The sequence below is a fragment of the Marmota flaviventris genome, chromosome 4 (assembly GCF_047511675.1).
Source record: "Marmota flaviventris isolate mMarFla1 chromosome 4, mMarFla1.hap1, whole genome shotgun sequence".
Classification (NCBI taxonomy): domain Eukaryota; kingdom Metazoa; phylum Chordata; class Mammalia; order Rodentia; family Sciuridae; genus Marmota; species Marmota flaviventris.
Window position 1 is genome coordinate 135,255,339 of NC_092501.1, and position 144,179 is coordinate 135,399,517.

Genomic DNA, 144,179 nt, shown 5'->3' on the forward strand with positions numbered 1-144,179 from the left:
TTCTTTGGAAAGGCCCTTTTACTGTTATTTTATCCACCCCAACTGCAGTAAAGTTTGCAGAGATAGGTCCCTGGATTCACTACACCAGACTCAAGCCTGCAGCTGAGGACTGGGAGTCCTCTCCAGATGCTGCTACGCCCTTGAAGCTGATCATCCTGAAGAAAAAGGAGCACTGGAGAAGCTTGAGGATCAGAAGGACAACAGCCCTGCTCCAGTCACTCAGGAAGGGCCGAAGCTTGAGGAGACTATGGCTCTGTTTCAGCCACACAGGAGGGACTGGCTGATCAATGCACAGTGAAAGATAAACTTCCCACCAGATCTAATGAACTCTTTCAACCTCTAAGATCTTATACTGTAATGCATTGCCATCCCTTGTGTCTAGATATATACATAGTTCTCTGTTTTTTTGCTACTGGTTTTATAACAGTAACTCCTACTGACAGGATTCTGGGTAACAAAATTTCACTTATACTTTTTATCTTGCTTATATACGTTTTCTAGGATTAGTTTGGTGTTATTAGTTTGGCTTTGTTAATTTATGCTGTTTAACCAAAATGTTAGTCTATTATTTAGTTTGGTTTCCTTTGATAACCATAAGGGATTCTGCCCTCCTCCTATTCCAACCATGGAGATCATGTGAACCATGTGTCAAGACAATCCACTATAACTAAGAGGTGGTAAAACATATATTTAGGACCTGTCCCACCAGAGGAATGCTATAGATGGATGACTGTTTGGAAAGGAAAAAGAGGTCCATTGGAAAGAAACTTGATTTAGGAAGTGACCAATTTTGGGGTGAAGGTAACTGGCCACCCCAGAGGATTATTGCCACTTATGGTCCCGCTACCTGGGCCCAAAATGGCAGTTGGAGCTATAGAACTCCTATTTATATGTTAAACAGAATTATTCACTTACAAGGTGTTCTGGAAATTATTATTAATCAGACTGCCACAGCCTTTGACCTCCTAGCCACACAACAGACCAGATGCGAGTGGCTAACTATCAAAACCACTTGGCATTAGATTACCTACTGGCTGAGGAAAAAGAAATATGTGGAGAGTTCAACAGCTCAGATTGTTACATCCAAATGGATGACAATAGACAAGCAGTTAAGAATACAGCCAACAACACAAGAGAACTAGCACTTCTGTTAGTTCATACTTTGAAGGGCATTAAAGTTTGGGTACCAAACATGCTTTTGGAAGATGGTTTTCAACTCTTGGTGGATTTTAAAGCTTAACTGGTGTAGTGGGTATTCTGCTGTTAACCTGTTTATTGCTCCCATGTTTGGCTCCACTGTGCATTAAAACTATTGGGTCCACTGTAGAAGCTGCTGTTGAAAAATGACAACAACTAAGGTTTTGACATTGTATAAGGCTTTAAGCCAAGATAATGGTTATGATGCTCTTAAATTTAAAGGACTAAATTATGGGGAGCATCATTAAAGGGGGGAATTGAAGTGGGCACACCATTTCTCCACAGAAAAGCCCTCTTCCCCATGGCTGATTTTGGGACTGTCAGCAAAAGAGTCCAATGTAGATAAACTTCCTATTTTCATGTCACCCTGTTTACTTGGCCACTGGCAGAGAAGATACCAGCACTCCAGGTGCAGGACACCCCCTTACTAGTTTTCACAAACATATCAAGTATGTTACTTTGAAGAAATGTGCAAACAAGGCCTCTGGCCTTGAGCTGGGCTTCACAGAGATGTCTACATTTTTAAGATAAGTTACAATTGGGCTCCATGGTAACAGCTGGCAGGGGGAAGAAGAAGCTCTCCCCTTCTTAGTGTTGTCCTTGAAGAGTTAACGTGCCCAGAACAGTGAAAGAAAAAGCTGCTTTTATGTAAACTTCTGCAGACTGTGAACTTCTGAGCCCCTCCCCTTACATGCTAGGTATAAACTCTGAAACTCCCTGAACTTGGGGTTCAGGGTATTAACTGATTACAGCAAAATCTGTGCCCCCTGAACCTGGCTGCAGCCAAATAAAACTGTTTCCTGCTGTCTTTGGTGCCTTGCCTCGTTTGTCCCTACAACAGTTTCATCCAGGCCCCCAGTTTACTGGATGGTGCATGCATATTGAAGGCAGGTCATCCCCCTGAGCTCACTGACCCACAAGCCATTTAAGTCTGGAAACACCCTCAGAAGTATGTCTTACCAATTTTCTGGGCATTTTTAATCCAGCTTAGTTGACAGATTAACGTATCCCAGGGACATGTAAAATACAAACTATAGCATACTGTCAAGGAGGTAAAACGGTATAGCAAGAATGTTTCTTTTTCCATTTTCACAAAAAGCAGAAATATGCATACATAAATATGCATACACACAAAGTCATATATGCATAGATAATCAGTGGAGCATAAAGTAAACATATCATTAACAGTGGTTGACCTTGGGAAAGAAAATAAGTTTACTGAAGTGGGACCATAATAAATTTTATCACAAAAAATTTTCAAATGTATACAAAAGTTAAAAAAAAAAAAAAAAAAACCAAAGCCAGGTGCAGTGGTGCATGCCTGTAATCCCAGAGGCTAGGGAGGCTGAGACAGGAGGATAGTGAGTTTAAAGCCAGCCTCAGCAACAGCGAGGTGCTGAGCAACTTGTCTCTAAATTTAAAACGTACAAAATAGGGGCTGGGGATGTGACTCAGTGGTAGAGTGCCCCTGAGTTCATTCCCCAGTACAAAAAAAAAAATAATAATACAATGGCCTGCCATTTACTTATTTCAACAATTATAGCTCATGAATTAACTGAATGCCTGGAGACACAGCATAATTCAAAAATAGGATACATGCTTAATTCTATCACTTTAATACTTTGTTGAGTATCAATAAAAGGAGATCAGTATTCATCTATACATATAGATTAATATAATATTAAGTATTAAGTAATATGTAATGAACCAAAAAAACTAAAATAAGAGTTTCTCTTGTGAAGGGAAGAACAGATTAAGAGAAGTGAAATAGAAACTAGATTTCTCTGGGTTGAACCTTGTTTTATAGATTTGAACTGCAATATAATTATTTTATATATTTTGAAAATAAATTATTTTTAAAAGAGTAATTACTGAAAACAAAAGCAAAACAAATATATCTCTGGATCATGTTGTTGACATGATGAATTGGAAAAAAAAATATTTTATTTTATTTATTTTTTTTAATTAACAACTTTAAAAATATATTTTTTTAAAAAAGAAAAGAAATATCAATGAAAATATAGTTAAAGTCCTTGGATATTTCTGTACATAAGGGCATAACCTATAATTAATACAATATAATTGATTAACTTTATGAAACCACGTGGTTCTTAAGATATTTTGGATCCATTTCAATTGGAAAAAATATTTTAAATGACTTAAGAAGCCTGTAACTTTTATATCTGTCTTTAGTGATATAGACGTTAAAGACAAAAAAATCTTCAACAACTTTCTAATGTTTCAGTGATTATATTATTGGTGGTAAACTTAGTGTTATTGTCAGACAATTGCAAATATTACATAGAATTAGGCAATGTATGATTATTTTGATACAATTTTAAATCAGCATTTTTTTTTCTTTTTTGGTACTGGGGAATGAACCCATCCGTGCTTTACAACTTAGCTAAGCCCTGAGTTCTTTTTATTTTTTTAATTTTGAGTCAAGGTCTAAGTGGCTTAGAGTTGCTGAGGCTGGCTTCAAACTTGTGATCCTCCTGCCACACTCAGCCTTCTTAGTTGCTGGTGTTACAGGCAGGAACAACTGTATCCAGTTAGACCAGCATTTTTAATGTGGAAAAGGGTCATATAGAGCTGGGCACAGTGGTGCACTCCTGTAATCACAGTTGCTAGGGAGGCTGAGACAGGAGGATCTCGAGTTCAAAGCCAGCCTCAGCAATGACAAGGCGATTAGCAACTCAGTGAGACCCTGTCTCTAAATAAAATACAAAATAGAGCTGGGGATGTGGCTCAGTGGTTGAGTGCCCCTGAGTTCAATCCCCAATACAAAAAAAGAAAGAGAGAGAGAGAGAGAGAGAGAGAGAGAAAGGAAGGAAGGAAGGAAGAAAGAAAAGGGTCATATAGATGTAAGACAGGAAGTTAACTAAAAACCCTAAAATCTAATTCTGAATTTGAATTGGAATATCCATATAAGTTCATGATCTATGTTCATGACATATGTATTTTATTTTTATTCATATTTATATCTACATGTATTTCCTAACTCCGTCCATTGAAATTCCTTGAAACAATGACTGATCCCGGAACCATGAGCACTACTAGCACCCAGGTTGTGATTACTTTCACTCTAAAATGATCAGGGCTCAGTACAGGTGTGAACCTTTTTTGTTTTCTTTTTCAAAATAATATATGCAAGGAAGAGTATAGCTAGAAAGAAACATTCCTTACTCCTTTTTATGGCCACTTATTACTCCATTTTGCAGCCTTTGCATGGCTTATTCATGTCATTTTTTGACAGAAATTTGGTGCCTGTTAGATTTGTGCTGTTACAAATCATGCCCATAACGATGGAGTCCCTGCCTTCACATTGTTTGATTTTTAAATTAGTTTTGAGTATTATTTGTCCAACTTTTTAAAAGAATTATGAAGGAAAAAAAGACAACTTTACCAACAATCTGAGTGAGACTGATAGTGGGTGAACCAGAATGTTGCAGAAACCTCTAGTCATCCTGGTGTGAATATAGTAAACCAGAATGGGAGGCACAGAAATGACACTGTAGAAAAGCCAGACCTGAAAGGTATTTATGTATGTATGCATGTATGTACGTATGTATGTATGTTGTATTTGGATACTGGGAATGGAACTCAGGGGCACTTACCACTGAGCTACATCCCCAGAGTGTATCCTCCCTCACTTTTTTTTTTTTTTTTTGTCCCTGAAACAGGGTCTCATAAGCTGTTGAGGGTCTTGCTGAGTTGCTGAGGCTGGCCTTGACATAATGAATCCCTAATACCTCTGACTCCAGTTTCAATTATTACAAATAATTTACTATTATTACTATTATTTATCTACCATTTCCCAACTTTTTAAATATTTTAAGCCAAGTCCCAGAATTCATAAGATTTCACCCACAAATGTTACATTTCTTTATCTCTAATAGATGAGATACTGAATTTTTTTTTTTTTTTTTTAGTAGTGGGGATTGAACCCAGGGGCACTTACCCACTGAGCCACATGCCCAGCCCTTTTTTGTATTTTATTTAGAGACAGAGTCTCACTGAGTTGCTTAGTTGCTGGGGCTGGCTTTTGAACTAGCAATTTTCCTGCCTCAGCCTCCAGAGCTGCTGGGGTTACAAGCATGTACCATCATGCCTGGCTGAATATTATTCTTATAACCTAAAAAAGCACTATTCTACCCAACTTTATGTTATTAGTCTGTTTGGGCTGCCATAATAAAATGCTACAAGCTAATGGCACAAACAATGAAAAATTAATTTCCTCACAGTTCAGGAAGTTGGATATGCAAGGTCAAATCACCTATAGGTTTGGTTTCTCTGGAGACCTCTCCCCTTGGCTTGCAGATGGCCTCCTTCTTGCTGTGTATTCCTATTCTTTAGTGTATTTCCTTATTTTTCTTTTATTTTTTTTCCAGTACTGGGAACTTTACCAATGAGCTACATCCACAGCCCTTTATTCATTTGGAACTGGGGATTGAACTCAGTTTTGCTCAGACCACTGAGCAACATCCCCAGCTCTTTTTACTTTTCATTTTGAGACAGCATCTTGCTAAGCTGCTGAGGACCTCCCTAAATTGCTGAGGCTGGCCTCAAACTTGCCATCCTCCTGCCTTAGTAGCTTCAATTGCTGGGCTTACAGGTGTACACCACGACACCCAGCTTTTGGTGTATATCTTTGTGTCCTAGACTCCTGTTCTTTTTTTTTAATTTTTCTTTATTTGTTCTTTTTATATATACATGACAGTAGAGTCTATTTTGATATATTATATATACATGGACCCATTCTAGTGCTGGTACACGATATGGAGTTACACTGGTCATGAGTTTGAATACGAACCTAGGAAAGTCATGTCCAACTCAGGTTACTGTCTTTCCTATTCCAATTCCCCCTTCCCTTCACTCCCCTTTGTCTAAACCAACAAACTTATATTCTTCCCTCCCCCATATTTTTGTGTGTTAGCATCCACATATCAGAGAGAACACTTGGCTTTTGGTTTTTTGGGTCTGGCTTATTTTACTTAACATGATAGTCTCCAGTTCCATCCATTTACTGGCAAGTGCCATAATTTATTCTTCTTTATGGCTGACTAATATTCCATTATGTGTATATATCACATTTTCTTTATCCATTCAACTGTTGAAGGGCATCTAGGTTGGTTCCATAGCTTAGCTATTGTGAATTGATGTTATAAACATTGATGTTAGCCTCCTGTTCTTATAAGGGCACCAGTAGTAATCCTAGATGGCCTCACCAACCCTAGTGGCCTCATTTTAAGTTAACCATCTTTTTAAATAACTAGTTCTGAGGTACTGGATATAGGGGCTTCAACATATAAGATGGCAGGAAGATATACGAAGTCACTTAACATGTTACTCTATGCCTTTTCTTTTTTTCTTTTTCTTTTCTTTTTTTTTTTTAGTACTGATGATTTAACCAGGAGTGCTTTAACAAGGAGCTAAGTCCCCAGCCTTTTTTTGAGACAGGATCTCACTAGGTTGTTGAGGCTGGCTTTGAACTTGTGATCCTCCTGCCTCAGCCTCCTGAGTTACTGGGATTGCAGTCTGTACCACAAACAGGTATTTTTTTCATTTTTTTGCAAAAATATTTTGTAAATAGTAATAATATGGAATGTATAAATCAAGAAGCACATTATTTTTGGTGATTTCACTTCTACTATTATTAAGATTGAAAAGATGTTGCAAGCCTGATCCACTCTAAAGTAGATCAGTATAAAGTCCTCTTTCAACTTTTCACCTGAACAGTTATTAAGCAACAATAAGGATAATTTCTCAGAAGCATTATTTTTTCACAGGTTGTAAAATAGCAATATTCTACTATCCATCCTTCATTTATTCACTCAAAATTTTCTAGGTAAAAAGAAATTTCCAACCAAGCACAGTGATGCACACCTGTAATTCCAGCAATTTGGGAGGCTGAGGAAGGAGAATCATAGGTTCGAGGCCAGTCTCAGCAACTTAGGGAGGCCCTCAGCAATTTAGCAAGAACTTGTCTCAAAAAAAGAAAAAGAAAGAAAGAAATTTAAAGGAACTGGGGATGTAATTTGGTGGTAAAGTACCCCTGGGTTCAATCTCCAGTACCAAAAAAGGAAAAAAAAAATCCCTTATTAACAATTTAACTACTTTTAATTTAAGCTTGTGTGGGAAAACAGGAAATTTTATTTTTGTTTCTTTTAAAAACTCTATCAATTTTAGAATGATTGGTTGCTAACCTAGCAATCTTCAATGTGACCAGAGAGGTTTTTTCATAAAGCATTATTAAAAACTCATATATCTTGAATACGTTTGATGTGTTTTAATCCTATTTAGTCAAAATAGTTTTGATCTCTAGATGTTCCAATTGTCCCTTCTTTTGCCAGCAGGGGTCTTTTCTAGTTGGACACTATACCATGGCCTATAGAAATACACATATAAATGTGACACATACACACAAAGCCAGAGGATTAAGAACAAAAACTCATCTTCTCTCAAAGACCACACCTAGCTGGTGGATGTACTTTCATCCACTCACATTCTATTGACTAAAGCAAGTCACAGAGCCAGAGGCAAAGTTACTAGGGTGGGGAAGTATTCTCTGCCCACAGGAAGCCATAGGAAGTGTGGAAACCACACTGGGTATGGTCGTTTTGTATATTAATTGTGATAGGCTATTATACTCATTTAACAAATGATGTCATGAAGGTATTTTGTAGACATGTTAAGTTGACTAAGAAGATTACGCTCAATGATATGGATGGACCTCATTCCATCAGGTGAAATTCTTAATGGTAAAACCTGAGGTTTCTGGGAAAGTTCTGCCTCAAGACTGTAGTGTCAACTCTGGCCTGAGTTTCCTGCCTCCTTATGGATTTCAGACCTTCTAGCTTCCATATTATATAAACTAAACCCTTAAATCAAAGAATGGCTTTAGGTATAGAAATTAAGCAAGGAAAAAACCAAACCAACAAAACAACAAGTATCCAAATGGTAAGGAAGACATAAAACTATCCCAAGTCACAGATTCCACCACCCTATGTATACACACACAAACACATTAGAGCTAACAAGTGAATTTAGCAGATTTCCAGATACAACAATAGCATTCAAAATTCAGTTGTGTTTCTGTATACCAGCAATGAACAATGCAGAAAGGAAATTAAGAAATGATTCATTCATAATAACATTTGCAATGGACTAAAATTGTATCTTGTCAAAAATTGTATGTTGAAGCCAAAACCACCAGTGTTACTATGTTTAGAGACAGGGAAGGTCTATAAGGAGGCAGTCAAGGTTAAATGAGGTCATAAGGATGGGTCTCTGACTCCTTGATAGTGTCTTTATAAGAAGATAAAATGCTGTGCACAACTGTCTTCACAGCCACTCAGGAGGCTAAGGCAGGTGGATTGCAAGTTTGAGGCCAGCAGAAGCAACTTAGGGAGACCCATCTCAAACTAAAAAAATAACAAGGACTGGAGCTGTAGCTCAGTGGTAGAGAGCCCTTGGATTCGATCCTCAGTAAACTAACTAACTGAATAAATAAATAATTGTACACCAAAGGACATTATCAAGAAAGTGTGGCACATGCCTATAATTCCAGTGGCTTGGAAGACTGAGGTAGGAGGATAATAAGTCTGAGACCAGCCTTAGAAACTTAGCAAGGCCCTAAGCAACTTAGTAAGATCCTGTCTCAAAATAAAAAATAAAAAAGGTCTGGGTATGTGGCTCAGTGATTTTGTGCTCCTGGGTTCAATCCCTGGTAGCAAATACAACAACAACAAAAGTGAGAAGACAACCTACAGAATGAGAAAAAGTATCTGTAAACAATAAACCTGATAAGTGTCAGTATCCAGAATCATAATTATTACCACAACCTAATAACAAAAAGATAAATAATTCAATGTTAAAAAATGGACAAAGGATGTGAATAGAGAGTTCTCTAAAGAAGATATACAAATAACTAATAAAGACATGAAAAATGTTTTGTTTTTTTTTACTTTAGGGAAAGCACATCAAACCCACAATGAAATACCACTTTATACCCACTGGGACTGCTATTGTTAAAATACTGGGAAATAATAATGGTTGGCGAGTATGTGGAGGAATTGGAAACCCCTTACAATGCTGTTGGTGTGTAAAATGGCTCATCTGCTGTACAAAAGCTTATGGTCCTCCAATTATTTGAATATAGAATTAGTAAAACACCCAGAAATTCCACTGTTATGCATATGCTCAAAGGAACTGAAAACAGACTCCAACAAATACTTTTACACAAATGTTCAGAATAACTTTCTTCACAATGGCCCAAAGGTGAAAACAACCCTAAATGTTTATCAAAAACTAGATGGATAAAATATGGTTTCTACATACAGTTGGGGTTGAGTTCTGGGTCTCGTGAATTTGAAGAATAAAATACACAGACACAAAGGTGATAGCAAAGTTACAGGATTCATTAAAAACAAAGCAGAACTCCCAAAGAGGAAGGGGTCCAAAGAGGGGGATACCAAAGAGTGGCTATCATCCAGGTGTTCACTTCCATCTATAGATTTAAAGAAGTCAGCACCACCCCACACCACCTAATCCAGGGTAAGGCAATCAGTGTTCACAAAGTATTCATGTAGCCTTTAGTCCAAACAAAATATCAATTGTAGTGGCACCCCCTTTCTCCACAGAAAAGTCTTAACTGGGCTTCTCCAGAAATCTTCACCATGGCTGATTTTAGGACTGTCAGCAAAAGAGTCTCTACAAGAGTTTAATGTAGACAAACTTCCTATTTTCGTGTTGCCCTGATTTACTTGGCCACCAGCCAGGAAGAAATCAGCATTCCAGTGCTGGACACTCCCTTACTAGTTTTTCACAAACATGTATCCAGCATACTAGTTTGTAAAATATGTAAACAAGGCCTCTGGCCTTGAGCTGGGCTTCAAAGAGATGTCTACATTTCTAAGATAAGGGAAGTTAACATTGTGGCTCCATGGTAACAGATGGCAGGGGCAGGAGAGAAGGGGAAGATGAAGCTCTAGCCTTCTCAGGTGTTGTCCTTGAAGGGTTAACCTGCCCAAAACAGTGAAAGAAAAAGCTGCTTTTATGTGAACTTTTACAGACTGTGAACTTCTGAGCCCCTCCCCTTACACGCTGGGTATTAAATTCTAAAACTACCTGAACTCAAGGCTCAGGGGATTGATTGATTGATTACAGCAAAAGCTGTGCCCTCCGAACCTGGCTGCAGCCAAATAAAACTGTTTCCTGCTATCTTCTGTGCCTTCTGTCCCTACAACACAACCATGCATTTTTCCTTCTTGGGGAGGCATGGACCCCAATCAGTATGTCCTGATTTTAAAATAGCCTTTTCATAAGTTTCTTAGCAAATATCTACAGGTGCTGTTTGTACTCTGGTGCCCAGGAAGTTACTCAGGAGCCCACTCCCTATCCTTCCTGTCTCCTCCTTCTGCCATCAATATTTGCCATAAAAAAGGAGTGAAGTACTGACATATGCTACAAGATATACAAGGGAAACCCGGAAAAAACCCTCTGTGGAAGGACACAGAAACAAAAAAAAATTCATATATTCCATTTATATGCAATATCCATAATCTGAAAGCTGATTGGCATTTGCCAGAGGTTGGGAGAGAAGAATCGGGTTGGATGGGTTCACGATCTATTTTGGGTCAATGAAAATATTTTGGAACTAGTTAAGAGGTACTGGTAGCACAACACTGTGAATATATTAACTGCCACTGAACTGTACGCGTTAAAATTGTTCATTTGTTGTTAATTTCACAATTAAAAAAAAGAAACATTTATTATTCAATGACCAAGTTACAATTAATTACAACACGCACTGATAATGCAGTTACTAAATTGTGCAATCCATCTCTGGAATGATTTTTCAAAAAAGCATGGAATTCATTGGTACTTAATATTCCTAGGAAGGTTGTACGGTTGTACAGAGTGTGCTATAAGGCTGCCAGGCGAAAAAGATAATTGGCTCTAGAAATTCAACAGGGTCTCTCTCCCGTCCCCCCAAATAACTGCGCTTGCCCGGCCCATTTTGTAGAAGCCGGAAACTGGGCCTGAAAGAATGCTCAACGGCACTGGCCCCCGCGTGGCTCCGGAACCTGAAGTTCCCCGCCCTGGTGGGAATCTGTACACTGCTGCACTTCTAGCCAGGTCTATGTCTTCCGGTCGCGGCCCCGCCTCCCAACCTCACCTCTTCCGTCGGCTCACCGCGCCAGTCGGAAGTGCGGCCTCCTGAACCGGCAGTTGGCTGGGTAGCGGCTGAGCGCCGCTGAAGCGGTGGGTGGGCGTTGGGGCCCAGTGTGGAGGCCCGGCGCAGCCGCGACTGGCTAAAGTGGGTGGTGGCAGGTAGGTGGGCGGGTCTGTGGTGGGCAGGTGGATAAGTTATTTTCGCGAGATCCCAGTTGGGTCAGAGGTGAGGAAGCCGCTTAGTGGGAGGCTTTCCGGATCCCGCGGGAAGAAGGTACTGTGCTCAGTGACCTGGCAGTCCCGGATACGGGCCAACCTTTCCGGAGGACCCCACCCTTGTGTTTTGTGGTGCTGCTAAGCCGCGCTTTTGATTTTAGTTCGACTTTTGAGTTGCAGTTACAGGTATTTTCTGAAAAACTCACAAGAATTTTGCGTAGCTCTTGATCGGGAATGGGTTTCTTGGTGTCCATATTGAAAAAAGGCGTCGCGCCACCGTGGAGTTGGCGTTTTGCGGGTAAAGCCTAAGTTGTTACGGAAGTTGAGTTGGGAGAGACCCAAGTCTATCAGAGAAATAGGTGGAATTGATAGCGATATTTTGAAGCAAATTAATGAATTATTGGACCTTGCCATGGTTACTAGGCTTTCAGAAATGAACTTGCACAATAGTTGCCTCTGAAAGCCATGTCCCTTAGCCACTGTTTAGTGGGAGTACATCAAAGTCTCTAGTGGGACTCGAAATATGCAGTGATTTGCAAAGATTTTCGGAATTAGATTGAGTACAGTGTACTTTGGTTGGTCACCGTGATGTAAAGTTCGATCAAAATTAAAATTATATTATTAGTCTGAGTAAAATCAATTTTTTATTTTAAATGCTTTGCCTGAAAAAAAAAATCTAAAAAAAATGAGTTGATTTGAACGGTGTGAAGGTTGTAATGTTAAAAGGTAAAGTTAAAAATTGTGAAGGCTGAATTCCAGTCTAAGTCTGTGATCTTGAGAAAGTCATTAGTTCTGGGTGCCTTTTCTGTAAAATGGAGGTGTTGATAATGATTATAACAGTTTTCTCATCTATAGGCAGTTTGCTTTCTAAGAGATATACAGTTATTTGTTGGTTTGTGCAAATACTTAAAGTTACCCACCCCCCAATTTAGTAATAACAGATCTTACTATCACATTTTGTCTGTGAGTATAATGTATGTTCATCTCTATTTAGTGACTGGAATTTTTTCACCTTAACCCAATTTCAGCTTAAACCGTCTATGAGCTATTTGAAGGTAGAACTAATGTCATTCTTATTTTTAAATGATTGTTCCTGGTATCTGTACAGTGCTTGTGATGTATTGTTAGCTAAGCTCCCACCCCCACCTCCTTTTTCTTGTTTTCTTTTTTTCAGTTTTTTCTTTAACCTGAATTTGCTAAAGCCTAAGCTTTGGGGTTTACCAAAAAAAAAAAAAAAATAGTTCGTAAAATTATTTACATGTTACCAGAAGTTGTCCTTTAGCTCAGCAACATACATGCAGCAGTAGTTACATGGGTTAGATGAAGAATTAGACTAAGCTTTATTTATCATCACTCTGAGAGCAAACCTGAACCATCTCTGTGGTAGGCAGAGAAGTTACAGCAATGGGCTTCAACACTGGCATTCCCTTTCAGTCACTTAGGGGAACTCAAAGGACTGACCCTTGGAGCCCACTCTAGACCAACTAATCAGAATTGGGGAGATAGGGCATAGGCATCCTATTTAAAGCTCAACAGCTTACTCCACTTTGCAATCTGGATGAGAACCCCTTATTAGAGGAAATAGGTCCTTTAGGAGTCTAAATAGGCCAGAGGGATTGGAGCTCCATCTGAAAAATTTAGCCTGGAGTGTTTAAGGAATATCTTTTTTTTTATCAGCAGGCATAATGAAATCTGTGACTCATAAAGTGAACTGTAGACTGGCTATTAGAATAATCCACAGGAAAAGTAAGAGCACCAGAAGTAATTATGAGAAGAGATTTAAAAAAAAAAACAAAACCACCATTTTTTTTTCCCCAGAGGTGTTTTTTTTTAAAAAAAAATATGAGTAATTATTTTTTCAAAAAAATTTTTTTAGTTGTTGATGGACCTTTATAATATATTTATATGTGGTGCTGAGAATAGAACCTAGCACCTCACCCATGCCAGGCAAGCGCTCTACCACTGAGCCACAGTGCCAGCCCCATGAGTAATGATTTTAACTTGCAAACTGTGTTTGGCCTAACTAGCTAAAACTACTTTTCAGCAATGAATAGATAGGTTGTGGTACATGAATTTTTGTTACAGATTATTTAAAAAATGTGTTGGAAATATATGTGCCTCAAGTTATCTTCCTTGTTAACTACTAAATAATCTTATTAATTTCTCTTTATAGTCTTATGTTAACATGTGGGTTTCATTGTTTTTACTTTCACAGTGTATGACTGATATTAAAGACATGGTTTTCACCTCACTGCATCAACGCACATAGGTTTTCTCTTTTTGGATCCCTATCTTACGCCACAATGGTAAGCTTTGGCTCAGTATGTTCAAGTTTGGATTTTAGAATATTATTTTTGTCTTTATAAATATAAATACCTGTATTATAGATCAAGAAATGCTCTTGTAAGCTGCTTTAGTTATCCTTATTGGGAAATTATTTAGCGGTCATGTATAAAATGTGTGCTCATTTCTCAATTTAGTGTTATTATGATGGTCACATCCAAGTCACATACATAACCTGTGTATTTAAAATTTTATTTCTAACTATTTTGCCATATTCCAAGTCATTGGCAAGGAGGATGGGTATAAATACAAATAGTTTGGGGCCTTGTTGATTTCTCATTTTAAAGTTGTTCTTACCGCCCCCCACCTTCAGTACTGGGATTGAACCCTGGGCACTTTACCACTGAATTCATCCCCAGTGCCACTTACCCTCCACCTTTTTTAAAATTTGAAACAGGGTCTCACTAAGTTGCTGAGGCTGGTTCCAACTTGTAATTCTGCCTCAGCTTTCCTAGTCACTAGGATTATAGGTATGAGTCATTGCACTCTGCTCATTTTTTTTTTAATTTAAAAATAAATGTAACCCTGTTAGTGCATCCAACATTTCAAGTAGCACCAGTGCTAGCCTTCTAGTGTCATATTTCTACTCACTGATTTATAGTCAGAAAGCATTCTTACCTGTAGACACTTAACTTTTGTCATTAAGATGTTAAAGACTTGGGGGGGGGGTACTTTTTAATATTTGAGAAAAGGAGCATTTGAACTGGACACAGTGGCACGCACCTGTACTCCCAGTGATTCCAGAGGCTGAGGCAGGAGGATCTCCAGTTTAAAACCAACTTGGGCAACTTAGATTCTGTCTCAAGAGATAAAAAGGTGTGATTCCCTGACATACTACACAGAAAAGACTAACTACCCAATAGCCGCTGCTAAAGACACGCAGAAGAAAAAGAGGTTTTTAAAGAGAGGTGGTCAGCACTGGAAAGCTGAGTTCAGGATTCTGCTGCTCAGCTATGAGAATCTTTCTAACCAGGCACCTTAGTACGTACTTAAGTCTATTACGTATGCCAGACACAAAGCCAACAGAGAAGTCGAAGTTGTGAAGCTGAGCGACACTTTACCAAACAGCCTCAGGAACCCATTTGCCTAGCTTTTCTGGGACATTGAGTATGTCACCACGCCCACATGCATGGACAGTGCTCACAGTGCTGGATCAGACACTAGATGGGCTCCTGGTTCTGCCATAGTTACTCAAAACCCACTATTATGTATAACTACAATGTACCAATAAAATTTTTCTTAGAAATTTAAAGGAAAAAAAAAAGATGAAAAGGGGTTGGGAACATAACTCAGTGGTAGAGAGCCATAGCTTCAATCCTCACTACTACAAGCAAACAAAAGAAGAGTTTGACAGGAGAGTAAGTGAACACTGAGCACCGTGTTGAATAATCTTTCCTAAAAACTCTGTCACACAAACTTAAAAAGAAACACTTTCCTTTTCCTTTTGGGATCTTACCTATGTGCCCTTGCCCTGTTAGAGAAAAGTAGAACTGTCATACTGGGATTCTGACCTCATATTATATTTTGCATCTCTATTACTTAATGATAATCTTAAGTATTTGAAGGAGTAAGTGAATGAATGAGGCAAAGCATATCTCATTATATGTTCTGAAGTTTTAATTTCAGAAGATGAAATATTTACTTCAGACAACAGATAATTTAAAATTATCCTAAGAGCTTATATTTTATTGTTTACTATAATTTTATATAAACTCACAAAACTTTAAAGTTTTGTGGCCAAAATTTAAAAAAAGACCCTATAGTTGTCAAGAGTATGTATGTTGGGGCTGGAGTTGTGGCTCAGTGGTAGAGTGCTCACCTAGCATGCACAAGGCACTGGGTTCGATCCTCAGCACCACATAAATGTAAAAGATATTGTGTCCACCTGAAACTTAAAAATAAATATTTGAAAAAAAAAGAGTATGTATGTAGAGTACATTTTCTTGGGGAAAATGAGTTATGCTCAAGAGTCTTATTTTGAATCATGGGAACCAGTTTCTCTGGGAAGCTGTTCTTTGATTTTTTTTTTTTTTTTGGTGCTAGAATTGAACCTAGGGGTGCTTAACAACTGAGCCACATCCCTAGCCTTTTTATTTTGAGGCAGAGTCTCCCTAAGTTGCGTAGGGTCTTGCTAAATTGCTAAAACTGGCTTTGAACTTGAACTTGCCATCCTTCTGCCTCAGTGCTGGGATATTTTGTCACATGCAAGTTGGTAGATTGAATTATTGGAATCTAAAACATACTGTAAATAAAAATAGAAAGTTCTGTATCTCTGAAGTTTTGAAAGGACTGTAATTGTGAATGAAAAATACTATGACTCTACATAGTACTTGAAGCACCCTAGAAAAAGAAATCACTAATGGTATATTTATTTAACTTTGTTTGGAACCTAGTATTTTTTATGTGTCTTTAGAAAAGTTTCATAAATAAAGATATAGTTTAACTTTATATTTCTCCCTCTTACCTTAAAATGAGGGTCTATAAGAAGTATATGAAAGATGCAGATCTGTTAATTTCAATTATTGTAGTTGTTATATCCAGCCATTTTATATATTAGCCTCCCAAAAAAACACTTACCCTGTCTAAGGCTATATTTTCTCTTAGTTACATATCTTGATCATTCAGTAGAATGGAGGAGAAAAATAAAGAATACATTGGCCTTATTTCAGAAAATGAAACATTTAAGCACTTAATTAGGAATGTCAAATCCTTATTAAATTAATTTTTTTGTGAAAATAATACTGCCAAATATACTTTTTACAGCAGCAAGCCTTAGAACTAGCTTTGGATCGTGCAGAGGTAAGATACAACTAAATTACATATTAAACTAGTATTGTTTGTAATTGACAAAAAATTCAATTTTAAGAGATTTTTGTGTGTTATCTTCAAAGGAATATTTTAATTAATATAGGACAAGCATGTAGATAATCTGTAAACGTAGAAAAATGTAAGGTGATGTGTGGATCATCTCTTAACTTGGAATCCTCATTTGTTTTTCTATTTTAACAAGTTTTCTAACAGCTAAAAAAAATAGTGCTTGCAATTAGATATACACTTTTCTATACATTAAACATATTCTGAACATTTATAAAACATTGATAATGTTTCTGATCTGTGTAATTACAATTCTTAGAAATTAAATACTGTACTCAACGTTAGTGCAGCATAAATTTCACTTTTTTATAATATTACAAATTAAGCAGGTTTTTGTTTTGTTGGTTTTTTTTGCTGTAAGATATAATTTAACATGAGAGACTTGTGATTAAATGGCCTGTTTAGTTTTGCATATGTTTTAGATATACAGTACTTAATTTGTTCATACACAAAGCAAAAAGCAAACTGTTTTCATAAACTTTTCTTTTTTTAGTATGTCATTGAAAGTGCACGACAAAGACCTCCTAAAAGGAAATATTTATCTAGTGGAAGGTATGAACATTTAATTGATAAAATCTTAAATTCCTTGAAATATGATGTCACCATTCGTTGCTCTTACCCAGATCCGGGCTTGAAATGTTTTAGCTTCTTTGAAGATCCTAATCTGAAAATCTGAAATACTTGAAAATCTGAAACCTTTTACCCTGACATGTGGTCACAAGTGAAAAATTTCATATCTAACCTCATGTGACAGGGCAGATTGTAGGCATACTAAAAATACTGTATGAAACTACCTTCACTTCATTTGTATTAGTGTATATGAAACAAATGATTTTCATTTCTAAGCTAGGGTCTCAAGAAATTATTAGATATATATCAAATATTCCAAATCCTGGAAAAAATCCAAATATTTTGGTCCCAAGCCTTTTAGATAGGAATATTCAATCTGCACTAGTAATTTCTTTCTATTTTGGTGGTAGTGGAAATTGTACTCGGGGGTGTTCTACCGCTGAGATACATCCACAGCCCTTTTTTATTTTTTAATTTTGAGATAGAGTCTCATTGAATTGCAAGACTGGCCTTGAATTGGCAATCTGCCTGCTCAGCCTTCCTAGGTGGTTAGATTATAGACATGTGCCAGGATGCCTGACTGCATTAGTAATATCTAAGTTTTTTTTAAATAACATATCCACCCCAGCTCTGCCCCCAACTTTGGGAATGTGGGGAGATCATTGAAACATTTATTTTATGATGATTAATGTTATTTTGTATATTGTCTTTATTAATTTTTTTCTAGAAAATCTGTATTTCAAAAACTTTATGACTTATATATTGAAGAATGTGAAAAAGAACCTGAGGTTAAGGTAAGTGTGGATTTTTTTATGGTATTGTGGCTTTTGGAATGTGTAGTAGAACAGAGAAATCTGGAGGAATTAGGTTTGAAACAGTTAATGATTTATATTTTTGTGGGTAAACCAACAGTTTTTTCCAACCATACTCTAGTGGGTTCTCAACTTTTCCAGAATCCTGGCTAATCTGGCATCAGGCATAGGTCACCTGCTGAGGTAGGACTAGGAGACAGTGTTAACTAAAAGCAGAATATCTCACTGGCAAGTCATAAGCAAAGCCATAGTATGTATCTTTTGCTGTTTCTTTCCCTGAAGAAGTGATTTGTAAACTTAAGGTAGGAGAAAAGTAACCTGTTTCCTCTTGGTGATTTGCACTAGAAAGTCAAAAACTATTACAGAACATATAGGAAATTCAGATGTTGTAATAAAAAGTGAATTTGGTCACAAAAATATGCTTATGACCTGTTTAATTCATATTTATTTAACATAAAGGTGTCTGCTATAGGAACATGATAAAATTAACTTCTTGATACCTTTTGAACTCTCAGGTTAGAAGGACCTTAAAGGGTTCTATGAACTTCTGTTCTGTCTTTAATTCAAAAATGAATATTGCTGAGTGCGGTAGTGCATATCTGTAATCCCAATGACTCTGGAGCCTGAGGCAGGAGGACTGCAAGGTCAAAACTAGCTTCCACAACTTAGCAAGGCCCTGTCTCAAAATAAAAAATAAAAAGAGCTGAGATGTGTCTCAGTGGTGAAGTGCTCTGGGTTTAATCTTCAGTATCCCCCTCCTCCCAAAAAAGTTAGCATGTCTGACCTAAGCTTTAAACTCTTTACATTCATTAAATTTATAAATATCTTGTGGTATGTTTTTAATATGTTTTATTGAAGCACATGTGACATAGCAATGTATTATATATGTCTAAAGTCTACATTTTCATGTTTTTACATGCATAACATATATACTCCCATGAAACCATTGGCACAATCAGTACAAGTGCACATCTATCACCTCCAAGACAAAACTAAGATAGGGGAGATATGTATATATGTCAAGATTCTCTGACCTACTTCATCTTTTCATAAATGAATCTTTACCGGAACTCATCACACTCATTTGTTTACATTTGTCCATGACTGCGTTTGAGATACAAAGGCAGAATTGAATAATTGAGAACCCAGACAATATGGCTCACAAGCCTAAAATACTATGTGGCCTTTAAAGAAAGGAATTTTCAACTGGTAGTCTTAACTGGGAACCAACATATTTTCTTAAAGAGGTACACATGCTATCAGAATTTATTTTTGTCTTAACTCAAATTATGAAGGTTTTCTCTATCCTCAAAATACTAAAAATTTTTAGGGTTTTTTGTTTTTTGTATCAGGTGTTGAATCCAGGGGTGCTTAACCAATGTTCACATCCCCAGCCCTTTTTATAAAATTTTATTTTGAGACAGTTTTTTGCTAAGTTGCTAAGGCTGACCTTGAACTTGCCAACCTCTCACCTCAGCCTCCTGAGTAGCTGGGATTACAGGCGTGTTCCACTGCGCCTGGCTTTAAATCAAAGTGGTTAAAAGTTGTCTGCCTTTGTGTTTTCATTTTTGGATTGCATAGAGTTCTTATAATATGACGCTAGGAATTTATAATTCTTTCAGTTTAATGTTAGTATATTGTTATGCAGTTAAATATAAGGTACTCAAAACGGTTTTGTTTTTTTTTTTTTTTTTTTTGATTCTACAAAAAACAAATATTCTGTTGGCTCAAGTATCTTTCCTAAATGATACATTTATTGCTCAATTTAAGTGTTTTTTGTTGTTGTTGTTTTTTGGTGTTGGGGATTGAACCCAGGGCCTTGTGCATGAGAGGCAAGCACTCTACCAACTGAGCTGAATCCATAATCCGCTCAATTTAAGTATTTATAGCTGTTTGACATCTGGAACAATGGGACTTAACTAGGTTAATCATACATCTTTCTAAACTTGTGGATTTTGATGTATGTGCATTATATTCCCTGATGGATTTTTAAAAATAATTGAGGTTTTTTAAGATTTTTACTTTCTATTTATATATTTGAAAGTACATATTTTATGTTTGTTTTTATTGTTTTCTAGGTTACCAGTTTTCTTTTTGACATGAATTAATTTTCTAAAATACAGCAATAGAAACAAATTAAGTCTACATTGCTTTCTATGAATAGTGGCCCTCCCTCGTATGATCTTCCCCATATATTCAGGATTATAATGTGGAAGAAGTGCCAAAAGATTATTCAGATAGGATTTTGTCAATTCATAACATTATTTTTCAAGGTTATAATGGATTATTGTCATCAGCTTTGCCTCTTTTAAAGCAGAAATTAAGAAGAAATGTGAACTTGTTAGAGAAGCTTGTTATGCAAGAGACTTTGTCGTGTTTAGTGGTCAATCTATATCCAGGAAATGAGGGATATTCTCTGATGCTCAGGGGAAAAAATGGATCAGGTAAGACCCTACAAAGTATAAATGACACAAAATACCTCTGCCAGGCAGGATGTGCTGCTTTTTAAAATTAGTTTCTTAACCTATTCAGTGGTTTGTCCTTTGAACCAATGATGACTTAGTGATAAAAGCACATTTTTATCTTAAAATTTTCCTTATGATTTTTGGTAGAATGTAAGAAATTACTCTAATACTTATGATTATCCTTCCTGAACATGCATTTGAAAAGTATTCTAATTTTTCTTCGAGAAAGACATGATTTTTAAATAATATCAAAATTTCCTTTTGTTCAGTTGCTGAACAATATTTTAAGATAGCATAAGGTATCTTAAGGTATGTACATTTTTATATATTATTGAGTCTAAAACTTCAAAATTAATCAGACTCACTGCCTTTTGAGTTTTAAAATATACTCAGATTTAACTAAAGAGTCTCCTAAAAAATTCATATTGTAATAATTTGAGTTCTATAAGGAAGTCATGCTAGTCAAGAATTTTTTCTTGTGTTGAAAATTAATTGTAAAATGTAACACCAAGAGAATTCTTTTCTTTGGTCAGATGAGGTACCAAATTGTCATTCTAATTTCCAGACACTAGTCCTCAGTGAACTTTCAATTTCTTTGATCTTGGAGTTTTATCATTTATGATTACTGCTGACTGTGATTTATTGTGATATGCCAGATGTTTTTCCAAAATGTCAGGGTTTTGTCCTCCTCTTTTCTGAAGTGTTATATACAGTATAGTTAACAAGTTTTTTAGTAAATGTGGTTCATTTATAAGGTTTAAAGGTCATTAGGAGAGCCTTTGGCTTTATTTACTTATTTACTGAGAAGCCTTTTGGTGAGTCTAATCATTTTCATATACTTTTATGTTTTAAAATTAAGATTCTGAAACCATTCGACTGCCTTATGAAGAAGGGGAATTACTTGAATACTTAGACGCAGAAGAATTACCTCCTATTTTGGTTGATCTTTTAGAAAAATCTCAGGTATAAATTTTTTCTCTTTAAAATGTCCTGCTGGTACATGATTTATGCCTGTACTCCAGTTACTCAGAAGGCTGAGGCAGGAAGAACTCTTGAGCTATGAGTTAGAGGCCAGCTTTGGCAACATAGCAGAACCCAGTCTCTAAAATAAGTTTTTAAAACTCTGTACATTTATTATATGTATATAATATATACATATTATGCTTTTTAGTATATACGTATGCAAATTTTATATGAATCTAAAGGACCATATGGTTATTTTGTGATAAATTATATTTAATCTTTACCACTGTTCCCAACAGTGTTTAGAACTCGAAATGAGACATTATACATCATTATTTAGAAATTGATTTACTATGGAATATTTAAAATTTTTGCTGTACTGAAATGTACAGATTTAGTCAGTTCTTCTAAAATTGGCTACAACATTTAGATTATTGATTGAAATCTCCCTATAGTTACAATCAAGAAAACATGTAAGAAACTACTCTTGACTATTTGGGTGTGGAGGAGTGGTAACCAGGGATTGAACCCAGGGGTGCTTAACCATTGGGCCACATCCCCAGCCCTTTTGAGACAGTCTTGCTAAGTTGCTTAGGGCCTAAGTTGTTGATGCTGGCTTTGAACTTGTAGTCCTCCTGCCTCAGCCTCCTGAACCAACTGGGATTATGGGTGGGGGGTCACTGTGCCTGGCTTCTTTGGCTATTTATGAAAGTTTTTTTAAATTGGGGACCAAAAACTGGTCTTTACATCTGTAGTTGGTTTTTCTCTCTTCTTTTTATGGTATTAGGGATTGAATTCAGGGGTATTCTACCACTAAGTTACATCCCCAGCCCTTCTTTATATACTATTTTAATATAGGGTCTCTTTAAATATATTGGATACTTCACTGAGAGGAAAGAAAACAACTTCAAATGAGAATTCCCATTTTTCTCCTAAGACTAGTTGACCAATATCACTTTGTCTACACGTTGCCTTTGCCTTTCTATTAAAATAAACAAATGCTATTCCAAAGATGTTCCTTCATTTGTTTTCTAGATCCTTCCTTTTTTCTAGGACTTACAATTATAAACTCTCTTTTCTCTGTTAGATTCAGAATGCAAATATTCTGTATTCTCAGCTTTAAAAAATTCTATCTTGACCCCAATTCCTTCTCCTGCTATTGCTTTATAATTCTTCTTCTCCTGATAGCAAAAGTAATCAGAGTTGTGTATAGTCATCATCTCCTTTCTATCATATTTCACTCTTCTCTACTCACCTTATTTGGCATTTTAACATCTACATTCTATAGAACCTGTTTTGTCAAATCACCAGTGATCTCCATGGCAGGGAATCAATTGATCAGTCTTATGTTCTAAATTGATCTCTTAGCAAAGTTCAATGCAAATAACTATTTTCTTCTTGAAATGCCCTTCTTTGGGCTTCTGCGATATCATATTTCTGGTTTTTTTCTTCCTTATCTATTCCTCCAATTCTCTGCATCATCTTTGTTCCATCCATAAATATGTGTGTTTCATAGTTCTGTCCTAGGCCCTCTGTGCTTTAATTAACAGTCTCCCAAGGTAATCTCAGTTAGTTCCTTGAGTTCTTAAAATGTTAATTAATCCCATGCTTATATGTCTGTTATTATGATCATTCCACCAAGCTTTATACTTACATATTTACTTGGATATATAAGTTCCCCAAACTTAATCTGATGAACACAGAACTTTTTATTTTACTTCCCAATCTCATTTTATCACTAGTCTCTTTCATTCTGATGGATGAACTTACCCTGTCCTTCCATCTTCAGTCCATCAGCAAATATCATCTCTCTCTTTAAACTGGTCATGATATGCCATGGTTCCCTTCCTAAACTTCCTGCTTTCATTCTAAAATCACAGAGAGCCAGATAAGGTATATAAAACAAAAATGAAAAAGTAAAATCCTCCTCTCTATGCACTCTTAACTGCACAAAATCTCTGCTCTCCTGTTTGCTTTCATCTTCTAATTCTGATTTTTACTCACTACACTCCAACCAGCCTTGTCTTCTTTCTGTACTAAATCAAACCAAGCTTATTCCTATTGGAAGGCATTTTCTCTGCTATTTCTCACTAGAGTGGTTTGCCCTGGATCATTCTTGTGATTCAGGTTTCAGCTGAAACTCACTCCTCTCAGAGAGGTTTTTATTTTATTTTCTTTAAAGCAGTTATCATTATCTAAAATTATCTTGTTTACTACCTGTCTTTCTATGCTGAGAGCAAGAGTTGTCTTACCACTGTATCTGTGAAGCTTTTTGAATAATTCCTGTCAGAGTATACATTGTACTTGGTCAATAAATACTTGTTAAAAAGATTGAACACAGGTATGACTGACAGGTAACATGAAAGTCCCAGTCTAAAAGTTATAAATGGATGAAAAACATGATGGTGTGAATGTGACCATGGGAAGTCATCCTTAGTTAGGGGCTCTTGTATTTGGGTGTAGAAATAGGTGGTTTTTAATTTGAATTTATAGTTGGCTTTCCTCCTTTTATTAATAAGGACCAAATACAATCCAAGGATCTGTAACTCCACTAATGTGAAAATGTCAAAAGTTGATCTGTTATTGTAGATGCATCAGTCTATAACTAGAAACCAAAAATATAGGAGTGGCCAGAAATAATGCATAAAAATTTAAAGAATGTGAAACATTTAGTACAAAATACTTACATAGGTTGTTGAAAAAATGACATTTGCTTGAATATTTTTATTCTAAACAGGTTAATATTTTTCATTGTGGATGTGTCATAGCAGAAATTCGTGACTACAGGCAATTCAGTAATATGAAATCTCCTGGTTACCAAAGTAGGCACATTCTTTTACGTCCAACAATGCAGGTAAGTAATGTTTAATTAGAAAGTGGTTTTTAAAATTTTAGTTAGTCTTATTTATTAAATATTTATATGTTTGTGTAAATATATGTTAATGGATTTTTAAAAATTTTATTTTTTCCAGACTTTAATCTGTGATGTCCATTCAATAACAAGTGATAACCATAAATGGACCCAGGTTTGTTGTTTTGTTTTTTGTTTATATATATATATATTTAAGTTGTTGATAGACCTTATTTGTTTATTTATATGTGGCGCTAAGAATTGAACCCAGTACCTCACACATGCCAGGCAAGTGTGCTACTGTTGAGCCATAGCCCCAGCCCTGTTGCTTTGTTTTTTAATTCCAAATGAGCAAACTATAGGGTAAATATTAAGTAAAAGCTACTTTGTGCTCATGTTTTTACTCATGTATTAAGTTCTTCCTGCAAAAAACTGGGCTTCTTTTATGAGTTTTAGAAGTTAAGGGTATCTTTATATATGCAGTAAATCCCTCGAGGAACTTTAATGACTTGGTCCCAATTGCTTATGACAGATCCCAGTTAGGCTGACCTGATGTGTAATGTGAAACTTAGTTCTTGTATCTTTTTATTTAGTTTGTCTTTTTCCATTTTTATTGGTTGTTTTGGCACTAGGGGACCTCTCCTGCTCCTGAGGTTTGGCTCAGCAGTGTTTGTGAGATGTCTAGTTATAAGGGTATTTACTTATTTCTCTGCTAATTTAGAGAGGAATCATTAATAAAGAAAATTATTCTGTCTTTGAAATGTGATTATAAAATAAGAGTCAGTTCATCTGTAACTGTTAAGTGTTGTGTTTTAATTTGATGTATTATTTTTTCATCTCTAAGGTTTTAAAAATATTCAAACATAATCTTCATTGGTTAACATTTATGGATGTTCCTATTCTGAGAATTGAGAAAGTAGAGAGTATAATATTTATTCTATTATTTCTGTATAAACTATTTTAGGCAGCTAGATAGTATCTGAGGGAAGATTCTTTAAGGAAATCGCAACTAAATAAGTGTAAGAGAAATGGTAGACTTTAAAAAAAAAAAAACTCCCATGTGAAATAATACCACTTCCAAGATGTATTTAAAATTTTTCCAGCAAAACAAAAACAAAGTTTATGAAGATGGTCATTAAATGAAATTAGGTGTTAATATGTAAGTCATCACACTTTTCCTTTTGTGTGTAGAAGATTCCATAATAAAAAGTTGAGTGAAACAGAAAATTTTTTCAAAAGTTTTAGTTTTCAGCAATATTAATTTACTTACTTGACTTTAAAAGAATTGTTATAGCAGGTCTGGGGTCATGCCTTAGCAGCAGAGTTCTTGTCTAATGTGTTTGAAGCCCTGTTTTCTCTGATCCCCAGTGGTGAAAAAAAAAAGTATTATAATTAATAAAAATTTAAATTGTTAAACAGAAGAATAGGATTCAGTAAAGTTATGTGATACTAGTATAAAGCCTGTATCTTGCCAAGTGTGGGGGCATACACCTATAATTCCAAAAGCCTGGGAGACTGAGACAGCATGATCGAGAGTTCAAAGCCAGGCTCAGGAAAAAGCGAGACTGCTAAGCAACTCAGTGAGACCCTGTTTCTAAATAAAACACAAAAAGGGATGGGGATGTGGCTCAGTAGTTGAGTGCTCCTGAGTTCAATCCCTGGTACCACCAAAAAAAAAAAAAAAAGGCTGTATCTTCTTTGGATTTGGTCATGGATATATAGAATTTGCCAGTATTAATATAGTCATTTTTTTATTATTATTAAGTAGTCAAGCCGAGTATAGAATGGGAGTGTTCCTTTTCAATTACTGAAATAACTGTAATCCATCATGACCTTGTAAGCTTCATAAGGGCAGAGGATTTCATCTATTTTGTTCATGGCTTTTATTCCCAAATCTTAGAACCTAACATGTTGTAGGTATTAAGTAAATAAATGTTGAATTGATGAATGTTCATTTTTATAATTAACTATTTCATACAGTTTTACAGATAATGAATTTCAGTAAGTTATTTTACATTGTCAAGTTCCAAAGTTTACACACTAATTTTGGCACTTGAGTTACTGTGTTTTACTGTGATCTTTAATAGAGTTCCAGACAATATTTCTAGCTTAAATATGTATGATTATTTTAGTTCGATACTGACATATGCTTTTGTACATTTCAGGAAGACAAACTTTTACTTGAAAGCCAACTGATTCTAGCTACAGCTGAACCACTGTGTCTTGATCCTTCGATTGCAGTAACTTGTACTGCAAACAGACTGCTCTATAATAGGCAAAAAATGAATACTCGCCCAATGAAACGGTAATTGCCTTTGGGGAAAAGACTGAATCAATATCAAGCTATTTGATAAATAACTCTAAATTTTGCTATTTATAGTGACTTTTCTCTTCAAGGAAATAAGTGCTCTTGATTTTTTTTTTTAATTGGAAAATAGGTATTTTCATATTGTTTTATATGTTTTGATTTTGTAATATTTGCTCCTGTAATATATTTTCTAGTCTGTTAAAAGAACTTACTGTAAATTTGTAGTCTGTTTACCAAAAATGTAGAGAAGCTGATAAGAGACCAAGTGTGAACAAAAGAAAAATTTCTTAATTACTTTCTGATATTCAATAACCAGTTTAGTTTTTATTAATTTTACTTTTGAGGAAACGGGTTTTTTTTTTAAGATTTGAGAAAATAGCAGCTTTAGAAATCTATTTCTCTTATAACATAGCAATTTGTCTTTTATGTTTTAGTTATTTCTTCTACTTAACAAAAGAATGCATATAAGAGAAAAGGTTTACAGCATTGGAAATATTGGAATAAATCCATATAGGATTTATTGGCAGTTCTGTAGCTTCCTTGTATCTCTGTCTATCTCTCTCCAGGCCTGTTGCCCATACCTTATTTCAAACCACCATCATCTTCCCCCTCTAATAAATTCATAATTGATTTTTCTGTTTCAGCTTATTCCCTCCCAGTCTGTTTGCCATTCAAGTAAACTAGATCATACTTAAATTTAAGCCCCTTAATAAAACTTCCCCCAAAGCGTTGCACTTCACGTTAAATCTAAACACATTACTATTGGTCTGTAAGATCCTTGCCTTGATCTCTAATCTTACCTAACCTTTAGTGCTTTAGTTAAACCTGGTTTTCTGTTTCTGAAACAGATCAGATTTTTTCCCATTGTAGTACCTTTTAAAATTATTCTCTCTGCTTCAAATACTTTTTCTCCCATCTTTCAAAATGATTCCCTTTCTCTGGGCATGGTGGTGCATGCCTGTAATCCCAGCTATGAGTATCGAAAGTTCAAGGCTGGCCTCAATGAGTTAGCAAGACCCTATCTCAAAATAAAAAAAAAAAAACAAATTAAAAGAGCTGCATATGTGTAGCCCAGTGGTAAAGCACTCTTGGGTTTAATCTCTAATACAAAAATTTAAAAAAAAATTTTTTTTTCTTTGCCCTTTCCTTGTGGGAAGGATGAGATTTTTCTCCATTATTCACTGTGAGACCTCTGTAACCTCTTAGAGATAAAACTCAAAAAAGTGTGTGGCCTCCCAGTGACTGGATCTCCCCATAGTTTTTAATCTCATACTTGACCATGCTGAGCCTCCAGCAATTGATGAGTTAACTTTAGGTTTCAGTGCCCCCAGCACTGGTTACCAAGGAAGTTTGTTCCTCAGCAAGCCAAGATGTTTCAATTGGCCTATTCTCCAAATTTGGGGACAGTGATTTGTCCTGTGACCTCACCTCTTTGATAGATCAAAGAATTGTTGGTTTGGGGGTTTATTAAGTCTTTTACTTGTTAGGATGCAGTGATGACTTCCAGCTTCTTACATGCATGGATCTGAAATAATCCTCCCTATCCAGGTCTTTCTATGACTGGTTCCTTCATTTGTGCTTAACTTATTTCATTTCTTCAGAGGGTTCTTCCCTTCCCTAAGTATTGCCCTCCTTGTCACTTATACGCCACAGTATTCTGATTTTTCTCCTACTGCTTATCATTCCCTAAAATCTGAAATTATCTGTTTACTTGGGAATTGAACATCTCTTTCCCTCTCTGGACTATAAGCTAGCCTCACGATAATGGGAATTTTGTTTGTCTTGCTCATTTTTATTTTACCAGTGCCAAGGACATTGCTTGGATGTGATTTAATTACATAGTCAGTGCTTGCTAGTTTAAACCCATGTATATATTGTGAGTTTATTACCTTTGTTTAGTTCAAATTTTTTAATATTGCAGGTGTTTCAAGAGATATTCCAGGTCCTCTCTGAATCGGCAGCAAGACCTGTCTCATTGTCCACCTCCTCCTCAGCTGAGGTTACTGGATTTCTTACAGAAACGAAAGGAAAGAAAAGCAGGTCAGCATTATGACCTCAAAATTTCTAAAGCAGGAAATGTAAGTATTTTAAATGAACATTACCATACAAGAAAACTTGCCTTTTTGAATTTTTGGTATATTTATACTGTTTTTCACTTTTTAGTGTGTAGATATGTGGAAAAGGAGTCCCTGTAATTTGGCCATTCCTTCTGAAGTGGATGTAAGTCAGTTCAATACTTGCTTTTTTTTTTTTTTGTCCTGCATAAGTTTCTAAATTTGATCCTTGATAGTTAGTACCTTGAGAATATAATCTCAGTAATTGATTTATTTAATAAATTGCTCATATTTAGAAGGTGTATTTTCTTCACATTGTTATATCAGAACATAACCCTTTCTATGTTTGGAGCCACAATTACAAAACAGTTTAAATGTGGAAAAATATGGTATAACATAATACACATGAAATGCCTCTGTTTTTTTTTTTTTTTTGTTGTTGTTGTTGTTTTGTGTTTTGTTTTTTGGTATTTCTTCATAATTTTCTAATGATGCTTTTTTTTTTCTGAATCTGGTTGAGTTTATTAATATTGGAGTAATGGCCAAAATTAGGAACAATCTTAGGCAATATTCTTTACTGGTCCATAATACCCATCAACTATAAATGATTCAAGATATGAGAGGAATATTGTGAAAAGGGTCTATATTTTACTTTTCTGTTTCTTTTTGTGTTCTTTTTATTATTCACCCACTTCTTTACAGTTGTATTCTTTTCATATATTTGCTGTTCTCTCATATCTTCCTTGGTTAGTACATGTACTGTTCTTATTAAGATTTTGTAAAAAGTTGTCCAAAGCAAAAACACAATAGCATCTATAGAGTGTGTATACAACTCTGAGAATAGATCATTAGTGTACGTTTTAAAAATGGTGAAATTTAACTTTGGAGGGAAGGGTAGGCATCTAAAGCAGTATTTCTCAAATTTTAATGTATATATTACCTGGAGAATTTATTGAATTGTTGATTCTCGAGATATATAGTTCAGTGGTAGAGCATTGTGCATGAGACTGTAGGTTCAATCCTCAGCATTACAGTTAAAAAACATCCAGGTTCTGTTTCAGGTCTGGGCTGGAACTGAGATGCTGCCATTTTCACAAGCCTCTAGTTTATGTGTAAGGCCTACAGACCACAACTTTAAACAGCAGTGCCCTAATAACAAAGTTTCTCAGTCTGGCTCAGTCAACAGAATCATATAGGATATCAGACATACAGGTTTCAAACCCTAGTTCAGACCTACTTAATTGGGATCTCTAAGAGAGGAACATAAAAATCTGTATTTTAAATAGGTACTCAGGTGAATCTAAATTACTTTTTCCTTTTTTGTTTTGAGGGTTTTTTGGGTGGTCCTTGTGTATGCTGAGCACAAGCTCTACCATTCAGCTACACCTCAACCTCAAATTTTTCTTAAGATCATGGTTACAAAGATGGTGAGAATATTTAGTTCACAGTCTTATGAATGCAGACTATATTGCCCAATTATGACTAGAAAGTAGAAAAAAATTAAAACATCTTTTCAATTTTAATATTTTATCTTTTCTAATCTCTTTATAGTTTGTGTATTACCACGAATACATAATAACTCCTATTCATTTAAAACCTTGCCAAAAAAGACAAGATCCTGAATTTTAACTCTTGATATTCTAGTTTTCCTAAAGGAAAGTCTCTAAACAACAAATGTGATTCATCTTATGGAATAAAAAAAAGAGGCAGAAACACAGCTGTGTTTATTAAATTTATATAATAGCTGAAGATGTTCTAATTTGACTTGTATTAACCGTGTTTTTATAATATAACAGTAGAATTTTAAACTAGTAAACATAATTATTTAGTATATTATAATGATTCAAGAATTCTTATGTCGGTTATATTATTGAGTTACATTGTTCTATTCAGTCTGAAAACTGGTCCCATTTTATCTGTTGTCTTGATTGTTTAGGTGGAGAAATATGCTAAAGTGGAAAAATCTATCAAATCAGATGACTCACAACCAACAATTTGGCCAGCCCATGTAAGTAGTCTTTGCTAGTCTGTCTTAATGATGTTGTTTGTAATCTGAGATCTGAATTTACTAAACATAAATTTATTAAACATTGCTTTTAACCTGGGACCTTTTAAAAAAAGAAGAAGAAGAAGAACTTTCTAGGGATTGAATTCAGGGGTGCTCACTCAGCCATATGTCCAGCCCTTTTTATTTTTAATTTTGAGACAGGGTCTCATTAAATTGCTAAATTGCTAAGATTGGCCTTGAACTTAAGATCCTCCTGCCTTAGCCTCCCAAATCTCTGGGATTATAGCCATGTACCACTTCTCCCAACAGGTTCAGTAAATTAGAGAATAACTGTTTTGTCTATATGGTTTCTGTTTTAAGAAAAATTTTAATGCAGAACTGCATTTTTACTTTTGGCTGCATGATGTTAGTCCTTATTTGATTTCTTTTATGAATTAATACATTCATCTGAGGATGTTTTTTAATGGAAACGTTCTAATTTTTTCTAATTGCAATAACAGCTTTTTAAAGGGAAAAGTAGGCATAATGTATTAAATTAGATGAATCCTAGGAGTGAAATAATAAAAGAGATGTTTTGTACATAGGAATATTTTATGTGTGACAGGAGAGGCTATGACAAAAACAGATCTGTTTTCGAAATTTTATCCTCTATTTTTTCATCCAAGTTACATATAGACATATGTATCTCCAATATATGGAATTCGGCCATATTTTTCTCAGGCTTATTCCATTGGAACTCTCATTCCTAAAGTACCATATAAAAATCCCATACCTCCCTATAGAACATAGAGTGGCAGGGCAGCACTAAGGTTTAAAATACAGGGTGGAGGATCTCTCCTCATTTCCTTCATCTTTAGCAGGGAGGTAATAGTGGTGAAGATTACATGAAGCAGTACCTTTACAGTGCTAAGAACAGTGTTCAATAAATGTTTATTGTTAGCATTTTGATTATTTAGGAATTTGATTATGTATATTAATAAGTAATGTTATTGATCATTTATTAGTATCATTACATGTTCATACCTAACATATATGTTTATACTTTATCAGAAAAGAACCATTCTGAGCTTTATTAGGCAGACTTAAACATTTCTATAGTTTAAGTTCCATGTGTCTTTCTATTGCCAGACTTTAGAGTATCATTTATTTCCAACTTTTGCTAATTCTGATTGCTTGCTTGAGAAGGTTTTGTTTGGGATGCCCTATGTTTTTCAGGATGTAAAAGATGATTATGTATTTGAATGTGAAGCTGGTAATCAGTATCAGAAAACAAAGCTGACCATCTTGCAGTCACTTGGTGATCCACTTTACTATGGTAAAATACAGCCATGTAAAGCAGATGAAGAAAGTGACAGCCAGATGTCTCCATCCCAGTGAGTTCTGTTAAATATGTAATGGACAAAATCAGTCAACCAGAATTTATTTAGCAACTGCTGTTGAATTATTAATGAACACAAATTTGCCTTTGAGGATTCAGTTGTTAGTTAATTATATACCTCTTATATGTAGCACTGATGTGAGTAAGTTTATATTGTATTTGCCATGTTGTCAGAGTTTTTTTAAAATAATGATAGATACTTTTTTAAAATCCCCCATGGTACAATTATTTTTATGTTAGCTCTAAAGGATCTTCCTGAGATATCCTTGGTATATTTATGTTGGCAGTTTATATAGTTAATCTTACAAAATGTATGTGCTATGCATATTTAGCACAGAATGTCAGTGTTTAGTTTTCTTTTTTTATTTTATTGCTGATCTTATATACACATTATGGCTTTATTTCATACTCGGGATTAAACCCAAGGGCACTTTACAACTTAAATCATTTTGTTTTTTAGTATGTGTGCTGCCAAAGCAAGCAGAGTCATTTTCTTTTTTAATTTTATTGATACTGCTTTGAAAAGAAGCAAAAACAGCATCTGAGCAGAAAAAGGCGGGGACCTGGTCTGTGGAGCAATGTCACCAATACCTAAAATAAAGTCAATAAGAATAGAAAGTAGTAGTCAGGGATTCCTCAGCTAAAAGAATACAAAGATTAGTTATTTTGATTACATGCTTTAAAAATCTTCCTATAAAGACTTACATTGCTTATTTAAAATTTGTAAGTTTTTCTGGAGTACAAAGGTATAATATATGTTTTCTTGTGAAAAATTAGGTCCAAAATCCAACTAATTACTTTGTTTGACAGGAAGAAAATTTGAATCTTTGGCCATTACATAAGGGGGTTTCTGGGAAAATGCTGCATGATTTATTGTCCTCCAATTATTCTATATTCATAAATAACCTTATTTAAAAACTATGAAATCAAAGTTTCAGTTGCATTTTGATCAAGCTTTTTTTTCATTTTATATTTCAGCTCATCCACAGATGATCATTCAAATTGGTAATTAAAAAACCATTTTAATCTGTTAAGAGGTCATAATAAATGTCAAACTTTTAAAAAAGATTTGGTAAAGATAATAATTTGAATTGGCAATAAACTATCTTCTTTGTCTGAAAAATATCCTAAGGTCCTACTGTGTAGATAATAAGAATGATTTCCAGAATTGAAGATTAAATGAGCAAAGAACACCAAAGGCCTTTGCACAGTAGTTAAATGATTTTATTATGGCACGTCTAGTACTTGGTGATTTCCAGCCCAGATTATATTTCATAAATAATTCTTCTGACAAAAATACATTTCCTTAAGTTAAATCAGCCAAATTCATCACGTGACTATGTCATAATGCATGTAAAACTTTGCTTCATAACTCTAAATGTTTTTCAGACATTTTAATGATTTGGTGGATTTAAAATCAGTTTATAATATTATGACTAAAATAAGAAAAGGCACAAAACTAATCTTGGGGCTTCTTAAGACATTTATTTAATCCTTTTTGTCTCTTTAACATTTTAGGTTCATTATTGGGTCAAAGACTGATGCTGAGAGGTAAAAAAAAAAATTATTTTTTCATCTTGGGCAGGATAGATATGAAAAACTTTTTTACCTTTATAGGATAGAGGATTTGATCTATATTATGAGTCATAAACTTTTATTTTAGTTATGCCTTTAATTGTTTGACTGTAACATCATTTAATATTTGTGGGCCCCAGATGTAAAATTAGATTATTGAACAATGAAAAGTCTTAAGGTTTTTTTTCTCACTTTAAAATCCTGTGATCCTAGGATCACTGATAAGATGTGGTATATTAGACTATTAAGAATTGTTATTTTTTTGGAGCTGGGGTTATGGCTCAGTGGTGGAGCACTTGCCTGGCATGTGTGAGGCACTGGGTTTGATTCTCAGCACTGCATATAAATTAATGAACAAAATAAAGGCCCATTTAAAAAAAAAAATAAAGGAATCTCTTTTTTAAAAAAAAGAATTGTAATTTTTATGGGATGAGATTGCAAGACACAAGTGCTTTTTCCTGATACTTTAAGTGTCTAGGGTGTTTTTCTCATAGAATTAAGAAAATAATTAAAAGAATTATGTTTAAAATATAGGGGCTTTTTGTTTTGTTTTGGGTATTAGGGTTTGAACCCAGGGGCACTTTATCTCAGTCCTTTCTTATTTTTTTTCTTTTGAGACAGGATCTGGCTATGTTGCCGAAAATAGCCTTAAACTTGCCATCCTCCTCCCTCAGCCTCATAAACAGTTGAGATTACAGGCATGTACCACCATGCTCAGCTAGTTTTATTTTAAATTAAAAGAAAAACATATATAATCTGCTATAACTAAGGAAAATGGTTTCTTGATAATACTTTATTTAATCCAAATCTAACAGAAAGGCAAAATGAGTACTTTCTTTACTGCTTATTGGTTAAATTGTCCTTATAATTTCTCTGTTGAAAATATTAATTAGCAAAATATTTTACACATTAACTTTTCATTTAAAAGATTAGAAGAATGCATTTTTAACTCAAAGATAAATTGCCTAATTTTAATTTTTGTGTTCAATTAGGTGGAATATTTTTTTTTCCAGTAATAGCATCACTCATTTATTACATAATAAATTTGTGTTAAAAACAGGGTTAGCAGCCAGGTACAGTGGCACACATCTGTAATCCCAGCAGCTCAGGAGGCTGAGACAGGAGAATCACGAGTTTGAGGCTAGCCTCAACAATGGCGAGGCACTAAGCAACTCAGTGAGACCCTGTCTCTCAATTAAAAAAAAAAAATAGGGCTGGGGATGTGGGTCAGTGGTCAAGTGCTTCTGAATTCAATCGCTGGGAATCTCCACCCCATTCCCACCCACCCAAAAAACAGGGTTAGCTAAATCCTTACCTATACCTATTTTCTGCTGATATTTCAGAGTTGTTAATCAATATCAGGAATTGATCCAGAATGAAGCTAAATGTCCAGTCAAGATGTCGCACATCTCTAGTGGCTCAGCCAGTCTGAGTCAGCTTTCTCCAGGAAAAGAAACAGAAGTATGTTTGGTTATTGATACTTTTTGTACCTAATTGATTATTAGATCTGAGAAATCTAAAGATCATATTTTGAGGGTTTAGTTTTGATTTTACTTTTTTTAATTACTTTTTATGATCAAAGTATTTCAAGGTAGACATAGAGGAAAGTATAATGAACACCTTTGTGCTAATCATCTGGCCTCAACAGTTGTTATTTTCTTAGAAAAATAAAGAGGTTGGAAGTTTTGCCTTTATCTTTCTATTTTACTCTTTCTCAAGACTTTTTCTCATTATTCTATTACTCTGAAGTCTTTACCTCATCCTATATGTGTGCTGTAAAATATTTCATGGATCACATGTAAAATTATATTCCTGTGTAAAAACCTGATGTTAAGTCTGTAACCACTAAGATCACTTTGTAAAGTTGATCAATTGTTTTCATCTTGGAGTATGGTGATAGTAATTCTAATTTTAACAAGTATGTTTGTTGTTGCTCTTGTAGCAGCCTGAGACCGTGTCAGTTCAGTCTTCAGTATTGGGGAAAGGAGTAAAACATCGACCTCCACCCATCAAACTTCCCTCAAGCTCAGGAAATAGTTCATCAGGTATTTAAATTCTTAGTTTTGTATAATGTAGAGTAGTGGGAAACATACAATTGTAACCTCTTTTGTTAAAAAAAAAAAAAAAAACAACTACTTCATACTTTTGTTTCTAAAATTTATGGGGCTGGGGATGGGGCTCAGTGGTAGTGCACTTGTGTGGCATGTGTGAGACACTGGGTTTGATTCTCAGCACCATATATAAATAAATAAAATAAAAATCTATCAACAACTAAAAAATAAAATTTATGGAATTTTGGATTATAATTGTAAGAAATAACTTTCATATCCTTCTTAGGTAATTATTTTACACCACAGCAGGCCAGCAGCTTTCTTAAATCTCCAACTCCTCCTCCATCTTCTAAGCCACCAAGTCTTTCTCGGAAGTCATCCATGGATCTCAGTCAAGTTAGCATGCTTTCTCCAGCTGCCCTGTCACCTGCCAGCTCATCACAAAGTGAGTCATAAACTTAATTCTTCATTAAATTATTATAAGCTTTTGCATTAGTGTTTTAAGACAACTTTTTTCAACCTGTGAAAGTGAAATCTGCATGTACTGTGTATTCAAAATGTATAAGTTGCAAGAAGCATCAGGCAGAGCTCATGTTGATTGTATGTACTGTGTTTTATTGTAATTGTATTTGTTTTTCTGTATCTATGTATGCACTCTGAGTATACTTTCCTTTTAGACTTGCAACCTACACCTCTCCTTAAAAAAATAATCTGGTAGTTACACGTGAGCAATAAGAAACCAAAATATTTTTTATTTCAGTGTACCCTAGGATCATTTTTACATTTTATGTATACTATGTGACTGATACGAAAAAAAAAATGTCATTAAGAGTTGTTGCTACAGGTCCTACCTTTGTATATGTAAGAAGCCAACTGGTTTCAAGGTGATGATATAATAAATTGAAAACCAATATTTCAAAAACACTTCTATAATCTTTTATAAATTGTTGTCAGTTACTAAAATGTGATTATCCTGAAGCATTATTCTATGGACATTAAAGTATAATTTTTACTACTGGTTTCTTTTTTTTTTTTTTTTTTTAACATGAAGAAGAGTTATACAAGAATGTAGGAATTAGTTTTGGAGAATCTCTTCAAATTAATAAATAAGAGTGTTTCATGTATCAATTTGGGAAAAAAGCATTCCAGTTTTTTAGATTTTTTAATAGATAATCACGTGCTGAAAGTTTTAGTACACTGCACAGTGATAGGATGGTCTTTGCATTAGATATAAACATCTTCATCTTGATAGCTCAAAAGGTGTCATTTTTCTGCCTTCTTGTTTTGCACAAAGAAAAATATATAAATTTTCTGAAAGTCTATTCACACTACTTATGTTGTGGGTATGGATTATGGTAATCTACTGCACACAGTTGTTACTTTAAGTAAGGGTGGAGTGACAGCTTCTGGACATTCACATTTCTTTCCTTTCTTTCTGCAGGACATGAAAGCTAAAAAAGAAAACACCTCAAGAGCTTTTGGTTTTACTTTTTGGTTTTTGTTTTTTGTTTTCATTTTTTTTTTAATTGATAAACTGTGCATACTTCATTCACAACAGATTTTCTATACATTCTACATTTAAACAGAAGTACACAGTTACTGTTAAAGATGCAGTATTATCTATCAAATATTTGCTTTGCTACTGTTTTTTGTAAATTTGTTTGTCAGGATAACTTGATGTGTTAGGACTTAAAAATGTATATTTAGATGCCAAATAAGATTGTTAACCATATGTAATTTATTAAATGTTTATCTCAGACTGTTACACTAAATAAGCAGTATTTTTAAAAGAAGTCTTGAATTAGTGAAATCATAAATAACAAAAATTAATTTGAATTCCTTTTGAACTTTTTAGGCCAAAGGCAGCATGTGGGAAACTAACTTTTAAGTGGGTATTGTGGTAGAACACAAATGTATATTTTTACTGTTACTCTATTAGCATCTCGGATGGGATTTTTAGGTGATATACTGCATCCTTAATTGTAATTGAGTGTAGCAACACTCATGTATCATGTGTAGAAATTAACACTTGCAGTTAACTGCTTAAAAAAAAAAAAAAAACTGGAACAAATTGTCAGTGCTAAGTAAGATTCCATTAACCTTATTTTAAAAAGGACTGGCCATTTATAACAAACTAGCAATTTTTATTTTTCTCAATGAGCAGGATCTGGAACTCCTAAGCCATCTACTCCTACACCAACCCCTTCATCGACCCCACACCCTCCTGATGCTCAGAGTTCAACTCCTAGTACCCCTTCAGCCACCCCTACTCCCCAAGATTCAGGCTTCACCCCTCAGCCCACTTTGTTAACTCAGTTTGCTCAGCAGCAAAAGTCTCTGAGCCAGGCAATGCCTGTAACGACCATTCCTCTTTCCACCATGGTAACATCTATAACTACAGGAACCACGGCCACCCAGGTCATGGCAAACACTGCTGGACTTAACTTCATCAATGTAGTGGGCTCTGTTTGGTAAGTTTGCAGTGATGTCCTGATTTCTGTTTTTTCTTTTGTAAAGATAGTCTGACCAATTTAAATTCATAGTTGTGAAATTAAGAATAGCGTATTACTCAAACTGAAAGACAATAGTTTAGGTATGGACAGAAGCTGCCTCACATGTATGTTTTCATTTTAGAAATTCCTGTTACCTACATTAAGATATTTCATATTGACAGCAGCCTAGACTTTCATTTTATCCTCTTAACATCTTTTAATCCCTTGCTTAGCACTTTACTTCTCTAAATTATATTTTAAAATCTTGATATATACTCAAAACTTAATTTAGCTGTCACTTTATGTCATTAAGATGACACCAAACCTAGAAACTGAGGTAGAGAAATAACTAGTTGAGTTTGTTTTGTAGTTTGTTGTTTTTTAATCTAAGGAAATATGTGGCTGATTTTTGATTTCTTGTTTACAGTGCAAGTTTAATGCTTTGTCTTGTTCTCCTGCAGTGGGGCCCAGGCTTTGATGAGTGGTTCAAACCCCATGCTGGGCTGTAATACTGGTGCCATAACTCCTGCAGGAATAAACCTGAGTGGCCTTCTACCCTCAGGAGGTCTGCTACCAAATGCATTGCCCAGTGCAATGCAGGCAGCTTCTCAAGCAGGTCAGAATATTGGAATAATAACCTCTAAAAAAAAAAAAAAAATTAAAGTACATGCTAAATTTAACAATGTTATTTTAAGGTTATTACTAAAGACATTTAATGTCATTATTTTGTGACATATTATACCCCAGGTATTTCATTTCAAAAGCCTTTAAAATTATAATAGCTGAATCGAAAACTACTTAACAGTAAGCCTCTGTGAAGAAACTTGGTAAACCTGTAAGAAGTCTTTGCACATTATATCTTTTGCTTCCCAAACATTATAATAAAATTAATTTTGCTAGCTTTATTGCTATCAATATAGTCATATTCCAGGGTAAATAAATGTTTTTTAAAAATATATGTTGTTCAAAAGCGTCAACATAGTATGGTAGTTAACAGCCTGTATTCTGGAGCTGGATTGCCTCAGTTTGAAATCAAGTTGGGCAACTTACTGTTGAGTAATCTTGGGAAATTATCCTTGTACCTCATTTTCCTTCTATGTAAAATGGGGATAGCAATAATTATTTGCCTGGTGGTTGTAAAGATTAAATTGAGTTAATAAAGATGAAGTGCTAAAGCTATGTCTGAGACATATGCATTCAAAAATAGTCATCATTTATAGTAGTAGTAGTAGTATTCATTGTGGTATTTTTATTGGAGTAGTTGAGGAAATTTAATAAGAAAACAGTGTAGAAAAATTTATCAAAACTTTTGAATTATGAAGAAAGAGAACTCCAAGAATATAGTTTAAACATGTTAACATGATTTCCTAATTCTAGCTTATATTCTTATTTCAAAAAGCACAAATGTGCTCTAGTAGCAAAAGCCCTGGATTTAGAATCAAATCTTGAATTTAGAATATGTATATTGATATGTAATTCTATTAGATGTACTAATTATGCATGGCTCCAATTGCTAAATGTGGGACCTTAGAGAATTCACTTTATTTTTTATTCCTTAGCCTAAGTTTCATCTGCTTTAAAATGGGAGTAAAATTATTTTAACTTCAGTTGGTTTTATTAGAAATAAATGAATTGTGAAACTGCCTTTGGTAAGCTAGAAAGACTATACCAATGTCATCCACCTTTATGTACCGCATAGCACTGAGAAATTTAAATAGATGCCAGTACCTGAAATGTATTTGCACAACAGTGATAGTTTATTTAATCCATTTCTTTTCACAAGGATTTTTCCTGAAAAGGATAGCCAATTTTATCCTTTTATAATTTGATTATACTTTTTCAGTTACTTACACAGTGCTTGATAGTATCATGAATTTCTTGGCTCTCGTCTTTTTTTTAATAAAATTATCAGAGAATAGATAACATTTTTTAATTAGTGTTCAGATTGATGTAGTAAATAAGGGAGAGTATTTTGTTTTTAGCATTGGGGATTGAACCAGGGGCACAACTGTGTTACATCCCTGGGTTTTTAAATTTTTTTATTTTGAGACAGGGTCTCACTAAGTTGCTGAGAGTCTCAATAATATACTGAATCTAACCTAGAACTTATAATCCTCCTGCTTCCACCTGCTGAGTCTTTAGGATTATGAATATGTACCACTGCACCCGGCTAAGATGTGCTCTATGTTTTGTCCCTGATTTTGAGGAATAAATTCAGAATTAACAGAGCATTGTTTCCTGACAGTTAAGTTTTGATCCTTAACAAATAGTCAGCATTCTTTAGCATTCTGATTATTTGCTTTTGTACTTCAGTTTTCAGAGATAAGATTATTATAATATATACACATTACGTGTTACTGAAAAATGTAAATAGATGCCAGTAACTGAAATATATTTGCACAACAGTGATAGTTTTGTATTGATGGTGTCCCCATAATTCAGGATTACTGTTGTTCAGCCATCAGTCAGAATAGTGAAAAAGAAGTCTGTTTCTGAAATATAGAATATAATGTACATCCTATATTCCACATCTTTGAATAAAATCTTAGTTTTGAAATTTTGAAGAAAATGTGCTTTTTTGATTTTAAGATATTTTTAGAAGTATGGAAAATAAGAGTATCATGGAGAAAGGATATTAAATGTTTGTCTTTACTGATGTATAGATTATTTTCATAGGTAATAAAATTTTAATTCCATTTTAACCATGAGTTTTATTTAACAGGTGTTCCATTTGGTTTAAAAAATACTTCAAGTCTCAGGCCTTTAAATCTACTCCAGGTAAAACTGAAGCATCATTTTTTATTAAAGTTGATATACTTTGTTTTTTTATATGATCTACCTATTAGCATTTGAAATTTTGAGGTCTCTTCAGAATCTTCTAAAGCTATGGCTATTGCTACCTTTGTGTAGTCAGGTGAATAAGGAGAAAGAATCAGTACTTTTTAGACACCACTTCCTTTGACTCCAGCAGCCCTGCCTTATCTAGAATTATCTATTTGAATGGAGAGAGTTTACATTTACCCAGGAATGCACTTATTTATGACAATGGTAGTAGATAACTTACTAATTTCTCTCTCAACAGATAATTTATGTATACATATATTATACTGTTTGCTTACAATAGTTTGTGCTTGAATGGAGATTTTAAAAATGGATATGTATTCTTTTCCTAAGGAAAGTATGATTTCTCAATGCAGTGGCAATTACCTTATTGGTCATTCTGTAAACAAACATTTGTTGTGTTATAATATGTAGCTAATGATGAAGCTTTGCCTTTCTTGTACATGTTGTTGTGTCAGCATATTCATAAAGAAAGGTAGAATATAAAGAGTTTAGTACACATTGTGGACTTGAAATATTCCAGGTCTTATGCTTTGTCTTTTAATTTAAAGAAGGAGTCAGATACAAGCTAGTGGTTTGGAAAATGGATAAGATTATCTATGGAGAATTTAAAGGAAGACCTGAATATGAAGATCTGATATATGAAGTGGCATAGCTGTGGATTATTGGAAAATAACAACCGACCTGGTATTTAGGAATAACAAATTTGGAAATTTGTTTAGAAGTTAAAACGTAAAACTTAGTTCTTAAAAATTACGTAGTGTCAATATTGGCAGTCTGTAATTGTAGAATGGTATACTTACAATATGGAGAAGACTGCATATCATATTGGTTTATTTCTTGTGTGTGTGCATGGTGTGTGTGCATGTGTGTGTTGCTTCAGATTGAACCCATGGACCCATGGCCTTGCACAGCTAGTCAGGCACTCTACCAGTAAGCTACAGCTCCCATATTGGTTTATTCCTACACCATATTGCTTTTGAAATTCTCTTGGGGACTTTCTCCCACCTTTTTTTTTTTTTTTTTGGTACTGGGTATTGAACCCAAGGGCACTTAACCACTGAGCCACATCTCCAGCCCTTTTCTTTTTTAATTTTTATTTTGAGACAGAGTCTTGCTAAATTGCTTTGGGCCTCAAGAATCCTGCCTAATCCTCCTGAGTCGCTGGGATTACAGGCATACCCGCTGCACCCAGCTACTTTTTTCTGCTTTTAAGAGGAGTGAGGAAATCCTTTATAACAAGAACAGAGCCACTTTATCAGGTCATATTTTTTTCCTCCATTTACTAATTGGGGAAGGAACATTCAGCTATGCTGAATACCTATGCTATGTGTCATTTTACCTACCAGTGATCTGTGCTAGATGTAGGTTTTTTGACTAAAGGATTTTTCTTTTTTTATTTTGGTCCCAACTGTATAAACCTAAGTGTTCTGTAGCTAGAATTTCCTTTGAGTTTATTCTGAGGACCTCAATGTTTATAGCTTAAACCCTTACACAGCATAAAATGGAAACTTTATTTCTGGTACACTTGGAAAGCATCGCTTTAATTTTTAATCTGGAGTTTTCTGAATGCTTCTTAATTTTTATTTAAATTAATTTAGGTTTGGAGTGAGAGAGCAAGGAATAGTCTCTATGCAAATTATGGACATCTAATACATTTTATTTTCAACTCCAGAAGTCCTCACTATGTTATATTAAAATCCATGTATTTTTGTTTTTTTGGCAAAGCTAGAACAGATTTGAGTTGGGTTGTCAATATACATTTCTTATTCACAACTTTTTTCTAATGCATTTAATGCTTTTTGGTATTGATACAACTGAAGAGTTAAATTTAGCTAACTATTAACTTGAAGCACAAGGATTTGTGTTTAGAAGTGTGAATGTATTTGGGACCCCAAAGTAATAGTACTTAAAAATTACTTTTAAACAGACTTTTCTTATGAACAGTCAATTTGTTCTGTTTTTCTTTTTGTTCACTTCTGTTTCTTCAGTGCCTAGAAGAGTGCCTGACATAGTAAATGCTCCAAAATTATCTTTGAAATAAAGAAATACAAATATTTCACAGAAAAACAATGTCAAACTGGCTAATAAATTCTTGTTTAAATTCTGAATAGCTTCCTGGTGGTTCACTCATTTTTAACACCCTGCAGCAGCAGCAGCAGCAGCAACAACAGCTCTCACAGTTTGCACCACAACAACCTCAGCAGCCCGCAACTTCTAGCCCTCAGCAGCCAGGAGAACAGGTATGGGTGTTTCAGCCTTCCCTATGTTTAATTTGTCAGTACTAGCTATCAGTCAGTTTGTGTGTACCTTTTTTTTTTTCCTTAGTGGTACTGAGGAAGAAACCCAGGGCCTTATGCATGCTAGGCAAGCGCTCTACCATGGAGCTATATCAGGGTGCATATTTCTGATAGAAAAGCTATGGTAAATAAAACATGTCTCTGTCTTACACAGGAATCAGGTTCAGAAAACAGATCACATAAAGCCATACACTGAATGGCAGAACGAGGTCTTTTTGCCCCTGTACCCCATGTATTTTCTGCTCAGTCATTGCCCTCTGTGGGATTTTGTTGCTGTTGGAATAGAGTTATTTCTATTGTCATGAAGTGTAGAGCAGTGTGAATACAGGCAGATACACATATTGAACACTGCCAAATAGAAATTGATTAGAACAGCGGTAATTAAAGTAGAGGAAGAAGTACATGTGTTTCTGAACCTTGGCTACACTTTGGAATCATCTGGGAAACTAAAGTACTGATTTCTTCCTGGTCTCACCTCCAGAGTTTCTGTTAGCTCACAAAAATGTTCATCAGTCCATTGGCACAAGTCTTCCTAAGTTATCTTGGTTGAATAAAGTTCATTCTCTAGTAGATTCCTCAGAAAAGACACATTTAAAACTATTTTTATTCTTTGTACATTAAGAATTCTGTAGCTGATAAAATCCGTAATTTGCTTTCTTTCATTTTGTTTATTTTTAACTGATAAAATACATATAACATAAAAATTTGCTGTTTTAACCATTTTTAAGTGGCAGTATAGTAGCGTTATGTATTTAACATTATTGTGCAGTAGATTTGTAGAATTTTTTTCATGTAGTAAAACTGAAACTATATATCCAGTAAATAACTACTTCCTGTTTTCTCCTCCTCTTAACCTCTGGCAACTACTGTTCTACTTTTTTCAGTGAATTTAACTACTATAGTTACTGCATATATGTGAAATCATAACATGTCTTTAAAGATATCATTCTTTGGGATATGTACCCAGAAGTTATCTTGCTGGATCTTATTGGTCATTTCGTTTTTACTTTTTTGAGAAGCACCATATCGTTTTTCCGTAGTAGCTGCACCATTTTACAGTTTTACTTACAGTGTATAGAGTTGCATTTTGTTCAAATCCTCACTGGTATTTATATTTTCTGATGTTTTGTTTATTTATAGTACTGGAGATCAGACCCAGGACCTTGAGCATGTTAAGTGTGCATTAAGCTACACTCCTGCGCACCCCCCTCGTTTTTTTTTTTTGTTGTTTTTTTTTGTTGTTTGTTTTTTTGTTTTGCTGTTTTTAATAGCAGCCATCCTCATAAGTGTGAAGTGGTAATCTTATTGGTCTTCATTTGTATTTCCTTAGTGATTAATGATGTGGTGATCATTTTTATATGTTCTTTGGGGAAATGTCTATTCAGATCATTTTGCAATTTTTTAAATTAGGTTATTGGGGTTTTATTGTTTTTCTTAAGTTGTAGAAGTTCGGTATACATTCTTTATATACACATATCAGATAATATAACTTCCAAATATTTTTTGTATTTTTCCCATCTCCTCAGAGCTAACTTATTTCATTTGTGGGTTGCTTTTTCAGTCCTCTGATTATATTCTTTGCACACAAGTTTTTTGATGTGGGCCATTTTATTTATTTTTACTTTCTTTGCCTGTGTTTTAGGGTCTTGTTGAAGAAATCATAATCATTTCCAAATCCATTGTCATGATGCTTTTCCCCTGTTTTTCACTAAGACCTCTGTATAGTTGTAGGTCTCTTAAAAATTGTTGAGTGCGTACCATTGACTTGCTTTTGTATGTATTGGAAGTCTGATGTCAGCCTAATTATCTTGCTTTTGTAAGTGTATTTAACTGTTCATGTCAGCTAGAGGCCCCAAAAGGTTTGTTTGTTTTTTCCTTCAAGATCAAATATTTTCATTATGATATGTGTCAGAATGAGTCTTTTCTAGGTCTTTCCTGTAGAGCCTATTGTGTAGGTTCAGGTTTCTTTATTTCCTGAACATTTTATTGGATCATGGATTTCTGATTTCTTATAGTGGAATCTTATATTATTGGCTTTAGGTTCCATTCTTTCCTAAAATAAAAATTTAATTTTATGCATTTACTTTTCAGTAATTCTTAAGCTGCTTTCTATAATTTTTGATACATTATGGCTTCATCTTCATTGCCTAGAAGGGTCTGTCATTATATATTCCTCCTAAATGGACTTTAAAGATATCTTTGATTTCTAAATGTGTGTGAATTTTCTAGATTATTTTTCTGTAACTGATTTCTAGTTTAAATCCACTACCATCTGAAAATGTCTTTTAAGTTTGTTGAGGTTTGTTATATGATCTAGAATACAGCCTGTCTTGATTAACATTCCACATATAGTTGAAAAAAATTTGTGTCACACATTAGTGATGTTCTTTATTAGAGCATTTGGTGATAGTGTTCTGGTCCTGTATCCTTACTGATTTTTTTTCCTATGTATTCTATGAATCACTGAAAGAAGTCTTCAACCCAAACAATGGAAATTTCTCTTTCTCCTTTTGGTTCTTCTATCAGCTTTTGCAAAAGTTTTTTTTTTTTAAAGCTGTTTTGTTAGGTGTGTATACATTTAGGACTGTTATGTACTTGATGTATCCATCAGTTAATAAATGGCCTCTTTTAACTCTGGACTTATTAATATTTTTTGCTTTCTCTTAAGATTATGATAGTATATTAAGTATGTCTTTTTCTTTTAATTATTTCCCAAGTGTTTTTATTTGTATTTTTGTTTGTTATTCAGTGTGTTTAGTCATTATTGTGCCTTTTTTTTTTTTTTTTTTTTTTTTGTATTTCCATTTGGTATTTTATAATGTTCTTTAGTTTTGTGGGCTGTTTTTAGTGGGAGATTTGTCCCAGCTATAGTTCTTTCATTTTGGGTTTTTCTTTTGTTTTATAATGGTTCTATTCTGAAATTGATGTAGTTTGCATTTTATATTGTTCATTTCCTAAATTGGATTCCAAGTTCAGGAGTGTCTTCTTAACGTCAGTTCCATGCTTGTCTGTGTAATTTCTTTATCTAACAAAAACCACTCAAGTAATTTTTGAAATGTCTGGCTTTTATTTTAAACTAAAATGTTATTTCACACACTTATTTGGGGTGGTAGCAAAGGTTGTACTTTGCAGAGTGAGTTTTTAACTTAATCACATCCAAGTTAATTTCTTTATATAATGTCCTATGGGTGTCGTGATTGAGAACCCTTAACTTTAGCGATGTGTCTCTTAAGATTTTCTCCTGCTTTCTTCTAACAATTTTGCAGTTTTCTATTTTAAATCTGTGACCTGTTTCTTAGTTAATTTTTGTGTAAGGTCTGTGACTTAGGTCTAGGAATTTGGGCTGTGAATATTCAGTTGCACTGTTATCATTTGTTGAAAAGCTATCCTTCCTCAGTTGAATTACTTTCGCACCTTTGTTATTTGACTGTGAATCTGTTCCTGGATTTTTCGTTCTGTTCCATTGATCTGTGGTCTACCCCTCAGCCAAAATCTTACTGTCTTGATCTCTGTGCACTCTGTCATAAGTCTTAAATCAGGCAGAGTGGTTCCTCCCACTTTATTCTTTTTTATAAAATTGTTGCTAATCTAGGTTCTTTTCCGTACAGATTCTAGAATCAGCTTGCCTATATTTACAAAAACCTTTTTGGGGTCTTTAAAGGAATTGAATAATTTTTTTAAAAAATATTTAATTTTTAGCTGGACACAATACCTGTATTTTTATGTGGTGCTGAGGATCAAACCCAGGGCTTTGCACATGCTAGACGAGCGCTCTACCACTGAGCCACAACCCCAGCCCCAGGAATTGAGTAATTTTTGAAGGAATTGATAAACTATCAATCTCTTTCAGGAAGAATTGCCTTTTTTGTTTTGCAAGTCTTACAATCAATGAACACAGACACACTATGTAGGACAAAATCAACATTTGAAGTTTTTAATGTATATATTTTGTATATATTTCATTAGATATACATTTATATGTAAGTTTTTTTATTCTATCTGTGCTATTATTTTCAGTTTCCATGTTTACTACTAGTATGCAGTATTGATTTTTTTTAATATTGACCTGTATTTTGCATTCTTACTTAAACTATTTTAATAGCTTTTTGCATTTTCCTTGGTATATCCTACATAAATGTTCATACCATTTGCATATAGGGACTTTTTTTTCCATTACGTTCTGTATGCCTTTTATTTCCTTTCTGCTAGCTAAGAAGTTTTGGTATTAGGTTGCAAGGGGTATTTTAAGCTTTAACCAATTGCTTTAGTGAAGCTTTGTAAAAGTCTTAACGGCAACAGTGAGACCCTGTCTTCTTTTTAAAAATCTTAATTATTAAAATGGCATCAAACAATTAGCATTGATTCAGTTTTGAAAAAGTTTCATTTCCTCTCTTTCAAATCTTGCTAATTCTGTTTACTTTGTATGGATGTGTAGTACTGGGGATTGAATTCAGGGGTACTACTCTACCACTGAGCCGAATTCTAGTCCTTTTTTATTTGGAGACTAGGTCTCACTAAGTTGCCAAGTTACCTGGACTAGTTTTGCATTTCTGATCCTCTTGCCTCAGCCTCCCAAGAATTGGGATTACCAGTTTCTGCTACCATGCCCAACCTAATTCTATATACTGTTAGTCTTTCTAATGTTATTTTTTAAAATAGAATTAATCTATTTTTTTCTCATACAGGAAAGAAACTAATTTCTTTTCACCAGCTCAATATTGTTTTTCCTTTGTATAAGTTATTATTTTTTAAATTCAGGGCTCTGAACAAGGTTCATCTAGTCAAGAACAGGCCTTATCTGCTCAGCAAGCTGCTGTTATTAACCTTACTGGAGTAGGAAGTTTTATGCAGTCACAGGCAGCTGGTAGGTATCTTTACATGCTGAATTTACTAAAAGTATCTAATCTATTAGAGATCTCACCACTTAAAATTCTTTTCTTTTCCTTCTTTGCAAGGTATGATTAGAAAAAGTAAAGCTATATTTAATTTGTGAACTATTAAATTAACTGGTGGCTGGCTGAAGTTTTTTTTTTTTTTTTTTTTAATCTTTTATTTTTGTGTGTGTGTGTGTTTGTTTGTGTTAATTCAGTACTTAAAAGAGCTGTGACTCACATGTAGTTAGAGCAGTTGTGTTTTCCTTATGTTAGTTTGTTGACAAAATTTTATCATGTATCCAAATCATGTTTTCCGTGTTTCCAAGCAATTAATTCTAACTCTTTGATATTTAGGACTACTTTCTCCTAGAATGCATAGTCTTTTGTCTCATTCTGATAGTTTGTGGTTGCATGACTTAAATCTTAACCATAGCATAACTTCTGTAAGCCACTTTTATCATTTGTTAAAAAAAATAATAAAAGAATTAAACTGAGAGACTACTCAGTGCTTCCAGCAATAAATAGTAAAATGAAAATAATGAATATTATCTTAACAATTGACAATAATTCTAATTTCACATTATTTAAAACACTAAGTCATGTGCATAAGAAAACTCTGAAAAAGTTTGAAAATTTAATGAATGCATTGTCAATATTTTCTCACCTGTGGGCTTACTATAATGTCTGTAGATTTTTATACAGCACTCTCCCCCGCCCGCCTTTATTATTTTGGTAATACTGGGAATTGGACCCAGTAGCACACCACCTCTGAACTATATCCCTACCTAGTCATTTTTATTTGAGACATGGTCTCACAAAATTGTCAGGCTGACAAATGAAAATCCTTCTGCCTCAGCTTTCCGAGTTGCTGGAATTACTGGCCTGCACCACCATGCCTGACTATAACTCCCAGTTTCTGAATTTCAAAGTCCTTTAGGATGGAATAATCAAGGTCTTTGTTTTGAAGATAATTAATTCATACGTAAAGTTTCCAAGTAGAAGTTTATAATTTTATATCTTTACCACACAAAGTTATAAATTTTCTAAAATAGCTGTAGTGTAAATTAGTAGAAATAAGTCATGTGAAAAATCATAAAGTGTTTCTGACTCCAGACTTGGCAATAATTACTTTGAGTTAAACTATGTAGGCCTTCCTTAAATCTTCTCATCTGTACAGGGAAGTGTTGAACTGATTACTGTGGTCCCAGTCAAATATAGTTTGTAGCCATCATTAAGCAAATAGTCTCACATTCATTACATCCTTTATTTAAAGCATTTGTCCACCAGCTTTATCCTTAGTTTGGATTTCTTTCATCTCCTTTTTCCTATTTCATTGGGTATATTTAAAAAATACTCTATTTTATATGGTACAAAATACTTCTATAAAATAGCACCAGTATCAAATTACATTGAGATGCAAGAGAGTGGGTAACGTGCTTTGGCACACATGTACTCCCTTACCTTTCTTTGTCCAGAAAGTTCTATAATTGGTGATATCCTCAACTAACAAGAGACTAAATTTATTCTGAAATGTCTGTGATTTGATACTTAAGATTAATCATACTGCTAACTTTTCTATTATTTCATTTCCTGTGTTGTCCTTTTCTAACTCTGGTAGCCTTCAAACTTTTTGACTGGCCTGCTTTCCCCTTCTCCTCTCTGTAGTGTTGTCTCAGCTTGGCTCTGCCGAGAACAGACCTGAGCAAAGCCTTCCTCAGCAGAGATTCCAGCTCTCCTCTGCCTTTCAACAGCAGCAGCAACAGATACAAGTAATCCAGCAACTTCACTCTGATACATTTTTTGATACTCAGATCCAAAAGTACCTCAAAATATCTTGCTTTAATTTCACTGTCTCATAAGACTGTAATTGGTAAATAACTTAGTAAACTTTTATTGAAAGTCTTAACATTTTAGCCAGTCAACTTGGAGCACTGGATATATTTTTGTACATTTAAGCCATACTCTTTTCCTAATTTAAAATTTTATTGACATGCTGGTGGCACCTTACCATATATTTTTTTCGTTTGTAGTATATTTTGAAATAGTTTTAAGTGCCAATTGTTAACTTTCTGATATTGTACTGCAGAAAAGTGTTCCTATTAGTCAGTGTCATACCTGTTTATTTAGAAAAATGTTATTAATTTAGGAAGGAAAATCAGCATATTAGAGTTGACAATCTTCATATTCAGGGTGGTTTCATATTGCTATAAACTATCATTATAAAACAAAATGGTAATTGAAGTTGCTGAGTTACTGCATTATAGACTGGCAGGGCAAAGTAATCCTTAAGTTTGCCAAGAGTTATTTTTAAAGCCCTCAGCAGGCTTCTGTGCCACTGGTGCTGTCTGACTGTGCATTGTCTCAATGTGTTATAGTCCCTTTTTGTTATCTTGGTGCTTTCTCCCTTTCAGTTGTGTTGTTTTCATCACTCTCAGAAAAAGCACCTGTCCATACCTGTCTGCTTTAACATAACTTGATTTTTTTCTTTCCTTTTGCAGCAGTTGCGATTCTTGCAGCATCAAATGGCTATGGCAGCAGCAGCAGCACAAACAGCTCAGCTACATCGTCATCGGCATACAGGCAGCCAGTCAAAAAATAAAATGAAGAGAAGCACACCAACCACTCCAAAATTATGAGTTATTTTTTCTTTTTTAAAAACACAACAGCATTGAATCAAAATAATTGTTTCTACTTCATTTTTTAAAATGTGTCAGTATTTTACATTGTTAGATGTACAAACTTTATACAGAAGCACAACCCTATGATTTTTAAATAAAAATGGGGAAATGGCTTAAGGAACCAGGGTTGGTTTGCCTAAGTCATTGCTTTTTAAAAATGGTTTCACTGTACATAATATATATGGAAGTGGCCTAAGAAATACTAGAAACATCTTTCAGAAGAATGTAGTTTGATATTTATTTAGTATAAAAAGTTTGTGCACAGTGTAACAATATAGTTTTTACAAATCTGTTCGGAATATGTGACTTTTTATTTGGGTTTCATACTATTAATTACTTCATCCATGAGTTTTTTTACTTCTTTGTGTCTTGTAACTGCACGGCTCATACAGTCCTGAAGTTTAGCTCCAGTGAGTCCACTTCCACCTGAAAAATTATTGTGCCAACAATTATAATTAGTTATTTTTATAAAACATGAAGTTCATAGCAAATTATAAAAGTAATAGGATGATGTTAATTATGGTCTCAAGACGTGCAAGTTATGTTTTAACATGACCTCCAAGAGATTCTGATCTACAACATAAGTTGTAAGAAATGTAAGAACTGCCATATACAATACATAAGTGTAAGGAACTTGAAGTAGCAAAGAAACTAGTAACCTTACTTTAGGTAAATAATAAAATATCCCTCATTCCACTTTGCCCACCTTAATAAAGTTTACATATGTTTAGGACTTGAAGGGATAGGAACATGCCTGGTTTATGAAGACAACAGAGTCTGCCTTCCTCATCCATTACTATTGTTAAGGTTCCTGTTGCCAGATGCTCCTCTTCTCCAGTAGGGTCAACTATCAGCAAAGTGCTATTTTAAAAAGAAGGGAAAAAAAAAAAAGTGGGTTATCCCATAACAAATGTTACTGTACTTTATTTCTTTAAATTGAACCCATGGCAATATACCACTAAGCTAAATCCCTAGTTCTTTTTGTTTTTAGACAGGGTCTCACTATGTCATTGAACCAGGCCTCAAAAACTCGCAGTCTACTTGGCCTCAGCATCCTGAATCACTGGGATTACAGGCATGTATCAACCCAGCCAACTGTTTCTTTAAAAGAACATTAAACATACTATTTGCCTTTTTAGCTCAGGTATAAAAAGAGCTAGAATAGAACTGGTAAGAAACCAAAAAATTAAGTAGTAACTTAAAATCCAATACTTGAAAAAAATTCTTTGCTGTTCAATTTTTTAATGTATTCAAATCCTTGGCAAATACTAAAGACATCATAGAGAACATACATGAAGCAAGTGGAAGGAGTGACTACAAATAATTTTGCAGGGATTCAAACTGCCCAGGGCAAAATAGGGTGTTATGGCCACCACAGAAATTTTTTGAGAGAAAGCTGAAAATAACAAGCCATTTCCTTAACACTGAATATAGACAATTTTTAAAATACATTAACTTACTCGCCAGGCACAGTGGCACATGTCTGTAATCCCAGCAACTTAGTCTGAGGCAGGAAGATTGCAAGTTCCAAGCCAGCCTGAGCAACTTAGCAACATCCTGTCTCAAATAAAAAGTAAAAAGGGCAAGGGGTGTAGCTCAGTGGTAAAGCTCCCCTCATTTAATCCCTGATACCAAAATAATAACTTACTCATCAAACACAGCAAAGGTAGTTGCCACAGGGTGAGTTCTAATATTCAAATAACTTTTCTTCTTTAAATTAACTTCTGCTAAAGCAGTTTCTTCATTTATAGTAACTTCAGGCAACTGTACTAAAGAAAAGAGAAACTTGTAAAGTCAGTCTCTACTTTTGAGTTAATTTTTTCTTCTATTTAATTTGACCAGAACATTAATAATCTTATTAGTGGAGATGAATATTGTTCAAAAACATCTGATGTTCCCGCCTCTTATTTTAAAAAAAATTAAGAAATGTCTAGTCACTTTCTACATGCTAGATACTATTTTAAGCATTTTCTCTGTATTCATTTAGTCAACATTTCACAAAAAGTATTATCTCCCTTTTATTAAACATGCAGAAGTTTCAGCTCAGAGTGGTAAAGCCAGAACTCAAATTTAAGTCCTATATTAAATTTGCTATATTGTAATATTACTATATTGTCTTCTTCCTCTAATTATCTGTTAGCAATTCAGTAATGCAATAATAGAGGATATGCCAAGATATTAAAATCCTGACGACTCACTACCTAGATTCCTTACTAAGAAACTTTACAGTTAAAGGTTATATTTATGGCCTCAGAGTAAAAACCAACAGAATCCATCATATCCCTTCTGACAAAGAACTTAAAAAATACTTGTTGACCTAAACTGTGGTTACAACTATCATTTCCTCAATTTTCATTAATTTTAGAACACACGAATAACTAAACATTAGAAATCTTTGAAAGTTTATTGAGCCATATATAAAATGTTTTCACAAAATAGAATTTTGACCCCATTAATAGAAATACTAATTTTTATTATGGTTGCTTACCATTTTTTAAAGCTGCTAATAAAGCAAATGTGCAGGCATCCAAAATGTTTCCATCATAGTCAAGGCAAATGAGATCACAGTATAGAACCCAAGCAAGCTAAAAATGGTTTGCACAAAAAAGAAATCTTACTGTGGACAGAAAATAGTATTTGATTGGATTTAAAAATCACAGAACCCTTTGTTAAATAAACAAGATAAACTTCAAGGCTCAAAAACTTAAAAGATTGACCTTTATAAAGAGGAAACAAAAAGAAAGTGAAAATTTTTTTGATTACCAACCTGATAAGTGAGAAACATCTCCATTCCCCTCAAGGGAGATATAGATGAAGAAATCTCCATTCTTATTGCTAGGTTAACAGATGAGGGAAGTACTTTAGAAAGCCCTATCTGAAACTCAAAAATGTACTTTCCCACAGATATTTCAATATAGGAAATGTTTAGGTTTTAAAATGTTAACTGTATGTAATCCAAGAGGAAAATCTCTCTAGGTCCTCCTCAGCCTAGTGTTAAGTGTTCAGACTTTTGGTATCCACCATGTACATTCACCTTTAAACACATTAGCACAATCAAAAATTAATCAGTTAAAAAAATAAAAGATGACTACATTTTTCTTCAAATTAAGGGAAGGAAATGAGCTTTAAAGAGCTGATAGGCAATCCAACTTGTTTTTTTATGAATAACAATTTATTTTGATAATTACAGAATAAGACTGAGTAGGCTATCAGGATTTCTTCTAATTGCCCTCTTTGCTGTATCCCCACAAACCCTTCTGAATTAATATAAGTTCATTGCTTCTCTATACATCTTACCTTTCCTGAAGAAATGCACAGGTCCTCTTTCTGAATTATCTGTGAACTTGATTTAATGACAAATAGCACAGTAAATGAAAGGTCAAAAACGTTGAAAATGAATGACAGTAAAATTTTATCAATAGTCTTACTTTTCAATGACATCTGCAATGAACTGGCTAGCTACTTGGGCCTCTTCTCCAGGAGGTCCAGACCGAAATCTCGATGAACACAGGGGTGGTAGATCCACATTAGGAACTGTTTAAAGAAACACTCTGCAGCTTTGTAGGACTCTCAGGGTTAAAAAGAAATTATTTCCCTGATGTTTTTTCCAGCTTTTTTAAATTTTTTAAACATCCATGTTAGGACACAATCATCCTAATAAATCCTTCACCAAATTTTTCCTGGTTTATTTCAAAATGAACTGTTTACACCCAACTTTTTCTTTTGTTATGCTGGGGATTGAACCCAATGCCTTGCTCATGTTTGGCAAGCACTTTTTTTTTCCCCAATGTTGGCTCCTACCATAAAGAACAGATCATCCAAGACAACAACAAAAACAAGTATTAGGGAAAACAAAGTTTGTAATGACAGCCCTCTGACTAAAAAAATTCCGTTTCCTTTGTTGATGACACGTGAATATATGAACAATAAATAACCAAGTTTGACAAAAAGTTAAATTTCAAAGCTGACTTTGACACAGAAAACTTTTTGAGAATATGCTTTACTCCTTGTATTTCTGAATGTTAGGAATTGCTGTCTAAAGCAACTACTAGGACTTATCAAGAATTGTTAGTATTAAATGTGTTAAACTATTTATATTAAAATTATAAAATCACTGAACTTACCAACATATCCTTTATCAGGGGCATCTGTTGGTGGTGCTGCAAATTCCTATACAAGCAAATAAATGTTTTCTATTGAAAGAAGATACTAAAAAATTGTGAAGACGGTTTACTATACAGTTATGAAAAGCTCTACTAAAAACAAGCTTAGCTAATTGTCAGATCATAAGCATCTACTATGTCTGAGGAATTGTGTCAGAGGGTCTAAGAATGTTAGCACCAATCCTTACATCTCTGTGAGGTAAAAAGGAATAAAGTACAGAATATTACCTAGGGATCTTTTCAATAAGATTAATTGGGTTTCTGCCCCACCCTTCTACTCATTCAGTAGGCAAGAATCTAAATTATTCCTCAGATGATACTAACAGCCAGATTTAGGCACCACTAGCATACAGGTCAAGAACCAAAGCTCTTAAATCACTAACCCAGTTTGAATGTCAGACCACACTTACTGAGAGATTTAATAGTGCCTACTTTTAGGGTTGTTCATGATGATCAAATAAAATAAGGCCATTAAATCCCTAGCATAAAACCTGGTAAGAAATAAAAGCTCAAATCTTGAAAATTTCACCCCAACTTTACCAAAGAAGAAAATCAGGTTAAGTAACAGGTTGTAATAAGTTAAAAAGCAAAGACTTTAGAATCGGATTTACACCTCAAGTTCTATTTATGAGCCTTGTGTGTCCGGACAAGTTACTGAACCACATGTTAAAACAGGAAATGGAAACTAGATAATTTTGTACCCAACCTAATAAGGTACCTGAAACCTTAGGTACTCAGGTACTCAGTTAATTCCCTCAAACTTTTCTTTTGAACAATCTCAAGTGTCTGCACATTTACAAACATTATTACTGGCTAAGAAGGCATCACCCTATTAGTTTCTCAAATGATACAACCAAATTCTTTAAAAACTTAGTTGTGATGAGGATTATGTTTTACTGTGGCCATTTTTCAAATATTCATGAATCATAAGCTTTTAAGATAATAAGGGTCATATTATCTAAAACATGGGTAAAAGCTCCTAGGATACTTAATACAAAAAAATTAACAGATGACTGTAATCAATAGCAGAATTACAAATGTATAATACTATCTAATAATTATATGAAGCTGATTTAGTATGTCAAATGTCAATAAGACATATTAAACCTACCGCTTTAACTCCACAAACTACTGTAGTGTTCCCCAGCTTCACTAAAGCAGAACCATCTGCTGTACTAATTGAACCTGAAAACATAAGTGCAGTATTTAAGCAAAATGAAATGTCCTTAAAGGGAAAACAACTATAGCATTATCTATACAATAAACTGTGTTTCTAATACATGACTATTTTGCAACATATTTCAGTTACCTAATGTTTTAAGATTTCCCTGTCCTTGAATTTATGTTAGTAATTTTTATTCAGTCACAGGGCTATTGTACAGATAGAAATCTCTTTACAGAAATCTCTTTACAGAATATCCTCAAATCCCATATACATAGTACAATCTAACTTGGAAAAAAAAAAAAAAAAAGAACTTTGGAATGCCATACAAGCTGAAATAAAAATAGACCCTCACCTATGTTGACAGTTGTGGTTCTGAATTCACCAAGTTCTCTTCCATCAGGACGACAGTTTTCTTTCTAAATGTTTTTTTCAGGAAAATAGATTACATGTGTATTTTACATATAACAAGAGAAACATATTAGACCTCATTAATTCAAATTAATTAAATGAATCTGTCTTTAAAAGAAGCATGATATTGTTATCAAACACTTTACTAAAAGGAGTAACATGTGCATCACCACTTTACTCACCAAAAATCTCCTGTAATACTCCATAGGTTCCACAGTTCTGAAATGCATTACAAATATTACTATTGTAAGTTAATGACACTTTACATAAATCCAAAATCTAGCAGATTTTAAGTGATGTGCAGCACATCACCACAATCTGTAACTTTTTTTCACGAATTCTGATGATTGTTAACACCTATAAGTAATTACTGAAAGTAGATACCCTTGCAGTAGCAATCACATTCCACTATTGGCCTTAACTCTCAATCATAGGATTGCAATCCAAAACCCTTTGAGACATCTTTAAAAGAGGATTAATCCGGTCGTTAAAATAATCATGTCATTCTTGCTCTAAAGGGGGGATTCTTAACCTAGTGGTCATGAGAAAGGATCTTTACATTTACTACACTGAAATTTAGCATATTATTCCACTATAGCTACAAAGTAATAAATCTTGAATAGCAGTACCTGCAACTTCAATATCTACCGAGATCATAAATGTTTTCGTTTTTGTACTTGTGGGAGATAAACATAAGTTCACGGTTACTTTGAAATTGCCAACACTACACTCGCCATTACATTTTTTTTGTTCAAGGTTTATAACCCGAGTACAAAAATAACTATTTCAGCATCACTGGTTCCAAATAAGATTTGGAATCTTTATTTCGCTCATTTAAAAACTTTTGACAGTCCACAGGCTTCACCAGAGTGGCACCAAGAGTGAAATCTTCCGAGGGAGGCACAATTCTTTTAGAAATAAATTACGGGAGGTGGGGAGCCGGGCAGCACGTGGCTTAAAGGGTTACAGCCGCACCTCCCTGGACTGTGCGCTCACTAGGCACCAGGTTTCTAGCGCGCGGTGGGGACCGGGCTCTACAGAAACCCTCTACTCCGTCCCACGTGGGGGGAGAAGCGCCTCTCCTGGCACTGCGACTACCGCCGGGTCCCCCTCCCGTCGCCTAGGAAAGGAGCGAGACCCAGACGGAGTCGGCCTCCAGGACAGAGCACCGAACTAAGGGTTAAGGGAAGCCGCCATCCGCCTGGAAGCACCGCTAGGGCCCGCCGGCCGCCAACACTCACTTGAACCCGGCCGCCATCTTCCCGCTCGCGCGCCTGCGCCTGCGCGGACCTCCCGCCCGCGCCAGCTCTGCGGTCGCACTTTCGACGAGAGCTCCCTGGCACTCCCGCGGCTGGAGACTCGGAAGGCTGGACTCCGCGAAGCTGGTCCTGGTGGCGCTCCGCACCGCCCTACCCTAGCGAGAGCCTTTCTAGGTTTTCTTGCCTGTGGCGTATTTTTAGCGAATCTGCTATTAGACCAGTGTCCCTCTTTAGAAAAAGGTTTGTAGTTCAGAATAAAGCCAACAATTTAAAAGAAAACCGAGTTTATAGCAAAGAAGTCTGTAGATATGAAACATCATTCCAATGTTTCTACGTCCATTTCCCGTCGGTCTTAGGCTGGCCCCTGGGATGGCCTCTCCCCAGGTAACGGGCTCTCCGCTCCAGCACCTGAGAAATGTGAACTTTTCACTTTCTCAGCGGTTGACTGCCGTGACAAGGCTTTCAGCTCCTTCCTAGGCAGGATTACTAGGTAAAATACTGGACACCTGGCCAGATGGGAACGCCTTGTGTGTAAGGAAAGAAACGAATGAGGAAATAAAGAGGAGAGACAGCTCAATAGTGACACCGGTTTATTCGGGACAAACCAGCGAAGGGCCCCAGCGGAGACTGAGACCTCTCTTCCACTTACAGCCTGGAGTAGATATAGGGGCATGAGAGAGTGGGGGGAGTTTTGCAATTAGGGGATTGTCAATGAAAGGTTCTTTGGGTTGTCCCCTCTATTCTTTGAGGTGGTCACTATTCCATGTCCATCCAGGTGTTTTCAGTATTTCAGTCCCAGACAACAATTTCCTTTATTTGTATGATGATGAAGTTTTGTTTGGGTTTCCTTGCATGATGATGTATTGTCTGGGGTTTAAAATCAGGCTGAGTCAGAGTGACTGTGAGGTGGCTCTTGTGCTAAGATGGAGGATATATTTCAAAACGGTGTTTACTGTATCTAGTTCTACCTAACATTATGAACAGTATTTTTTTTTAATATGAGTATACCCCCAAATAGTGCATGTTATTAGTTGCTACCAGTGCTGGGAATAGGGGAGCAGGGAAAGTTTGAGTGGTGGTGAATGCACAGCATTGTGTATTATACATTTAAAATGGTGAGTACTCAAATTTGTACTATAGAGCAAAGTATGTGCACGTACTAATGAGGCTTAATGAGTCCTACTATTATGTTTAATCACAGTGCACTGCACCAATAAAAGTTGTGAAAATTAATGTAACAAACCAAAATATTTAAATATGTGAGCTGTATAATATATGAAATATATCTCACTAAGGATGTTTTAAAAAATTAGTTGTATTGTTGTTTATCTGAAACGCAAATTAAGTAGGCTTTTTGCATTTTACTTGCTAATCTGGAAAGCGAGCTGCTTGTTCTTCGCTTGACCGCGCGGGTACGCTGTGAACAGCGCTGGCTCCGGGGTCGCGGCTGAGATTGGCCGCGCGGGGGCGCTGTGGGCGGCGGGCGCCCGGCGGCGCGTCCTCCTCGGCGGCGGAAGGCGGAACTCCTGGAGCGCTTCCGCGTGTGTGTAGGTGCTGGATAGGGCGGGAGGTGGCGGCTCGGCATGGAGAATGGCTCCGCTCCTGCTGCAGCTGGCGGTGCTCTGCGTGGCGCTGGCGGCCGCAGCCCTCATACTGGTGAGCACCGGGTTGGGGACCGGCGCGACCTGAACTCACGCCCTCCCGGAGGCTGCGGCTCCCAGGCGTCTCCTACTCAGCGCTGCCGGTTCCTGGACGTGTCCCTTTTCACCCTGCTTTCCCCCCAGTTCCTCCAGGGTTCCTCTCCAGGATTTTCACCCCACCCCTCTTTTTAATACTTTTTATTTATCTTTACTTACTTAAGACTCTTTATTTATTTGGAATAATATTTGCCTGTGTGCCCGGGGCCTCGGGACGCGCCCACTCAGCCCGGTCAGCCCAGACCGCTGCCTTGGCCCTCGCTCACCCGGCCTGTCAGCCCAGACCTCTCCAAGGCCTTTCCCCCAGCCTGGAGTCTCTGCAGTTCGGCCCCACCTGGGGAGGTCTTCAACCCCCAGAAGGGTGCCATATGTTAAGGATTGGAATGATTCGATGGATCAAGAAGAACCTCTGGGAAAGCAGAGTGAGCAAGAGAAACAGGCCTTGTCTTCTCCTCTTCTGGCTGTGGGTCCTTAGGTCCCAGAATTAGACACTTCAGATTTGCTGCCTCTGTAAACAGCAGAACAATAGAATTCAAACCAAGATTTCCTCTGCCATTAATCTGGAAGTATAAAAACATTGTAAACACTTGCTGATCTATAGAACAGAATACTTGCCAAGTGAACTCTCTTCCACATAATTTGGAATGAGCCTACCATCTAGTTAGTAAACGGAGAGTATTTCAGCATCCTTGGCATTCAGATCAGCTGCCTAGACAGCAATGCCAGGAAGGCCACTTTGCCATCTTCCCCAGAGGGTTGTAAATTTACAACTTAGGAACATACTAATTTTGAGACCGCGTCTGAGACATCTGAGACACTGAGGCTCTTAACTAAATTGCTGCAGCCGGCCTCAGCCTCCTGCGTTGCTGGGATTACAGATGTGTATCATACATGGGTGTTCTTTGTATTGTTGATGACTGCCATTCTAACTGGAGTGAGATAAAATCTCAATGTAGTTTTGATTTGCATTTCCCTAATTACTAAAGATATTTAACTTTTTATATATTTGTTGGCCATTTGTATTTCTCCTTTTTAAAAAAATTTTTTTTAGTTATTGATGGACCTTTATTTTTTATTTATATATAGTGCTGAGATTCAAACCCAGTGCCTCACAAATTCTAGGCAAGCACTCTGCCACTGAGCCACAACCCAGCTCTGTGTTTCTTTTGAGAGATGTCTGTTTAGTTCATTTACCCATTTATTAATTGGGTTTTTGTTTTATTGGTGCTAGGTTATTGTAGTTCTTCATATATTCTGGATATTAAATCTGTGTTGGAAGAGTAGCCAGCAAAGGTTTTCTCCTAGTCTATAGGTTCTTTCTTCACACTCTTGTTTCCTTTCTGTGCAGAAGCTTTTTAATTTGATATTATCCCAGTTTACCTCCTTTCTTAATTATTTTAAACAAGCCCAAGATAATATTATCTATAATCCTCAACATTAATTTCTATAAGAGCCTTCTTTTTATTTTTGTTACTGGGGATTGAACCCAAGGGTGCTTTACCACCAAGGGACATTCTAAGTCTTTTTTTATTTTTTATTTAGAGACAGGGACTTTCTCAGTTGCTGAGGGTCTCACTAAGTTACCGAGACTGTCCTCAAGTTTGCAATCCTCCTGCTTTAACCTCCCTAGTTGCTGGGATTACAGACATGTGCCTCCCACTGTGCCCAGCTAAGAGCCTCCTTTAAAAAAAAAAAAAAAAAAATGTTATTGCAATTAGGTGATCACCAATTTTTTTTAACAATTATTTCATTATTTCAAATACCCTATTAATTCAAATGCCCTCTGTTGTCCCATATATGTTTCATTATAAATGTCTCAGTTCTGATCGGTATTCAACAAGGGCCATACATGGCACTTGACTGATGTTGCAAGGCTTTTTACCTACCAACAGTTTCTACTCCTTTAAAAAATTTTTCTTACTTTCATTGCTTTTTCTGTAGAACTTTTCATAGTATGGATTTCACTGATTGCATCCTCTTGGTGCCTTTTAATATCTTCCTGTGGCTACCGAATTTCCTGTGAACTGTTAGTTGGAATCTAGAGAACTGATCAAATGCATGTTAGAGTTTTTCAACCAAGAAAAGTGTGTGAGTGATGCTTACTACTTCCCCTGTTTCAGAGGCATATGATAGTTAGTTGTCTCTGGTGTTTAAAAAAAAAAAAATGGTCAGTGTGTTCAGTTGTTGCTAATTAGGCCCTCCAGTTATGAAATTTGTCATCAGTCTAATAATGGGTTTAGTGGTCATTTGTGATCATTATCTAAATGCTTTATTTCACTGTGAGTTGCAAAGTAGAATACTCTAATTGTATCATTCTTTATTGATTACCTAGAATTTTATAATGAAAAGAATCTCATCCTCAGCTAGTTTTCCTGAAATAATTTTTATATATAAAAGACAAAGTTTTAAAAATTATGAGATGGTTTCCTGGCATCTTAAAGGTGACCAGTTTTTATTTTTAGTTTTATTAGGGTTCATGATTTTTAAAAATTATCATGTGTTTTAATCTATTATAATTATTATCCTTTTTGATACTGAAATCCTCCCCTGACAGGCTAGTGGGAGGCCCTTCAAGTTGACTGACTCCTTTGTCCTTTTGGCAAAGCCCTTATAATCATTGATAGTCTTTGATTTTTGACATGATGTGTTATTCTACAGTTGTATATTTCCTGTCCCAGACAGATCTGATCAACCATTCTTTTTAGGAGCACTAGTTACTTTTAGTGAGAAAGTAAATTTAGAAATTGCAATCATGGCATTAGGGTACAAAGCAGGAACATTTTTTTTAAAATATTTTTTAGTGATAGACACAGTACCATTTATTTATGTATTTAAAATAGTTTTATTAATTGTTGATGAATTTTTAAATTTTATTTATTTATCGGTATGTAGTTCTGAGAATCGAACCCAGTGCCTCACATGTGCTAGACAAGCTCTCTACCACTGAGCCATGATCCTAGCCCCCAAAGCAGGAACTCTTAACCATTAGTTTGGCAACTGTCCCTTTTCTTATTCTAATCAGAAGTATATTCAGTTTCAGTATGTACCTACTTCTGTGTCATAAGTGATCATCAAAGTGCAAATGAGTAGAATTCCAAAAATGTATAGATCAATTGTTTTGAAAGCAGAAAATATACCAGTAGAAGCAATGTTATAAAAGTGGTTTATTTCCAAAGCTTGCTCCCTTTCTGGGCATGGTGGCCTGTGCCTGGAATCCCAGCACTACCCTCAGCAATTCAGCAAGACTTTGTCTCAAATAATAAAAAGAGCTGGGGATGGGTGACTTGGTGGTTCAATCCCTAGTACAAAAAAAAAAAAAAAAAAGAGAGAGAGAGAAAGAACCAAAGCTAGCTCCCAAGTGCATGTGACAGAGAGTCTACAAATTTTATGCTTTACTCCAGAAAATGCTGTATTCTGAATTCAAATTTGGGATGAATATCAAAATACATTTTAAGCATTACTGGTCCCAACTGTGGGGGGTAGGGCATCTTCCCTTCTTGTTCTGGGTCTGTTTGGTCTTGGCTAGGAAGTCTGCCTTCATCTCACACATTCTGACTGCAATATGAACTTGTCCTCTGTTATGTATAGGCTCTGAGTAGGGGTGTCAGCTAGTATATGTGCACACATGCATGTGCACTGAGGATTAGTTTTTAAGGCATCTACGAGTGCACTGAACTTCCTGTAGTGACTTATCTGATCTGGTATGATAGAGGCCTACGGAATGAAAAGTGGGAAAAATAAAAACCTCCATGGGCTGGGGTGCAAAAGCACATGGGAGGCACCGGGTTTGATCCTCAGCACCACATAAAGACAAATAAATGAAAATAATTTTTTTTAAAAAACCTCCTAAAGCATTTGTGCCTTAGCATTGGAAAAAAGGAAAATCTTCAACTCGTAAGTAAAGGATTAATTAGGGTACTGTCATCTTATTATGGAATTACCTCCAGACCATTGTTAATGAACCAAATACAATGAATATTCCACCAAAATAAAAAACTCATGTAAATTATATATTCTATGGCAAATGCATATAAAAATCAGCATCACATAATTTTTTAAAACATGTCTACTTTTAGATTTCCATGGTTGCATTTATAACTGCCACAAATGTGCCACTACTTCATCAACATGAAGAAGAGAAATTCTTCCTAAATGCCAAAGGTCAGAAGGAAACTTTGCCCAGTATATGGGACTTACCCACCAAACAACTTTCTGTTGTTGTGCCTTCCTACAATGAAGAAAAACGGTGTAAGCTTCATTTAACTTTTTTGGTAAGGGGAATTTGGGGGGAAAAGGAAATTTTTGAAGTGTTTGAGTTTGCAGACATGGGCTGTGGTGAGTACATTTTTGGTAACTATAGTTCAGAAGAAGGAAACAGCACCATGAGGTAGTGGAACTGAAATGTTCTAGGGAGGTAGTAAGATGAAGACAGATATTACAGATGAGAATGACTCTGGAGGGACTGTGAAAGGAGTTGTCAAATAAATTGGGACTTGTTCCATACATAAATGTAGTATGCTGGGGCTTGGTAACTAATTTTCAATTTTTTTTCCTTTAAGTGCCTGTGATGATGGATGAAGCCCTGGGCTACCTAGAGAAGAGACAGGTATCTTACTTTCTTTTTCAGTTTGATGTTTCCAGTTAAAACCAGACCAAGCTAGATGCACCATGAGAGACAGTACTGGCCACACTGATCCCTGAACCACCTTCTGGCTCCCTCTGCTAGCCATCAGCAGTACATAGGAGGCCACCTCCATAGGCCAGCCAGGAGGTAACCCAGGACAAATCAGAAAGCTGAAATTTCTCTTTGTGTATCCTCCTATCCAGTTTTTATCCTCCTGGTGATGTATCTAAAGTTAAGTGACAGTGCACATCTGCACATTTTGTATGACTGAACAATGCAGTTTTTACTTCCGTAACTTTTTTAAAAAGAGGTATGTTTTTAAAAGACTTCTTTTAGATTGAAATTCTTTTGTTTCTTTATTATTCTCTAAAGCTGCCCTCTCAGGTATTTTCACCTTTTTTCTTCACGAAGACAAGAAAGTAACACATACCCTTTGTTAATAGCATTAATTGCCTTTAGAATCCTTGGAAAGGCTAAGAATCAAGTGAGCTTTATAACTTGGTTTTTTTTTGTTTGTTTTGTTCTTTATTGTTTTTTTTGGTTTTTAGAAAATTTTTCATTTTGATTTACTTTGCTTTGGGAGTTTTTTTTATAAAGGGAAGAAAGAAGACTTGTTAAAAGAAAGGGAACTATTACCTACTTAAAAATTAAATTTAGAGAAAAAAGAAAGCAGAGTGAGCCCTTAGTATGTGTGAAGTATCTACCTCTTCTATTACATATGATCTTTATGTCAGCCACCATGAATTAGAAAATGGGCCAAAAAGTTAAGGTGCCCATGGTTATAAGACTAAGGAGTGGTCCAACCATTGGAATATGCTCTCTCCAACTTCAGTCTTCCTGGGTTTTTTTCCCATACACTTGTAGCCTCTCTCCAGTGGGCACCAAAAGTACCTGGCTTCTATCTGTACATATTAACACTAAAACAGTTGTTTCTTAATTACAGTTTTATTAAAATTCTTGACTATTGTGCTAGTTTATTTTTTCTTCTTGCAGAAACAAGATCCTTCATTCACTTATGAGGTGATAGTAGTTGATGATGGCAGTAAAGACCAGACTTCAAAGGTAAATACATGTGCTCTTAATCTTGCCAGTAGGTAGAAAATCTGGGATAATTTAGTACATGTGAAATCTTTCTTTAGTTAAAGCTGTGCCTAATACTGTCTGATGTTATAGTGTGGGAAGTAGGAAAAAACAGATTTTATTTTATTTATTTATTTATTGGTACTGGGGATTGAACTCAGGGGCTCTCAACCACTGAGCCACATCCCCATCCCTATTTTGTATTTTTATTTAGAGACAGGGTCTCACTGAGTTGTTTAGCGCCTTGCTTTTGCTGAGGCTGCTTTGAACTCATGATCCTCCTGCCTCAGCCTCCCCAGCCACTGGGAGTATAAGCGTGTACCACTGTGCCTGGCTCAGATTTTATTTATGGAAAATACACTTATTGTTCCACTGTTTCTCATGGTTAGGGAGGCTTTGAAGATCACCAGATAGGTAGGGAATATACCCAACCACATTTCACTGTGGCCTCTTTGCCCACCAATTTGTACTTCCTTTTTTCCCTAAGTGTAATTTCTTTGTATTCCACCCTGACTTGCAGATTTCTAAAGCTGTCATTAAAATTGGAACCTCTCCTCATATCTGCCACTGGGTTCAAGTATGCCCTTTGGCAGGCTCCATCATGATTTATCTCTGGGAGGTCTTACCTCTGGGAGATGTCCCTCTCATACCTATAATCCTAGGACACTTATACCAGAGTTCATGAGCCAGAACTTGGAGAAAGGGCTACCGACTTACTTAGAAGCTTGGGAAGTACTTGGCAAAGATTTAGATCAGTTAGGATTCATTCCCTAGGGCTGCACACATTGTCACTGTGCAAGATTGTGGCCATGTCTGCAAGGAAAAAGGGAACATGCTTGTTAGGTGGGCAACTAAGTAATGGTACCTGTCATGGTGCTCCAGTAAGAGTACATATAAGGGTCCATGGCCACATTTGTTCATTGAGAGTGGTAAATTCCCTACTGTCAGGCACTACAAATACAGCTGGCCTTTCATATCTGTGGGTTCCATGCCTGCAGATTCAACCAACCATTAATTTGAAAATACTTTTGAAAACTTGCATCAGGGGCTAGGGATGTGGCTCAGTTGTAGAGTGCTTTCTTAGTATGCTTAGGGGTCTGGGTTCAATCCCACCACACACACACACACACACACACACACACACACACACACAAATGCACCTATACTGAATATGTGTAGAGTTTCTTTTCCTTGTGATTATTCCCCCCAAAATATAGTATAACAACTATTTTGCATAGTATTTGCATTGTATTTAGTACTATAAGTTGATTTAAAGTGTACAGGAAGATATGTGTAGATTTTGTTCAAACAGTATGCCATATTATATATGGGATTTGAGCATCCTTGGATTTCAGTATCCTGGGAGGTCCTGAATAAATCCCTGTGGAAAATAAGGAATAAATGTATTAACCTTTGCCTTTAAGTAAGTCACTGCTGTGGAGGAAGACCTATTATGTGATAAGTAACAGTTGAATGGGAAAATACTTTCAGAGCAAAAGCAAATACAATATTAGTGTTAAGATTATACTTCTTGGGAGGCTGGGGCTATGGCTCAGTGGTAGCACGCTTGCCTAGCATGTGTGAGGCATTGGGTTTGATTCTCAGCACCACGCATAATTAAAATAAATGTCCATCAACAACTAAAACATTTTTTAAAAAATTTTTTTAAAAATAAAAAAAAAAGATTATACTTCTTGGGGCTGGGGTTGTGGCTCAGTGGTAGAGCGATCGCCTAGCATGCGCAAGGCACTGAGTTCGAGCCTCAGCACCACATAAATGTAAAATAAAGATATTGTGTCTACCTAAAACTTAAGAGTAAATAAAGATTATACTTCTTTTCTGGCTGGCTCACACCTATAATCCCAGCAACTCAGGAGGCTGAGGCAGAAGGATCATGAGTTCAAAGCCATCCTTAGCATTAGCGAGATACTTAGCAACTCAGCAAGACCCTGTCTCTAAATAAAATATTTAAAAGGTCTGGGGCTGAGGCTCAGTGGTTAAGCACCCCTGGGTTCAATCCCTTGTACCAAAAAGAAAAAAAAAATGATTATACTTCTTTTTTCCTGGAAAAATTGAGGACGAGCATGGAAGCCAAGAAAAAGAACTGGTATTTGAGCTAAATCTAATCTGGCCTGACAGGTTGACATGAAGGAAAGCATGTTCTAGGGAAAGGTTTAAATATGTTCTGGAGACCTCAAATACTGCTGATACACAAAGTGCTAATGCAGCAGCATGGAGAGCTAAGGCTAAAAAGTTATGTGAGGCCCACATTGCAGAGGGTTTCATATGCCATGATGAGGAACTTCTTTTAAAAAGTAGGTCATCATGGAAACTTTTTGAACAGGGCTTCTAAGAACTGATTTATTTTCATATTAGAAAGGGGAGTGAATTAGGGAGGCAAGAGACACGGAGACTTCAGGGGATAGGATACTATGGAGTCAAGAGGCATTTTTTATTCTATTCTATTTTTATACTATTTTATTCTATTCTCAGTACTAGGAATTGAACCTAGGGGCACTCTACCACTAAACTACATCCCCAGTCCTTTTTATTTTATTTTGAGATAGAATCTTGCTAAATTGCTCAGGCTGACCTCAAACTTATGATCCTTCTGCCTCAACCTTTAGAGTAATTGGGATTATAGGTGTCATCACCACACCTGGCTCAAGAGGCATTTTAGAATCAATTTGATGAGTTAGTAGCCACTAAATTGTAATAGATGATAGAAATGGAAAATGAGTCTCAGGTTTTTAACTTGAGCTAAATGATGATGCCATTTGCTTTATGAGAAATTTAGAATGAGCAAAAGTAGGAGCAGATGATTGAAATTCTGGAATTTTTGTATCTAATATACATCTAGGTGACAAAGGGAAGAAGTCTGGACTATAAATATGTGAGATCTTAAACATAATATAAGCAGTAATTAAACCCATGTTAAGTAATTAAACCCATTGTGCTTATTTGTTGAGAAGTGACCAAAGACTGCCCATAAGCTATGCAGTTGTACAATGTAGGGTACTTGGGGGATTATCAGCATTAAAGGAGCAAGCCACGGAAAAGAAGTTAGTGATGAAAACTGAAAAGTTACAGTTAGGGGAGAAGGGAAAAATGCCAGACTGAGAATAGCTTCTTAGCTGTCTACAAAAAATGATTGTCAAAAGTTAAGGGGGTGAGGGCGCCTTCAGTGGGACAACATTGGTAGAATGGGGATGTGGGGAAGTAAAGGGCATGAGCCATGCTATAACAGATGAAGAAATGCAGGTAGCAAATGTAGATTACTGTTTGACTTTTTTTGGCAGGGGTAGGGGATTGGTGCTAATTAAACCCAGGACAAGCTAGGCAGGCACTCTACATGTGCTACATCCCCAGCCCATAACTTTGATTATAAATCAGAGTAATGGTAGTTGCTTAAGTGAATAGTGAAATAACAGTAAAAAAAAATTAGGATGCTGGAGGCTTAAGCAAGCTTGTGCAGGAGTCAGTGGAAAAGAAGAAATGGAAGATTTCAAAGAAAAGGACAAGTTATAGTGTCCTTTTCTACTGAGAGGAATTTGAATGAAAATTGGGAGAGGGGCTGGGGTTGTGGCTCAGTGGTAGAGTTCTTGCCTAGTATGTGTGAGGCACTGGATTCAATTCTTAGCACCACATAAAAATAAAATAAAGGTTCATCAACAACTAAATATATATATATATATATATATATATATTTTTTTTTTTTTTTTAGAAAAAGAATTGGGGAAAATAGTCCACAAACTACAGAAGTTACAGAAAACTTCTCTGGTAAATAAGATAGACTACTGACTAAAATAAGTAAACAAGTCATGAAACAGCATCAAGGGCCCTGTCATAAGTTTGACTTTTTTTGGCGGGGGTAGGGGGTTGAAGTTAACACATGGCTTTCCTTTTTTGACAGCTCAGCTTAGGTCAAGGAGTCAGGAAGAGACAGTAGCTATCTATTCTGCTGGGTCTTTGTAAGGAATTATATTGTGATTTCAGTGACTAATAAGTGGTTCATTGTTGTATCTTGGCTCCAGGAGCTCTACAACTCGGACTGCCAGTGTGTACAGTGGATAGAATCTAGTCACAAGAAAGGGTAAAACAGAGTTGCAGTGTTTGAGTCCAAATGAAAAACCCAGTTTATAAAATTTTTGGAATCCAAGTTGATTTTCAAACTTATTTCTTTATTTTTTTATTAATATATATATTTTAAATTGACACATAGTAATTATACGTGTGTGTGGAATACAATGTGGCATTTCATTAACATATATAATGTATAATAATCAGATCAGGATAACTGGCATATGTATCACCCCAGACATTTATCATTTTCCAGTTAATTTTTTTCTGACTTTTTTATAATTTGACAGGTAGCTTTCAAATATTGTCAGAAATATGGAAGTGACAAAGTACGAGTGATAACACTGGTGAAGAATCGTGGAAAAGGAGGAGCTATTAGGATGGTAATATATATACTTCAAATTTTTATCTAAAATGGAAAGGTATTTTGAACAACTTCTTTTGCAGATTGTAATACTGGCTGCATGAATACCAATATTTTGAGTTAGCTACATTATGTTTTTATATAACTTTATATATCTTAATCAAATCTGAACTTCATGACATATCTGTAACATACTGCCTGATTCACAAAAATATCTTTGTCTTAAAGTTTAAAATGTTATACCTCTGTGTATGTTTGACATATTTGCCAAATAATAAGATTATATGATTTTTTTTTTTTTTTTTTTTACATTTTACACAATGTTTTTGTGTATTAAGTTTTACCAGTATGAAGGTAGAATATTGAGATTGGTAGCATGAACCAAGGTAAATCCTACATGAGTCTCTCCTAGTGGAATCTACAATCTATTAGGAAAGATAAGCATTTTGATAAGTGAAAAAGACTTAGAAATGAAGTACAGATGAAGTGCTAAGAAAGTCCCCGTCAAAAGAGGCTACTTTCAGCTGAGGCATTTCAGGTAGAGATTAAGTTATGATGAAAGTAAAATAAAAAATCTAGAAAATTTGGATAACATAGTGGCTTAAATGACTTTGAGGTTTATTTTTTCCCCTTGAAGAGAAGGCTTGTTTGTTCAGTAGCTCTATGGTGTCATCAGGAAACTGGGCTCCTCCCTTTTAGCCATTGCATCCACATTCCAAATTGGAAGGGGGAAAGATGTATGCCAGCAAGTTTGCCCCCTTTTGAGGAGCTTTCCCAGAAGCTCCACCCAATAACTTTTACTTACATCTCATGAGCCAGAACAATATCACGGGCAACCCTGATTTCCAAGGAAGACTGAGAATTTTTTTCTAATATTTTCATTCCCAACCAAATTAGAATTCCATTCAAAAGCAAAAAGGAAAGAGTGATTCTTGGGTAGGTAACTAACAGTCTCAGCCACTTGAGGAAAATAGCAGATATCACAAAAGAGGTGTCACTGAGGCTAGGTCTCTGGTGATGGTGAAACTAGGTTCCATTTACTTACTGATTGCTTATTTTGAACTGAAGAGTAAATTAACCACCTCAACATAATTATCTTCTCACAGGTACTCAACCACTGAGCCACATTCCCAGCCCTATTTTGTATTTTATTTAGAGACAGGGTCTCACTGAGTTGCTCAGCACCTTGCCATTGCTGAGGCTGGCTTTGAACTCACGATCCTCCTGCCTCAGCCTCCCAAGCCACTGGAATTATAGGCATGTGCCACCATCCCCGGCTCAACATAATTATCACTTGTGATCCTCCTCAAAATTTCTCATAAATTAGGTCCCATCATTTTGATTATATAGATGAGGAAAGTGAGGCATGGATTGGTAATTCAAGGTCACATAGATATTAGAATCAATATTTGGAGTAGGTTAGTTAACTGTGAAATTCATGCTTTTACCCTCTATATTTGAGAAGGGAAGGCCAGTCAACAAAGCCAGGAAAGACTGAAGCAGGAACTCATAGAATATGTACTAGAATCAGCAAGTTCACTCTAAGTCACAGGTTAGGCCAAAGAGAGAAAAGGGAAATAGGATTGGGATTGGGGGTGTTGGTGGAGTACTTTCCTAGCATACGTAGGCCCTAGGTTCAATTCCCAGCACTATGAAAAAAAAGAAAGAGAGAAAGAAATAATATAGAATTGATGCAGTTATCATGATGGGTTTTAAATCTGTCCATTTGTTTAGCCAACATTGTACCTCATTAGAGATACTAAGATGCAAGATGCCCATTCTGTCCATAAGGATATCATAATTTTGCAGGGAAACAGTTTTCAGATAGTGTTATAAATGCTTTGATAGAAGTATATACTCAGTGCTGACACCACCCTCTAGTAGGGAACAGCAGAGACTTCCCATAGAAGGTAATTCTGAATGGAGTCTTCAAGGAAGGTTAGGAATTATCTTTATGGAAGTAGGGAAGAGGGATCTTTGCAGAGAAGGAACATGATCAAAAACATAGCAATGTCGACAGATCGCAACAAGGGACTTACCAGTTGTACATGAGGCTTGACTATGGAGATAAGGCCTGAGAGTGGATGGGTTCAGGTCATTAACTTTAGGCTGGGAGCCTAAAGTCAAGGTATAATGAATATTTATTTAGGTTATGATAGTGACACAACAGAAGAGGAGGAAGCATAAGTGGGAGATGTTAGAAATGAGACAGAATTGGGTCTGATAATCAGGGAAAACAGAACCTTTTCTAGGAGTTTGGAAATGACACACAGGCCATGTATATCTATATGTAGAATGGGATAATAGCAGGCTCTAAAGAAGCCTTACAAAAAAAACAAAAGATGAAGCTTCCACAAGTTTGAGTGCAATTCTCCATTAATGCTAAATAATAACCTCCAGTTCACCATTATAATGTGTTATTTAAATGATTAGTCCTTTATTGTTGTTTTTTTCTCATTTCAAACTAAGCTCCAGATTTTGTACCTTATAATGCTTTTTCTTTTCTGTAACATCATACATGTTTAGAAGCTAAATTTGGTAACTTCTTATTTTCTGCTTTTTTACACATAACCTTAATGGGTTTGATAAAGGGCCATCACCGATAATAATCACTGGGTTTATTCTGTCATAGAATAAATGATTAAATTTCTGTCTATATTTAGATGTATCTTATCTACAGTCACACTATATTATCAAAGCTGCATTTCACTGTACAAACCATGAATAAAGCAGGCTTGATTGCCTATGCCTATAAGTTATAGGTACTCAAGAGGTTGAGGTGGGATAATCACTTGAGCCCTGAGTTCAAGTCCAGCCTGAGCATCATAGTGAGACCCACCCTTCTAAAAAACACAAACACAAATATATTTACATTTGAGAAGCAATGAACTCACTAGGATACACCATAGAAATTGAGTCAATGTACAGTTTATTTCTGTGTGAAATGTACAAAATTGTATATCCATAATTTATGCAAAAGATTAATTCAAAAATTCAAAATTGATTAGCATAATTTTGCTAAATGTCACACTCTTCAAATAATAAAATAGTATTTGGATATGGTCCAAATATATAGTATTTGCACACTTTCTAAATTTTAGTGACATTCTATGTCTTTATTTAGTGATTAATTTAAAAGCTTTACATTTAATAAAGAATATTAAAGATCTATAACCTTATGATTTACTTTATAGCAAATCTGCAAATGTTATTTTTGTTCAATCTTTCCATTTTAACATGATCTTTATATGCCGCTTTAAGTAGTCCTTGATTCTTTTTAAGCACCATAACACACATATAATAATACATTTGATAAATGTATGTGTGTGTGTGTATATCCACATATATATGATAGATATTTTATTATTCTTAGTGATGCAGAATACTTTTTATTTATCCAAACGTATTTTACTAACTTGATATTTTCCAGTGTGTTAGTAGTATGACCTAACAAGTTTTTAAAAATGAAATAGGCAATAAATACCAATAAATACGTTAAGGAACATGTTAGCAAGAATAACAGTGAACTTTGACCTACTACCATTTTACACCTAGTATTTCAATCTTAGGTATTTGAGTAAAGCAAATAAATTGAAATGTCATTGAATTTAATCATTTTTAAGTAACTTTATTTTACTTGGAATTTTTAAATATAGGGTGTATTCAGTTCTCGAGGAAAAAAGATCCTAATGGCAGATGCTGATGGAGCCACAAAGTTTCCAGATGTTGAGAAATTAGAAAAGGGACTAAATGATCTACAGCCTTGGCCTGTGAGTATAAAAATATAGTGTTAATGATATTCAATCAAGAATGTAAGATCTAACTAGGCATGGTGTTATACACCGGCAATCCCATTGGCTTGGAAGGCTGAGGCAAGAGAAAGTTCAAAGCCAGCCTCAGCAACTTAGTGAGACCCTGTCTCAAAATAAAAAGGCTGGGGATGTGGCTTAGTGGTTAATTGCCATTGGGTTCAGTCCCTGGTACCAAAAAAAAAAAAAAAAAAGGAATATAGGGTCTAAAAATTTAAAAAGAATTTTCCTATAAGTTGAAAAATCAGGGTTGGTTGTTTACTTTTTTGTTGTTTGGTGAAAAATTGCTCTATGAGTGTTATAGTCCCATAGCGGAGCTAAGTGTTTTGTTATAAACATTCACAGATATTCTGGACACTTACTTATTTAATATTCTGACCATATCTATCGCTTGATTTCTAATTGCTTCTGCCAGAGTGTTCTTGTTTTTTTGATTTTTTTTGTTTTGTTTTGAATACCAGGGATTGAACTCAGGGGCACTCAACCACTGCGCCACATCCCAGCCCTTTTATACTTTATTTAGACATAGGGTCTCATTGAATTGCTTAAGCCTTATTTTTTTGCTGAAGCTGGCTTTGATTCACATTCCTCCTGCCTCAGCTTCCCAAGCTGCTGAGATTATAGGCATGTGCCACTATGTCCAGCTAGAGTTTTAATATTATGCACAGTTAGTGAGGTCTTATTTAAAAGCATAGCCTGAGACTTCTAGATGAAAATGTGAAATGAACCTGAATCAGAATCTTGTATTTGATGAAGCAAGCAAAAATAAATTCACAAAGGTTAAATATAACTTTAAGGCATAGATTTAAAAAATGGAGGTTGAGGAAAGAAAATCCTGGTGCCGTTCCCACCATTCAAAAACCTTTTAGAGAAAGAAGGTAAACTTATCAAATCCTGAACTTTTACAAAACACTTCTCAGTCTACAACGAACCTAACTGAGAGAATGAAGGAGGACCCTTAGACAACATCATGCAGTACACTTATCTTCTGCAATACAGTATGCCAGGATCTCAGCAGAAGCAAGAGAATTTGCTAGGGCTTGCCAATGTCAGGGTTTCAAGCTAAGTTGTGAGCACAGATCCAAGAGATTAGATCCTTTCCTCAATGGAGTGTACCCCTGTTCAGGACACCTGACAAAAGTTATAGCAAGGAGCCTGAGTAAGCCAACAATGCCACACAAGCCTCCTCCCTCTTTACTTCCCCTCCATGTAACACTCAGGCCTTGAAACACTAGTTCTAAGGGAAGAACAAGTGTCACAAAAGTAGAAACGTATCAAGGACAATCCATATGTATGGTAGGAGAGCTGCCCATGTTAATCTACGCAAATAAAATAAATAAATGGCAGTTACATCAACACTTTACTACCAAAAAAAAAAAAACTAAAGATAGTTTAATACAAAAGAAGATAACCGGCCTGGGGTTGTGGCTTAGCAGTAGAGCACTTGCCTAACGTGTGAGGCCCTGGGCTCAATCCTCAGCACCACATAAAAATAAATAAGTAAAATAAAGGTATTGTGTCCAACTACAACTAAAAAATATTTAAAAAAAAAAAAAAAACCACAAAAACGACTCAGTAGTAGAATACTCGTCTAGCACATGCAAGGCTCTGGGTTTGCTCCTCAGCACCACATAAAAATAAAGGCATTGTGTCCAACTATAACTAAAATATAAAATTTTTTTTTAAAAAAGAAGATAACTGATAACTCTATCTGAAAGGCAGTGTCATTCAAGGAAAAGGATAAAATTACATGTGAGTATTTTGGCTAAAGACAAAATTCTTAATGAAAATTAGAATTCAGCAACACAGAGATTAGAGAGAATTTACAAAGTAAGATTGAAGGCCAAAAGAAGACAAATAGATAGGACTGTCCCTAATGAGATAGACCTAGTTTTAGAAGCAAATATTTTTGTTATATACTAAAATAATTCCTATTAATTATAGCAAAAACCAAACAGTGGAAAAAAGTGAACATACTAAACCAAAAACAGAAAATTTAATAATAATTTTTAGAAACGCAAATCTCCTGACCTTCTCACCTCCTGGTGACTGGGAAGTATGAGTAGTCTTTTGAGTTTCTGCTTTGTATAGCTCTAATGATGTTCAAGCAGCCCATTCTGTCTCCACTCAGTTATAAAATTCCTCTTAACATTGCGTGCAGTCTGTCTCCTTTTAACCACCCCTTCTAGTTGCTGCTTTTATTGCTGCACAAAACAGCCAACTTTGTGGTGTGACAGCCCTTCAGAGAGTCAAAACTATTTTCCATTTGTCTTCTCTATTGGGGCTATCATCAGTTCTTCAAATTTTTAAATATAGTATGTTTCTCTTTCTTATCATTCTGGTAATTTTCCAATGCCATGGCTTCAGTTTGTGTGAATTTTCTTACTACATTACATTGCCATTGAACTCTGTCTCCCCATCGTTCTGCTGATACAGTTGGTGTTTCTTTTGCTTTTTATTCCAGAGTGGAAATATGACTCTATCCCCATTATATATCAGCTTGTCAAATTTCAGTCTCTAATGCAATTGCTATTTCCTTCTTAATTCACTTAAGCCACAAATGTGATAAGCATTCCTTACATGGATTCCCCTAATTCCTAAAAAAGGAGTAACTGGAATAAAACTGGAAGTAATGAACAAGAACATGGATCCAAGCATGGTGGCGCATGCCTGTAATCTCAGCAGTTTGGGAGGCTGAGGCAGGAGGATTGAAAATTCAAAGCCAACCTCAGCAACTTAATGAGACCCTAAGCAACTCAGCAAGACTCTGACTCTAAATAAAATATTAAAAAAGGACTGGGGATGAGAATGGTTAAGAGCCTCTGAGTTCAATCCCCACTACCTCCCATACCCTCCCAAAAAAGAACATGGGTTTCATGGTCCTGTCTTAAAGTTACATAAGTGATTTACTAGATGTCAGTAGTTAACTTTAATGCCTTTTGACAATATTTTAAGTGCTTAAGTATTTTTTTCCAGTAACATTTTCAATATCTTCTATGCCAAACTTATTTTTTTTTAATTTGCTCCCTTTTCATACTTATATTTCCTTTTAGATTAACTGGGTTACATGTCTAGTCACTTTTCTTACAAGGTCAGTTTAGAAAAGTTATCTCTGAAGATAATTGTTCTTTTAAGGTTTTAAAAATAAATGTAATTTAAGTAGAGCTCATTATTTCACACAAAAGTAAAATAGAATATTTTCTGCCGCAGTCCGGCTGCAGCAAAATAACCGGGGGGTGACGAATAACTTGTGTACGTTGATACAGCAGGAGTAGGAGCCGTTTATTGCAGGACAGGAGCAGTATTTATACATTCCACAGAGCTTATCTAATTAGCATAAACTAGATACATCAGTCAACCAATAAGGAATCTCTACACTTAATGGCTCGCTTTTGTTACTTCTCAAACCACTCCCTCTGGCATTTTGCCAGGCACCATCCAGACTTGTTTACAAACTCTAACATTCCCCTGGCAAAATGCCAGGTGTTATTTTGACTTTTTTACAGACTCTAACAATTTTCATATTAGTTCCATATATTTTATTTGTGTTCTCTTTTCATATCATTTTTTTCCATTTTTTTTATTGGTGCCTTGTAATTATGTATATTGGTGGGGTTAATTGTCCCAGGATCTCCCCTACATCAGTTTTTTAATGTGCAAAGCTTTCCTCCTATCTTTTAAATTTCCTAATCAGTGGTTATTCTGCCTTGTTTAATGAAAATATGTTTGGTTTTGTAATGATTTTTTTAAGCAAAATCTGTGATGACTACTTATTTCATGGATTAAGTATTCAAAATAAAATCCCAAATCCCTGAACAGGCAAAAATAGATGACAAAAAGTCTGTATTTCTTAATCGGAGTAATTCCTTAGGCCATGATTTAGACCTTAAATTCTCATTGAGGCATAGATAAACAAGTTTTGTTTTTAACCCTACAAATGTCTAGTGGTAATAACATGAGAGTAACATCAAAGTAAAATTGTATTAGGAAACACTATAGGAAGCAGATCCTAACCACACACACACATACCCAGCTCAGTCTAGAGTGATTTCTTACTAATGACCATGATGTCACTTTGCCTTCAAATGATTTAGCCAGTTGTAGTTTGGGTGCACCAATATTTCATATGTATATGCTTCATTTAGTTGTTCCTTAAAAGTACAAGACAGTTACTGTTTTCCTTTTTTATTTTTTTAAATGGACCATGTGGACAAGTTAGAGGCTAGTCTATTTGTTTTATCTTTGGAGATTGCTGAGATTTTTGTGAAAATTAAATGAGGAAGAATGCAAAAATAAAAGGGCAGTTTAAAAAATAATTTTTATTATATATCCAGATTATATAATTATATATAAAAGTTACATGTATAGTATATATAATAACATAACATATATACTCTGTATATAACAAAAGTTTCAGGAGTCTTTCTCAGTATATCAGTGTGTTTCCTGAATTATTAAAGAAGGTGACTCAGGACTAGAGCTGGCTCTGAGAGCTATGTTCTAATGCCAACAAATCTAATTCAAAAGCGGATAAGGAACAGCAAAATTTTCTGTTAGAGTGATAATCAATATTTTAGACTTTTTGAGTCACTTATGTTTTGTTTCTTCCTCTTCCTCTCTTCCTCCTTCCCATCTCCTCCCTTTAAAAAGGTAAAAAAACAGTTAGCAAGTTGGCTTTAACTCACTGGCCACCTCCATTCTAGAAGATTTAAATGTTGATCTTAATAAATGTGATTTTTGTGCTAATCACAGAAATTTTCAGAATCTTAATAACCCAATGATTATCAAGAGATAAAAGGCAGGAAGGGCTATAGGATATAGGAGTTGGAGGGATATAGGAGTTGGAGAATGACTTTTATCTGAAAAGATTAAATTTGCGGTTCTTAAAGATATATAGTCCTGTTACCTTGGAAATTGGAAATTGGCTCGGGTGGAATTTAGGTACATATTATCTAAATTAGTCACTGCTTTCTGCCCCAGTGGAAGATAAGTTTCACTAGAAAAGGAACCTTATCACTAAAGTAGTACAAATATTAGGTGCTCAATATATACTTTTGGAACAACTGAATACTGCCGTATATCAATTCCAAGGAGAAGGCCATGTTTTTTTTTTTTTTTTTTGCATTTCATTTTAAACTTTTTTTTTTTTTTTTAATTTTTTATTGTGGGTTGTTCAAAACATTACAAATTTCTTGACATATCATATTCCACACTTTGATTCAAGTGGGTTATGAACTCCCACCTTCACCCCATACACAGATTGCAGAATCACATCAGTTACACATCCATTGATTTACAAATTGCCATACTAGTGTCTGTTGTGCTCCACTGCCTTTCCCATCCTCCACCCTCCCCCCTCCCCACCTCTCCCCTCCCCTCCCCTCCTCTCTCTCTACCTCCTCCACTGTATAACCCTGTGGGTCTCCTTCCATTACCATGCAATTTTCCTTCTCTCTCCGTTTCCCTCCCACCTCTCATCCCTGTTAAATGTTAATCTTCTTCTCCTGTTCTTCGTCCCTACACTGTTCTTAGTTACTCTCCTTATATCAAAGAAGACATTTGGCATTTGTTTTTTAGGGATTGGCTAGCTTCACTTAGCATAATCTGCTCTAATGCCATCCATTTCCCTGCAAATTCTATGATTTTGTCATTTTTTAATGCAGAGTAATACTCCATTGTGTATAAATGCCACATTTTTTTTATCCATTCGTCTATTGAAGGGCATCTAGGTTGGTTCCACAGTCTTGCTATTGTGAACTGTGCTGCTATGAACATCGATGTAGCAGTGTCCCTGTAGCATGCTCTTTTTAGGTCTTTAGGGAATAGACCAAGAAGGGGAATAGCTGGGTCAAATGGTGGCTCCATTCCCAGCTTTCCAAGAAATCTCCATACTGCTTTCCAAATTGGCTGCACCAATCTGCAGTCCCACCAGCAATGTACAAGTGTACCCTTTTCCCCACATCCTCGTCAGCACTTGTTGTTGTTTGACTTCCTAATGGCTGCCAATCTTACTGGAGTGAGATGGTATCTTAGGGTGGTTTTGATTTGCATTTCTCTGACAGCTAGAGATGTTGAGCATTTTTTCATGTACTTGTTGATTGACTGTATGTCCTCCTCTGAGAAGTGTCTGTTCAGGTCCTTGGCCCATTTGTTGATTGGGTTGTTTGTTTTCTTATTGTCTAATTTTTTGAGTTCTTTGTATACTCTGGATATTAGGGCTCTATCTGAAGTGTGAGGAGTAAAGATTTGTTCCCAGGGTGTAGGCTCCCTATTTACCTCTCTTATTGTTTCTTTTGCTGAGAAAAAACTTTTTAGTTTGAGTAAGTCCCATTTGTTGATTCTAGTTATTACCTTTTGTGCTATGGGTGTCCTATTGAGGAATTTGGAGCCCGACCCCACCGACTGTAGATCGTAGCCAACTTTTTCTTCTATCAGACGCCGTGTCTCTGATTTGATATCAAGCTCCTTGATCCATTTTGAATTCACTTTTGTGCATGGCTAGAGAAAGGGATTCAGTTTCATTTTGTTGCATATGGATTTCCAGTTTTCCCAGCACCATTTGTTGAAGATGCTATCCTTCCTCCATTGCATGCTTTTAGCCCCTTTATCAAATATAAGATAGTTGTAGTTTTGTGGATTGGTTTCTGTGTCCTCTATTCTGTACCATTGGTTGACCCGCCTGTTTTGGTACCAGTACCATGCTGTTTTTGTTACTATTGCTCTGTAGTATAGTTTGAAGTCTGGTATCGCTATACCGCCTGAATCACACTTCCTGCTTAGCATTGTTTTTGCTATTCTGGGTCTTTTATTTTTCCATATGAATTTCATGATTGCTTTCTCTATTTCTACAAGAAATGCCATTGGGATTTTGATTGGCATTGCATTGAACCTATAGAGAACTTTTGGTAATATCGCCATTTTGATGATGTTAGTTCTGCCTATCCATGAACAGGGTATATTTTTCCATCTTCTAAGATCTTCTTCTATTTCTCTCTTTAGGGTTCTGTAGTTTTCATTGTATAAGTCTTTCACCTCTTTTGTTAGGTTGATTCCCAAGTATTTTTTTTTTTTTGAAGATATTTTGAATGGAGTGGTTGTCCTCATTTCCATTTCAGAGGATTTGTCGCTGATATACAGGAATGCCTTTGATTTATGCGTGTTGATTTTATATCCTGCCACTTTGCTGAATTCATTTATTAGCTCTAATAGTTTCTTTGTAGAGCCTTTTGGGTCTGCTAGGTATAGAATCATATCATCTGCAAATAGTGATAATTTAAGTTCTTCTTTTCCTATTTTTATGCCTTTAATTTCTTTCGTCTGTCTAATTGCTCTGGCCAGTGTTTCGAGAACTATGTTGAACAGAAGTGGAGAGAGAGGGCATCCCTGTCTAGTTCCAGATTTTAGAGGGAATGCCTTCAGTTTTTCTCCATTCAGAATGATGCTAGCCTGAGGCTTAGCATAGATTGCTTTTACAATATTGAGGTATGTTCCTGTTATCCCTAGTTTTTCTAGAGTTTTGAACATAAAGGGATGCTGTACTTTGTCAAATGCTTTTTCCGCATCTATCGAGATGATCATATGGTTCTTATTTTTAAGTCTATTGATGTGGTGAATAACATTTATTGATTTCCGTATATTGAACCAGCCTTGCATCCCAGGGATGAATCCTACTTGATCATGGTGTACAATTTTTTTGATATGTTTTTGTATCCGATTCGCCAGAATTTTATTGAGGATTTTTGCATCTAGGTTCATTAGAGATATTGGTCTGTAGTTTTCTTTCTTTGAAGTGTCTTTGTCTGGTTTAGGTATCAGGGTGATGTTGGCCTCATAGAATGAATTTGGAAGTTCTCCCTCCTTTTCTATTTCCTGAAGTAGCTTGAAAAGTATTGGTATTAGTTCTTCTTTAAAGGTTTTGTAAAATTCTGCTGTATACCCATCTGGACCTGGGCTTTTCTTAGTTGGTAGTCTTTTTATGGTTTCTTCTATTTCCTCAATTGATATTGGTCTGTTTAGGTTTTCTATATCCTCCTGACTCAATCTGGGCAGATCATATGACTTAAGAAATTTATCTATGCCTTCACTATCTTCTAATTTGTTGGAGTATAAGGATTCAAAATAGTTTTTGATTATCTTCTGTATTTCTGAAGTGTCTGTTGTGATATTGCCTTTTTCATCCCGTATGCTAGTAATTTGAGTTCTCTCTCTTCTTCTCTTCGCTAGCATGGCTAAGGGTCTGTCGATTTTGTTTATTTTTTCAAAGAACCAACTTTTAGTTTTGTCAATTTTTTCAATTGTTTCTTTTGTTTCGATTTCATTAATTTCAGCTCTGATTTTAATTATTTCTTGCCTTCTACTTCTTTTGCTGTTGTTTTGCTCTTCTTTTTCAAGGATTTTGAGATGAAGTATGAGATCATTTATTTGTTGGTTTTTTCTTTTTTTAAGGAATGAACTCCAAGCAATGAATTTTCCTCTTAGAACTGCTTTCAATGTGTCCCATAGATTCCGATATGTTGTGTCTGTGTTTTCATTTATCTCTAAGAATTTTTTAATTTCCTTCTTGATGTCTTCTATAACCCATTGATCATTCAGTAACCTATTGTTCATTCTCCAAGTGATGTATGCTTTTTCCTTCCTTCTTTTATCGTTGATTTTCAGTTTCATTCCATTATGATCAGATAAGATGCATGGTATTATCTCTACTCCTTTATATTGTCTAAGAGTTGCCCTGTGACATAATATATGATCTATTTTTGAGAAGGATCCATGTGCTGCTGAGAAAAAAGTGTAACTGCTTGATGTTGGGTGGTTTTTCTATATATGTCAATTAGGTCTAGGTTATTAATAGTGTTATTGAGTTCTATAGTTTCCTTATTCAACTTTTGTTTGGAAGATCTGTCCAGTGGCGAGAGAGGTGTGTTGAAGTCTCCCATGATTATGGTATGGTGATCTATTAGACTCTTGAACTTGAGAAGAGTTTGTTTGACGAACATAGCTGCACCATTGTTTGGGGCATAAATATTTATGATTGTTATGTCTTGTTGGTGTATGGTTCCCTTAAGCAGTATGTAGTGTCCCTCTTTATCTCTTTTGATTAACTTTGGCTTGAAATCTATTTTATTTGATATGAGTATGGACACTCCTGCTTGTTTCCGAAGTCCATATGAGTGATATGATTTTTCCCAACCTTTCACCTTCAGCCTATGTATGTCTCTTCCTATCAAATGCGTCTCCTGTAGGCAGCATATTGTTGGGTCTTGTTTTGTGATCCATTCTACTAGCCTGTGTCTCTTAATTGGTGAGTTTAAGCCATTAACATTTAGGGTTATTATTGAGATATGGGTTGTTCTTCCAGCCATATTTGTTTATTTCTGTTACTAAACATGGTTTGTTTTCCTCTTTGATTATTCCCCCCCCCTTTACTGTCCTACCTCCCACTGTTGGTTTTCATTGTTATTTTCCATTTCCTCTTCCTGTAATGCTTTGGCGAGGATGTTTTGAAGAGATGGTTTTCTAGCTGCGAATTCTTTAAACTTTTGTTTATCGTGGAAGGTTTTAATTTCATCCTCCATCCTGAAGCTTAATTTCGCTGGATACACAATTCTTGGTTGGAACCCATTTTCTTTCAGTGTTTGAAATATGTTATTCCAGGATCTTCTAGCTTTCAGAGTCTGTGTTGACAGATCAGCTGTTATCCTGATTGGCTTACCCCTAAATGTAATCTGCTTCCTTTCTCTTGTAGCTTTTAAAATTCTCTCCTTATTCTGTATGTTGGGCATCTTCATTATAATGTGTCTAGGTGTGGATCTCTTATGATTTTGCACATTCGGCGTCCTGTAGGCTTCTAGGATTTGGGATTCTGTCTCATTCTTCAAGTCTGGGAAGTTTTCTTGTATTATTTCATTGAATAGACTTCTCATTCCTTTGGTTTGGAGCTCTGTACCTTCCTGTATCCCAATGACTCTTAAGTTTGGTCTCTTAATGTTATCCCATATTTCTTGGATGTTCTGCTCATGGTTTCTTAACAGTCTTGCTGAGCTGTCTATGTTCTTTTCCAGTTGAAATACTTTGTCTTCATTGTCTGATGTTCTATCTTCTAAGTGTTCTACTCTGCTGGTAGTATTCTCCATTGAGTTTTTGAGTTGGTTTATTGCTTCCTGCATTTCTAGGATTTCTGTTTGTTTGTTTTTTATAACCTCTATCTCCCTGTATAGTTGATCCTTTGCTTCCTGGATTTGTTTGCGTAATTCGTTGTCGAAGTGATCTTTCATTGTCTGATTTTGCTGTTTAATGTCTTCCTTGATACTCCAGATCATCTGAAGCATGTATATCCTGAATTCTTTATCTGACATTCCATCTGCTGCAGCTGTTACCTCTTCTAAAGTTGCGTTGACCTGCATTGCTTGTGGTCCTTTCTTTCCTTGTCTTTTCATACTGCTTGCGTATCTTTCCTGCAGGTGCGGGCGGCGGCTCTGCTCTCTCCTTATTCCAATTGGGGTGTCGTGGCTACCACGCCAGCAGGTCACTGGGCCTGTTCTGGGAGCTGGCGGCGGCTCTGTTCTGCCCCTACTCCAATTGGGGTGACGAGTGTACCACGCCGGCAGGCCACCGGGCCTGATCCGCCGGTCGGTTGCAGGTTTGCCTACCCTGCAGGCGCGGGCGGCGGCTCTACTCTGCCCCTACTGCAAATGGGGTGATGTGTCTGTCGTACCGGCAGGCCACTGGGCCTGTCCCGCTGGTCGTTCGCAGATCTGCCCACCTTTCGGGCACGGGTGGAGGCTCTGCTCTGCCCCTACTCCAATTGGGGTGTCGTGACTACCCCGCCTGCAGGACGCTGGGCCTGTTCCTGGCACGGGCGGCGACTCTGCTCTGCCACTACTCCAATTAGGGTGGTGTTTGTACCACGCCGGCAGGCTCCTGGGCCTGATCCGCCGGTCTGTTGTAGGTCTGCCTACCTTGGAGGCGCGGGCGGCGGATCTGCCCTGCCCCTCCTACCCGGCCTGCGGACCCCTGGGCCTGATCTGCAGGTTGATCACTGGTCTGCTCACCCTGCGGGCACGGGTGGCGGTTCCGCTCCGCCCCCACTCCAATTGGGGTCACGTGACCACCACACCGGCAGGGCCTGATCCGGGCGTGGGAGAAGGATCTGCTCTGCCCCTACTCCAGTTGGGGTGACGTGTGTACCACACTGGCAGGCCACAGGGCCTGACCCGCCAGGCTGTCACAGGTCTGTTTACCTTGCACGCTCTTTCGTCACAGTGCGAACCGCGGCTCTGCCTTGCCCCTCCTACCACGCCAATGTACCACTGGGTCGCGGGTCTGCCCACCTTGCGGTTGCGGGTGGCAGCTCCGCTCCGCCCCCTCTCCAATTGGGGTCACGCGGTCACCACGCTTGCGAGCGGCTGGGCCTGCTCCGGGCGCTGGCGGCGGCCCGGCTCCTTCCCTCTGGCTCGACCACAAATTGAGGAGACTCGGGTGACTGTGCCTCACCCCCCCTACCAGGAGACCAACTGCTTATGTCACCACTGGTATTGATGAAGTTCCCTCCTCCGCCGCTTTCTGCAGACATCAGATCTCTGCCATGTTGGTATCCTATGCGAATGGCAGCATTTCGTTCCCCTTGCCGGGCAACCAAAGCACCGGGTGAGTCCTGACCGGCCCTCAGCAGGACCCGGACCGAGAAGCAGTTTCCGCGGGCTCCTAGCCCCGGGCCAGGGAAGTTCCGGGAGCCGGAACTCGGCCGCTCCGTGCTCCGTGTAAGCTCCTATAAATGTAAGCTCCAAGAAGCAGTCCCCGCGGGCTCAGTTCCGGGAGCCGTAATTCGGCTGCTTAGTGCTTGTTGTATGCCCTGGTAGGAGCAGGGTCCAAGAAGCAGGCTCCGCAGCCCTGGGCCAGGGCGGTTCCGGGAGCCGGAACTCGGCCACCCCGCGCTCGCCATTCACTCCGATAAGATCAGGTTCTAAGAAGCACCCAGGCGCTGAGCCCTAGCAATCTGTCTGCAAGCCGCAGGCGAATTGCAGTCTGAAATTACCTGTTCTATGGCTGAATGAGCTGCGGTCAGTCGAAAACAGAGGTGGTGACGTCAGTTTACCAACATGGTGGCTGCTGGCCTCCTCTGTGGTCTGACTGGTGTGGAGAACCGAGATGGACCGCTTCCTTCCCCCGTCTCGAACCCAGAATTCAGCCCTGAGTACGGTGCTTGCGCGGCTGGCAGAAACTGCAGCGCTGTAACCCTGCGTCTCTATCCCAGCGCACGCTGCAGATTCTAGCCGCGGGGCGATTTGCTGAATAAGCAGTGTTACCCTCCGTGCGACAAACCTCTCGCGTTTGAGTCCCCGTAGCTGATCCTCGTGCGATGGAAATCCTTCCTCCAGGTTCCGGAGCACCCCACTATTGCTGGAAATTCCTAACAAGATATCCTTTAGCCGTCCTGACTTGTCATACTCCCACACAGTGAAGCAGCACACGGGGACAATGCACTCCCCTCGCCGCCATCTTCCTTCGGAGAAGGCCATGTTTTACATTTAAAAATGTAGTCATGAATGGTACCCAAAAGCCAAATTCTCTTACAGGAATATATGAATAAAATACCAATTTGTATAACAACTCATATGGAATTTAGGAAAACATTATGAAGAGGTAGATGCAGAACTGATTGTAGAAATGCTGCCAATGTGGCAAATGGTAAGAAGAAACTAGATGTAACATCCAGATGAATAATAGGGTTCTTGTTTTTTTTTTTGGGGGGGGGTGTACCAGGATTTGAATTCAGGGGCACTTGGCCACTGAGCCACATTCCTAGCCCTGTTTTGTATTTTCTTTAGAGACAGGGTCTTGCTGAGTTGCTTAGTGCCTTGCTTTTGCTGAGACTGGCTTTGAACTCGAGATCTTCCTGCCTCAGCCTCCATAGCCATTGGGATTATAGGCATGTGCCACTGCACTGGTTTCTTGTTGGGTTTTATTGTTTATATAAAGAAAGATTAGAAACAGCCTCAAGAGGAAAATAACTAGCCACATCCCATCACCCAGAAATAACTAGTGTTAATACTTTTTTAATGGACCAGTTTTTTTTCTGAATATTTATATTTTAGCAACATAGTAGAGTTTTGAATATACTAATATGAAAGCATAAAGACTCACCATGGAATCGTTGGTAGTAAGGAAGTGAAAACCTTAAGTTATTTAGAGTATGCCTTATCTCTAAAAATCATGTATCACCCTCCTGCATAGATACACATTGGCATGCTTTTATTTTATTTTGACATTTTACTCTGAATTTTGAACATACCAAAAGTAGAGTGAATAATAGAATGGTTCCTCTCTGCATCCACCAGCCAGTTATAACAGTTACCAACATTCTGACATAATTCTTCATTCCTCCTTTTTTTTTTTTAGAAAAATTCTATTGTTTTAACACAACCTCAAGATTTTATTGTCTTCACAATAAAAGATGAAACTCTGAAGTGGATCACTTGATCCTTTCTTTTCTTCTCTCTTCATAGTTCAAGATGCTTGCATCTCTTGGTAACCATCAGTCTCTTAGATGTGCAGTTGGTCTTGACACACTCAAGCCTCAGCACACTCTTTGTACTTCTAGCCTTCTTCCAGAAAACTCAGCTTAGTCTCTCCACCATAACCACTACTTCCAGTGATAACACCACTTTCCCTGGGCATACAGAGAGACTCCTTGCCCTTTTTCTACTGGGTCACCTTGTGGGGTTAGTGCTTGCCACACTTCTTACAGAAAGTACAGCAGGTTTTAGGAACATCACCACATTCGTTGGAGTGCTATTGGCATGGAAAGGTCATAGCTGTATTTTTTTTTTTTTTTTTGGTTGTAAATACAATTTGAAAAGCTTTTTTTGCCAAATGAAATTTTTAAAACTAATTTCAATCATAATATCTTATATAAATGAATACATATTATACTAGAGCCTTTTTAAAAAAAATTATTTTTTAGTTATAACTGGACACAATATCTTTATTTTATTTATTTATTTTTTAATATGGTGCTGAGGATCCAACCCAGGGCCTCGCTCGTGCTAGGCAAGCGCTCTACTACTGAGCCACAACCCCAGCCTCACTAGAGCCTTTTAATACTTGCGTTTTATCAAATAAGAGAAAGAAAAGAATAAATATCAAAATTATATGTTGAGTCTGTGTAAATTTATGTTTCTAGAACATGTTGGAAACATGAATCAGCAGTTTTAAATAATTCATATCCATCAATCCAGGAATACATACCCAGTGACCCATCTTTGAGAAATTTATTGTAAGGAAATAATTTAAAATGTGTATAAAAGTAAATTTTTGCTTATTTTTTTTTAAATATAGTAGTAAATCTTAATAAGAGTGAACATTTAAAAATAAAATATCTACTATTAATTTACACGGGCTAGATTTACTGTTATAGGATACCTGTACATTATATATAATTAAGTAAAAATGCAAATTTTAAATACCTGGAGATTCATAGAAAGATATGTAATAATATTAACTGGCTATTCAGAGATAATCAATGTTAACATATTGCAGTATGTATAATATTTATATATAATGATATATAAAATATTTATATGAAATCATGTTAATATATTTAAGTATTATACTTATATGCATAACAATCTATTAGCATTAGTTATCTGAATGGTGGAATTACAGATATCTAATTATTTTTCTTTAGATTAATTTATTATTTGTTTTTAACAATGAACTTATATTGCTTTTGAGAAAAATGCTCAGGGGACAGAGCTTTTGTAATCAAACCTTTACTCTTTAACTCAGTACTTCACTTTCAATACTAGCTTTTCTGTTTCTGCCCATATTGGATAAGAATGATTAATTTTAATACCTGATTTTCCTGTTATTAATTTCTAAAATTGATTCAGCTTTGTTTCAATATCTCTACCTCATTTGCAGCCACTTTGTCTTTTGGAATGCTTATGCCAGTTTCTGTTTCCATTTCAGTGTGTTTCTTAACTTTGGATGTGGAATTCAAACAGACCTATGTTCAAATTTGATGTGATCTTGAACGAGTTAATCTATGTACCTCACCTACCTGTTTTATGATGTATGAATAATGAGCCCAACTTCCTAATCCTGAGGTCATGATTGAAGCAAAATGTTTAGTTTTGTGTTCAGCACTTTATAATAGTGCCTCTCTCTTAAAAATTTTTTGGTACTGCAGATTAAACCCAGGAGAACTTTACCACTGAGCTACATCCACAGCCCTTTTTTTATTTTAAGAAAGATCTCAAAGAGTTGCTGAAGCCAGCTTCAAACTTGTGATCCTCCTGCCTTAGCCTTCTGAATGGCTGGGATTACAAGCATGTGCCACTGTGCCTGACTACTAGTACCTCTAATGATTAATATTAGTCTTTGTGCTTGATTTTTTTCCATCAGAGCTAATTCTAGTGTTACTGTTTATGATTCTTAATACAAATTGAATTTATCTATTTCTAGTCTATTCCTTCTCTGTAGTAACTTATAAAAATATATTTAACAGCAAAAGTGCTAGAAAAGAGTTTGTTATTGTTGTTGTTTTGTTTTGTTTTTGGTACCAAGAATTGAACCCAGGAGTATGCTTAACCATTGAGCCACATCCCCAGCACTTTTTATTTTTTATTTTGAGACAGGTTGCTTAGGGACTCTACTAAGGCTGACTTTGAACTTGCAATTCTCCTGCCTTAGAGATTCTGATTAAATCTTTTCCTTCTAGAATATAATAGTACTACTTTTTATCACTTTTAAAAGCTGACTTTCATAGTAGTATAAATGTTTATTTTGAAAAATCATAAGAAATTCAGGTATGTTCTAAATGAAGCTTAAAAGAAAGAGATTTGATGCTGTATACATTTTCTAATGTGGGAAATTTTTAAAATACAAATATCTTTCATTCCTAAAAAACAGCCAACTTTTTGAAAAGCCATTTAGATTAATTCCAATGATAGTGAGATCCGTCTCAGGGATTCAGTACTTGCTTCAGAATTCTTCATATATACAAAATTCTCTTAAAAGCTTTTAGGGAATTATGCTGGAGGAATAAATGAGATTTTAAATGAAAGGTTTTGCTTTGAAACTGTTTTTAGAGTGATTTACATTTTAAGTCAAAATTCATTTTTATCTCTTGTAAAAAATGTTACTGTTCTTTTGGGGTTCAAAATTAAAGCTTATTTTCCATATTCTGTTTGAACTATTTTAACATGGTTTTTATTTAAGAAAACTATTCTCTCCTTTTCTGTACAAAGTACCTTAGCCAGATATTTTAGTCAGCTTTGTCACTGCTGTGACTAAAAGACCCAACCAGAACAATGTAGAAGAGGAAAGTTTATTTGGGGGATCCTGGTTTCAGGGGTCTTAGTTCAAAGGCAGCTGGCTCCATTCCTCCCAGCTCCAGGTGAGGCAGAAGATCATCACAGAAGAATATGGTGGAGGGAAGTGGCTCACACGATGATCAGAAAGCAGAGACTCCACTTGCCAGATACTAAATATATAGCCCAAAGCCACATACCCCCCATGACTCACATCCTCCAGCCACACCCTACCTGCCTTCAATTACAATACAAGTTACCCTACTAGAGATTAATTTACTGATTAGATTAAGGTTTTGATAACCCGATCATTTCTCCTCTTGCATTGTCTCACACATGAGCTTTTGTGGACACTTACATCCAAACTATAATACCAAAGAAAGAAGGGGATAAATTATCATTACTACTAAAAATAGTAGGCAAAGAATATAACCGATAATACTCAAGAGAAATTGTAAGACTTCCCAGAAGTTTTGTTGTTTTTTGGGGACAGAAGGGAGTTGAACCCAGGGACTCAGGGGCACCTAATTCCTGTGCCATATCCCCAGCTTTTTTTTTTTTTTTTAATACTTTTTTTTGGGGGGGGGGATTATTTTTGTTGTTGAGGGGTGGGTTCCAGAGATTGAATTCAAGGGCACTCAACCACTGAGCCACATCCCCAGCCCTATTTTGTATTTTCTTTAGAGACAGGGTCTCACTGAGTTGCTAAATTGCTGAGGCTGGTTTTCAACTCTCTATCCTCCTGCCTCAAGTCTCCTGGAGCCACTGGGATAACAGGTGGGATTACCATGTCCGGCAAGGATGTGATGAAATAGTCAATATCATGCCCAATTAGTGGGAATGCAAAGACTCTTTTAAAGAAAAATTTGACCCATGTGCATTAAAAAAAAAAATCATTTAACTTATAACTTAGATTTTGAACTTAAGAATTTGAACTTCGTATTCTATTTCTGTTATTTTTTTTCCCCAAAAATTCAGAAATCCAAAATACAGGTAGTTTTATATTGGAAGATGTTCTTTCAGGTACCTTTATAATTAGAAATTAGAAATGTCCAATGAATAGGCAGAGAATGAAATTATGATAAATCTGTCCAATGAAATAATATCTTGACCTTTCAATTGGCATAAAAAGTAAAGACTACTATGCATCGCTACTATGACAAGTTTTGGGGGTGTTGTTTGATACTGAGGATTGAACCCAGCAGTGTTTACCTCGCTAAGCCACATCCCCAGCCCTTTTTATTTTTGAGACAGGGTTTCACTATGTTGCTTATGGCTTTGCTAAATTGCTGAGGCTGGTCTTGAACATGAAATCCTTCTGCCTCAGCCTCCAGAGTTGCTGGGATTACAGGTGTGCACCAACATGCCTAGTTTTGGCAAATTCCTAAAAATAATCAAACCTGAATCTTATCAAACCTCTACATTTAACTGTGCATTTAAACTGCTGTGTTAAATGTCACCATATGGAAATAGCAAACTCCAAAACCTAGGAAAGGACAAATTATTGATTCCTTCAACAAATGGTTAGAAAAACAATTTTAAAGAGATAGGGAAGTTCATTGATAAAAGATGTATTAACCAATTTGCATAGCTTTTCTTTTGCTCTTGAGTCAAAGAAACTGAAAATAATTGTGTGATCATTGGGCAAACTTGAAAACTATGTATCTGATGGTATTATGGTTTGGATATGAGATGTCCCCCTAAAGTTCATGTGTGAGACAATGCAAGAATGTTCTGAGGTGAATTGATGAAATGATTGGACATGAGAGCTGTAACCTAATCAGCCCATCCTAATTTGGGACTGACTGGATATAACTATAGGTAGGTGGGGTGTGACTTAGAGAAGATGGGTCACAGGGGGCATGTCCTAGAAGGGTGCATCTGCCTTTCAACTTCTTCCCTCCTGCCTGACCCCTCATGAACTGAGTGACTTTCCTCCCATCGGCCCTTCCACCATGATTGCTGCCTCCCCTTGGTCCCAGAGCAGTAGAATTGCCCACCTTTGAAATTGCAGTCCTCCTGCCTCTAGAACTGTGAACCCAAATCAACTTCCCCTCTAGGTTGTTCTTGTCCACATCCATGGTAGGGCTGATGCAGAATTCTAAATCAGAATTTCTGAGGTTTAACTATGATCAGACCTTAGGACCTTGTTGGGTGATGTCTACTCCAAAAAGATTAGACCAGTACACCCCCTAGGGCCAGGCAGATGCCAATCTCTGCTGAGTGTCTTTAACTCATGGACCTCCTGAGAACTCCACTGGTAGGGGTGGGGTAACCAACTCTTGATAGTTCTCACACATTCCACCACCCATGAATGTGACCTTTCCCTCAAAAAATTCTCAGCCCCCTGTGTCTGGACCCTCTTTAGCTAGTCATATAAGCTACCAGATTCAAAGGGAAAGCCAGCTGCATTAATGTGAATCCCACTGGGCATAATCCTCTCTGTGCCTGTTTCAATCCCACTCTCTAGGTACACCCTAGGCCACATGTAGGCACTAACTGGAGAGTATGCAGTTTTACTATGATCTCCCAGGATCCTGCAGCAGCAAGCTACAAAAGGGGCTCTTTCAGATGGCCATGTGCCTCAGCTCTCCACTTGCCTTTGGAGAAACATGGAGCACTTTTCAAGCTGAATAGATAGCTATTCAGCTTCTGGTTTAGCTAAGTTCAGACTGCTCTTCTGTTCTACAGGTTTTCCCATGCCAAATTTGTCTCCTACATTTCTCTCTCTGTGTTACCCCTCCCATCTGTGGTAACTTGGCACTGCTGCCATCTCTGGCTTGGTTCTGTTGTGCTCTTGTCCTCTGTTCAAAGCACCCGAATTTCTGAATCTCTATGATTCTCTTATCAGTATTGAATTTCAGTGAATTCACTGTCACCCACCTCACACAGAAGCAGTATTTCTGCTGCTTGAATCCTGAGGATAGAACAACTAGAAAGTACACCACCATTCCTCTAATCCAACATCTTTATCTCTCCTTGGTTCTTTATTTTTCAATAGTAACCCTAAAATCTGTTTTTCTAGTTCAATGAAATTTATTTTAGTATATTTATTGGCATAGCCTTAAGTTCACAGATTAACGAGCAGTAACTTTTTAATGCTGTCATATCTTCTTATCCATGATCCTAGTATTTCTTGAATTTTGGTTTCTTTTGTTTCCTATGGTACTATTTATATATTTATTTGTTGCCAAATAAATATATAAAGTTTATTTCTGAATTTTTCTCTTTTGTTGATGGTATACTTCCACTATATCTTCCAAGTATTATTTGTACAAATGAAGGCTAAGTACTATACATATATTCATTTTATGCCCACTCATTCTTTAATTATGTTCGTAGTAGTTTTTAAATTATTAATCTTGGATTTGCAGGGTATATAACATTTGTAGATGATTCTTTTCTAATACCATTCATTTTTTTTTCTCTCCAATGATATTGATGTTTTTATTCAGGAAAAAAATATCATTTAAAGATATACATTTTAAACTAGTGCTTTCTTCTTTATTTAGCCCTATTCAAATTAAATTCAGTGTCCTCTTACCAAGTATTATTAGACTATTCAAAGCTATGCATATTTTGACCTCCTCAGTAAACTTTTAAAAATGTTTAAGGTTACTTATTTTTTCCAATGTTGCTAAAAATAAGATATTACATTGAAAATTTAGATTTAGATTTAGAAATAATACTTAAAATATGAAAAACTATTTCATTGCTTTTTTCCCTCAGGATCAAATGGCTATTGCATGTGGATCTCGAGCTCATTTGGAAAAAGAATCAATTGCACAGGTGAGAGTTTGCAGTAACTGGCATGGAATAGCAGATCTCCCAACTCCTTTTTCATGTGAATTTAATAAGAAATAGGCTCATATATTTGATCTCTTAAAAATGAGGTTCCCTTCAACCTCATTTAAATTTTCATTAGCACATTTCTGAGTTGATTTTTTTTTTAAGTATATAGGAAGGATGTAGATTTCATTTTGACTTAGGAGATAAACAATTCTTTCATTTATTTATTTATTTTTTTTAAGACAAAGTATCCTCATTCAGTCATAAGTGTGACTTATGTGTTTTTTGGACCAGTCAACTTGCCTTTAGTTTTTCTATATCAGCATATTTGATACTTAAGTGATATACAAGTAGAGCATCCTTAACCTGAAAACCCAAAATCTGAAACCTTGAACACTAACATGGTACCATAGATGGAAAATTCCACAGATGAAACTTTGTTTCATATACAAAATTATTAAAAATTCTACATAAAATTTGCCTTTAGACTATTATATAATGTATGTATGAAACATAAATTGATTTCGTGTTGGGGCTCCAGCCCATCCCCGAAAATGTCTCACAATATAAGTGCAAATATTCTAAAATCTGGAAAAAACATGAAACAACTGGTCCTAAACTTTTTGAATAAGGGATACTCAAACTATTTTGAGATTCTTTCAAAGTTTAAATATTTTCTTGTTTTAACTTGGTTTCTGTTAGAAAAGCACTTTGCCTTAAAATTTGTCAAATTCCTGACTCTCCTTTTTAAAAAGATTTATCATTGAAGATGTTAAATTCTTTATTTTATAGATTATGCTAGAAAAGATAGAGCAACTTGAAGAGGGAAATATCTTATTAAGGGATTAATCTATGCAAAATTTTTGTTTGTTTTTTAGAGTTGATTTTTGTTGTTGGTATGGAGTGGGGTGGGCGGGGGGGTGCTAGGGATTGAACCCAGGGCCTTGCACTTTACCACTGAGCTATATTCCAGACCAGAATTATTCTATAAAAATTTTTAATTCTTAATCATTTTTTTCACATTTGTAGGTTTCATGTTTCAAACCCAGTGATTGTTCATTATATTTTCAGTGGTTAATCTAGTATAATGGTCTGGTAGATTTGATAATAAAGCTGTATTAATCAATGCATGACAAAAATTATCTGGAGAAAAAATTTTTAGGAGAAAAATTTTTTAATGCATATAGGCCAGGACAGTCACACTGAATTAGACTATTGGGTTGTGACTAGGTGTCTGCATTTTTAACAGTTTTACAGATCACCTTTATGCACCTTGGACTTAGAGAACCATTGGTATTAAAAGTTGACTCTTTTCAATGATATTCAAATAAGATATGAAGGAATTTTAATATTTTCAAAACATACGGAGAGCAGAGTCAAACATCGTAAGGATTATGCATAAGTATAGAAACCTAGACTCTACTTTTTTGGGAATAAATTATTTTAACACCCTCAGCATCTAGTCTAGTATTCTGTATACCTTATAAATTCTCACTGGTGTTTGAAAAAGTTTAATCATTTAAACTTAGAGAATATAACACTCCCAGAAATTTAAAACTAAAAGAGGATTTATAGCTAAACTTTGTTTACTGATGCACAGGGGATAGAGAAAGGAGAAAAGTTTTCCAAGATGTTCAACACATTATTTGTATTCACAAAATACAGAAACTATAAAGCATTAAGTTCCCACAATAGAAAGCACAGTTGTATTTCTTACATGAAATATATAGGCAATAAATGCTGATGATAATGGAAATGATAACATGGCATGTTACTAAAGTATTAGTTTGTATAAAAAAAAGAATATAAATACAGTATAATTATCTTTATAAAAATAAAAATTTGTTTTTTTCAAACAATTAATGAAAATAGACTTAATTTAATGGTTTTGTGGATTTTTTTTTTCTTTTTTAAAAAATTATATTAATGGGAGGGGAAAAGGGATACCCTGCTTAATGAAGGAAAACATGTTGGAGAAATAGGAAGCAAGAGACAAATTATTTATTGTTGGTGGAAGTAGAAAGGAATTGTTATTTTGGTACTGTTTTTAATTATGTAAATTCTTTTTACTTAAAACTTCCAGTAGTTGAAAACAGTTTGAATTTTTCCAAGAAATAGTATTTAGATGAGACTGTGCTGTGGTATAAATCTTCTTGTGTCTCGTACTGCTTGTAACTAGATTAAGGAATCTGTCCCAGGATCTAGGAATTCATAATTTATCTTGCCTCCATCCATTCATTTCTCCATCTTTAAAGCATAATGATCAATTTAGTGGTTTTGGTCCCCCAAAAATTGGTTACTGCTCTATAGAAAGAAAGGATAACCTGGCTCATACACTAGAGAGCAGCAGTTGTCCACTGAAGGTGCTGTTTATAACTGCTGCCCAGTAGGCTTCTGTCCAAGTCCAGATTATTCTCATAGAATTATCCTTGATCAGAGAAGGTCGTCCACCTCCAAGAAACAAGATGTGCATCTACCTGATTTAGGTCCAAAACTTCAGCATGCCATTTGTTTCTTTTAATGCACTATAGGCAGTATAAGCCCACATTCATGATATTTAGTCTGTGGACAGTGAGAAAATTATGAGAATTAATGAAGATAACAAATACATAGATAGCCTCAAGAGCCTTACCATTCATTTTGCTGCTCTCAAGGAAGTCTGACATGATATAGCACTGGTGGAGTACTTCAGCTTCCTTGGATGTGCTCATGTTCCCATGTGTTTCATGTAACAGCATATTCAGGTTTTCCAGATATTCTCAAATTTATCACTTTAAAAGGTTTCAAAAGTAGAAACCATTAACAGTTATTTGATGTCTTTAGTTTTTAAGATCATGAAATCACCAGGGATCTTTAATTTCACTTGAATTCTTTGATTACATTTCATAAACCTTGGAGATAGCATTGTTAATATTAAAACAGTGAATGTCTTTTGCCTGTATGTTTATAAATGTCCATTTCAGAAGTTTATGTAATACTACTCTATGACTTTATCTTCATTTCACTAAATAAGTCCATCCTATATTTTATATGTATTCTAAATTTTAAAATATTTTGCCAAATTTTAAAAATTAAAGAAAGAGCCTTTGTGGTTTATCTTATACTTTTACATTTGTTAAACTTAAATAAGGTCTTCATATGAACTTCACAACATGTCTGCTTTTAAATAAATAAAACAAAATAAAAAGTTATTAACATCCAAACAAAGGCAGATATAAGGATTTTTATTTGCTAATGAATAAATTTACCCAAATCACATTTAAAATGATTTGGGAAGAAGAGTTTATAGCTATTATTTTTCTACCTTTAATTTTTATTTTTATTTTGATTTCTATTTGTTCCTTTCCTAAGCATAAATGCTCTTTTGGAGGTTTAATCAGTCAACCAGTATTTATTGGAAGTATTTTATATGGAATGCACTGAGCAAGCTGTTGTGAGGTTCCCAAAACATTTTAAGATGAGGTTTCTGCCCTATCTACTTAGAGAGGTAAGACATATTTATATCGAAACATAATGATTCTAGGTGATAAAAAGTGCTAGATAATTTTCTTAAGTTTGCTTTACATACCTTATAGATAAGTATTTTGTTCTCCCTTCCTTTCCTGAAGGTAATTGTAGTCAGGAGAGTAAGGTGAGCCCTCAAGCTTTCTTCCTCTATAAAACCATTATTGACTTCGTGTGCCAAACACTTGGCTGACAGCTTTAACATAATCTTAATAATAACTTTGTGAGGTATACATCATCAGCCCATTTTAGGAAACCGAGAGTTGAAATAACTGCTCAAGGTCACCCTGCTAATCAGTAGTAGAGCCAGAATTCAAACAGGTATGCCCAGTGTGTTACCTTTTCTTCTATGTCATATTACTACTCTTTTTGATGATAATAGAAAAAGCCATGAGAATGAAGAGTAATACTGAAGATTATAATTATGAAAAGCAAAAAAGAGAAAGCAACCCGATTTTATAAGATAGTGTTTCCCATAGACCCTTAATTATTTGTTTATGCACATAGTAATGCATCACTCCTTAGGTCCATTACCTTAACTATAGAACACTTTAAGAAATTGTCTTTTTTTTAAATCTAAATGAGTCTTAAATACAGTGATAATTCATAATCTTAATTTTTAAGATTTCCAATGTTGAATGAGTAAAGGAATATTATTTCCTGTTACTACCAATAGTAATCCCTGATAACAATAATGAATCCTTAGATGGATTAAAAACTACTTAAGGTTATATCCAGAGTATTAAAGAATTCAGACTGTATTAAAGAATACAGTCTGATTAGGCATCTGGCATACCTAATTAGAGAGACAGGGTTTTTGTTTCAAACTCCTTTGTAGTTTGTAACCTCTGTGATAACTCTGCTGTACTACTTCTGTCAGTATTCTCATTTGCTAGGTATCAAACTAAAGGTTCAAATCTTAGTGTTTTGTTTTTCCATTACATTCTAGGGCCTGCTTTGAAACCAAAATGTGTATGGGACAAAGAGGCATAAAATATGTAGGTAGATGAGATGTTCTCCTTACTTGTAACAGCTCCAAACCTGTTTCTCCTGGTAGGTGGAAACACTGGCCTCCCACAGGTTCTGTGATTTATCTCATCTGACTCTGTCTCCAGGGAATCTGTGACTGCTTCTGCAGTGTCTCTGCTCTGCTCTAGGCAGTAATCATCCTAACTGTTTTATATACTTTGTTGGTGAAGCTGATGGAACAATGATGTCCATATGTAAGACCTGCCCCGTCAATGAAATATTAAAATGCAATTATGTGCAGCCAGGTGTTTACTACTTTATAGATGAATGGAAAAGTCATTTCTATTTTGTCTTTGTTTTCAGCGTTCTTACTTCCGCACTCTTCTCATGTATGGGTTCCACTTTCTGGTGTGGTTCCTTTGTGTCAAAGGAATCAGGGACACACAGTGTGGGTTCAAATTACTAACTCGGGAAGCAGCTTCACGGACGTTCTCATCTCTACACATTGAACGATGGTAGGTTTTTAACTAGAATGTATCTGGTAGATCTTATTACCCAACAATTATTCCAGATAAGAAGAGCAGTCCTGTATTTTCATAATGAACATCCAGATTTAAACAAAATGTACATTTACATTTATAAACTTAATCTGTGCCTTTATACCTTTACTCAAACCCAACATATGCTTTAGTTATATGTTCACCTTAATTTTATACAGTATCAACTGAGAAGCCTAAAAACATCTTGTTTTTTAAGCTTTCTTTTCTTTATTCCTTTGAATTAAAAAAAAAAAAAAAAAAAAAACACTGAAATACCGAGCAAAATAAAGTCTCCATTTCCATTTCTTCCCCTCCTTTTACAGGAGCTAGTGTCTTTCTCTTAGGCCAGTCCTTCACCTTCTGCATCCTTTTCCACCTTCTCCAAAACCTAATCCTGTTCATTTCCTTTTCTCTTTTGTGTATTCAGCCTTTTCCTCTCAATCACATCTTTCCCAAAGCCCCCTACTCATGCCCTTCTAGCTCCGTACCACTACCACCCTACTCTTCTTCCACAGCCAGCTTTTTCTTGAAAAACTGGTCTGTAATTCACTGTCTCTATTTTCTCATTTCCTTCTCACTCTAATAATAACTCACTTTAATATGGATTTTTTTCTCATCCCTCGTACCTCAGTGACATTAAATCCAGTGTTCATGTTAAATGTTTTCATACCTAACCCATTAATGGCATTTGATACTTCTGCTCCCTCTTTTGAAGTACACTATTCCCTCCAAATAGATCTACCCCAGACCTCGCTCAGCTCTCAACCCATATTCAGTAAGTGGCACTATTATACAGAAGCTAGAAACCTTAGTGTCAGTCCTGACTTTCCCCCAGCCCCTGCATATATCCCGCCAACATGACCAAAGCATGTTGGTTTTATCTTTTTGGTTTTACCTTTTATGTCCCTCTCTTTCTCTCCATCTTCACCACCACCATCCAGGACACCATCCTTTCCCAGACTACTAGGTCGCAGCCCAAACGGGCCTTTTCAGAACTTAAAAGGTGATCATGCATCTCTTTTGTTTAAAATCTTCCAATGGCTTCCCATGGCTGTGGAGGTGCTGCAGTCTGACCCCACCTGTGTCTCCATGCACACATGCCTTCCTTCTCAACTTGTCCTCCACATCCTCCGCAGGCAGCCTGCCCTCACTCTCCACACTAGCTCAGATTTCCCAATAATATGTTATGCTACACCATGAACTCTGTTCCTGTCACCCATTACATCTATAGTTCTTTCTTAATGCTTCTTTTTCTCTGTTAAAGCGTGAGCTCTACGACACCAAAAATCCCATTTTATTTTGCTTACTAGTTTATTCCACCATTGAAATAGTGCCTGGTACATAATAGGTGCCCAGTAAGTATTGTTTGAAAAATTAGTGATTTTGTCATGAGTTCTGGTGGGTATTTTATAATTATTCCAGTATATGACCATTTTTATAGTCTCTACCAGTTTTCTATATGTTTCCAAAGACATATGTCATATAATCCCCCCAAAAGTATTATTTATTTATTTATTTGTTTGTTTGTTTATTTTTGTACTGGGGATCAAACTTGGGAGCACTTTACCAATGAGTTACATCCCCAGTCCTTTTTTTTAATTTTTGAGATAGTATTTCACTGAGTTGCCTAAGATCTCACTAAGTTCCTGAGGCAGACCTTAAACTTGCAATCCTACTACCATTCTTGTAATCCCCAAATAATTATTTTAAAGAAATTAGTTTGAGAATTAAAATTATTTAGACATGTTTTAAAATCTTTTTTCCTAGATTAAAAAAATTTAAGTAATATAAATTTGATCTTCAAATTCAATGTTTTTTATTATATTGAAAGTATAAATTAAACTGATAGTTGATGGGACTCCATAATCTGAAAGTCTAACTTAAGAAGCAATTCTGGAGTAATGTCCTCCATCTGCACTAGACAGCTGCCAAGTGCAGAATTAGGGTCAAAGAACTTGGTTCTTTGTAGTTGAAAGAAAGGATTTAGAAATGAAGGACCCTGTTTTTCACTGTTGAGGGTCTTTTAGTTTTCTTGAAATATAAAAGATTAGAGTTGATTACCTAAAAATCATGAAGTTTCCTGTCAGGATTATTCTAGGCGGCATTATCTAATAGAAATACATGAGATACAGATGCAAGCAATATATTAAAATATATTAAAGCTATATTCCTGTAGCCACATTAAAAGTAAAAAGAAACAGATGAAGTAAGTTTTAATAATATATTTTAACATAATATATCCAAAGTATTGTCATTTCAGCATGCAATTATTGTGAAAAAAAAATGTTGAGGTATCTTTTATTCCCTTATGTACTGTATCTTCAAACTTATAGCAATCTCAGATCAGACCAACCACATTTCAGGTACTCTGTAGTTTTGTATAACTACTGGACACTCTACTGGACAGCAAGTTTCTGGGGTTTTGTTTTAGTTTTTTGTAAGTTGAAAAACCAGTATTGGATTTTTTTCCTTTTGAAAGTTATGTTTATGTGCATGCCTTCTTAATGATTTGTTTTGGATTTCATTAACATTGTATTGACCCCACTTAAAATTTTAGACTCACATTTTTCTTTATGGTCTAGCTATGTTTATTTTGCATCTGTAAAGGAGAACCACCAAATATTTTATCAACTTACTTAGCAGCATACCCTTCCCCACAGTTAGTAGTTTGTCAGTGCTTGTTATTTAAACACCTCTACATTTAAACGTTCTGCATATGGATATTCAGTTTTCCCAGCACTGTTTATGGAAAGAGGCATGTTCATGAACATGAAAAAAACATTCTTCAATCATTGCTTTGACAGTCTCTTCTCTTTGTTTTCTCTATCCTCTCTTATAGTGGAACGTCTTTGCTGATCCTATAATTTCATCTTCTCCCTTTTATATTTTAGTTCTTTTGAGGAGATTCTAACAATTTTATTATCCAGCTCTCCTTTTGAATATCTGTTTCTGCTTTAATTTTTTTTTTTTTTTACAGTACTAGGGATTGAACCCAGAGTCTTGTGTTGCATCCCCAGCCCTAAAACATCTATTCTTGTTTTATGACTACAGTATTTTCTCTAGCTTACTGAATGTCTTATTTAAAACTTCAATGTTTTGTTTGTTTGCTGCATTGTTCTCTTGCCTTCACTTTTTTTTTCATTTCCTCTTTATCATTAAAATCTTTCCTCTAATGCCTTTATTATGATAGTAAAACTTTCATAGGTATCTGTGCACATATGCAGAGCCCCTAATTCACTGATAGATTTCACTACAAGTTAAACTAGTAGAGCCACATGAAAGTCCCACCTGTTACTATCCTTTGGACTGGGCCCTTTTCCCTAAAGTGGGATCCTTCAGTCTCCTGCCTAGGAGCCATGAATCAGGCTGTCAGTATTCATAGAACCAAGTAGGGGAAAGAATGAAGGGGGAGAGAGAGAGTCCTGTTGCAACTGCGCCTATATCCCCTCCAGCAGACATATTTAAGGCCTCTGATCCCTGAGCCTGGGGAGAGGGAGGGTTCTGGTACGCATTAGCCTGCTTCTAGGCTTCTCCACTGCTATTATCCATTTCCCTAGTTACCACATAACCTGTCCAGCTGTTTTACAACTTCCAAACTTTTTTACTATCATTCCCTCTTTGTTCTTGTGTGTTTCTTCCATTCTTCTTGCTTTAACTTTGTGACATTTCAGGATCTGCAGTGTTTAACAGGGTCTCAGTATACTCTTACTTCTTTAAGATGTATCTGTTAGTGAGGTAACAGGTATACCAGAAGCCAAGTAACAAAAAGAAACATGGTAGTTCTGCCAAATCCACATTTGCAAAAACAAATTAAGATGTCTTTGATGGAGAATAACCTTACATTGCTTCTGGTAGTACAAGGCTCTGTCCAGAAGTGCATGGTATTTTAGTTAAAATTTGGGTCACATGTAACATAGTAATGTGAACTGCAATTTTTGGTTTTGTTTTTTGTAATGAATGTATTCACTTTATTCACATTCTAAATTGTTTAAGAGGAAAAAGATAGGTTTTAAAAAACCTTTCAGTCTAGGATTTTTTTTTTTTTAAATACAACATGATTTCAACTCATCAATGCTTATTTCCCCATCTACTTTTCATTCTTCATTTTTTGTGTTGTTTTGTGTCTTTAATATACTACCATTAGAAAAATATTTAATAATGTTATTCAGATTATTGCATATCATTAGAACTGAGTCCACTAGCTTTAGAAAGTTAAGGTTTAAGCACCAGACTTAATATTGAAACTATTTCCTTCTTTCATAAGTACCATAATTTTGGTAACAGGTTAACAAAAGTTTTACATAGTCCTTTTAAAGACACAATCCACTTTTTATCATCTTAATTAAATATTTTATTTGGATAAGAAAAACTCTTTTAAAAGGTAGTTTTCATATTGAGTTAGCCACACACTTGGAGCCCACATGGCCATTTTCACTTCTGAGCTTTTCTGAGTTGTGATAGAGGTACAGCATTTTTTATTTCACTGTTAAGTAATGACATTAAATCTCTTGTTTGCTTTGAAGCTTCTGAACCACTCAGTGTTCAATTTTTGACCTTCTGTGAATCTGATCTCAGTTTTACAATGTAAGCTTTATATCTGCCTTGTAAGCTTCTTCAGAACCTGCCAAGGTAGAGATTAAATTACTCATCTTTTGTCGATATATTTTTCTATTTCAGGGCATTTGATGTAGAACTTCTCTACATAGCACAGTTCTTTAAAATTCCAATAGCAGAAATTGCTGTCAACTGGACTGAAATTGAAGGTGAGTTTATTGTTTATTTGCAGCTGCTGAGTTTTGTCAGATGAAAGGAGACATCAAATAGTACAACTGACCAGTAAAGTTCAGCTGGTTTTAAGGTTCTCCCCTCTTCTCAAATCAGGGACTTCTCAGCTGTCAGAGAGCCAGTTCCATGAGAGTGTTGCTCACTCATCCCCTCCTTCAGGCTTGTTCCTTCTGTATGTTTTCAGTATCTTCTTGTGGTCTTCAGCAAGGTTCTTACCCTGGTCAAGAAAGTTTAATAAAACCTCCAGTAGGGCTGGGATTGTGGCTCAGAGGGAGAGTACTCACCTCTCATTCATGAGGCACTGGGTTCCATCCTCAGCACCACATAAAAATAAAATAAAGATATTGTGTCCACCTATAACTAAAAATGTTTAAAAAAAAAAACCCTCCAGTAGACAAGGTCATAGTAATGTGACAATAGAAGTAAGGCTGAGGGTTGGGATTGTGGCTCAGCGGTAGAGCACTCGCCTAGCACAGGGGGGACCTGAGTTCTATTCTCAGCACCACATAAAAATAAAGGCATTGTGTTGTGTCCATCTACAAAAAAGATTCATATTCATTCTTATTCTCTCTCTCTCTCTCTCTCTCTCTCTCTCTCTTTCTCTTTCTCTCTCCTTAAAAAAGAAAAGGCTAATAGTCTTTATATATATATATTCTTTTGAAATAAACTTTTATCATAAGCATCACCATTTTTTAGTTTTACATTATTTTATCACTCCATGGATATAGAATACCTACAAACCAAATAAGAAATAATAATAATAAGTGTTTTACTCCAAGCGTCCACAGTCCATCAGTGCCATTTTTAACTATTTGCTATTCCTGTACATATTCCAAAAATGTAAAGAGCTATAAAATCTATAATAATTTGAAATTTATCATAAATTTAATAATTACTATTTTAAAAACCTTGATTTGGTATATAGAATTTAAAATATATTCTAGTTTTCTACCTTGCTTGCCTTAGAATGAACTTAAATTATTTCATGGTAGGGGAACAATTACTATTACCAGCTGAAGTCTTTCTTTTTTTTCATATATTTTATTGATGTATTATAAATGTATATAATAGTGGCATTCGTTGTTACATATTTGTACATGCATACACACAGCAATATAATTTGGTCGATATCATTCGTTAATAACTCCCTTTTTCCTCCCCATCTTCCTCTTCCTGGTCCCTTTTCTCTACTGGTTTTCCTTCTGTTTTTATGAGCTCCGTACATACTATTTTTTCCCTGACTTCCACATATGAGAGAAAACATGACCCTTGACTTTCTGCATTTGACTTATTTCATTTAACATTATACTCTCAAGTTCTATCCATTTTCCTGAAAATTACATAATTTCATTCTTTTTTATGGCTGAGTGAAACTTTGTATTTTATATATAAATATAAAATGTACCTACTAAAATGTGGTGTAAATGTATACCATGTTTTCTTTGTCCATTCATCTGCTGATGGACACCTAGGCTGGTTCCATAGTTTGTCTATTGGGATTTGTGCTGCTATAAACATGGGTATACAAATATCATTAAAGTATGATGACTTTAATTCTTTAGGCTAAATACTGATGAGTTACAGTACATCTGGGCCATATGGTGGTTCCATGCCTAATCTTGAGGAGCTTGTGTACTAATTTTCATAGTAGTTGCACTAATTTATAACCTCACTAACAATGTAAAGTGTTCCGTTTTTCCAACATCCTGTCCATCAGCTGGAGACTTTTTTTTAAAAAGTCCACCTTTCTCCTGAGCACACATGGTCGTCTCTTTGAGAGTCATTGTTACAGTAAGCCATTATTTTATTGCCATTATTGCTCTGTAACCTCAGTTTAGAACAAAAAAAAGGTTAAGGACCAGTCATGAGATTATACAAACCATGTAGTTTAGAAGGATTCAAACCTCTTGGTGTCTTGCTGAGTCAAACAAAGTTTACAGAAATGTTACTATCTCCACCATTATTAGCCTAGACTCAGAGGACTGGGAAGCAGGTCAACTCTGCTAACTTCTCTGTGCTGGTCTAGGTTTAATAATAAAGTATAACACCAATATCTACAAAGTCCTTTGGTTAGTGTTTTCTGAAGAAAGCTGTTATATAAATTCAGAGTAGTGAAAAGATTTTCTTGAGGATAAAATGTAATTAAAACAGTAATGAAATCTTAAACCTTCCTCTTGATAGATACTCACTTACCTGAAGGTATAATACAAGTAAGGGTTATAAGAATCCACTGAGGAAAATGGATCAGACCCGGAATTAGGCTGGTATTTCTGAGTAGCCTGAGATCACGAAGTCTGAACTAAATGATTTGAATCTAGTCACAGGCTGTATTTTTCACCATTTAGACTGGATGATAGGACTGAGGATGTAGCTCAGTGGTAGAACACTTGCCAAGCAGGTACAAAACCCTGTTTTCAATCCCCAGTTCCAAAAGAAGAAAAAGTTGGGTCATGTATAGAGATAATTATATTCATCCATTATGCTTTATTTTCTGTTGTTCTATATAGAATTATTATTTTTCATTAACAAGCATTCAGTGATCAGTTTTTATACTAAGTGTTGCCAGAACCCTTTTCAGACACGGTCCCTCCTTTCCTATTGAAGTTCAAAAAATTTTTGGTCAAGATTTAAATAAAGTGTTAAAAGCTCACAACAATCATGTAGATGGACTTTTAGGATGCGGTTTTAAACTGACCTTATCCCCTAAGTTTAAGCTTATTTATTTTAATTTGTTTAAATTGCAGGTTCTAAATTAGTTCCATTTTGGAGCTGGCTACAAATGGGCAAGGACCTACTTTTTATACGACTTCGATATTTGACTGGTGCCTGGAGGCTTGAGCAAACTAGGAAAGTGAATTAGATTGTTTGAGATCTTTGATTCTTATGTATCAGTGTCACATTATTTCAATTGAAATTAAATTTTAAATAAAGCTGGGATAGACCTGTTGTCATTGTCTGGCTTTGGGTAATTTTAAAGAACTACCATACATTAAAAAAATTTTATACTTTGGGACAGAAATTTAAAAAAAAAAAAAGGTTTGAATCAAAAGTCAGATTTTCTTTTCCTCTAGCATTTTTTAAAATGTAGGCTACTAGTCATTATAATTCTGAGAAATGTAATTTTAAGAAGACAGAAGCAATGATTCTTACTCTGATATGCCTACATAATTCTCATGAACTTAAATATAAATCACATTCATGTAACAGTTTTCAGTCATTTAAACATGAAGTTAGTATATGAGTCTAAATGTACACAAACTTAAGCATATCAGAGAAGCCCATATTTCAGCCCGTGAAAACTCTAGAGAATTAATTATGTTAAAGGTAAGAAAATAGACTCATTTACCCCTTAGGAAAGTAGCCACATCCTAAGACAGTCTTATTTCTCTTCCTCCCAATTTTATTTACATGTATTGTACTCACTGTCTCACCTTCTACACTCTTCCCTCTCGATTTCATGTGATGTAGAAATTCTGATTGAAAAGATAAAGATTTTAAAATATTAATAAATATATTTACTTAGTGCAAGAAGCCTGTGTCATTGAGATATTATAAGGCCTAGTAGCAATTAATGAACCTCAAAAAAATCAGAATTAGATTATTTCTGACATCCTAGAGAAATAAGATGATAATAGTAATAATAATAATTACTATTATATGCCATAGTTTGGATTCGGAATATACCCCAAGACCCAAGTATTGAGGGATTGGTCCCCAGCTTTCAGTGCTACTGCAAGGTTGTGGAGCCTTTAGGAGATAGGGCCTAGTGGAAGGCTGATAAGAACTTTGGAAGTTAAGTCATGGCCTTGAAGGGGATATTGTAACCTTGGCCCCTTTTCCCTCTCTGTTTCTCCCCTTCCCAGTTGCCGTGAGGTGAACAATTTGCTCTACCATGCACTCCTGCCATAATGTGCTGTGCTGCCACAGGCCCCAAAGCAACAGGGCCAACTAACCATGGACTGAAACAGCCAAAATGAATCTTTTTTTTCCTTTTAAGTGATTTGTTGCGTGCATCTGTTACAGCAACAGAAAGCTGACTAACATAATACCTAACATTTAAGGAGTGCTGACTGTATGCCAGCCACTGTTCTAAACACTTGGTATGTAATGACTCATCTTAACATAAGAAAAAGGCATAAGCAAGTATTTGCCCAAGATCATAGTGGAGTCATAGTTCTAACACAAATAATCTGGATCCAGAACCTACATTTGTTAATGATTATGTTATAACTTCAGTTTCAGAGGATATGAAAATCAGGGATTATATATGTATGAAGTTGCAGAATTTCATTAAACATTTTAATGGGAGAATGACCCCAGTACTTTGAACACCCAATGATAATATCACAGCTACAGTAAACAATAAACTGAAAATAAAAGCCATTTCTCACATAAATTAATATCCCCAGCACAGTGCTTAGCATATATAAACAATAATGGGTAAAACAAAAAAAAAAGCAAAAAAACAATAATGGGTAAATGAATAAACAAATTGTATTTACTACCAGATTTTGAGAACATTTAGTTACTTAAATGAACAAAATCAAACTTATGCAAGTAGAAATAATAGAAAGCTAATATATGAAAGACCATGAACATTTATATGAATTTAAAGTATAAACCTTGAGCCCAAAATAACATTCCAATGAACTGTAAGGTAATGAAATGATTAGTTATTGCTCTTTGTAAGCTAGTGATAACAATGCATATTTTGTAGCTTAATAAGGGGATATTGTAACCTTGGCCCCTTTTCTCTCTCTCTTTCTCCCCTTCCCAGTTGTCATGAGTTGAACAATTTGCTCTACCATGCACTCCTGCCATAATGTTTTTGGGAGGAAAATGTCAATACTTTTTACATAGTTCATCTGTGAGCACTATTGAAGGTTTCTGATACCTTTGATGCCAACTTTTCTAAGCACAGATATGCTAAGAGCATGGTACAGAACCTGACAGGAAAAAAAGTAGATTCATTTAATTTACAGAGCCTGCTAACAAAGATAATAAGCAGCAGTAGCAAAAGTGAAAATATCAGCTCCTGTCCTTTAATATGTGTTTATTTGACTTGAGATCACATCTAGATCAAATTGTTTCTTGACATCTATAATTTTCCATCTCCATGTAGTTTTGTACTTCTACCATTTATAGTTGATTCTCCAGTCCTATTTTCCATTTTCTTTATTGAATTGTAATTTCCTTAGGAGCAGAAACTTTGCTATTTATTTTATTTGTGTGTCTCCAAAGCATCCTAAATTGTGATTGCTCAATAAATGTTTCCCAAATGGCTAAGTAATGCTAGCATTTCAATTCACTTGTCAAAAAATAATTATATGAATGACGTTATTCATTTCATTGACAGCTAAATCTCCTGATGGAATAGTCTAGTGGATAGCTTTGTTTTTATACGAATCTCAAAAGCAAAAAATCTACAATTAATAAATGTATATTGTTAATCCAATAAGTAATTTGTAATTTACTGGTTTTGAAGTAAAATTCCAGTTAGTATTTTAAGGGTAATAAAGTCCATTACTTTCCTAGATTTGAGCCTATCTGGGTTCTGATAGGATTGAGGACAGAAAAAAGGACAAAAAAGAACAGCCATGTTCCTTACCTGAGTACTATCACAACATACCTCAGAAATCCTCCTGAACAACTAGTTTTCTGTGTCCCTGACTCAAGTTTCTACAGTAACAAGATGTATGTACATGGAGGACGGGTGAATGTCATTGCTGATAATTCTACAATCATCGCAAGAACAGTCAAATTAGGTCCCCAGAATCTACAAAACATGTTGACTGCAAAACGTGTCCTCCTGTCTAGAGGTATGAGTTTATTCAAGTCCTCCAAAATAAAACTAGGCAAAGTAAAAGTCCTTGATGTAACAATACAATAGCCCCCAGTTTATCTCCAAAAAATACGGGCCAGGACTCTACAAGGATACCTGAAACTAGATAGTAGTTACAAATGCTATGTTTTTTCCTGTACAAACATACCAATAGTAAAGTTATAAATTGGGCACATAAAAGGTGAGCAATAATAAAATAGATCAATTATGACAATGGACTAATATAAGTTCAAGGAATATAAGTAATATAAGTTCAAGGAACCAGACACATTCTGAAAAGGGATGAATTTTTGTAGTACAAATTGAAAATTTTCTGTATCTCTATGGGACTCTCCATGCATAATGCACAACTTCAGTGAAAACACTCACCTCCATCTAGGAAGACAGTTTATATCCTCTCAGTACTATTTGGTCTTTGTCATTCTTCTGAAATAAAACAGCAATCCTACTTGTTTATATTTTGCATTGCATTCCTTAAGATCTGTAGAAATATTTTCCCAAGAATTTTAGTAAAAGGGCCAACTGAATCTGAATAATGAAACAATGACCAAAAAAAGTAAAGTAAGGACTTCCACTTCTGGGAAGATGGAGTAGATATTTCTCCTGCTAAATACAGCTGAAAATAATGGACATTATATCTAAGACAAACATAGTTATTCTCTGAAATACAAAGAAGAGGGCAGACTACTGACCAGGGATCTTGAGACTCAAGGAACAACATGGAGTTGAACTCCTTGGATTTTATTTTCATCGTAAATGCTCCAGACTTGGAACTCAAACTGGAAACTTAGAAAGCCAATGAACACTGACTGGAAAAATCCTCCCAAAATGACTCTCTTGCCAAAGAGTCAAGAAAGGAGCAGACTAGTAGGGCAGAAAACTTGCTTGTTGTTTGTTTGTTGCAGTACTGGGGATTGAATCCAGGGTCACTTACCACTGAGCCCTTTTTATTTTGAGACAGGATCTAACTAAGTTGCCCAGGCTGTCCTCAAACTTGTGATCCTCCTGCCTTAGCCTTCCAAGTAGCTGAGGTTATAGGCATGCGCCACCACAACTGTCTCGACAAAACTTTGGGACAATAATTTCTCCGCTCTAGCTAAACACTACAGGAAAATGGTGGCCCCCAACCAGCAAACCCTGAGTTGGGAGACTAGACTCAAACCTCCATCAGGCTGTAACCAGGCACCCAAATAATCCTTCCAGGATGATGTCAGAGTAGACCAAGTAGAGAGTAGGACTTTTATCCCCACCCAGTAATGGGATCTGTACCAGCATGGTAACAGAGAAGTCTCGGCTTCTATGCCCACCCTGCAGGAAAAGGAGCTCCATCCCTGCTCCACTGAGGTGGTGTCAGAGGAAGCCTAGTAGAGTCAGTCATGTGTCAGAGAGGTCTTGTTACCTCTGTAATGAGATCATCCCCACCACGGTAGCAAAGGCTGCATAGTAAGCCAGACTTCCCAATCCTGCCCAACAGCAATAAGCACACCCCTGCTCTTGGTTGTTAGCCGAGGCTGAGTCAGGGAGCTTTGTACTCACACCCCCACTCAGCAACAACAGGGTGGTGTTCCTCTTCCCCTGCTGGAGTGGGGTCAGAAAATGCCAGCTAAAACAGAAGGTTTAAGATCTCAGACCATTGTAAAATTGTCCAGATTTCAAAAGAAAATCACTCATCAAACTAAGAATCAGAAAAATCTCAATTTGAATGAAGGATGTGGGAAACAATAAATAGACACTAATGCTGATATAACTGAGATGTTAATATCTAACAAAAATTTTAAAGCAATCCTCTTAAACTTTTATTTTTTTGTGGTGCCAGGGATTAAACCCAAGGACTCATGCAAGTCAGGCAAGTGCTCTACCAATAAGCTACACCCACATCCCCTTTTAAATGTTTTACAACAAAGAAAGCAGCAAAGAGAAAGTTTCAGCAAAATAACAGAAGATATACAGAGAAACCAAATTAAAATTTTAGAATTGAAAACTGAAAAAATTCTTTGGACTGTGAAGGGAGAAAGGAAAGAAGCAGGAAGTTGGGTGGCAGAAAAATCTGACCAACAAAGAGAAAAAATAATGGGTTTTTTTGCACCAGGCATTAATCCCAGGGACACTTAACCACTTAGCCGCATCCCCAGACCTTTTTCTAATTTTTAATTTGAGACGGGTTCTTGCTAAGGTGCTTGAAGACTCACTTAGTTGCTGAGGCTGGCCTCAAACTTGCAATCCTCCTGCCACTGCCTCCTGAGTTGCTGGGATGCACCCCTGTGCCCAGCAACAAAAGGAAAATTTAATGGAAAAAAATAAAACAGAATATCAGAAACCTGCCGGATTGTAAAAATATCTAACATTTGTGTAACTGGAATTCCTGGAAGGGTCAAAAACAATCTTGAAGCAATAACTTCTGACACTTGACAAGAGACGTAAACCTATAGATTCACATCTTTACAGGATCAACTCAGAGTTAGCCATGCCAAGATACATCATACTTAAATTTCTGAAAACCTGAAAAAGTCTTGAAAGTACTCAAAAAAAATACATCTTATCTATAGAGGAAAAATGATTTAAACAGCAATGAATTTATCATCATAAATCATGGAGGTCAATAGCACACATTTTTCAAATGAAGTAGAAGGGAAATAGTGTATATGCATAAAATCTACAAAAACCATCACACTTAATCATCAAAAAATACTTTCCTCCAAGATCATGAATAAGGTGAGGATGTCAACTCTTCCCTCTCCTATTCAATATAGTGTTGAGAGTTCTAGTCAATGTAAGAAGTCAAGAAAAGGAAATGCACACAGATTAGAAAGAAAAAACAAAACTCCTATTTGTAGAAAAGATTACTATTTACATGGAAAAGTCTAGTCTGTTTACAATAAAACAAATTCTCCTAGAGCTAATAAGTGAGAAGGACAAAGTTATAGATAGGCATACAAAAATTTATTATATTTCTAGATACTAGCAATGAACACATGGTCACTGAAATTAAAAATGCAATATCACAATAAAAATGAGTTATTTAGGGCTGGGGTTTAGGCTCAGTTGTAGAGTGTTCACCTAGCATGCATGAGGCACTGGGTTCAATCCTCAGCACCACATAAAAATAAAAACAAAAATAAATAAAGCTATTGTGTCCACCTAAAACTAAAAAATAAATATTTATTAAATGACTTATTTAGATGTGAATCTAACAAAGCATATACAGGATACATACACAGAAAACTATACAATGCTGATGATAAATCAAAGAAGATCCAAATAAATAGAGACTATCATATGCCATGTTCATGGATTGCAAGATTCAACATAGTAAAGATGTAAATGCTCGGCAAATTGATTACCATCAATATCCCAGCAAGATGTTTAGATGTTGACAGTATTATTCTAAAATCTATAGGGAAAAGTGAAGTCAAAGTAAAGGAACTAGGATAGCTAAAATGATTTTTAAAAATAAGAATCCAGTAGAAGGAACCAATCTATTTGACTTCAGAACTTATTACATAGTTATAGCAATCAAGACTATAGTCAGACATAGGTCAATGGAAAGAACAGAGGATCTAGAAATAGGCCCATACAAATATGCCCACCTGATTTTTGAGGAAAGTACAATAGCAATTTGGCAAGGAAACAATCTTTTCCAGCAATTAGTACTGAAGCAGTTGGACACTCATAGCAAAAAAAAAAAAAAAAAAAAAAAATCAACCTAAGTCTCATACCTTACACAAAAACTTAAAGTGCATCAGGCTTACTTGCAAACGGTCATACTTGTAGAAAGAAAAGCAAGAGAAAATCTTTGGATCTATAGCTAACACCTTAGGTGTTAGAATTTCAGCATAAATTTTGTTTTGGTGGCATTGGTTATGAGCCCAGAGGCATCCTACCACTGAGCTATATCCCAGTCCTTTTTTTAATTGTTTTTAATTTTGAGACAGGGTCTTGCTAAATTGCCCCAGCTATCCTTAAACTTGCCATCCTCCTGTCTCAGTCACTGGAATAGTTGGGGTTATAGGTGTGTACCACCATGCCCAACTAACATAAATATTTTAAGAAGGCACATATATTTAGTTAATAGCACATGTGAATACACATAAATTTAAAAATTTAATTTAAAAAAAAAAGTCAGGTGCTTTGGCACACACCTGGAATCCCAGCTACTCAAGAGGCTGAGGCAGGACTATCACAAGTTTGAGGCTAGTTTGGTTACTTAGCAAGACCCTCTCTCAAAAAATAAAATTACAAAATGCAGCTTAGTGGTACAGCACTTTGCCTATCATGTGTGAGGTCTGGGTTCAATCCCTGGTACCACCACAAAAAAGGAAGGCAAAAGCTTAAAGCTGCAATAACTGCTAGTTTGACTTCAACTATTTCAATTTAATGTGAATGGATTTTTAAAAAATATTATTTAAAATGCGGAAGTCCTGGTCTTCTTATGATGTGAGTTTGAACATTGGAAGAGGTCTGGTGATCCTATGCCCCTATGATCAGTCTCCTGCATCACAGTGGGGAGCTGTGACCCCATTGTTGGAGAATCAGTATGTTATGCATGCAAGTAGTACCTGAATTGTCTTTTTTAAAAAATAAAAAAAGTATTAGAAAAATCATTCAAGCTAGTCAGAAGGCATCAAAATCTTCATACATACCACATTAGAAGTAGGAGGGGAAAATTGGGGCTCATTACCTCTTTTAGTATTTTAATATCTCTTTAATTTCTCTTAAATTCTATAAATTAAAGATAAATTAATGATCAGTGGGTGGACCAAAGTGTATAAAGATGGTAATTCTATAGAGAATGGCAAAAAAACATTCACTAATCAATTACTGCAGAGAAATTAGAACTTCTCAGCTATGACTAATTTTTTTCTTCCCATAGACCAATTATGTAAAGAGAAAAACAAACTGAAATTTTGAATTTGAAAACTTCCATTTCATCAACTCTAAGAAATCTTTTTACTCTAATACCTACCTGTTCATCTTTCTGATTGTTAGTAAGTACATGATAGTTGAGTTTTAGCTGCACCCACATCATTCACTATTTTTATGTAAATTTTATAAAAGATGCTTCCAAAAGAAATAGAATCTTATTTATATTTCTGATAGGAAACACGGGTTAGAAAATTTAATTTCATTAAAAAATATCAGATTTCTTAGGAATCATTTTCCTAAGAAAAACTGATATTGTTGACAGACACTGTTTTGGTGAGTCATGTGAGTTTTTTTTTCAATGATAAAGGCTGTGTACATCCCAGTGTTCTTCTCCATGTAGTAGTAAGATGAAAATATTGCATCACTTACTTCCAACAAGGTAACCATGAGTATCAAACGAAGTAATATAATCTTCAGCTTCAAAAACTAAAGTTTTATGAAAATATAAGATAATACACATCCACATATCAGAATATTGTGGTATTTGCTAAATACAGAATATTCTATTTATTGTATTTGTTTGCTTGTGACCTACCTTATTCTAAAGGTAATTTTAAAAGATTATTTCTCTACCCAAATTTTTCTTTAAGGAAGAAATGAGGGGGCTGGGGTAGAGCACTCGTCTAGCACGTGTGAGGCACTGGGTTCGATTCTAATCACCACATAAAAATAAAATAAAAATAAAAATAAATAAAGGTATCGTGTCCATCTACAACTAAAAATAAAATATTAAAAAAGAAAAAAGAAATGAGGGCTGGGGTTGAGGCTCAGCGGTGGAGCTCTAGCCTAGCATGTGTGAGGCACTGAGTTCAATCCTCAGCATTGCATAAAAATAAAATAAAGGTATTATGTCCATCTACAACTAAAAAAAAAATTTAAAAAAAGAAGAAGAAATGAAAAGCTAAGGGGAAAGTAAGTGTCTGGATCTGTTTTCTTCTTTGTTAAACTAATTTCTTTACTTATTTTACTTTTTATTTTTGTTTTGCAGTGCTGCAAATGAACCCAGAGCTTCTTACATGCTAGGCAAGCACTAGGCTGCTGAGCTATACCCCCAACCGTCTATTACTTATTTTCTGTGGTGCTAGAGGTCAAAACTGGGCCTTGTACATGCTAGATAAGCAGTCTCCTAATGAATAAACTCCCCCAATCCCTCTTTTATTTATTTTTAAATTGACTACTCAATAAAAATTGTATATATTTATGGTGTACAACATGATGCTTTTATTTAGGTACATTGTAGAGTGGCCAAATCAAGCTACTAACATGTTCATTACCTCTTTTTTCTTTTTCTTTTTCTTTTTTTTTTTTTTTTGTGGTAAGAACACTTAAGATTGACTCTTAGCAATTTTCAAAAATATAATATATTGTTATTAATTCTAGTTGCCATATCATAGGACAGAGGGCTTGATATTATTCCTCCTAACTAAAATTGTCTATCCCTATATTCAATAGAGGCCTAAAAGCAAATCTGGGGCTGAAGGTGGAGGTCAGTGGTAGGCTGCTTGCCTAGCATGTGCAGTGACCAGGGTTCTATCTCCAATACTGCACCAAAACAAGTTTTTAATGTATTCGTTGAATGATATGTGAACATAGAAACACATCATCAAGAGGAAACAAAAATGATGTGATTTATTGGTTAAATGCTTAAAATTCTGTATAAACATGAAACATTTTATTTATTTATTTATTTATTTTTAATTGTATGTGGACACAATATAACCAACTATAATTCTATAATTCTTTATTTTTATTTGTTTATTTTTATGGTGCTGAGGATCAAACCCAGGGCCTAACACATGCAAGGTAAGCACTCTATCACTGAGCCACAACCCCTGCCCTAAACATGAAACATTTTATCATATAGAATTTGCTTTTAGAGATTCTTTTATTAGTATTTTTATACCTCTTTTAGTATTTTAATATCTCTTTAATTTCTCCTAAATTCTATAAATTAAAGATAAATTAATGATCAGTGGGTGGACCAAAGTCTATAAAGATGGTAATTCTATAGAGAATGGCAAAAAGGCATTCACTAATCAATTACTGCAGAGAAATTAGAACTCCTCAGTGAGGCAGCACATAGGCAGGGGCCTTGCTGGTCTAAGGGACTCAGCTGGTCCTTCAAAGGAAAAGGAGAGACTTTTCCTAAACAATTTGAATCAAGAGCAAAAGATTGATTTTAAACTAGTGGCTTGGATTTCCAATTACTAGAGTACTAAACCAACTATAATTCTATGATACTGTAGGATCTTGCTCTTTATTTCAGAAAGTATTGCACAGGTCCCATTAAAATTAAATTTATCTTTAATTTAAAACAAAGTTTTACTATTCATTAAAAACAGAAAAAAGGCCAGGCGCAGTAGCACATGCCTATAATCCCAGTGGCTGGGGAGGCTGAAGCAGGAAGATCGTGAGTTCAAAGCCAGCCTAGCAATGGCGAGGAGCTTAGCAACTCAGTGAGACCTTGTCTCCAAATAAAAATACAAAATAGGGTTGGGGAATGTGGCTCAGTGATTGAATGCCCCTGAGTTCAATCCCTGATACCAAAACAAGAAAGAAAGAAAGAAAAACGGAGCTTGTTTAGTTATATGGAGATCAGATATCACAAAATCAAATATTCCCCTCATAACCCATACAAAATATATCTAAATGAACAGAATTTAAACTTTAAAAAGCCCTTTACAACTGGACTTGAGTTTGTGCCACATATACCATAGAATAATTAGATCCCACATAAAAATACGAATAAACCTTGGTTTGGGCCTTTTTATAGAAATAAGTTTTGTGAGTCATGCTTCTTTCTTCCCCCGTAACATGCCTGCCACTTCTGCTTGTGACCACAAACCACCTCCAAGTTATCCCCCACCCCACTCCACCCCTCCCCACCCCACCCCATACATAGTTGTCCGTTTTCTAAGACCAGAGGTAAGCATTGCCTTCCCTTGCACTGCTAGGCACTGGATACCAAATGTGGCTGTGACTCTAAGCTCAGGACCACTCTCTCCTTTCATTCCTAGAAAACTTTCATATATTTAACAAGTAGTCAATCAATATTTACTGTATGCTACACAGTACTATAGCTGTCATTGGAAATAAGAACAAAACTAGACACACTTCCCATTCTTTTCAATATTATAGTTCATTCAAGTGAGACAGACATTACTCAAAAAATTAAATATGGTGTTGATTATGAATAGAGACACATAACCTATGACATTATGAAGCAGGATCCAACTGTGTCAGGATCAAGAAAGCCTCTCTAGAATGTGACACTTGAGCTGAGATGCAGAGGAAGAATAGGTGTTAATGAGTCAAGGAGGGGAAGGAAGAGCACTCCATGATAGAGCCAAGTGAAATTTCAATTGGGAGTTAACCATGGTTGAATAGTTCTTGCCATTTAATTAAGTAGAATGTTTTCTCTTCTTTTTGATCCACATTGCATCCATTTACTTATTGACTTAATTTATTCAGCAACTTCATGGCAGCAGAGGTAACAAGAGTGAGGATCAATTATAACATCAAACCCACAAGCATGGCTGGGTATGATGGGGCATTGCTGCAGTCCCTGCTAGTTGTGATGCTGGCTTAATCAGGATTTTTGCGGTTGTGACTAAAGGACCCGACCAGAATGACTATAGAGTTTCTGAGGTCTCAGTCCAAGGACAGCAGGTTCCATTCCTCAGGGATCAAAGGGAGGCTGAACATCATGGTGGAATATGTGGCAGAGGGGAAGCAGCTGACTTGATGAACAGAAAGCTGAGAGACTCCACACTCCAGATACAAAACATTTACCCCATAGCCACAGCCCAAATGAACACTTCCTCCAGCCACACCCCACCTGCCTCCAGTTACCACCCAGTGAATCCCATCGGAGATTAATTCACTGATTAGGTTAAGGCTATGGCCCAATCATTTCTCCTCCAAACCTCCTTTCATTGTCTCATACATGAGTTTTGGGGGGACACCACATCTAGACCATAATAGATGCCAATGCAGAAGGACTCCCGAGCCCTGGAGTTGCAGGTCAACCGGGGCAACACAGTAAGATCTGGTCTCTAAGTAGATAAATAAATAACCAAATAAAAATAAATAGAGGGCTGGGGTTGTGGCTCAGAGAAAGAGCCCTCACCTAGCATGTGTGAGGCACTGGGTTTGATCCTCAGCACCACATTAAAAATAAATAAATAAATAAAGGTATTGTGTCCACCTACAACTAAAAAATAAATATTTTAAAAAATAGAAATATACAGCATATTTTCCAAGCAACGATTTGAATGAATGAATTTGGTTAATTCTAATAATAAGCAGAATTTAATAAATAATAAAGATGGTTCAAAATAAAAAAGGAGGAATAAGGATCAAGAAAACTCACTGAATTGATGATTACTGGTGACCTCTAAGAATAGTGGGAACTCACTGAAATTAAGGCCTGGAAGGCAGAAATAATGGATAGGGGGATAAATAAAGGCTAGGTAGGGCCTGGGGATGTAGCTCAGGGGGAGAACACTTGCCTACCTCTCAGTGTGAAAATGTCAAGTTTAACATTGGAGGGAAGGATACAAGTTTAGAGAGAGTCTTTGTCCCCAACTCCAAGGTCAGAAAACTTGATGTAGATGTGGGAGACCATCACATCATGTCACCAGCGTTTTTCCTCTCCTGATAGTTTGAGGCACTGATGACCATCCCCCCAATGATCTGGCTACTCTTCAGTTGCTGAAGGTCTTGAGGGTAGAAATAATGCAACCAAATGTGTCTTCAGGTATAGGTGTGCCTTCCTGCAGCCCCATGGGTTGAGCTATGCTCACCTGTTCCTTTGTGATATTACCCATTGCCCTGTTTGGGATATAATGTTCCATGGAAATGCCCTTTGTGTATCCCCTTCTCATACTGTGCCCTTGAATGTGGTCTTCCTAGATGTCAGTCAACCTGCTGACAGTAGACATCTTGAAGCTAGACTCAGCTCCTTGAAACTTGACTCCTTGCTTCATTTGAATGGCTTCTCCTCAATAAAAGGGGTCAGCACTTGCCCTCTCTCTCTCCTTCTCTCTCTCTGTGGACCCTTATGGTCAGAGGAGCCATCATAGCACCCCCAAAGAAAAAAGTATTTCTGTCTCTTGTGTGGTTATTTCGCGCAGCCCAGTTCCCCTGGAGTGACCCCTGAGTGTTTGAGTCACGAGCACCGCAGCATGTAGAGATCTTAGGTCTTGTTTTTCTCATGTTAAAAAAAAAAAAAAAAGAAAAAGAAAGAAATGGAGAGATGATGAAGGAACTAGAGAGAGGGTAAAACTCAGAGGGTGTACACTGCTAGTCAAATTTGGCTCACAAATGTTTTCTTTGGCCTGTATCTTAAAAGAGAATCTGGGTTAGCTGGCAACATTTTGTAAATTGTAAGATTTTCCATAAAACTCTGGATGTCTGTTTAGAAACTATGTCCCCATTCTCACAGGGCAACAGCAGGATTGAGCTATGCGTCCAGTGGTTCCCTGGGAAGGGACATGATTGCTTCAGTCCCCGCCCTGAAGTCTCAGGTGACTGACTTCAGGTATTGACATTCCCTGCCTGGTCTTGGCCATCATTGTTGAGGTCCTGGTTTTACAGAGGAAGGGATTGAGGCAGTTGTGAGGAATGATGGAAGAGATTTGGAGTAGAAAGATGAGCAATACAACTAACTGTGAGTTATCATCTTTTTACCTCTGGAGGGACTCCTCACTGTTGTGATCCCTGTGACCAAAATACCTGACAAGAATAACTAGAGGTCTGGGATTGTGGCTCAGCGGTAGAATGCTCGCCTAGCACATGCGAGGCCCTGGGTTCGATCCTCAGCACCACATAAAAAGAAATAAATAAAATAAAGGTATTGTGTCCAACTACAACTAAAAAATAAAAAAAATTTAAAAAAAGAATAACTAGAGGAGGAAAATCTGATTTGGGCTCAGGGTTTCAGCAGTCTTGGTCCATACATAACTGACTCCATTGCTCTGGGCTGGTGCTGAGGCAGGACACCATGGCACAAGGGTGTGGCAGAGGAAAGGACATGGCAACCAGAAAGCAGAGAAAGCTCTGCTCATGAGGAACAAAATATATACCCCAAAGAACACATCTGCAGTGACCTCCCTCGTCCAGCCACTCTTTACCTGCCTATAGATACCACTGGGTTAATACCCATCAGTGGATCAATTTATCCACTGATTAGTTTAAGGCTCTCATAACCCAATATTGCCTCACACATGAGCTTTTGGGGTTTACTAATACTCTTTTGTGAAGTCTCTACTTTTTCTTCTCAATCTCATAGTCTTTTTGTCAGGGATCTCATTCATTCTAGAGGTTTCTGCCATCACCTCTACAGATACATTCCAAAAACTTCATCTCTCCTCTATTTTTTTTAAAAAACCTGTTTTGTAGTTGTGGATGAACAGAATGCCTTTATTTTACTTGTTTATTTTTATGTGATGCTAAGGATCAAACCCAGTGCCTCACACATGATAGGCAAGCTCTCTGCCACTGAGCTACAGCCCCAACCCCTCCTCTATGCTTTAAAAATATTTTTTTAGTTGTAGATGGACACAATACCTTTATTTTACTTATTTATTTATTTTATGTGGTGCTGACATTTGAACCCAGTGCCTCCCATGTGCTAGGCAAGCACTCTACCACTGAGCTACAACTCCAGCCCGCTCCTCTATTTTAAACCACATCCCAAGCATGTCATTCACTCAACAAATATTTATTGAGCACCTATTATTTGTCAAGAATTGTTTCAGGCTGTGCTGACACAGTAGTAACTGACAAGATCAAAACAAATAAATACACTATGGAATCTCATGTTGCTACCAAATAAGAGAAAAAAAGCAAATAATGTTTGAGGACAATTGTGGGTGGGACAGGGGAATTTTGTATTTTTTTTTCCAAAGTGGTTTCTTGCTTTATAGCACCTATTTCTTCCCTTTTATGCTGAGTGTGAGTTTTCCATCCCTGTGACAAATATTTAAGATAATCAATATTAACAAAGATTTATTTTGGCTCATGGTTTCAGAAGTTTGACTTGGCCCTGTTGTTTTGGGGCCTATGGTGCATGGTACATCATGTCAGGAACATATCGTGGAGGAGGATTTCCCTAGTGGCAATTGGGAAACAGAGAGACAGGAAAGCAGCCAAGGTCCCAGTCTCCCTTTCAAGGGCACATCCTCACAGACTTAACTTTCTCTAACCCCTTCTCTTAACCCCTTTTCTTATGTGTCTAAATAGTTTGACAGTTATGTCCTATATTCTATTATATCCTAAAAGTGCCAAGGGCTGATTAACAAACCTTTAGCACATGGGCCTTTGGAAGACACTTTGATCCAAATTATAGCCCTGGGCATGTGGCAAGTCTGAAGAACCAGACCTTCCATTGTCAGGAAAGGTGCCCTTCCCATTACTGTTTCATAGACTGAGGGAGCCAAGTCCTTATAATCTTTCAGAAGAGGGAGATTTTAGTTTTGCTATGATTTTGAGACTCAAAATTTTACTGAAGTTCCCACCAAATCACAACTGGTAAGTCTCACCTCTCATATGATTCCTATAATATAATGTTTTCGAGGAAATTCTATTAAGCACTAAAACTTAACTCAAGAAATCATGGGAAAAGACAAAGACTAGTTTTTTTTTTCCCCAATAACTACAAGTGTATGTTAGAAGCTAGTAAGCAGCTTCTGAATTATGGAAGCAACACTGAGTCTTCTTTCCTAGTGCCAGCATTTTCTCTTGGAACTCACCAGAGTTTTTTCTTTGCTTATTTTTTTTTTCATGGAGCACTAAAGTAAAAAAAAAAAAAAATTTAAAAAAATATTATGCTTTTATTTATTTTTTTTAAAGAAACTGTGGTGTTTATTTATTTTTATTTTTTAGTTTTCGGCAGACACAACATCTTTGTTTGTATGTGGTGCTGAGGATCGAACCTGGGCCGCACGCATGCCAGGCGAGCGTGCTACCGCTTGAGCCACATCCCCAGCCCAATATATTTAATGCTTTTAAATGTATTTTATTGGCTTATTATAGTTGTATATAATGGTGGGATTTATTGTTATATATTCATACATGCACACAACAATATAATTTCATCGGTATCATTCCACCAGCACTTACTGTACTCCAGAGTAAAGGATTAACTTTCTATACTAGTTTTGAGGAATACATGAGAATTCTATTGGTGACAGGCTAAACTTTAGGGAGAAAAAAATCACCAGTGTGCAAACATTGCCTGGTATGTCAACGAGGATGTACAGAAAAACCAGAGTACACACAAGCACGGAGCCTGTAAATCAAATTCCTGCCTAGAGCCAAGAGAATTCTGTGAATTTAAAAAGACTATGCCAGAAGCATGAGCCAGCACTGCAGAGGGTACAATTTCTTTCTCTGCATTACATTCCCTGCATTGCACTCATATAAGAGAAGGAAACTGAGCATCAGATAATTTATATTCTTAATATTATTTAAAAAAAGAAAAACAGGAAAAACCCCTGAGCCACAAGGTATCAATTCTGAGTACCAAATTAGTTTACTGCCAATAAAGTGACTATTCACCACAAGATTTAAGATACATGCTTCCTGGGGTTTTTCCAGGGCCATCTCAAGCCTAATACCTAGTCTGGAGCCTATATAGGCCAGGTGTAGAAATATGATTAAAATTTGAGGTTTAAGCATGGTATTTAAGGTTTCACTTCCGTGTGTTTTAAACAAGGTCATTGTTCAACCACAGCAGAATGATAATGCAAAAACTGCATCTGCCCCAAAGTGCAGAGCTTTTAGAACTAGAAAAAGCAAACTCAAGGCCTTCCATTTACACCTCAAGAGGATCAGGGCCTCCTGAAAGGCTGGTTTTTGCACACACACAAATGGAGCTGAGCTGAGGCTTTATTTTACTTTTGCCTTTGCACCAAATTCCTTTTCTGTGATGAGTTCAGGGCTGATGGGGAATCAAAGGCCATCAGGACATTGGTGGTATTTTCCAAGTGGCATTTTGGAGCGAGTTCTGGGAGTCCACTGAGACTTTAAGACGCATGCTACTTAGGGGCAGCCAGGCCATGAGGCAAGAAGGTTGTACATTAACATCATTGTGTACCCACAAGGTTGTATCTTTATTAGATTAGATAATATTATATATTATGTACTTGTGTAAGGAAATTACAATCCACATAATTACATGACTAGTTTGAGCCACTGCTCACCACTCAGAGTGTTTAGATTTTCTTCTGCCTGGGCCAGGACAAGCCTATTGCTCTGGCACTTTTGATGGGTGTAGGGATTTCCTTTACTTTGAAAAGCAAACAAGGAACAAATAGCTAATAACAGCGCCCAACAGGGCCCAGAAACAGCGGCTCAGGAGGCTTTTTCAGACTGATTTGTTGGTGGTCCTGTATTCTCGTTGTGAAAACAATCCATCATCGGGAGCTCAAGGTGCAGGCGAGAAGTCTTGGGGATGACGGGGGAAGAAGGAGACCTGATGTGACCCCGTGGGCTGGAGCCGCCCCCTGCAGGGTGTGATCTCAGGCAGGGGGCGAGCCTAGGGTCTCTCAGGAACACGGAGTACGCTCAGGGATGGGGTCCACTGCGCGGCGCGCGGCTGCAAGGCACACCCCCGGCGGCCGCCGCCGCCAGTTTCCGCGCACGTGGCTGTGGGGCCGGCTGCACCCCCGCCTCTTGCCCGCGGCCGCGCTGCCCCCTCCTCGCCGGCTCCCCGAGCGGCCAGCGCGCGCGGCGGCGGGCGGGGCGGGCCCGCGAGTAGGGCTCGCTGGCGGCTTTCCAGGTCGGCGCACTAATACGGGCGATGAGGCTTCGCGGCTCCAGTCTGACTGACGCCGGCTGGGGCCGCCGTCGCCGCCGCCGCTGCAGCCGCTGTCTCGGTCCCCGCCGCCGCCGGGCCCTGCAGCCTGTGGGCACGCGCAGCCAGGCAGTGAGTGCGCGGTGCTCGAAGCGGGAGCCTAGGGGACCCACTGCAGGGGGCGGGGGACAGTCAGACCTGGGGTGGGGGGCGGGATGAGTGGCATCGTGGGGACAGGTAAGAGATAGCCTCCTCGGCTGCGCGCTGTGTGTGTGTGTGTGTGTGTGTGTAGCTGAGTTTTTTTTTTTTTTCCCCCTTCTGCACAGGGCAAGTGTTTGAGGTCCTCTGCTGAGTGGTTTGGCTCTTGGTACTCTTCATCCCTATGTTGCTCGGGAGAGCCTATCTGGCGTGGGGAGGGTGTGATGGGCGAGGGGTAAGAGGGGCACTGTTCCGAGGACTTGGCCGCGCCGATCGCGGACGCCCGGGAGACGCGCGCGTTTTTCGCGCCTGCTGCCACCCAGGCGTCTGGAGCACCTGGGACCTGTCAGAGGATGCCTGTCCCGCGGAGGGGGCGGCGGTCGGGCGGGGCCGTGGCCTAGGGCATAAGCAGAGATGCGCCCTGGCGGTCCTCGGGTGGCCGGAGCACTGCGTCTGGGCAGCACCCCGAGAACAGACGCTCTGGATCCCGGACTGGAGCTGAGTAACCGTTTGCTGTAGCTGGAGAGCTGGGACAGTGGATAAATGGGTGTGTGTGTGTGTGTGTGTGTGTGTGTGTGTTAGATTAGGTTGTAGCTCTTTGGAGGAAATGTTTTAAACTTCCCGGAAACCCTTTGGCTCGCTGGCCTTCTATTTTATACTTTTTTTTTTTTTTTTAACTTTGCTTACCTTTGGGGCACGCGAAGTGACGGGAGAAAGTTAGGAATGTTGTTCAAGTGTCGCTGGGCTAACGCTGGGATCGCGTTCGGAGCCGGGATGTTTGTCTTTTCCTTCGCCTGCCATTCGGTGCCAGCTCTCCGCAGAGGGGAGGGGGGCGAGGTGGGGGACAGATACAGGAGACTGACTGACGCCAGCTTTGTGATCGGAAGGAGGAGCGCGGGGGAAACATTTTTATGGATGGTTAATCGCTAACAAGTCTTCTCTTCTTCCTCCTCCCACCCTTGACCGTGGAAATTCGAAATGATAGTTTGGAAATACTCTGTTGACTTATTTCTGGGCTGGAGAAATAAGAAATAAGCTACAAATGATGTAGATCTAGTTTTGGAACAAAATTGTATGTAAGTTCTTTACCCAGTAATTCAGTGGGATACACACCCACAGACGCTTTGGATTGCTTTCGATGGATCCAATTTACAAGTACATTTCAGTGGCTTGCTGGATTTCTCGGATGATTTTTTTGGAAATGTGGTTTAGCAAGGATAATGGAGGATAGTTGTAAAGTCGTAAAGACATTTAATAGGGCTACCTCCTAGGCAGTAACAGTGGAGTATTCGCAGCATCTTCTGGGTGAGTGAAATGTGAGTACTCCAGACTGCTTTCTGCCTTAGGATGGCTGTCAGGGTGAGGGAATGCCATTGGATGTTTACATTTAAAAACTAGTGATCTATCTATATTTAAAAAGGAAGTAAAAATAAAACCCAAACACTTTCCCCACTCCAAATAGACAAAGATGGAATAAATAAGTTTCCCCTTTCTTTGTAGGAAACCACGAACATGATTTGGGACCTGTTTCAAGTTTGTGGTTATCCAAGGACACTGCAGATAAGAAACCCATGTGGTCATTTATAAATAAGGAACATTTTAAATATGATAAGATGACAGAAGTTTTAAATAATATATCAGAAAAACAACTTTTAGTGGCCAGAATCACCTTCCTTGATGGCAGGACAACTCTCCAGGAGACAGCCTTTAGGCCTCCATGTATTCTGACACAACCAACTCCCATTTTTATGCTTGATTGGCTATCTTTGTCAGAGCTGTTTTATGCTGGAACTCTGTGGTTTCAAGCTATGCTTAAGAGAATGCCGACATGTTCTTGATCTGTGCAGACTTGTTTTTATCAGTACCATGTTTACTGAAAAATCAAAGATAAAATTTAGGTTAACCCACTAATTACTTTCAATTCTCACATCTTTGACATCAGCCGTTTTAAAGTCAACATAAGCTATTTGGACTTTTTTTTTCCTTTTACAGTCTTTTCTTCTTACTTGTATATCCCCAAATTACAAGTAATCAGAAAATATCCATAGATCTCAACTACTGCATCTCTGATTGACAAGGACATGGTATGAGAAAGAAAAGTTTTGGATTGTTCTTAATGAAACATTACTAAGGGTATCTATAATTAATAAATAAATGGTAAATTTGTTTATCCTTTTCAGTCATGTGGTCAGTTGGAGGAGAAAATTATCAAGAAATTCTTTCCTAAGAATAAAAATAGTCAATTTTAATTTTGCAAATAGTTTAATTCTGATTAAAGAGTGCAATAGGCTTTGCTTAGTTGGAGGGCTGATGTTTAGTAAGTGGTCACTATAGCATGAAGGCAACAGATCAGTTTATATCTGACATTTACTCAGTGATAAATAAAGTAGTAGTTTCATTGTGTTCAGTGTGACAGTTTAATATGTCAGAAAATTCTCTAGATTCTCCGATTTAAGGATAGGTAAAGGTAATGACCAATAGCTGGTTTTGGTTTTATTTTGTATACTACATTAAATGTTAAAGTTTTTTTTTTTTTTTGAAGTTTAGTGCAGACTTTCTGTTTATTGTTTTGAACAAGTAGAGAAAAATTCAGAAACGGGGAAGTGTCCCAAATAAAACAATAACTATAGCAGTATGTTGAAAACACAAATCTCCTCAAATTGTTGTAATTCTAGCCTGTTGGATTTATATTTCCTTGGTTACTGTTGCTAGTGAGTTGAAAAGTTATTGTAAAGCAAAAATAAAGAAAATGAACAATAAATTTATAAGTACTTGTTATAATAATAATTTTTTCAGTAAAATTTTGTGTTATACTATCAACTGAATATGTGAAGAGTAATGACATAGCAAAATATAAACAAATATTCTCTGGCAATAAACTAACTTTTAAAATCCTGTAAATTATCTTTTAAGAAACTTAAGGGATGCTTGCTTGCTTTTCCTAGTGCTCTTCATCCTGGTACTTCTCACCCCAAAACCTTGCTGATCACCACTGTCACACTCATCTGCCTCATTCACTGGACTCCTTAGGTGTTAGCCCCCAAACCACTTTTTGGGCTCTTCTTCCCAGTCCTTCCATATTTTATACTGCAGTTAAAAGAGTTAATTATAGTTTTCCATGCATACCCTTTTCTTTTCTCTGTAACTTTACTCACACTAAGGCATAGAATAGCACTCCCTTGCTTCCTCACCTCCCACCAGATCCTCAGCAATTTCCTTGGTGTGTATAGCCTTCAGATGCTGCCTTCTGTAGGTGGCTCTTGTGCCAGGTGTGACCTCCTTCCAACTTCTGTGGCTCTTTTTCTTTTCCACTTTTGTTGTGTCTTGAATTATTTACTCATACACTAATTTATTTCTTCCTCTGGTATGATCCTTACAAGATCCATGCAGGGAGGGGGTTGTGTTTCATCTATTTATTTTTTAATTCCCATAATGCTGACCACAGAGCCCTATAGAGTAGTCAGTCAATAAATAGTAATTAAATGGCAAATATTTTCACTGAACCCATGGTCCCTTCTGAAATAAAAATCTGTAAAAGTATTTCACCGGTAGAATAGGTCTGAAAGGTCCATCTTTTAAGAAGCCAGTGTTGACCTGGAGCTAAGGACCTGTCAAGAGACTGTGACAAAAAGCCTGGGATCCCCCTGCCCAGTTGGGCCTCCTCTGGAATATTGTGGCTGAGCATTACAGTCAGGAAAGGTTCTATGATACCCTTATTGCATTAGCAATTTTCCATATCAGATTCACTAAATACACAATGGAAGCCATTTAGAAAAAAGAAAAGGCAGATTTTAACGTGATACGGCCACCACCATGAAACTCTAATGTGATTCCATAGAAAATTGCTAACACGATATGCTGACTCCCCCTCCCACCAATAGCCACATAAAAATTGATACTGTTTTAGTGTATATGTTTCAAACTCCCCTCACAGAAAGAAAGCAGAGGGTCCCTGAGATGAGCTTAAGCTTTGTTGGGGTTGAATGTATAAAGGGTCTTATCAGCTTTGTCAGAGAACTGTGTCTCCCTTCTCCCTTGCTTGTACATTACCAAACCATACTAAATCCCATCTGAACATTCATCATGTTGTGTTCATTGATTCGGTATTAATAGTGTTAATACACAGTAATGTAAAAAAATAGAATCTGTGTATAAGTATCATGCCTGGTTAACATATGTGATTGTACAGTTTTAATCGGGAAGCTCTAATCAACTTGAAATCAATTTTCCAAGAATCAAGGAGAATACATTCTACAATTTAAATTCTATTTGACTTAAAATGAAATGCAGAATTGTTAAGAAATAGATTACGAATGTGTCAGCGCAGGGCGGTAGCTCTTCAGAAGGCATAAGCATTGGAAAGGTTATGGTTCTTTGGCCTTATTTCACAGTCTATGTTTAATTTAAAGAAAAAGGGTTGAACCCATAAAATAAATATAAAGTAGACCTACATGGTTCTGATTTTTCCTGTAATGACAATTTCAATTTCTTTTTAAAAATACCAAAAATCAAATTCTGTTCTCTTTTTTTCTTTTTCTTCCCCTTTCTCCCCGTCTTTCTCTCACTCTCCCTATGGACTCTGGTGTTCTCATTAGCTTACATCACTGATAGAATTATCTTTACATGAACTTCCCATTGGGGAAATTTAATATTTAATATCTTTAATATTTAATATCTTCCTTTTTCTTCTTTTTGAAGTTTAAGTTTGAGGGGGACTATAAATAGGAAATGTGCATCCCTCCATCATGGAATGGTTTAGGGCAGTAGTAGTGAAAAGCAGTCTTTAGTTTACAAACGTAAGGATTGCCAGAAATAACCTTTTACTCCAGCACTCCAGTTCCAAGTTTTTTACCACTGGACAGAGGAATCTGGAATGTACACATATGCTGTGGGGTCACTCTACTACATTGGTGACATCTAGGATTCTGAGTTGAGAAGGCTTGAAAGCAGGAAAGTGCAAACACTGTCAGGGAATAGAACTTAAACTCACAGATCCCAGTAGCCCATCACTAGATAATGCAGACCTTTCCCCTTCTAAACCCTACTTTAATCCATCAAATATCTTCTTCCATGCAGCCTAATGTTTCTCATTTTAAATCTGTCAAATTGTTCAGAAGCCCGTCTTTGCTTAGTGTGTGCATGCATATCTTTGGATTTGTTTTGATGAAATGCAGTAAATGTTAAATGGTTAATGTAGTCCTTGAAGGATTTTGTCCTAAGGCCTTGTGGGCTGTAGAAGGTGTGGAGCAGACTTGAAGATCTGTTTTTGTTTTTGTTTTAGCTGTTGATGGATCTTTATTTTATTTATTTACTTATATGTGGTGCTGAGAATTGAACCCAGTGCCTCACACATGCTAGGAAAAGCACTCTACCACTGAGCCCCAGCCCCAGCCCTTACAGATCTGTTTTTTAAGGAGAGTTGGATACAAGTGTGAGCAGTTGTGTTGTGAACTTTTGTATCTAAACCGACTTGGCAGTGATCACGTTTCAGAAAATAGTGAGAACTCGGAAAAGGATTAGAAGATTCTGTCTTCGTCCATGTGGTAGCATATTTGACTTCTCCCATTACTTATACTTCATTATAAATCCATGAATTCATCTTGCCTTTTTGTTTGCTGAGAATCGCATAGGAGAGAGTTGGTGTTTGATTGGCTAGGGAGGGAGGAAGAGTAGGTAATTTATAACCTTGAAATTAGTGCAGTTGTGAAGGTGTGAGTTACTCAGGAGTAAGGGGAGAGTGCTGTAGAAAGCAGGTGGGCAGATGCCAAGGGTAAGCATCACATTTGGCCTGGGGTTAGTAGAATTCAAGGCCGCCTGCTTTAGGAAGGAAGAAGGTCTTTGTGGGCTGGCCAGGGAAGTCCATCAGCGCTCACAACATTGTGTCTGTGGGAAAATGAATTCTGATTTCTAAGTGATAACCTAGCAATAGAGTACAGCTTCTTCATGAAATGAAACCACCACTGATCAACAGTAGGAGTGATTCTTGTTAATGATATGAGTGACCACTAAAGCCAAAAATAGTGCTCAGGAATGTGGAAAGTAAGAAAATGTTTTAGGTTAAAAAGGTCTAAGGTCCCATGAGGTTTTCTTTCTCTTGATGGATTTTTATCATTCTTGCCTTGTTTTCTAGTGGTGATAGAATTTCATTTTCAGGAACAGGAGTTGTTTTTGCTGAATGCAAAAATTTTGTATACAGAAATGCTTCCTTACAGCTCATTGACTAATTATGTGTTTGTGCAAAGCCATCATTAGGTGTTGGCTGTGTTTGCAAACAATGAGAAGTTGGTGCCTAGATATTATTTTAAAGGAGTGGAATGTACACATTATACTGTTCTATTTCTTTCTGTTGTCATTTCGCCTAAATTCATTGCAAGATATTCTAAGTACATATTTTTTATGTGTTTTTTCCCCAGGATGTTGTGTGGATTTCATTTCAGGGTTTTAAAATATCAAGATGTTGTGGATGTAGAAATTGCTTTAGAATGTGGTCCTTGGAGGCTGGGGATATAGCTGGTGGAGTGCTTGCCTTGCATGCACAAGGCCCTGGGTTCAATCCCCAGCACATACCACACACACACACACACACACACACACACACACACACAAATGTGGGCCTTGTACATTTATGGAGCTTTATAGGCTATTCATGCAATCTTTATTTACTCTGTGCCTGTTGATTTTAATTGTATACAAGGTTCCAAACCAGGTCTTGGGGGACTACATCCACAAAATGAAGTCACCAAAACAAAAATAAAATCCTCATCTCCAGGGTTTTATCACCTAGTTGCAGAGTATGAGGGAGATCAGGAAAGCAGACATCAGAATACTTCCCCAGGCTCCCAATATCCTTTATCATATCTGGATATATTTCTCCTTGTTTTTCTGGTTAGAATTCCATTTTTACTGTGTGTGAATTTTAAGTCATTTTTGACAAGGATAAGAAAGATGATCTCATTTGAGGTTTGAGAATATAAACAGAGGCAAAATAAAAGGCAGAAGAGGGACAGAGGTTCTTGATAGAGAGTTTTGTGAGAGTGTCAGGACACTGAGGATATGACTAGGCTATGGGCCTTGTCTGTCAGGAAGTTAATCCTCTCTTTTTCCTCCTGCCATGCTATGGGCCTAGCATGAGTTTGAACCCCCTCTGGGAAACCTCCCCCAACCCTTTCAGCTGGCTGGGGATTCTTCTAATTACAGTTAAAATAGTGCACTTTTACCTATGTGCCAATCACTCGTTTCGATTTCTGGTTTCTTCTGTGCACTGTAATGTCATGGAGGAAAGGGACTCTTTCTGACCTTGAACTACTCAGCCCCAGCATCATATTAGCATCCTTGATACCTTCCTTTCTCTTTCCTGAATAGTTTGGGGGTTTATTTTGTAAGTAAGGTGGAAGGGGAGATTCAATTTGGATTTTAATCTGCAGACAAAGAATAACTATTCAACTTTAACCTGTAGCCAAGAGAACCTTTGAAGGGCATGAATAGGAGAATGACATGATCAAAGGGCCATCTGGGGGAGAGGGAAGACAAACTGCAGTGGTGTGCATACTTCATTTTAATGGCTACATTAACACCTAGCAAAGCAGGTGCGCTGGAACTTGACACTCCATTGCTACTGCTTCATGGATGTCTGTCACAGTTATAAATCTGAGCTGTTACAGCAATCTGTAACAGCTTATTAGTGAGTCTTCTCTGTTGGCTTGTAAACCCACCCCTCAGGCAGCCTTTGGCCAGGAAACTGCCCTCAATATACACATCAATAAAACTTTTAAAATTGCCCACACGCCATTCTTTTAAAACATTTAGGATGTTATTTATAGGCACTTAACACTTTGCAGGTATTCGTGCTCCAGTGGTGTTTTATATAAGATCACTTTAATTTCAAGTAAATTCATTGTATTTTTACATAATTTATAAATTGTGTATTTTTTACACAATTCACACACATTTTTTTACACAATTAATTGTATTTTGCCACAAAACTGAGACAGCTCAGAGGCCCCTTCTTGACCCCACTTCTTGTGATCATGCCAGATAGATTTCAGACCTTACTCAAAGTAATAGGCATGGGTCTATTGGAAAGGATAGGAAAATGGAAAAGGGGTCATTCTCAAAGGAGAGAGTGGATCCTCTCAGAGAAAAGAAGGCTGGCATGCCTCTCCTGCCTTCCAAATTTATTGGGGGTCCTAGGGAAGTTTCCAGAGATTTATCCAGGTCCACCTCTTGACTTTTGACTGACAGCACAGGAACTGCACGAACTGCCTCTGAGAGAGGATGGTGTGGTGCTCACATAGCCGGAATTTAAGGAAACGGAGTCGCTGTGTTTTTGCCTCAATTTACTGCCCCCTTAATTAGTTTGCTGCCCTTTAAGTGACCCTCTGCAAGCTTTCCTTGTGAGGGTCTTGATGTTTTAATTGCCAAGGTGATGGAGGTTGTGATAGTTTAGGTGATCAGGGAGGGTCCAGGCTACCTGGTCAGGTATGACATGATCTTGACACAATAGGTTTTCTTAAGGGGATGTAATTTAGGCAGGGGGAGGTTTTGACATACCAAGTCCCATCTTCTAGGTGCTTGCCTGTCAGATAAGGCTCCCTGTGGGTTTTCACTTGCCCTTCCTTGTTCTTATCCTGCTCACCCATTCCATGGCTGACTAGCTACCTAACAGTATCACATTAACAAAGCAGCGCAGAAGTTAGACTGATCGCATGCAGCATAATGGTATCACGATAACAAAGCAGTGCAGAAGTTAGACTGATCACTTACAGCTTAATGTTATCAATAAAACTGGATTTTACCTTCATTCACTCAACAGTTAATACTGGCCTTCTGCATGCTAGACCTGGTGGTATGGATCATGATATGGCATGGCCTGTGGACTTTAAAAGATGCTCGGCATCTTTGGGGAAAGCACATAACATAGAAGGAGTCAAGTGTGACAAGTGCAATTATAAAGGCATATGCTTGGTGCTAAAGAAGCCAGGGCAGAGGACAGCCATGGCCACCACTGCCTGGGAGGCACATGGGAAGGTTTCCAGGAAGCTGGCTTCTAACTTTGTCCTGAAGGAGGAGCAGCATATAGCTGCACAGAAGCCCTGGGTTCAGGAGGAGCAGGTGATTATCCAGGGAGCGAGGGGAGATGAGGCGGAATGTGGGCTGGAGAGGCTACCCTTTTGAAGAGCTTTGCTTGAAGTTGATATTAGGATCATAGGTACACACCCTCACCCCATCATGCTTGTTTTATAAATGTGACATGTATAAATACATACTTGTAGAGGTTTGGGGAAAACATTTTAAAGCACACATATTGGCACTTGTAATCTCAATTTACAGGAATAGTGCTGCAGGTCATAGCAAGGTGTCTTGCAGGAATGTGGTGGGATCCTCTTTGGGCTTGGAATGAAATCCTGTGAGGGGCCCTAACAGGTAGAGGCTCTTGGGGAGGTGGCTGATGAGGGCAGGAGCAGTTACCTGAGGTGGAACAGGTTCACTAGGGAAGTCTGGGGTGGGACATGTCTAGCAAAATGTGGCAGGGCCCGTCATCAGGTTTTGGTGACCTACTGAATATGGGATTGAGGAAAAGAAATCAGGGTAATTTGCACATGAGTGGCCTTGTCTAGGGTGGCTTCATGTTTCTGGCTTGACTAAGTGGTTGGAGAGTGGTCAGGCTCCTGACTTTGAAGTCACTTTGCAGTTGTTGCACCACCTGCTAGGAGCTTCGCTCTTCTGGTTTGGAGCTGGAGTGTCACCTGAAGGCTTGTGTTGAAATCTTGGTCCCAAATGCAGCAGTGTTCAGAGGTAGAGCCTGTGGGAAGGTAATTGGTTCACCAGTTCTCTGAAACCACCAGTGGATTAACCCATTGATAGATTCATAATCTGATGGCATTGTTAGCAGATAGTGGAAACTGTAGGAGGTGGGGCCAGGTTGGAGGAAGTAGGTCGCTGGAGTGTGCTCAGAAAGGGTATTCCCCCCACGTCATCTCCCCATCCTACCTTCCCAGCTGCCATGAGCTGAGCAGCTTTCCTTCCCCTCACTCTCTCCACCATGATGCTCATCACAGGCCTAAAAGAAATGGAAGCAGCTGACCATAGACTGAAATCTCCAAAACTGTCAACCAAAATAAACCTTTCCTCCTTTAAGTTGCTTTTCTCAGGTACTTTGTTACTGCATCGGAAATCCGATCAACTTAATCCCTGTCTCCCAGTTTGATGCTCAAATTTGCAGTAAGCTTGGAAATTATATAAATACATTTATTTAAACCAAGTCTAAAATAAATGCAGTAGCAATACAAGTGTTTATCTTTTTTTCCCTTTTCATCTCTGATCTATTTTTGAGATTGTTTTTCATTTAGGGGGCATGTTTTTACTCTTACAATGAGGCATGCAGGAGAAATAAACCAAAGTATAAACTATCTGTTAGTAATGAAAAATAATATTGCAATAGTTTACAGTTTTAAACTGCTTTGTCACACATTCCTCTCAGCATCTCTGTATGAAAGGTCTAGATTATTGTTTCCATTGTACAGAGGGGGAAACCACATGAAAGTAATTAATTACTTGAAGATCACAGTCAGTAAGGGAGCTAGCATGCAGACTCAGTCTTCTTTCTCTAAATCCTGTGTTTTATGTATTACCTCATGTTGCCTCTTGTTCATGGAAACACTAAATCATGGGCCCTTCCAAACTTAATAATAAGTATTTCCAAACATATACCAGAAAGAATATAGGTTGGAATGCTGGCAAGTTAAGTTTAATAGTTTGGGTCACTTTTAAGGTAGAATTATAATGCTGTATTTTTTTCAGGCAATATTTTTAGTATTGAGCACATAATTGAACATTGTAATGATAAGCAATTCACTACCATTATGTGGGCGTTTTCTTGAGTGTTGCTTACCATTACAATGTTCAATTATGTGCTCAGTACTAAAACTATTGCCTGAAAAAAATACAGCATTCTAATTCTACCTTAAAAGTGACCCAAACTATTAAGCATGTCCTTTACATTTCTTCCTCGCTGCTTTCATGCCCTTTCTATTTTGCCTTTGCTGTATATTGGCATTAATAAAATAGCAAACAGGAATGGAGAGTTATTTTGTCTTTAAAAGAAGTGGTTGCAAGCCACAACATTATCTAGCCTCTTTTTTTTTTTTTGTCCTTTAAAAATTTTTTTATTTGTTCTTTTTAGTTATATATCACAGTAGAGTGTACTTTGACATTATACACACATGGAGTCTAACTTCTCATTCTTGTGGTTGTACATGATGTGGAGTTACACTGGTCGTGTGTTCACATGTGAACATAGGAAAATTATGTTTGATTCATTCTACTGTCTTTCTTATTCCCATCCTCATTGCCTTCCCTTTATTCCCCTTTGTCTCTTTAATTAAAAAATAATAATTTTAAGGCTGAGAATGTAGCTCAGTGGTTGAGTGCTTGATTAACATGAGCAGTGCTCTGACTTTGATCCCCAGCACCACACACACAAAATAATAATAATAATAAATAAAATAATTTAAAATTTCCATTGAAACTTAAAGATGTTAAGTTACATAGCTGGGGCTATAGCTCTGTGATATAGTGCTTACCTAGCACATCTGAGGAGCTGGGTTTGATCTTTAGCACCACATACAAATAAACAAAATAAGAGAGCCTGAAAAATGATTTTAAAAAAAGAATCATTAAAAAAAACGCAGTGATGTCTAATCCACTTCAATGATCTGGCTGAAAAATCCAACTGTATGAGTGGCCAAGAGAACTGTACCTCAGGGATTAAATGACTTATTCCTAAATGACTTATTAAGTGTAAGTTCCAAAGACACCAGTCTACCTTAATACTTCATAGAACAAGCACAAGGATGCCTGGTATAACCAAGTCATCTTTGGGCCAATAAATCACTTTTAGTTAGGGCCTTCAGTTTTATGTGAAATGCAGTATTAATATAAGAAATCAAGTAGTTGTTGTAGTGTTTCTAATTTCAAAGTGAAACTATGTATGTATTATTGGCTTTTTCCTCCACCCAATTAAATTTACTTACTTATTAACTTTAATTTTGTTTTTCTTATTTTTGTTGCCTATTTTGTGGTCTTTTATTAGATGAGACTCAAAAAATCATTATGTCACTTCATCTGAATTACAATGTACCCACATCCAGGAGTGATGATAAAAAATATATTTTTAAAATGAGTTCCAAATATTCTTGTGTTAAATAGTGTACTTAAATCTGGTTAACCCAATGATAGTCCTCATATAGTATGTTCTATTATATTCCTATTCCAGGAGGGATCATAAAGCCAATTTTATAAATGAATGAGTTTCAAATTATTTGAAGTCATGGAGATCCTGGTGTCTTAGTAAGTTTAAACACAAATTTTAATATCAGATGTGTTAGTACACAAAAAGAAATTTATATTTTTGCTTTCTTTCTGATTGCTCATAGTTGTTGAACCTAGGAATATCTGTTGAATTTAATTTTGTTTTGACTGGAGAAGGTTAATAATTGCTTTATAAGATTAGCTGATTCTGAGAAAAGAAAGTAGAATAATATTGATTAATGGTCTATAAATTTATTGTTGTTTGTCTGAGATAGAAAATAGATAATCTTATTTGAAAAACAATCTCTGTAGAGATCATTCCATACTTTCCCTGTTTTCTCAGTGTTGAAGCAAATGCTATTTTTAAAACAGCACTTCCCTCTTTCCCCCAAACCACTGCCATCGTAGAAAATTGATATGTTTACATGAATTGGCATTTAGTACAGGAAAGACCCGAAAGGCAGACAGAGCATAGGGACCTCACAGACTGTGCTGTCCTTCAGAGAGTGCAGGCTTGTGGAAGGAGGGTCACCTGTATAATTGGGCCTGTGGGATATGAAGATCTTCCAGCATTTACTTTACAGGGTTTCTGATTTCCATGCACCAGTGGCACATTATTTTTTTGGAAAATTCAAGTTTATCAAAAAACTCCTCTAATTGGCAAAAGGAGATTTCATTTGTAAAGTCCTTGAAGAGGTGATGAAGCACATTATTACAACATTTGGAATGGAATCTGTCTTTATTGTGATAAAATATACATTAAAGTTACAATTTTAAACATTTTTAAGTGTACAACTCTGTGGCATTAGCGTCTCTTGCTTCCTCCCAGTGGCACCTCCCTCCCCAAGTTGTGACACCCAAGTCTGTATTCAGACATTGCCAAATGTCCTCTGGGATGCAAAATCACACCCCTCTTCCTTAACTGAGAACTGAGATCCAGTGTGTTAAAACCCTGAGCTGAGTTCTCATAGCAGAATGGTGAAGAAAGAATGAGAACAAGAGAAATCCCAAGTAGAGAGAAGAAAGGAAATTACCAGTAATTAACACATACAAGCATCTATTCTATTCTAGGCACTGGACCTCAGTGTCATAGTCATGACATGGGTAATTGAATACCCATTTTATGTGAGGAGGTACAGATATGAATGACAGTCGCTTGGCTAGCATGTGGTAGGTCCTGGGTTCAATCCCCAGCACCACCACCAAAAAAAAAAAAAGTGAAGCTGGAAACGTATATGAGGCACTGCTGAGAAGAATTCCGTCTGGGGAAGTCACAGAGACCTGTGATCTGAGCTGGGTTTGAAAGATGAATAGATGTGTTACCCCTTGAACTGGGTTTTGCAGTGAAACCAGTGAGGCAATGAATCACTCATGCGTATTGGTTATTAAGTTGAAGATCCAGCTTGAGAACAAGATCTCTTAGGCTGTCATGTCTGTCCCAGGAGTAAAAGGCCTGGAACATAATTAAGGCTGAGATGATTGCCTGGAGCAATTGTGCATTTCTTTGAGGCTTGAGTAGAGTGCTTAACACCTGGAAATCCCAGAGCTTTGCAATTTTAGTGATGGTTTATATACTTCATGTACTGTTTTATATCTTCATTGGTGCAAGAGTATCAGGAGGTAGGTAGCTTCCTTCCTTCAAAAGTCAGACTCCCTGCCAAGTTTTGACAACCCATTGTTGATTTTGAAAAAGTTAAATAGTAAGAGGCACAATTGCATCATTTGGTTAACAGTCCTTTATTATCAATTCCTTTATTAATCAACAGTCGCTATACTGTAATGGAACCTAGAAACAGATGGGACCATATGGGCTTAATTTGTAGAGTGGCAATATATTGCTTGATGTCATAGCAGCAGTATTCGCTGTTATGTAAGATAAATACAATTATTCAGTGGCAGTTTACATAATATATATTAACAGTAATGGTGCTTTCCAGACTTCCATAGTTATTTACATTTTAAATATTTTAACATTAAGAAACAAAATAATATGCATTAGAGAAAAATGCTGCTGAATTTCTTAAACTGCATGAAATGTTCCCTGGAGCGCTGCTTTTTCTTCACTGGCTTCTGTCCCATTAGCAACAACAGTGTTCAGACTTGCTGATGTCACTGCGCAGTTATTTAATTTGACTAAACATGATTAAAGTGTTTATTTAAGATTTTGTTCAGAATTTCTTACAAAGGTCACTGTGGCACTTTTTGCATTGCAGTGTATATTTTCTGATATGATTGTAAAATTTTATTAACTCTTCAAAAGGAATTATTTATATGCACTAAAGGCTTTGGAGAGTCTTGAGATAAGATGCAAAAGCTAATTTCTCTCTCAGTTCAGAGAAAACAATACGTTGTTATTTATTCTACTTTACCTTATCCTGTGTTCACTCAGTGTGACAGATTTTTAGTTTTAGTGCAAGGGAATTAGTAAAGACAGAGTTGTACACAAGACTAATGGCTGCTGCTTGCTTTTCCTGTCAAGGTTTAGTACTCCTCCTTCCTGCCCCCGGGACTCTTCTCTAGCAGGAATCCCTCAGCCATGGTTTTCTCTTCCATTCTTCCTACATCTCCAGCCCTCACACTCATCTCAGCTAGAGATGAAGTCATCTCAGGAGCTCATTTATTTCATTAAACAAATGTTACAGACCTAGGGGCTGAGACTGTAGCTCAGTGGTAGAGCACTGGGTTTGATCCTCAGCAGCACCACATAAAAACAAATAAAATAAGAATATATATATATATATATATATATATATATATATATATATATATATATAAAATGTTACACACCTAATATATGCCAGAGCCCATTAGGTGCTATGTACAACAGTGAACAAAATGGTCAAAAATCCACCTCCTAAGTTTCCCCTTTTTGGAGAAAGATAGATAACTAACACTTTAAAAAACCAAAAAAAGTAAAATATAACACAATCTTGAAAAAGAAGAAGAATGTTAGAAGACTCATGCTTCCTAGTTTCAAAACTTACTACAAATTCACATTAATCAAAAGAGTATAGTGTTGGCATAAGGATAGGCAGGGATCAATGGAATAGAATTGAAATTCTATAAACTCAAATATCTGTAGCTAGTTGGTTTTTGTCAATTGTATCAAGACCATCCAATGGGCAAAGAATAGCATCTTTAAAAAATAACATGGGACAATTAGACAGCCATGTATAAAACAAAATAAAACAACCCCCAAACAAACAAAGTTGGACCCCTTTATTTTGCCATATACAAATATTATCTGGAAATGATAAATGACCTAAATATATAAGCTAAGACCATAAAACTTTTAGGAGGAAATATAGGGATAAAACTTGATGATCTTGGGTTTGGTGGTGGATTTAAAAATATGACACTGAATCATTAGTAACAAAAGGAAAAGAACAGAAAATAATTGAAATTAAAACCCTTTGTGCATCAAAGAACATTATCATGAAAGTTAAAAGACAATACACAGAAAGATATTTGTGGATCAGTTATCTCATGGTCTGTGTATGCAGAATATTTAAGGAACTCGTACAATGTAACAACAAAAAACACCACACAGCCCAATTTTAAAATAGGCAAAGGACTTGCGGATTTATAAAGAAGATATATAAATGGCCATCAAACTCATGAAAAGATGTTCAGTATCATTAGTCTCAGGAAAATGCAAATCAAACTCCCAAGGGTCACTACTTTACATCTTCTACAATGGCTATAATGACAAACAACCCCCCAAATACAGAAAATAAATGTTGGTGAAGATGTGGAGAAATTGGAACTTTGCTTTTTCTGGGAGTGCAAAATGGTTCAGCTGCTATAGAAAGTAGTTTCACAAGTTTCTCAAAAAGTGAAACAGAATTATCACATGAACCAGCAACTCCACTACTAGGTTTATGCCCCCTGCCAGATGCTCAAACAAATATTTGTGCACAAATGTTTATAGCAACTCTATTCACAATAGCCTGAAGATGGAACCAACCAAATGTCTATCAATGGCTGAATGGAGGAACATATTAGGGTATGTGTGTGTGTGTGTGTGTGTGTGTGTAATTTATCTATTTATTGTGGGTGCATATTTGGTCAGAAAAAGGAAGGAAATACTTTTGCATAGTACAGTGTCAATAAGCCTTGAAAACATGCCCAGTTAAAGAAGCCAGATATAAAAGATCACTTATTATAGGATTTAATTGAATATCCAGAATAGGCAAATACATACTGGTCATTACCAGGGCATGGTAGGGAGGGAGATATAGGAGGAAACTGCTGAATGTATATGTGATTTTACTGTGGAGTGATGGAAATATTTTGCAACTAGATAAAAGTGGTGTTTGCACATTATAATGAATGTACCGAATTCCACTGAATTGTTTTCTATAAAATGGGTGATTTCACTTTAACAAATTTTTTAAAAGTTAGTAAGACACATAGTATATTACTGAGAAGGCCCCTGGGGGGAAATAAATAAGGAAGGGCTGGTGGTATAGTGGTGGTATTCTGCAACTTAAAATAAAATGGCTAAGGAAAGCTTCTCTGAGATATTTGTGCAAAGTCATGAAGGGCATGCGGATGGCCTGTATGTATACACCAGCAGGAAGAGTATTGGGAAAACAGTAAATGCTCTGAGGTAGTTACATGCCTGGCAGGCTCAAGAGAAAGTAAGGAGGCATTTGTGGGAGGAGTAGGGAGAGAGTAGAAAGAAAGGAGGTCAGAGTCTGTAACAGATCCATGCTCAAATAGGGTCATTCTAATATGCCACCAGGGGAGAAAAATATTGGTATAGAATTGGGAGGGCCATTGAAAGGACTTTGATTTTACTTGGAGTGAGTCAAACCATTGGAGGGGTTTGAACTGACCTATTTGTTTTAATAGGGTTGACATGGCTGTTGGTGTTAAAAATAAACCCAGAGGGGTAACTGGGAAACAGGAATACCAATCAGAAGGCCACTTGAATGATTCAATAAAATTTGTTTTGCTTCTGCTTTTTAAGAATGATACAGTCTCATTCAAACTATAGTTTTCTGTTTTTATATGCTGATAAATTAGAGACTCCTTCCCTCCTCTTCCACCTCATTCTCTGAGCTCCAGATATTGAACTGAACTGCTGATTGAATTCTGCTGTGATATTTTACTCCCCCTCCAACCCTCTACCTACCTCACCACCTCAGACTCAGCAAGTTCAAAATGGATTTCATCACATCTACATCACCTGCAACTTCAGTTTTTCATGAATTTGCCATTTTAATGAATGAAATCCTATCACCAGGTTTGGGCCATTACTCCTAAAGTCATAATCCTGAGTATTGAAATTCTAAAATAACATTCTGTAAAGTCTAAAATTCTTTGTCTAAAATTCTAAGGTGTAAAATTATGGCAAAAAAAAATGATTTTTCCAAACAGAGTTGCTTAGGCTTACTGCAGACGCAAGAGTCTAACGGCTAAGAGCAGATGAACCATAATCATAAAGAAATAGATCAAAAAGCAAAATGAGTAATTGCATATCACTGTGGTTGGTAGTTGCATGTTCTTCACTTTATAACTGCAGTCATCTGCAATACTATGATGTACAATGTAAGTCTTTGAGATCAGTTAAAAAAGAGAGAGAGATGAGTTACCATTGCATATGCAATTTTCCAGTCAAAATTCTGAAAAATTTTATCTTTAATACATAGAGACGTCCGAATAGACATCACTTCATCTGTTGAACAAGTTTTAACAGCTGTATGTATAGTGTTTACACACAAAGTCAATGTTATGGTAACACACTCTAAATTTTTTTTTAGTTATTATAAACATTTATTTTTTAATAAAATTAATTTATTTATTCTAATTAGGTATATATGACAGCAGAATACATTTTGATTCATTGTACACAATTGCAACACAACTTTTCATTTCTCTGGTTGTACACTATGTAGTGCCGCACCATATGTGCAGTAATACATGTACCTAGGGTAATGATGTCCATCTGATAGACTTTTATTTTATTTATTTATATGTAGTGCTGAGAATCGAACCCAGTGCCTCACACATGCCAGGCAAGTGCTCTACCGCTGAGCCCCAGCCCCAATAATGCACCTTTTGTGGAGTCAAATTTGCCAAAAAAAAAAAAAAAAAATTCACGAAAACAAATTAGAACCTCATAAAATCATTTCACAGTATATATCTCCACTGTGGGATATTGTACAAAGATTAAATAGCATAGTAAATTTTTAAAAAATGACAATTTAAAATAGTTCAGGGGAAAAAAAACTAAAGAGAAAACAAACAAAAAGCCAAAAAGAAAATTTGATTTTCCAGATTTTACATATGGAACTTTAATTTTTCATAAGTATGGTTTTAAGATTTTTAAACTTTATAAAGATTTTGATTTTGAGGACTTCAATATTCATGATTATGGTTTTTAGAATTATGTCTTTTGGGATTTTGATCATTACCAACCATCATTCAGGTGCCCAAGAAATCTGAACTTCTCATAACCTCTTGATCCTTATAGTCAAGATGTTGGGATATTTAAAATCCTATGGTTTTCTCATATAAAGTTCAAAATTCTCTGTCAACTTATACAAAAAACACTGCCAGGAATTTGGTCAGAATGATATATAATGTATAGATTGATTTGGGGAGAACTGAAATCCTAACAATATTGAGACAAAATACATGAATGAGGCACGTCTCTCCGCTTAATGTCTTTCTGCAGTATTTTGCAGTTGTCACTATAGAGTCCCTCCCCCCCCCGCCCCGCTTTTTTTTTTTTGGTTAAAAAATGTTTATATTCCAAAATGTTTTGTGGTTTTTGATGCTATTTTAAATGTTTTATTTAATTAGGAATGCAATTGGTTTTGTACATTTACCTTGTTTCCAGCAACTTTCTAAATTCACTAGTTTCAAGAGTTTTATTGTTGTGGGTTTTTTGTTTGTTTGTTTGTTTGTTTTTGGTTAGATTCTGTAGGATTTCCCACCTTTGTTGTTTCTGTTGCCTGTGAATGCAGACAGCTTTTCATCCTGATTTCTAGTTTTTGACCTGTTTCTTTTCTTGCATTCTTGCACTGGCAGGACATCCATACAATCATGATGGCAGTTGGGAGAGTATGGTTTCCTAGTTTTATTTCCTGTATTATGGGAAAACATTTAGTATTTCAGTAGTATATTATTATAGGTTTTTGCAGTTGCCTTGTTCAACTAAGGGGTAGAATGTTAGAAATTTTCTTCTATTTTTAGTTTGCTAAAAGTTAGTAATTTAAAAAAAAAAACTCATGAATAGATACTAAATTTTGTTAAATGTTTTCTTTGTCTCTTTTAAGATAATAATGTGACATTTTTGCTTTATTCTGTTAATATGGTGAAACATGCTGTTTATCTTCATATGCATCTTGGTGATAAAACTCAGTTGGTCATGATTCATTAACCCTGTTTATACTGCTGAATGTGATTTGTTAGTGTTATGCTAAGGATATTTACATCTCTATTTTTGAGTAATATTTGTGTATATTTTCTTTTTTCTCATAATATCCTTTTTAGATTTTTGTATCAGGGTTGTACTGGAACCTTT

General features: G+C 36.4%; 3 protein-coding genes and 1 pseudogene across 12 annotated transcripts; 2 read left to right on the forward strand and 2 right to left on the reverse strand.

The window, feature by feature from the left end:
* Positions 1-11,399: 11,399 nt before the first annotated feature.
* Supt20h (SPT20 homolog, SAGA complex component) lies at positions 11,400-51,325 on the forward strand. 7 transcript variants are annotated; one of them, XM_027928693.3, is made up of 25 exons: positions 11,403-11,532; positions 13,805-13,895; positions 16,696-16,731; positions 17,300-17,358; positions 18,104-18,170; positions 20,503-20,632; positions 21,513-21,616; positions 24,354-24,470; positions 24,589-24,642; positions 26,633-26,772; positions 28,697-28,853; positions 28,939-28,995; positions 30,766-30,837; positions 32,053-32,210; positions 33,194-33,220; positions 33,734-33,766; positions 35,134-35,251; positions 35,733-35,835; positions 36,128-36,286; positions 38,243-38,312; positions 38,795-38,949; positions 41,056-41,111; positions 43,289-43,417; positions 48,233-48,338; positions 50,847-51,325. In XM_027928693.3, the coding sequence occupies exons 2-25, from the start codon at positions 13,893-13,895 to the stop codon at positions 50,945-50,947; spliced, it is 2,211 nt and encodes a 736-aa protein (XP_027784494.3). In that variant the 5' UTR covers positions 11,403-11,532; positions 13,805-13,892; the 3' UTR covers positions 50,948-51,325. The 7 variants fall into 7 exon arrangements, with proteins under 7 accessions (XP_071467639.1, XP_027784494.3, XP_071467636.1 ...); XM_071611535.1 differs by having other exon boundaries at positions 11,404-11,532; positions 38,006-38,312; XM_027928692.3 differs by having other exon boundaries at positions 11,404-11,532; positions 20,506-20,632; positions 38,006-38,312.
* On the reverse strand, positions 51,240-58,042 carry Exosc8 (exosome component 8). The gene is made up of 11 exons (XM_027928702.3): positions 58,004-58,042; positions 56,945-56,981; positions 56,707-56,770; positions 56,301-56,374; positions 55,151-55,196; positions 54,455-54,560; positions 54,324-54,369; positions 53,515-53,611; positions 52,675-52,795; positions 51,781-51,887; positions 51,240-51,452 (listed from the first exon to the last, which is right to left on the reverse strand). The coding sequence occupies exons 1-11, from the start codon at positions 58,018-58,020 to the stop codon at positions 51,337-51,339; spliced, it is 831 nt and encodes a 276-aa protein (XP_027784503.1). The 5' UTR covers positions 58,021-58,042; the 3' UTR covers positions 51,240-51,336.
* Positions 58,043-58,124: 82 nt separating this feature from the next.
* Alg5 (ALG5 dolichyl-phosphate beta-glucosyltransferase) lies at positions 58,125-106,517 on the forward strand. 4 transcript variants are annotated; one of them, XM_027928700.3, is made up of 10 exons: positions 58,125-58,261; positions 63,795-63,966; positions 64,278-64,324; positions 65,336-65,404; positions 69,793-69,885; positions 73,523-73,636; positions 93,715-93,774; positions 98,611-98,762; positions 103,464-103,549; positions 106,316-106,517. In XM_027928700.3, exons 2-10 carry the CDS (start codon positions 63,801-63,803, stop codon positions 106,429-106,431), a joined length of 903 nt encoding a protein of 300 aa, XP_027784501.3. In that variant the 5' UTR covers positions 58,125-58,261; positions 63,795-63,800; the 3' UTR covers positions 106,432-106,517. The 4 variants fall into 4 exon arrangements, with proteins under 4 accessions (XP_027784501.3, XP_027784500.3, XP_027784502.3 ...); XM_027928699.3 differs by lacking the exon at positions 58,125-58,261 and adding an exon at positions 58,286-58,405; XM_027928701.3 differs by lacking the exon at positions 58,125-58,261 and adding an exon at positions 58,434-58,511.
* Positions 87,097-88,637, reverse strand: LOC114087254 (large ribosomal subunit protein eL42-like; annotated as a pseudogene).
* Positions 106,518-144,179: the final 37,662 nt, after the last annotated feature.

Bases quoted from the DNA above. Each gene is read 5' to 3' on its own strand.
- Exosc8 (XM_027928702.3), bottom strand. The intron at 51,888-52,674 runs GTAAGTTATTAT...TTTTTAAAATAG, and splicing joins ACCTTTGCTGTGTTTGATGA to CACTTTGCTGATAGTTGACC. The intron at 51,453-51,780 runs GCATGTTCCTAT...ATAATTTTTCAG, and splicing joins CTGTTGTCTTCATAAACCAG to GTGGAAGTGGACTCACTGGA.
- Alg5 (XM_027928698.3), top strand. From the start codon at position 59,612: ATGGCTCCGCTCCTGCTGCAGCTGGCGGTGCTCTGCGTGGCGCTGGCG. The intron at 59,678-63,794 runs GTGAGCACCGGG...GTCTACTTTTAG, and splicing joins CGGCCGCAGCCCTCATACTG to ATTTCCATGGTTGCATTTAT. The intron at 64,325-65,335 runs GTATCTTACTTT...TTCTTCTTGCAG, and splicing joins GCTACCTAGAGAAGAGACAG to AAACAAGATCCTTCATTCAC.
- Supt20h (XM_071611535.1), top strand. The intron at 26,773-28,696 runs GTAATTGCCTTT...TTAATATTGCAG, and splicing joins AATACTCGCCCAATGAAACG to GTGTTTCAAGAGATATTCCA. The intron at 33,767-35,133 runs GTAAAAAAAAAA...CTGATATTTCAG, and splicing joins TCAAAGACTGATGCTGAGAG to AGTTGTTAATCAATATCAGG.